This window comes from Patella vulgata, chromosome 8, assembly GCF_932274485.2.
Source record: "Patella vulgata chromosome 8, xgPatVulg1.2, whole genome shotgun sequence".
NCBI classification, from domain to species: domain Eukaryota; kingdom Metazoa; phylum Mollusca; class Gastropoda; family Patellidae; genus Patella; species Patella vulgata.
This window is the reverse complement of record NC_065886.2, coordinates 2862537-3006715: the sequence shown is the minus strand read 5'-3', so window position 1 is coordinate 3006715 and position 144179 is coordinate 2862537. Positions and strand designations below refer to the sequence as shown.

The 144179-nt window shown below is 36.5% G+C and overlaps 2 protein-coding genes, 3 long non-coding RNA genes and 1 pseudogene across 10 annotated transcripts; 2 read left to right on the top strand and 4 right to left on the bottom strand.

The window, feature by feature from the left end:
- Window positions 1–6561: 6561 nt before the first annotated feature.
- Window positions 6562–14438, top strand: LOC126830063 (potassium voltage-gated channel protein Shaw). The gene is made up of 4 exons (XM_050560279.1): window positions 6562–6696; window positions 9111–9163; window positions 9537–10135; window positions 10647–14438. Exons 3-4 carry the CDS (start codon window positions 9560–9562, stop codon window positions 11586–11588), a joined length of 1518 nt encoding a protein of 505 aa, XP_050416236.1. The 5' UTR covers window positions 6562–6696; window positions 9111–9163; window positions 9537–9559; the 3' UTR covers window positions 11589–14438.
- Window positions 14439–23616: 9178 nt separating this feature from the next.
- LOC126829667 (uncharacterized) lies at window positions 23617–30558 on the bottom strand. Its single transcript, XR_007683488.1, has 3 exons — window positions 30504–30558; window positions 25202–25946; window positions 23617–23708 (listed from the first exon to the last, which is right to left on the bottom strand). It is a non-coding gene; the product is annotated as an uncharacterized LOC126829667 (long non-coding RNA).
- A 16601-nt stretch (window positions 30559–47159) lies between these two features.
- Window positions 47160–81716, bottom strand: LOC126830920 (uncharacterized). Of its 4 annotated transcripts, XM_056102964.1 has the most exons (8): window positions 81583–81658; window positions 80482–80567; window positions 78109–78453; window positions 76958–77398; window positions 76135–76422; window positions 56017–56352; window positions 55639–55770; window positions 47160–49114 (listed from the first exon to the last, which is right to left on the bottom strand). In XM_056102964.1, the coding sequence occupies exons 4-8, from the start codon at window positions 77025–77027 to the stop codon at window positions 48885–48887; spliced, it is 1056 nt and encodes a 351-aa protein (XP_055958939.1). In that variant the 5' UTR covers window positions 77028–77398; window positions 78109–78453; window positions 80482–80567; window positions 81583–81658; the 3' UTR covers window positions 47160–48884. The 4 variants fall into 4 exon arrangements, with proteins under 4 accessions (XP_055958939.1, XP_050417382.1, XP_050417383.1 ...); XM_050561425.2 differs by lacking the exon at window positions 80482–80567 and having other exon boundaries at window positions 81583–81716; XM_050561426.2 differs by lacking the exons at window positions 76135–76422; window positions 76958–77398; window positions 78109–78453; window positions 80482–80567; window positions 81583–81658 and adding exons at window positions 56689–56976; window positions 59728–60042; window positions 60210–60554; window positions 64817–64930.
- A 9061-nt stretch (window positions 81717–90777) lies between these two features.
- On the top strand, window positions 90778–92696 carry LOC130014022 (uncharacterized; annotated as a pseudogene).
- Window positions 92697–96134: 3438 nt separating this feature from the next.
- LOC130014083 (uncharacterized) lies at window positions 96135–100495 on the bottom strand. The gene is made up of 7 exons (XR_008789053.1): window positions 100301–100495; window positions 100001–100078; window positions 99297–99380; window positions 98485–98565; window positions 97387–97464; window positions 96658–96714; window positions 96135–96290 (listed from the first exon to the last, which is right to left on the bottom strand). It is a non-coding gene; the product is annotated as an uncharacterized LOC130014083 (long non-coding RNA).
- Window positions 100496–111453: 10958 nt separating this feature from the next.
- LOC130014081 (uncharacterized) lies at window positions 111454–138654 on the bottom strand. Of its 3 annotated transcripts, none has more exons than XR_008789048.1 (8): window positions 138565–138654; window positions 134805–134870; window positions 123533–123791; window positions 123105–123220; window positions 120441–120563; window positions 120193–120276; window positions 114339–114429; window positions 111454–113227 (listed from the first exon to the last, which is right to left on the bottom strand). It is a non-coding gene; the product is annotated as an uncharacterized LOC130014081 (long non-coding RNA). The 3 variants fall into 3 exon arrangements; XR_008789050.1 differs by having other exon boundaries at window positions 123117–123220; XR_008789049.1 differs by lacking the exon at window positions 138565–138654 and adding an exon at window positions 138326–138344.
- Between the last annotated feature and the right edge of the window lie 5525 nt (window positions 138655–144179).

Below are 144179 nucleotides of genomic sequence, written 5' to 3'. Positions count from 1 at the left end.
TCTTTTTATGGCATATGCTCGAATTTTGTGTTACCCAAAGCGATATTATATTCATTTATTCCGCAGTTTTATTATTTTCTGTCGTCTGTCATATTTAAAGTTTCATTTTACAGTTTTTATGTATTTTATTTATGTGTATTTAAAGTGAAATTTGAACTGCTTTGGTGAATGATGCATTGCGGGTGTTTAATAATAATATAAACAATAATTTATGGAAGGTCGTATAGAGCTTTAAATCCTTTTCATACACCCGAAACATCTCAACCAATAGATGGGACTAAATGAAATAGGGTTTAGCGTCCTACTTTTCGGAACCAACTAGACATACGCCATGTAGTATGCCATTAGGGAAAACATTACCTAAACAGAGGCGCTATGACATATTCTTATTTAGAATTCCAACTGTCAAGGGTTCTTTTACGTGCACGCCAATTTGTAAAGAAGGACAGTTGCTGCGTTTTCACTACGATCTGTCGACTTCCAATTGTCAAGGGATCTTTTACGTACAAGCCAACGTCTGAATGGTTAGCGTGTGCGCACTGTATCATAAAGTCTGTCATTGAGTCAACTGGCGTGGTTTCGATTCCCCGGTTGTACGTGACAAGGAATAGGGCCGCCTGTCCAAGCTCGTAGTTTTTCTCCGGGTCCTCCGGTTTCCTCCCAATGCTAAAGACCCCTACGCGCAAGCGAATTATTGAAATAAAATTAAACCGTATGCTAGTCCCGAAATGACCTAGTTTGTGTCGAGTGCACGTTAAACCCCATCTCTCTCTCTCTCTCTCTCTCTCTCTATCTCTCTCTCTCTTTCTCTGATATTTAATCAGTTTCCGTTTTATACTTGTTGTATATGGTAAATATCCCGATACTAATCAAATACTTCACACCATAAAGACGCATTATATAACAGCTAAATCTTCCTATTGAAGATCTGTCTTTTGGCTTCACGTGTTCTATATTTAGCCAATAATAATCTTCAAACACTTATACCTTCGCCTAGAATAAAGTAATTTGAATGAAATTTTTAACATACTATAATTAGAACTATTATAGCAAACATGACCAGCTCTTTATACAAATCGTAGATCATGTAAATTAATCCTTCCTATAATATACTGAAAATGATACTCTAACAAACTCGTTTATCATTGAATGGCCACCACAGGACTGAAAAAAAAAATGTTTTTAATGATTTTACAAATTTAACAATGAATGTGTTTTTGTCTGGCTACAAATAGATGGTTGATGAGGTCATGGCTGTAGAAGTGGAGCGGAAATAATACTCATGATACATGTTGCTTTTGACTCTTGTGTACGAATAGAATGGGGTTTAACGTCCTTTTAACAAAATAATTTGTATTTATATGTACGTGCAAAGAAAAAAACTCTTGGCAACTCGGGTTAGTTCGTGGAACATCCTTGCCTTTTATTCCAAACAAAGCCGTTATGGCTGTGTGGTTAAAACTCTTGTTCAACGATTGGGACATTCTGCACAAAGAAAACTATCTACTTCGGGAAAGAGTCTCTGCCCGAATGGCCGCCATACCCACAAATTAGCATACCATTTTGTAAAGCGATTCTATTTTGTTTCACACAAAGACTAAATTAATATTTTCAATTTTATTAAATGGAAACGAAATGAGTACTTCTTAAAATGCTTGAAGTATACTTATTATTTTCGACTAGGGATTAAAATGTAGGCCAACTAGTTAAGTGTCTGTTCTCAATCGCAGTTAAATGGAGAGGGACAGCGTAGGTTTAGTATGCTGCTGGAGAGTAGGTAGGTTTTCGTACTTGAGGTATCTTCTTGTGATGGATTAGGTCTGTGGACAAGCAGACTCTACTGCGTCTGTGTATTCTCTCCGATTTTACAGAACACCGTGTACGTACTGGTCGTGAATTCCCTGGAAGCTAGAATAAAATAGGATCCCTATAGTATAATAACAACACGTATATAAAATAATAATTTTGAAGTTGGGTTTCTTTTACGCATGTGTGTGTATGTGTGTGTGTGTGTGGGGGGGGGGGGTAGGTACTCTAACCCTATTTGTTCACCCACCCACCCAAGCATAACAATAACAAATTAGATTGACATTTCTTACTCTTAGAAATATAGAAAGATGAACTCCATCTCAAATAATAAACACTTGATACAACATTAATAGAAAATAAATACAAAGCCTGTCTGTCACTCGTGTGTAGTAGGCCCCTATGAGGTCCTTGTTATGCCATGTAATTATAATGTCCTTCTGTGATGTCCCCTCGTAGCACACTGCATGACGTTTTCTCGTCATCATTAGCCCGTTTGGTGCAGACAGGTAAAACCCCAAGATATTCGAACACAGACCTTCCGTTTACAGCGCTTCAACCTTGAAATAATTTTACACTGAGTGCGAATAGGTCGCGATCAAACAGGTACGAAGGCAATATCGATCAGGAACATGCATGACGCCATAGACACAATATTTGAATCGCATCCAAATCTACCAATCTTTGCGCAATTAGGTGTTTTTAGTAGAAGGTCACCAACAAGAAGACGGTCAACAAGATGAGTAGCCCTTGGGTCCAAGGACCAGGTTCGACAATTCGTCAATGGACGCGCTGAACTCACGGTGTTGAGTAATATTGTTTTAAATAAAATGTATGGTGTACAAAGCAGTTTATTGCACTTTTGTTCCGTTGATTCCAACCAGTGCAGACAGAATGCGATCTATATGTAAGTCAATGTATTGCGCCTGAGAACTTTCTCGACAACCTGACTCAATACTATTACACATGTATATATATAACACAGAATAGCTGATATCACTAAAGTAGTTGTTAAGGGTGGAGCTTGTTGTTTTCCTATCTTGTATACTGAACAGTTAAAATCTGCAACAATGACAGGGAATATAGAGTTTTAAAATACAAATGTAACGTCATCCTTTGATGTTGGCGTACCATTATTTCAAATAATGGTACAGGCATTGTGCCAAGCGTACATTATTTATACTAGTTGAAATATTGAACCAGCGTGATGTAATTCATTGACATGTACAGTGCTGGATAGTGTCTGTATTTTAAGATGTATAATGATCGTGCAAGACATTGCGTAATAAGTGTGGTTTAATGGCCGAGAGTGAGACATTGCGTAATATATTGAAACATCACGAGGGACTATGTCTTAAGCTCGAGACCACTAAACAACTTAAAATACAGACACTCGAACGTGCTTTCCAATGAAATACGTCACGTGCGTCCAAAATTTCAACTAGTACGCTTGGCACATTGTCCGTACCATTATTTGAAATAAACGTACGCCAACATCAAAGGATGAGGTCACCTCTGTATATAATGTCTCGCACTCGACCATTTAATTAAAACTACACATATTGTTGTCTACAGAAAATAGGAACTGTACACTTTATTTAATTACTAGCAGGATACCCGGCTTCGCTCGGGGGTCATAACTCCGAAACCGGAAGTGGTAGACTAACGCCACCTGGCCTATGTTACTCCCCGGTCCGAGCTACCCCTATACCCCAAATTTCAGACTCGGGGTAGACCTACTGTAGCCGCCAACCCCGAACAGACAGACTTCGCTCGGGGGTCATAACTCCGAAACCGGAAGTGGTAGACTAACGCCACATGGTCTATATTACTCCCCGGTCCGAGCTACCCCTATACCCCAAATTTCAGACTCGGGGCAGACCTAGTGTAGCCGCCAACACCGAGCAGACCGGCTTCGCTCGGGGTTCATAACTCCGAAACTGGAAGTGGTAGACTAACGCCACCTGGCCTATGTTACTCCTCGGTCCGAGCTACCCCTATACCCCAAATTTCAGACTCGGGGCAGATGTAGCCGCCAACCCCGAACAGACAGACAGACAGACAGACAAACGACAGTCACAAATATATATATAGATAGATAGATCGATATCTTGATTTGTGTTATGCCTCGTTTTGTTTTTAATGTGCTTATTATTTACCTTTAGGACAGTAAATTATATTCAGGTGCATCGATGTCAAAAGATGTTATCTCATATCTTCTCTTTGTTTTTGACCTGAGTATTTTTAACCCCAATTAGTTAGCACCTGTTGCTTTAACATTGGGGACTGAATGATTTAACCTTGGGGGATGGCGGGGCGGGGGGGGGGGGGCAATGGTTTAACGATGGGGGCCGAATGGTTTCCTTGGTGTGTGTGTGGAGGGGAGGGGGTCGATAGGGGCCCGAATGGTTTAATTTTGGGGGGATGGGGGGCGAATGGTTCAACGTTGGGGGGATGGGGGGCCGACTGGTTTAACGTTAGGGGCGAATGGTTTAACGTTGGTTGGGGGGGGGGGGGCGAATGGTTCAATGTTGGTTTGGGGGGGGGGGGGGAGGGCGAATGGTTTAACGCGTGTGTTTTTCTGTAACAAAGTCTTTATCGAGTCATGTGGCGTGGTTTCAATTTCTCGTTTGCCCTGAAATGAAATTGAGTCATATGTTAGTTTGTGTCGAGTGAACGTTAAACACCGCTCGTTCTCTCTCTCTCTCTCTCTCTCTCTCTCTCGCTCCTAATGTTGGTGACTGGGTCGTCAATAAACAGGGATGTCGGCCAATGGAAAATGTGACACAAGACGGCTGCAATTTACTCCCAGGCTCCACCCATACTTGTATTTTAACAGAGCTATGCTAGGGGGGCAACATTTCCCGTGTCGTTTTTATTTGTCCCGGACTTTCTCTATGGATATTCTAGTTTGGTAGGCCTGATAAGGACAAGCGTCTAGTCTTTCGGATGGGACAAAAACCCACGACTCCATGTATACCTCTGATTTACACGTTAAAGATCCTTTGTACAGTTGTAGATTTAACGAAGTGTATATCCTTCTTCGTTAGCCCCCCCCCCCCCATATGGTGCAGAAAAGTAGGATATTAAAGTCAATTTCAGAGGTCAGATGGGGTAAAATACCAAATTCATGTTTACACCTCACGTAAGTGGACGATTTATGGGTATATTTAGTTGATATCCTTGTTCTACTCCATCTAGCCTAACATTACATACAGCCATTGAAAATAAATTACTATGTGCTGTGGCGGACGCTGTTTATTGTGTTTGGAGGGAGGCGGTGGGGATCGGGGGGTCTTCCTCTGAGATAATTTTGAAACAACTTTGGAGGTCATGGTGATTAGTGGTGCATATTTGAACCCGAATATAAAATTTAATTTGATCAGATAAATCCTCAATCTGTTTCACAGAGGATTACAAAAGTCTTCTAATATCTCTGTAGAAGATGACTACCTTCAACACGTGACGTCTTATCACGCGGCGTCAATCATTGGCTCAACGGCGCGTGTATTTACACTAAATAGGAAATAAATTTTACCTATAAATACGTCTAACGTCATTATTTAGTTTTCTAATAAATAAAAAAAATTGTTTAAAAATTTAATTTGTCGGAGGAAAAAAGTTAATATTTGTGGCTCATTAAGCCGCATCGATGTCATCCTTATCAGTGATTGTCGCGGCCTACCGAATATTAACTGCTGATCAGTGTGATAAATTCTAACTATAGAAATAGATCAAATTTAAATGTTTTATGCAACCAGAATAATAACTGAATTCTTATTTTAGAAATAACACGCCCACTTGTATTCACCACTGACCGTGTGCTCGAATCGTGATATCGGTCGGTACATTCCACCCTATTAATTAGTAGCTTTTAAAATTTATGCCAGATGTAAGTCACGTGACTTGAAAACTTATTGTTCATCCTGTGTTAAAGTGAAGTTCAATTTATCGCAGAGAGAGAGAGAGAGAGGGAGAGGGGGAGAGAGCTGGGTTTAACGTCCACTCGACACAAACTATGTCATTTCGGGACTAACATATGGTTCAATTTTATTTCCATAATTCGCTTGTGCGTAGGGGTCTTGAGTAGCTGGATGAAACATGAGGACTCGGAGAAACCCCACGAGGTTGGACAGGCGACTCTACTCCTTGTCACATACAACTGGGGAACCAAAGCCACGCCAGACCTTATGATACAACGCGCACGCGCTAACCATTCAGCCATCCAATCCGCTAGTACCCCAGAGAATCTGACTCGAACGACTGTTGTACTACTGTAATTTTGAATCCCCGTCGCCGCCACCATTTCCACTCCAAATGTGTGAGAGCTAGAGAGGGGCTAGGTCATTTCGGGACTAACACATGGTTCGTTTTTATTGCATTAATACGATTCCGCGTAAGGAACTTTAGCACTTGCAGGAAACCTGAGGAACTCGGAGAAAACCCACCGAGTTTGAAATGACTCGGGTCGAAACTCTGACATTTTTTTAAATGACAGACCGTATAAACGAATGCGAACACGTGAGACCATTTGACCACCCAAACCCCACCCACCCCAAATGTTATGAAGTTTTAACCCAAACATCTGATCTAATAAAACACATCTGAACAATGAACGATATCTAGTCTTGGTTGGTTTCCGGTGTAACACTAACAAAGGCTTTGTTAGATGAAGCATGGTGGCTCATATTTGGGTGAATTTATATTTAATAGACGACTGTTAAAACGGATGTTATTCACTCGTGTCGTGTTGAGGGCGGTTGACATGATGTTGTTAGTAATTTAGGACTTTCTATAAATACATCACACTGCTATAATACAGTGCTCATATATACTGAGTTTATTATATACATATATATTGAGTTTATTATATACATATATAGAGAGGAGGTAAGTTTATTTATATTTAATCAAATTAAAATGCGGTTTAACATCTTACTGTTCTGTATCAACTAGTATAATAAACACGGATATACGCCATGCATCGTGCAATGACTGGGATTCCATTCCATCTGAAGGAACGTTCTCGCCAAACACCGGGATCGACCCCTGTATTTCCTGGTTAGCAAACTAGGGTTATCAATAACTCTACCGCTAAAAGGCAACGCCTAGTAACTCACGTTTTTCTTATTTGGAGAAAGCAAAGGAAAACGTAATGAATGAATATTAAACCCCAGCTTATACATTGATTTGACTAGTGAGTTACTAGGATTTTCTGTGACATACTAGGCAAATGAAGGAAGTTGATAGGTTGTGTCATGGGTGTAACTGCTTACAAAATCAAAAGGTTGGAATAACTAGTACAACTACAGGAAGCACATACCCTAGTAACTACAAATTTGGTCCTAACTCAATTTTGATAAAAAAAAAGTGAGTTACTAGGTTTTGACATTTGACGGGAGAACTGGTCCGACAAATCTCCTAGAACTGTGTACATTATTCATTCATGTGGGCGTTTATTCATTCGACCAAAATGTTTGATTACATTAAGGCAATTTTTTAATAATCTATATGTGGAATTTATTAAAGATGCATTATGTAGATATAGAGATGACCGTTCTTAAAGTTGCATCATGAAAGATTTAGATAAAGAGCCGGTCGTTCTTGCTCTAATAGTTTTAAAATAGATAATGAAAAATGAATATATTGAAAATTTCATTCAAATTACTTTATTCTGAGCGAAGTTATCAATGTTTGTGTGCATTGATTGTTTATTATCGTAAACACGGTGCTGGATATTCAAGACGTAACCTTGCTTATCCATTTATTAATAAAATCATTAAATAATCGAACCGTTCTAATCTACTTTAAATCGGAGCCACCCGATTGCATCAAGAGCTGATTATTGTCTTGCCATACTAATAAATGTTTAATTAATAATTTATATAACAGGAATACACGCAATAGGCAAATTTAGCTCTTGCATAATGCCTGTGAAATCATTTAGATGACATTTCAGGACTAAAGAAAGACCTGTAATTGGCAGATTTAGCTCTTGCATAGTGTATGTTCAAGCTTTATAATGTTAATTGTCCAATCTGGTTGGTAATTATACCTTTAACATGCCAATATTAATTTCTTGTATAACAAGTTCTTTTTTTTGTTTGATTATACAGTAAAATATCTAAATCGTGAAAAGAGACGACCACGCTTCATCCGTTAGTAGAGAAAAAAATAATGCAACATAATAATAGATTAGGTTATTTAGGTTTACCTCGCACACATACTCGGTGGTTAATTGGGTTGGTATTGTCAAGTTTCGGGTAGGTTGGTGGCTCGGGAAATCAGGTTGACTGAAAGGGGATTCGGTTGACTAGGAGTTTCGGGCATGGTTCCCCCTTGTCAGTGGTGCGGGATGTGGGACCTGGCAAGGGGCATGTACACGTTGACGTGCACGTAAAAGACCCCTTACAGTTCGATTTTGAAAAAAGGGTAGTTTGTAGTGTCCCAGTCCGGACACAATTTCCCTCATAGCACACTGTATGGCATATGCCCGTCTTCAGTAGACCAGCTGGAGCAGAACAACAGAACGTTAAACCTTAGTTCATTTTATTTCATATTATGTTAAAAAATTTCTAGATGTAAATTATAGCTTCAGTTGATCACCAAAATAATAGTCTTGACTCTGTATGACCTACTACAGGATATAGTGTAACTGTCTCTCAATGTAATTCTATATGTTCACTGGACTGTGGTACAGTGGGATACAAGCTTTAGAAAACAACATTAATGTCTCTCGACTTAAACTTTTTACTGCGACTCTATTTTACAAGGCTGATATGTAACTGTGCGAAGGATTAGATTGCGTTCACCGATTTACAAAAGATAAATATCTCCTCACTATTGTGGAAAAAAACCCGAAGAGCGCTGACACAAGTGCATTCTTACACCCAGCACTCTGTTAGTAAGTACAGGAGAACCGCACCACATACAAACCAGATCATTTCAGGACTAACAGATGTTACAATTTTATTCCAATAAACCGGGGGACCCAGAGCAAACCCACGAGATCGGGCAGGTGACCATACTTATTACGTACACATGTGGGCTCGAAACCACGCCACTTGACTCAATGACAGACCATATTATCAAAAGCGCACATGTTAAACCATACGGACATCTAACCACTCTCCCAACCCTGCATATTCTAGATACTGAACTGTCCCCTTTTTCGTCCAGTGCGTTGTTCCCGGTTTATCAGCATGTTATACGAGAGGAAATAAATTATTTATAGCATAATCAGTGGTATTATGTGTTTGTATATCAGACAATGTTTCCAATGTTTGTTTTATTTGTATTTTCAGACCTCGAAGAAGATTATTAATGTAAATAGTGTTGATTAATACAGATTTCTTTGGTAAATATATTCAATATTTATTGACAATGCCATTGCTACAAACATGCAATTCTGTCGTATACAACGCATCCTCCGAATACCAAATTGGCAGTAAGGGTCTGGAAAAGACAGCGTATAGTCGTTCGGATGAGGCGAAGGCCCGAGGCCATGTCTGCACGTTGGCGTGCATGTAAAATAACCCATGCCAGTAGGAATTGAATTGCTTTCTGGGCTGTATATTGTACAGCAGTCTTCAGTGTTTCCTTAAAGCCCAGTCGGAGCAGAACAGTAGGATGTTAAACACCATTTCATTTCATTCCATTTCATTTGTCCAGTATCATTTATTAGCTCAAGATAAAATGCTATAATTTACACCATTTTCTGCCTCTTTAAGGTTCAAGCTAAATTAGGATCAAGATGCCGCTGAGCAATAACAAGACAAGCCAGGAAGATTCGGGCATACTCCGTGCCCTGATGCCTGGCGCCAACATTTATTACAACAGGAAGATCGTCATCAATCACAGTACCTCTAATGATACTCGAGTCCTGAACATAGGCGGAACTCGTTTTGAAACTTATGCAGACACTTTAAGGCGATATCCCCATACCCGCCTAGCAGACGACAGGTTTCTTAAAAGACATTACAGGGACGAGAGCAAGGAATACTTCTTTGATCATGACCCGGAAGTATTCAAAGCCATCCTGCAGTATCTGCGGACAGGCGAGTTGCATCTTCCAGCATCAATGTGTGGTGCTTCTGTCAAGACAGAGCTGGAATTCTGGGGAGTGGAGGAAGGAGATATAGAGGATTGCTGTTGGTTGAACTACAACTCGTGGGCACAAACTATGGATTCGCTTAAAAAACTGGAGCAAGATCGCAAAGTGTCCATGGGAACATATAATTACGATCCTATAGAATCTGGAAAGTGGCCTAAAATTCGGAATTACTGCTGGCAGTTTTTAAACAACCCGAATTGGTCTATTGGGGCAAAAGTAAGCAGTTTCAAACTTTACTATATTTTGTTGTTTAACTGATTGATTTATTATTTGCTGTGAGAAAGGGTGTATATTGTTTATTAACATCTACTACTGAAATTCTGGTAGCGACTAGCTAACACCATCACAATCACAGACTTCATCGTATTTAACTCAAAGTAGTGATTCCTTCTGATTGTTAATATGGCCGTAACTATGCATACGGAATGGTAGATATATTCTCGCTAGGCAGGGGGTTGTGACGCTGGCATGTCGTCGGCATGTTACAGGCGAGGAAGTCTATCCATTTGCATACATAATACTTAATTCGAGAGTGAGAGAGAGAGAGAGAGAGATAGAGAGAGAGCCCATTTAGGGCATTTCGTGGCTGATATATAGTACATTAGTTCAGTTACGCTGTGTCTTTAGCAATAGGAGGATACCTGGGCACTCGAAGGAAACCCACACGGCTACCACATCTACCCTCATTACTATTCCAGTTCAGTTACTTGTATCCTTATTATTTCAGATATACGGAGCTGTGTCAATGCTAATGGTGCTCTTATCCATATTGTCTTTCGTCTGTCAAACACACGAGTACTTCCAGGTTCCTGTCAACGCTTCCACAGATTCCACAAACAGCAGCAGTCAACCCACTCCCAAACTACACCTTCCGTGGTCCAAGGATAATGTTCATCCCGGACTATATATAATAGATTTACTGTGCTTCTTCTTCTTCCTACTTGAATTCATCGCCCGATTTATTTTTCATCCGAGCAAACTTCGATTCTTTCTACGACCTATAAACGTCATTGACCTACTGGCTCTGGTGCCGGACGTTGTGGCTTATTCTTATCTTTTGGACGGATCATCGAGTTACGATGCTATCAAAGGAGTGGTGATCTTCGTGTCGTTGTTGAGAATAGTTCGTATACTCCGTATCTTCCGCCTTATGCGTTACTTTCCTGGGTTATGGACTCTAGGCTATACCCTCAAATCTAGCCTCAACGAGCTGTTGCTCATGTTGATGTTCCTGATAATCGGTATGCTGGTTTATTCCTCCTTGATATATTACGCAGAAGAACGAGATAACTTCCCAAGCATTCCCAGGGCATTCTGGTGGGCGATTATTACTATGACAACGGTGGGATACGGCGACATGTACCCGGTAACCAACCTGGGGTACTTCGTGGGATCCATGACGGCTGTGTCGGGTCTTCTGCTGATCGGATTCATTGTTCCGGTCCTTGTTAATAATTTCATTTTATACTACAACCACACTGAGTGTGCCCTGGTGCGCGAGAAGAGACACGATAAAAGGGTCCAACGCGAAAAGAGAAAACAGAAGATGTTTGAGAGGATGAGCGCGGCTAAAAATGGAAACGTGAGTGTGGACGGATCGTCTTCACCGGTTATAACAACAACAGAAACTAAATTAAACGGTAGCCCCGTTAATGGGGTTCCAATCTGAACTGTTCCAAACAACTGTGTTTATATCTAAATGCAGTATTTCCGACCCGCGATTCCGTCGGAATGAACTGTTCAAAACAGCTGTTTTATATTTAAATACAGTTAGTATTCTCATCTAAATAATAGTGCATATTTAAATAGAGTATTGTCGACCTCGGGCTGTACTGTTTATAAAACAGTTGTGTGCATATCTGAACGCAGTGAGTATTGCCGACCTCGGACTATACTCTTTAAAACAGCAGTCGGTGGACATCTAAACGCAGTGAGTATTGCCGACCCCGAATTCATCGGAACAAACTCTTGACAACTGCCCTTTTTATATTTAAATGAAATGGGTATTTCCGACTTAAAGTTCCTTGAAAATATGATTAGTATTTATATATGTACAATCCGTCATTGAATTTAGCCATCCGCTTCCACCGCGAGTGATATCGCAGATAACAATTAGACAGTACAGGTTGTCAGTATTAATACTACGGTTCCTGTATCATTTTGTGTTCTCAATCCACACGTTGTGCTAGTGTAGCAAAACGTTTAAAATTTGAACAAAAAACATTAAAAGTCTTATCTGGTAATCTACTTAAAAAGGGAAGAGTACTGTGCCTCGTGAAACATCCTTGTAGCGATTGGATTCGAGAACACAGACTTCATCAGTTGTGTTGCCCAAGGTGGAAGCTAGAATCATTTGGATACAGATCATTCTCAGTGAATGTGCCTAAACAATGGAACAATCTACCAGAAATCATTAAATCAAATTAATTAACTGTATGCGCTGTGAACATGCCTCTGTGTATGGAGTGCTAGTGCTATATAAATGTACATATTATTATTATTATTATATAATAATTTCTTCAGTGAAGAAAATATTGTTTCATTAGTTTCAAAAAGGCTGTTCATATATTTCCGTAATGACAGGGCAACATTTGTGAAAATCCGATAAGTTGGATTATTTCCCAAACAATCGTACAATTCGATTTTATCTTGTTAAGATTTTATGAACTTGAATCTTGATTTTTCTATATTTGTATTAGATTTGCACATTCAGAATTAAGGGCATGCAATGTACACTGTCTAGTGTCTGTGTTGTTGGACGAGGAACTGGGCATCAAGCGCAACTTATCTTGTTATCGTTTTGTTCGAGACTCTTCGATATAAACCCAGGCTTATTTCTTGAAAAAACTGCATCTTGAATTATGGTCTTCGATTATCGATATGACACGATAATTCCACGATAGCTGACGTCTAATGCTAGGTTCCAACTGTCGTGCGATGCGTTACGATAGGATTGTTCCTATTGAGTCTGGTACGTGCCCTCGGATACGTTTTGATACGATCAACACGATTGCTACGACCGACCTCAATATATGATAAGACCTGATAGGATCACGACGATTACTCCACGATTAAAACCACGATTTCAATCGTAGCGCGAATCGTGATAGCGGGGACCTAGTATTAGTCAGTTCTTTGTCCATATAATTTAAACATAATTTATTGATCGTAAATCACAAATGGGATGTGAGACAAGGGAATTCACATACAAAGCTCTTGTGTATTCAAATACATTGTTAAAATGTATATTAAGGTATATACAACCTGTCCATATAATTTATGTACATAATCTTATAATTTCTGGGCGAAATATCGAATTCATTTTAGATTCCAATCTATATAATATTCCGATCTATATAATATTCCGATTCCGATCTATATAATATTCCGATCTATATAATATTCCGACCTATATAATATTCCGATCTATATAGAAATCTGTTAACATTATTTTATTTTTTTTTATCAAGATTAAAATATTTTACGGTTCTTATCTGTCTACAATTACTTAATATAATTCAAATCGCCCATTGCACTTCTTTTGAATTTATCAACGAAGAATCTTAGCGAGTCGTTTGTTTGCAACTAGAAAAATATAACAAATGTCGAAAAACACCAAAGAGTTACGAATACCTTTAAATAGCTCAATGTTAAAGACAGCTGCCATGTCTTTATATTGGTATCGTCCATAAATGATCTTTTTTTTCTCGTAATTGTGCCTTACATCGGATGACCCAGCAAAAGCGAGTACAATGTGGGTGTTTGACATCCGCCTCCTCTCAGTATGTCACCCGCCCTGATCTTTGACGGCACGGAAGCGCATTTTCCACCCAGATATCGAATTTCTTATTTCTTCTAAGCTTATTTCTGTGTATTTTGCTTGAATTGTCTCGGTCAGTTCGTTTTCCGTAAATAATTCCGTGCGCCCTCCATAAACCTTTCCCGAGGGACTGACCACCCGATATATTATTAACATTGGCAGGAAATGTTGTATATTTTTTATATTTATCTTTGTATATTAACTTGCAAGAATAATAATGGTATATTTTCTCATGCATTTTATTTTTTAATATATATTATATATAGCTAACTCAAAGAAACTTTAAATCTATGTAAATTATGTAGGCCCATTATCTAACCTATTAATGAGAGAATTGACGTTTTGAGTATGAACAGTCCAATATCTAATCCTATCAGATATTTTATTAGATTTTTAAACATGAAAATATTATACGATGTGGGTTAAAATGCTTATTTACTGATTGTATATTAAATACTAACTAGACGATGTTATTGTGGAAATATGTTGTTTATAATTCTATAGCTAACAAAGGTAAAATAGTTTAATATGAAAATATTAACAAGATTTCTTTAACCTATATTTTCTTAGTGGGGTGGAATTATAACAACTCTGATCAATCCTAAATTATATCGGATATTTTATAGAACTATATTATGTATATTTTGAGTATTTGAAATTTTTAATTAATATACAAAATAAAACTAAATCCAAATTGGCTTTACTCTAAGCTTATTTAAACCGTAATATACGCGGGGGGGGGGGGGGGGACAATTCTATGGAATACACTTTCTGCTCAGTAATAAGCAGTGATTGTATGCCATAGAATTGTGACCTGTTTATTTCGAGCTCAATTACTAATATAATGACTAGAGTCGACTCGTCGTTCAGGAATAGTAAGCAGCAATGTATCTCTATGCCAGGTTCCACCTGTCGCGCGATGGGTTACCTCTATTGAGTCCACGAGTGCGTTTCGATACGGCCAACACGGTTACTACTACTACTACTACGAGAGAGTGTGTGAGAGAGAGAGAGAGAGAGAGAGAGCGAGAAATGATGAGGTTTAACGTCTACTCGACACAAACAAACGGTTCAATTTTTATTTCATTAATTCGCATCCGCGTAGGGGTCTTTAACAGTGGGAGGAAATCAGAGGACCCGGAGAAAACCCACGAGGTTGGACAGGGGACCCTACTCCTTATCACGTACATGCAGGGAATCGACACCACGCAACTTGACTCAGTGACAGACCTTATGATCTAACGTGCACGCGTTATCCATTCAACCGCCCCCCCCCCCCAAACGATTGCTACGACTGATCTCGATATATGATAGGATTATTCCACGATTAAAAACCACGATTTGAATCGTGATAGTGGGTACCTAGCATTAATAAAGACAAGAGTAGCTAAGCTGAAAAATCTCTCAGTAAGAAAGTGTAATTGTATTTCATATTGAATTATGACCTAGTATGTGTATTCCGGTTATCTCTTGAGTGAACCGCTCTTCAAGGCGTGGCATGTAAAATATTCTTATCTAAATTGTCTTGCACAATCTCGTACAATTGAATATTTTTTGGTACCGTATAAATCTTTCCATTATACTTCTGGAATATTGTCCAATCGTTGGTTTCATAATAAGGACATTAACCGTCCAGGGAATACAGTTTTAGGTTATTATGAACTTATTATCGGGGTGTGATTTAGGTCATGAGGTCTGCCAATGAGAAAAGTGGAATCGTTTGGATCTCATGCTTAGGAAATCAAACGTCGAGTTATAATGAACTTGTTGAACCTGGTTTACTTGTCGTGTATGACCTTGACCTGAAAAACGTATGCCACCTGTCAGATTGTTATCTCTGTAGTAAACAATATACCATGATCGCTATCGCTATATTCATGTTTATTCATTTATAATATAAATTGATATGTATCCTGAAATATGTAAATGGTAATTATTGAAACTTGTAAAACGTTCTCGGGTAAATAATTCGTCAATGGGTCAAAGTACGAGCTACCCGGAAAGCAGAATACCTTTAAAATACAACACGTAAAATTAACATTAGGGACCCATGGTGTAGAAGGTAGCTTTATAGCAATCGGTACACTAGTGTAGTGTTTAACTCTCCGAGTATGCCAATTAATAAATCATCTTTTCTTTTTCTGTTATTTACTATTACATATATTTTAAAATACTACGAGCGGCTTTTGACCTATGACGTCAGATATTCGATTAACCAATCGGCGTTGATATTTTTAGTGGGTTACCCACAGTTCCACAGACCGTTTCATAATCTAATCGTTCTCACCATCCAGAACGCGGGTTATATAACAACTCTTCCATATCCTAGTGTAGTGAAGACTAGTAAAACAAAATTTTGAACTATAAAAACGAAACGAAATAGGATCTTTGGAAAATCATTTTACCGCAACGTTAAAGTTATATTGTATTCTTGTCACTGAACGAGTATTTTTTTTATCAAAGTTGCTTGTTCGTTTTAGACAACAAACTACGAGTGATGGTCCCCTAAAACAGGGGAAATCAACTCGAGTATCACATCACTTCCCCTGTTTTTGGCTGGCTTATTGCTAGACTCAAGTGCGGATTTCAAGAGACGCAATCACGATATTGTTGATCGCTAAAATATGTCTTGTTCCGCTATCGTTACAGATACATTTGGTCCAACCAAATCGTTTCAGTTTTATCATACTCGACTTTTATTTAACAAAACGGTTGACGATTATATCAATATCGAAGTCATATAGCCTGGCCTGAATATTGAGAAATATATAAAAAGTTTAACTGTTAAAAATTAAAATATTCAGAAATCAAATTATTTTATCGTCATATCAGATAGACCATTTTCAAAAGATGTAATTTGTCATTTGTTTAAGTGGCTTTTTAGAAATTGGTTGTAGCCACAAGGCTATGTTGAATACAATTACTGTTTTAATAAGATCAACGTGATTCTATTGTCATTATCAAGTACATTTCAGTCATTGTGTTCAGTAAATCTTTTCTCTTTTATTTAATGAAATTTTTACTTAATATCATTTTGAAAATTACTTTCTTGAAACTTCGTCTCTTCCTATTTGATGTCCAATTCTTCCTTTAGTGTCTATTGCTCTTAATTGTTAAGGGGGCTTGGATGGCAGAATAGTTAGCGGGTGCTCGTTGTATCATAAGATCTGTCATTGAGTCAATTGGCGTAGTTGTACGTGACAAGGAGTAGGGTCCTTGCTTTTCTCCGTGTCCGCCGGTTTCGTCCCACTGCTAAAGACCCCATATGCGCAAGCGAATTATTGAAATAAAATTGAACCATGCTAGTCCCGAAATGACCTAGTTTTTGTCGAGTGGACGTTAAACCCAGTTTCTCTCTTCCTCTCTCTCTCTCTCACTGAGATAATATATATATATTTTAAAAGTTTGTATGAGTATAATTTACATATTATCTTATAAAAATGAAATGAAAGGGGGTTTTACGTCCTACTGTTCTGCTCCGAACTGGGCTAATGGAGACGGGATATTATCTTATATGGGGTATAATTTATATGATATCTCGTATAATATATATACTATTTTGTATGCTCTATACATTATATATACATTGTATGGGGTAATTTATCAAATATTTTTGATGTTTTCTATTTTAAATATTTTCTAGCCTGTTTGTAAGGTTTTTAAGTCTATTTTTTAACTTTTCATTTTAGAAGTGGAGCGATTACTTTATATGCACCTTGATTACATTTTTGATATCATAAATAAAATTAATTTTATTATTTTTTCATACTTTTTACAGAATATATGTACTCTTTTGAAATATATTTTCAGTCAAAAATCGGTGACATTAATTTTTCAAGTTATTATCTATGTTTTTTTTTTCGAACTCAAAATCGTGTAGTTTACTAAAAATCTGGCTAATTGATCATTATAATAAAATAGAAAACCTTTAACGTACGAGGTGCCGCGGTGTCTCAGTGAGTAAGTTATTGGCTTGTTAACATGGAAGTCCCGTGTTCGATCCCGGTGTTGGCCGAGAAATTCATCGGAATTTTACGGCGTGGTTTTCCCTTATTAGTGATGCAGCACAGAGGGAATGGCAAGGGACAACGTACAACAGTTTGGGCAGAACGGGAAAACGCCCAACTTGGATAAAATTCAAAAACTCTGACTTAAGGTATTTTGGTTGATGTAGTACCTGGTTAGAGAAATAATTTAAATGCATTTTTAAAAGCGACTAACGCTTTTTGTTGACTTTCTGGTCCGTGTTGTGGCGAATATTCCTGATTCAGGGGCGCAAGGACCAGGAATTAAATATATATGAATTAGGGTGATGGCCTACTAAAATGATGTCACTGCCTATGATTCTGACAGCGCCTAGCAAACAATCGACCCCCCCCCCACCTTGGTCTTCTATATTATAACATTAAAATCATTTTAATGTCCAACAGTCATGGATTTAACTCTGAAGTCAATATGGAAATAACTCCATTATACATATAGGAGGCAGACCAGCATTAAATTTCACCATCTCGGTAGTTCGTCTATTTATAGCAATTCTCTCTCTCTCTCTCTCTCTCTCTCTCTCTCTCTCTCTTTTCTCCCCTTTTGCATGCCCATTTTTTGGTCTAGAATGGACGAAGAGGGTTTGAATTAACATTTTCTGCCAGGTTTTGGTAAATATTCATGATTTTGAGGCGGAAGGATAACGGGGTTATCAGGTTCGCTATGGCGATATGTACGGCAACTAGTTACATGTTTTTAGTATGTTTCTTCAAGTTTGTGTATCTCAAAATTTTGGTGGTCAACCTCATACAAATTTTAGTTCAAAGACATGACCATTTGTTTCTCTGTCTGTAGTGAAAAGCATTCAGCCCAACGAAAATTTGGGGAAAAGTTGGAGGTGGGCAAAGGGGCCAGAATTAACATTGAAGTCAATGGAGAAATTAATGGTGGTCTGCCTCCTGTATTAAGTCGACACTAGTTACCTCCCCTGACTTGGCTCATAATGTTCTTATATACAGAAATCAGTTTTCCCAATAATGGGATTCTTTGTATCAGACACTTTCAAAATGGCAGAAAAAAAAACCGTCTTCAGTTTGAAGTTTGAAGTTAGCTACGTGTGTGTGTGTGTGTGTGTGTGTGTGGTAGCTGTATTTAACATCCGCGTCCACCGAAGAGATGTCGCCGACAAGCTACGTTTAGCAGCACATCATCGTGTATTAACTGAAAATCCAGTGCCATCGATATATCATTTACAGCAAACGAAATGGGGTTTAACATCCTACTTTTCTGCGCCGACTTTGATAATGAAGACAGGCATACGGCATAGATCGGCTATGACGGATATTTTCACACTGATCCGCAGTGAATATTCGCTAGGCCGCGACAATCACTGATAAGGATGACATCGATGCGACTTAATGAGCCACAAATATTAACTTTTTTCCATCCCACAAATTCTAAAACATGTTTTTTTTTTTTATGTATTAGAAAAATAAAAAAAAGGTTTGAAGTATTTGTAGGTAAAAATTATTTCCTATTTTAGTGTAAATGCGTATTAAAATGAGTAAAAGGCTTGAATCGTTAACGTCTTATGTATACTCTGATATTGAATTCCAACTGTCAAGGGTACTCTTATGTGCAGGTCAATGTGTGCACAGGACCTCGAGTTTTCGTCCCATCCTAACGACTAGACAACTTAAATTTCTTTCATATCCATGAAGTACCACTTTCCCATAGAATGTCTAAGTTTCTATGCGCCCTTCATGCCTTTACATTTTACTGAACAATCAGTAGAAATAATGACGACACAGAGGCACAAGGTAAACTTTGTCAGGTAGCTTTAAACGTCAAAATACGACCAGAACTAGACGTCAGCAAAACGTGTTCGAAATTTGACGAATTGTTTAAAGTTTTGTTTGATCACCACTGGGATAACTAGTCTGTCAAACCACATCAAATTGAAAATTATATATCTGCCTATCGACAAAAATCTGTATATTGATAATAACTTTTTAATGAATGAAATCGGGTCTAACGTCCTACTTTGGTGCACAGGGGAGGGGGGCTGGGAGGTGGATGGCCGAATGGTTAGCGTGTGCGCGCTGTATCATAAGGTCTGTCATTCAGTCAGAACCCTACGCCCAAGCGGATTATTGAAATAAAATTGAACAACATGTTAGTCCCGAAAGGACCTATTTTGTGTCGAGTGGACGTTAAACCCATCTCTCTCTCTCTCTCTCTCTCTCTCTGCACCGAACGGGCAAATGAAGACAGGTCTTTCTTAATATGAATTGTAAAGATTGAAATACAACGAAAACATAATTAGGTGTAGAGTCCTAAAGGAGATGTCTGTCCAACCTCGTGGGTTTTCTCCGGGTCCTGCGGTTTGCTCCCACTGCTAAAGAACCCTACGCGCAAGCGAAATATTGAAATAAAATGAAACCATATGTTAGTCCCGAAATGAGCTAGTTTGTGTCGAGTGGACGTTAAACCCTATTTCTCTCTCTCTCCTAAAGGAGATTTGGCAGGCATTTTCTAATCGACTCAATATCTAAGCCACTTCATGGTCAGGTGAGTTGTTTAATGGCTTGGCATGTGAATACATATCTAAATAATAAATATATAAAACTTGAAGCCAGGAAAACACACGGCAAAAAATTTAATTCTCACCAGATATCTCTTTAAATAGTTTGTGTTCCAACTATCAACTTTAGCGCATGTGTTTTTAATGTTATAAATGTACATTGTCATATATAAATTATGTGTTTTTAATGTTATAAATTTGCAGTGTCATTTATTTAATCGTTGAATTACTAAAGTACCTTAAAAGTACTTCACAATTGTTCTTAATCCACTAAATCAACACCATCATGAATACATGTAATTGACAAGGGTGTCAAATATTAGGGCCGATATTTGTTTATATAATAATATCAATAGGTTACCCCCTTATGACTAGTCGAATAATTCAAGTACGTTTGAAAATAAAACTCTGAAATGTTGAGTATTTACAAGGTTTTAGATGCAGTGTCAAATAGGTGCTCTACTTTGAATTTCGTTAAGTTTCCCCCCTGAAGACTATTAGCCGAACTACCCCCAGAATCTTAGAAAACAAATTTCAGGCACCTGTAAATGGTGGTCAAGAACAGTAAATAGACGAACAGGGGTGGCGACAGTATGTTCCCCAAATAATTTAATTTTGTTCTTAATGTACTGTTTTTGAGATACGCAACACACAATGGTCTTGAAACATGCACGCAATAATAATAAATTAAACGACTGAGTGTTTCAAGGGATATAACTCTAAGTTGTCGTAGTGAATAAATGGTGGAGATCACCAATGATTTCCCCATTTACTTTAATGTTGATTCTCGTATCTTAGACTGGCTCTAACTTTTTTCTAAATTTTCGTTGGATAGAACGCTTTCTACCACAGAAGGAGCAACATGTGGCAAACTCTTGCTCAACAGCACGTATGAGGTTCATCATGAAAAACTTGCGATACACAAGCTGGAAATAGAAACAAGTAACCATGCAATTTTCCACCCTACATTTCAACCTAACCAACCTCTTATATCTCGTATCCTTCCGCCTCAAAATCACGAATATTTACCAAAACCTGGCAAAAAATGTATATTCAAACCCTTTTTTCAATTCTACACCGAAAGGTCAACAAAGATCGCCATACAAAAGGCGGAAAAAAAGGGAAAGGGGAGAAAGACTATAAATCCTCACCATTCCTTGTCAAATATGTTCAACACATTATAATAATTTGATAAAAATATTAAAGACGGCTCATTACACAATGAAATAATGTAAATTCAAGCACTATTATTTAGTCTAAGGCCGAAAACTCATAGACCAGTTAATTTATGAAAAAAAAAGCGTGAACCAATAAACCGTAGTAATGTTTTTTTTATAGATTCTCCTAACGTTAGTTGTACTGAATGCCATCCTAAAAGTTTGCCAAAATTGGTTTACTGGAAAGTATCAAATGTTGAGGGTAAAGGACGGGGTATCTAAGTCATTTTACTTTAGAATGCTTAACTTCGGACAAGCACAAAATCTTCATTTTTTAAGAGAAACACACGAAACTGAGGCCTTTCTCTCGCTTATCAGGGCTAATGTTTCACATGAAACGGTTTGCATGTATCTTCCGTGGTATTCGTACCCCAAAAACATACGACCCAAGGGATACAAGGGACAAGTTAACACCACTGGGTTTCATAATACATTTATTCGGTCTTAAGCAAATCGTTTAGGATTTTCTTTTACATTATTTGGGCGAATGTCGGGAATCAATTTCCGGTGCGTAAAATTTGGTGCACTTTTAGGATGTTATAAAGTACACCTGAATAAAGTCAAAAATGCATAAAAACGTTTTCTTGCAATTTGTTGAGAGTAAAATCATAAATTGACTGGTCTATCCACACAAATTGCTTTCGACAGACGAACACTGCTTTCAAAATCTTCTAGGAATTCTTCTTTGATGCCTATTATAATATTATATTAGTTTCCTAACCACCAAGCTTATATCTTTGTTGTTTAAATGTATCAAATACATCAATAAGAAACTATGTGCAATTTTTTGTGTTTCTGGGTCAAATATATTTCTCATAAACAGTGATTGAAAGTTGAGTAAATTCTTAACTGAAGTGTGAGAATGCCTTGTGAACTCGGGGTCCAGATTATACCCACTGTATTATGTTGGTGTATATGTATTTAACGTCCTATTTATCTACACTTACTGGGCTATTAAAGACGGGCGGACGACATGCAGTGTGCTATGAAATGAACTGGGGTTCAATGCCCTACTGTCCTGCTCCGACTGGGATAATGAGGACGGGCATACGTCATGCATTGTGCTATGAAATGAAATTACTGATCTGCTCCAACTGGGCTACTAAAGACGTGCATACGACATGCATTGTCCTATGAAATGAAATGGGGTTCAACGTCTTACTATCCTGCTCCGACTGGGATAATAAAGACGTGCATACGATGTTGTGCTATGAAATGAAATGAAATAAAATGGGGTTTAACGTCCTACTGTTCGGCAACAACTGAGCAAATGAAGACAGTCTTGAACTGTGCTATTAAGGAATTTTTGACTGGTCAGGGACAAAATCGCAAACTATTATTTCGAATTCGAACAAAAAAGGGTTCTTTTACGTACACACTGACGTTTATACGGAACCTCGGAATTTCGTCCCTTCAAATTGACTTTATTCTTACCGACTCGGCGTCCTGCACCAGTTGCTAACACCGGGGTCAAACCTTCTAGTTAATGGACCGAGTCACAGTCCCCCCCCCCATTATAAGATATTAAAATCAGTGACATTGCATAAAATTAAGAATGCCTTGAACCTTCTAACACGCCGTGAGTGGTGAGTTATTTCTAGTAATTGAATACCCAACTTTTTCACTGTCTATACACAGGGACCTAATATAAACATTCGACTAAATAAAGTAGTATACTATGTTATTAATATAGTCTGTATTAATAGCTTAGTCATTGCCAGTCAACGCCTCAATATAACAGACGGTTTGTCGGCGGTTAGTGTCACACGGCCTCCTCCCAAAGTCAACGACTGCTTCAAGCCAGTACACAATGTGAAATAGTCTACCGGTATTTATTTTTGGTGGGGTGGGGTTGGGGTGTTGCGGTGCTGGGGTGATGGGGGTAATGTGGCTAAAAACTATTCCATTTCTGGGCCATCTCCTCCTCCCATCCGCCAACCCCACGTGTATCGGGTATTCGTGTATCAACCCGGGATCAATGCGATCCTTAAATTCAGTCTACGCCTAAATTGATTCCTTTGATGACCCCAAATGCCTGACCCCCCAAACCCGCCCTCAAAAAAAGGTAAATCTAAGAGAAAAAAGAAAATGAAGAAATTTTGAAAACACATTTATTGAACTTTTCATCATACCAGTTATTACCATTCTTCATTCCTATTCCAGGCTTCGATATTTACCAACTTTCTACAAAAATAAAGGTATATGTAACAGTCAACGTCGAAATGAACTGTTGTTATTCAGGATAAAGGTATATGTAACAGTCAACGTCGAAATGAACAGTCGTTATTCGGGATAAAGGTTCGCCATACAATGTTTATTAACATCGTTTTGAAAAGATGATTTCGCAGATTGTTGATCTAATATAAACTTATCCGTCGAGCTAATATAACATTCATTTATACAATAAACCTACTACAAAATGCTTAAAGCGAGAATTTCAAATTTTCAAGTTATATTTTTAAAATGTATTAAAATAAAGCCTTAAAATAGATGGTATCCATATTAAAGAATAATCCTATTAATCCTATAATTCGCTATTGCCAGCTGAGAAATTGGCAAAAATATCATTTTTAACTCCAAATTCCAACGTTGGAAAATGGCTGCCCCATGTTGTCAATAGCAAAACAGGGGAGGTAATTGTGTTGTAATTTCCTGTGTCATAGATTTTTAAGGGTGGGAAATAATGCCCATAGTGAGTTGATAAGCTATTGAGCAAAAGACATAGAAATAATTATGTTTTGACTTTCTTAGAAATAAGATTTGTCAAAGTTACCCATATGAAATTCCCGTAGTCAAATAATCACCATTTCTTCTCTAGATACTAGCAATAACAGATCCGGGTATTGCACAGCGCAGTAGACACATCGGCTTGACCCCCCCCCCCGATCCATTTACGTGATTAGATATTAGATTTCTTGCAGTGCCTGTGTAGTTGTATATTGTATGTGTATTGCGGTATCCTGGCCCTTACTATTAAATTATGATCCGGATTCGCTTCTATATTCCTGTACTTCATAAACGGAACCCCCGGGATAAATTAACCCCAGCCCTACCAAGACTACAATTTACTCCAGTCCTACCTATACTACAATTTACTCCAATCCTACTCTACCTATACTACAATTTACCCCAGTCCTACCTAGACTACTATTTACCCCAGTCCTACCTAGACTACAATTTACCCCAATCCTAAAGGTAAAGATGCGTACACTATAAAATCAATACAGAACACGGAGATTCAAAGATTAATTTGATAATAAACTGAACCATTAGACAGGTACAGCTATAGTGTACATCACGGCCAACAAAACCCCAACTATCTGTGTTTACCGTTTCTCAACCGACCCTATTTATTTTTTTTAACCCATATCACCGACCCTAAACTTTCCCCACCTTCTATTAATCGATCCTGGCGTGGTCTTCGACAGATACTGACATTTCTGTATTATAACAGATCCTTATTCAGTACTTTACGGTGTTCAAAATGCCACTACAAATGCTAAAGATTGCAACTATAGATATACTTTGTTAAAATGTTAATTTATTTAGTTATTTCCAATCTTACCCTAAAAGCCCACAAAGAAAAAGAAAAAACATTTTCTGACCGACCGACCGACCGTAAATTTCGTGGCCAAGTAATCGTAAAACACGTGTATTTTTAATAAAATATATTTTACCTATATTTAGTTCATCATTGCTGTGCTGTTGCTGCTGCTATGTGGTGTCATCATGTACTTCTGTTCAAAAGCTTTAGCATGTAAGATGAACGTCTTGGCTCCACTACACATACTCTTTACAAGACCATAGACCATCATCTTCTGTCTTTGTTCGGGTTGTAGTTTCTGTAAGAAATGAGCCTTGGCAGTCATATTACCCATAAAATCGGGCATTTCAGCTTCGAACATGTCTCCCATGCCAGACTTATCGCCGTCTGCCTTGTGCAGCATCTGCATTAGCTCCGTTCCCATGTCATTCTGGCACTTACACATTTCCAGGAAAGATTTGGTAACCATCATTGCCATTTTTTCGTTGCCTGCGTGGAAGCTTTTGATCGCACTTTCGAATTTTTCTGCATGTTCCTTCATTTCATTCTGCACGGTATCTTCATCCTGATCTTCTTCTCCTTGTTTTGGGTTTCTATTATCGGACATCATTTGTTCCTTGTGTTTCTTGAATTCCAGGAATTCTTCATATAGCGCCTTTTTCTTCTCCATTTCATGCATTTTAGCCAATTTGGCTTTGAACATTTCGAATTCCTGGTATTTCTGGTACTTTTCATATTGCTCTTTCTTTTCGGCCATCGCCCATTTTTCAAATTCGGACATACCGCCTTCCATTTTTTTCTTCTCTTCACCCCATCCGTCGGACAGAGCAACTGCCACCAAGCAAGCTGAGAGAGCTAATTGAAGAAACATTTTTATTCTGAAAGAGAAAAAATAATGAAAACCTAAAAGTAAAATTCATACATGGGAAACTGCGTGTTGTAGCCCGTCGCTAGAATTGGGACAAAACCACCAAACACCCCACACTTAAGATGCTTTTACAGTAGAAATAGTTTGAAATGTGTCACCTATAGTATAGACTCTTCTTATTAATGCTCAACGTTCGCTTCCACGGAGTATAGATTCTAGGTCATCTGACTATTTATAGAACAGTGAATGTTATAGACTACTCTGCTGTACATTTGTATCATCAAATAAAGTAAGAACAATAAGACAAAGCGCTAAAGACAAACACAGGTTGAATTCACAATAATAAACTCGACAATACAAACTTTGATCTTAATGCTAGGATCCCACTGTCACGATTCGCGTTACGTTTGAAATCGTGGTTTTAATAGCGGGGTAATCGTGGTGATCCCATAAGGTTTTATCATATATTGAGATCAGTCGTAGCTATTGTGTTGATCCTATCGAAACGTATAAGAATGTATCTGCACGTACCAGAGGATGGGTTCGATATGGACATTCTTATCTAAACGCATAGCACGACAGAGGGAACCGTAGCATGAAGCCGCACATCTGTATGACTTTACATACGACATAAACCACCCGATTAGATTTTATTACATACTTCGAGAAGGTATTTGTTGAGTAATAAAACATGGTACAAATAAAACCTTCTAGTAGTTTATCGAGGTTCGGGTCTTTCCGGAGTCCAAAATGGCCGCTTTATATAAATGAGAATTTTGGGGATAACTAACCCGAACCCTAACCCTAACCCTTTTTAAAAGACTGAACTTGGGTCTAATTTAGTTTTTACTTTTCTTAAAAGGGTTAGGGTTAAGGTTCGGGTTGGTATTCCCCTAAATACTCATTTGTATAAAGCGGCCATTTTGGTATGAGTTCTGGCTTGTTCTGGAATTTGTTGCTTCTAGTGGTGATAATATTTGTACCGTGCGGTAAGGACGGCCAGCCCTCGATAAACTACTAGAAAGTTTTATTACTCAACAAATACCTTCTCGAAGTATGTAATAAAATCTAATCGGGTGCATAAACAAATCAGTGTCACCTGTATGACTACTATACAAACTCTGTTGACGAACCTCTCTTTTGAAATATATATTTTTAAATTGAATGTTAAATTGTCGGTTTATTTGGATTATAAATTGTATAAGAAATTACTTGAACAACAATAAAATACATTCATTGTTTCTATATGCAAGTGGTTTCATTTAACTTAAATAAATGAAATGAAATGAAATGGTGTTTAACGTCCTACTGTTTTGCTCCGAACTGGGCTAATGAAGGCGGGCATACGCCATACAGTGTGCTATGTGGGAAATTTTGCCCGGACAGCGGTACTACGGCCTACTCTTATATCGAATTCCAATTGTCAAGGGATCTTTTACGTGCACGTCAATGTGTACACGGGACCTCGGTTTGTCGTCTCATCCGAATGACTAGACAGCTGTCCTTGTCAGGCCCTCCGCACTGCATCACTGACAAGGGGGAACCACGCCGGAAAAAATTTGGATGAACTTTCTCGGCCAATGCAAGGATCAAACACCCGACCTCCAGGCTAGCGAGCCAACGTCTTACCCACTATGCCACCGTGACCCCCATTTAACTTAAACATGCATTATGTAAGGGGATAATCTGTCTATTGGAGTTTTTTTTTTATTTTGGCTTCAAATGTTACATAAAATAGTATTTAGACATTTATTCACGCCTGTCATCAACTCTCATGGCGCAGATGTAAAGGGATTAAAATACGATCGCCATTTATTGATGTAATTTAAAAATGGAGAAGCGATGATGTGTCTCAAATGACAAGTAACGTTACTGCGATAATAAACCATCTATGTCAAAACTTCAAACAGCGATAACGTCGCCAAGAAAAATGTAATTTGAATAAAATTCTCAATCTAATATTAATTTTTCGTAATCTATTTTTGAATTATTATAGTGAGAACGACCAACTCTATATCAATATCTTACATAATGTATCTATCAATGTTCGGGGTAAAAGTTCAAGTTCACACCTCAATATAGAACAAAGTGTTAATCACAGATAAGCTGTAAAACGAAAATAATTTTTACACAAACAGAAAAATGTATGTACAAAAGTTCAGGTTCTCATGAATATATGTAAAGAGAACCCAATTAATCTAAGAAGTGGTAACAACCTGCCGCGAAACCCGTCATAGCTGCAGAGCCTGTGGCCGAGATCGTTCATAGGGATTTTCCGACTTAATTCAGTGATGTAAGAACGTGTCGTCGTTCGGTTGGAACGAATAAATCGAGGTTCCATGTACACATTCCCTCATAACACACTGTATGACACTATACCGGCTTTAGTATTGATGATCGAGGCTAGGCCGAAAATTCAATAGCTAAATTCTCGGTTCATCAGAGTGGATCAATATGACTGAAATTTTCAGCAAATTCCCTTTACATTATCTATTTTTTAACTATTATAGTGACAACTGCCAGCTCTTTATCTAATCTCCCATAATGTATCTGCACCGTGGGGGAGGGGTTAGATGGCGGAATCGTTAGTTTGTGCGCGCTGTATCCTACAGTGATCCCTTCATAATATTTTACGTAACATGGGATTCCTACAGTGCTAAATGACGCATTAAGCCTTTAATTACAGCTGCAAATAATAGTTGTAAATATTGAAAACCCAAATATCCATCTCAGTATTGCTTTCCAACATTATTTATTCAGTAAATAAATATACGACAGTGATAAAGAATTGACGCTTACATATAAAATATCCACGATTTCAAAAAATTAGATGCTAATCCGCGGTGGATACGATGGATAAACTGATCTCTAACCCGATACATATTATACCTGTTTGACAGGTGCCCGGTGTTATTAGGTCAAATTGTCCACTCGACACAAACTAGATCATTTCGCGTCTAACAGATGGTTCAATTTTATTTCAAAAATTCGCTTGCGCGTAGGGGTCTTTAGCAGTGGGAGGAAACCGGAGGGCGCGGAGAAAACCCACGAGGTTCGACAAGCGACCCTACTCCTTGTCACATACAACCTGGGAATCGAAGTGCAGAAAAGGACATTAGGCCTCACTTCATCGTATTTCGATTTGAGTGTAAATATGTTATATGACAACGCTGAGAAAATTCATTTTTAAAGATGCATCATGAAAGATTTAGATAAAGAGCTGACAGTTGTCACTATACAATGACAAATCAATATATTTATAATTCCAGTCAAATTACTTTCTTTATTCCGAGGGAAATTATGACTGTTTGAAAAATAGCGCAGTCTCGATTGTCATGGCTACAGTTTTTACCATAGTAAACAAAGATCAGATTATCCATTTTTAAATCATTTAACGACGATCTTGTTTCAATCAATTGAAAATGATCTAGAGAGTTGATTATGACCTTGTCATTTAAATAAATAAATGTCTAATTAATGATTAATATAACTTTTCAGGTCAAAAGAACGACCTGCAATAGGACGATTTAGCTCTTACATCATGCATGTTTAAGTCAACCTAGCCTAAAACTGGTAACACAAATACCATCGTTAGAATTAGACGCTACTCCACGGACAACAAAGTTAGCTTTACGCCAAACAAGAAATTGAATCAAATATTTGTTTTTCTAGAGTAGACTTTAAGAAACATGGATAAGAGTTTTATATTTATACACTCACAATAAAATAGACGCCGATTAAGCTAATATAGAAATAAAAGAAACTCAGAACAAAAATTAAATTTTAAAAAGAAGGAATGATCAGTTCAAATAAAAAATTTGCATGTCGGCAATATTATAGAAAAAAACATCAATAATTCCAAAAAACTCTTAAAATAAAATTACAAAATCCCGCCCCCCCCCCCCACAAAAAAACCCCTCCAATTATCGGGTCAAATAAAGATTGTGTATGTCGACAGAAACTCTTGCACAAAATTGTAAAATACAGATACAAAAAGAATTCCGAAAAACTTTTAAAATAATATTTAAAAAATAACAAAACAATTATCAGGCCGAATAAAACTTATGCATGTCGACAGAAACTTTTAAACAAAATTTTAAAATAAAACAAATAAAGATTTATCATAATAAGGTAATACAGAAGGATTTCCGACACACTTTTAAAATAAAATTTAAATAATAACAAAACTATTATCAAGTCAAATAAAAATCGTGCATGCTGGAAGAAAATTTTAAAATAAACTTTAAAAAAAAGGCAATTAAAGATTTTGCATGTCGGTGTCGGTATAATAATGTTTTCGGTGAGAATTAAATAGGTTTACACATAGAGTCATTAAGTAATAAAATTAAACAAAAAAAAATCAAATAAAATAAAAACCCCAATAAAATAGAAACATCAAGTCAAATAACAATTTTGCTTGTCGCCATGGATATTTTTTTGGTGAGAATTAAAGTTTACTATGCAGTAAGTCAGTACATATTTGAACATGGACGAAAGGAGACAGTCTCTGTTTCATGCATTTATACTTAAATAAATATATATTCACCTAGTTACAGCATGAACTTACCTTAGACTGGAGAGATTTTAATATACAGCGTGTACAAACTCCTTGTGACTACAGCCCAAATACAACGGTGTATTTATACCCTTGGTAATTCTAAAGGCTATTATTTACAATATGACATGGCGAAATCTATCTAATTATTGAATCGATGACAAATATTTTCTATGTTTAGTGGAGGTCATTCATGTTTTTGTAAAGGCAGAAACTATTCAAGGTCTTAGCTGTATATATGCTAACGGATTATCAAAAATTTATCCAAGAGATCCAATTGTTTCTCCTAAGTGCAAAATATTTTAATTTAAATGCGTTAGTTTTGAGTAAGGGTGAAAGGAACAGGGTTTACGGTCTCGTAATAACTTTGGGTTTAACATTAAATGAAATGAGGTTTAACGTCCCGCTTGTACTGGGCATATCCCATACAGTGTGCTATGAGGGAAATTTTAACCGGACAGAGGCGTAACGATCTACTTTTATATCGAATTACAAGGTGTCATTTACATGCACCCCAGCGTGTCCACAAGACCTCGGATTATCGTTCCATCCCTACGACTATGAACAAAATAGATTGAATAAAGTAGTAACGATTACCATGAGAAAGGCATGATGTACGCTCTGTTTCCATAGCGACTGTTTGGATTTAGATATAAGAAGGCGAGGCTACTTGGTAGACAGGGGCATCAGAAGGCGAGGCTACTGGACAGTAAGGAGCATCAAAAGAGCCTTCTACTGTTTAAATTCAATAGTACAACTAAAATTTGTAATCTCATTGATCCTGATACACTAACCAAGACGTATCAGGTTCGATTTTCTAGTTTATGAAGTTCTTTGGGATTTTCTAGCCTGGTTTCAGAACGAAGTATAGTTGGAATTTGAAGAAAAACAGGCGTACATATCCCCCTCTGTGTGGACACGTACCCTTTGTGCGGATAGTTCTTCCTCTGTGCGGACACCCCCCCCCCCTACCAACTGCGGACACACACCCCTCTGTGCAAAATGTTCCTTGTAACAGCCCGGTTGGCGAGAAATAGTACGACGTTGATAATTATTAGAACCCCTCGAGTAAGAAGTGATATCAGGTGGTTTAGAGTGAGTAAGCAACACACGTCGCCATGTTGTATGAAACCCGTATTTTGGGTGTGGCCATTATGATATATATATTACATATTGCCCTATGTCAGAGTGTTATCAGTATATACTTCAAGTAAAACAGATCTATAGTACGTTAATGCCATCAGATTACAAGATCACATGGTCATGTTATTCTACCCTAATCGGTTAGACTATGTATCTCTAATATTTCTTATTCACTGCCCATTTATTAAACTTAATGATGGAAATGTAATTGATGTATTTTAAATGGTTCGAGAAATTTACACCAAATGTATTAGCTTTATCTGTGATATTTTAATGTTTTAATTATTTTAAATGTACATTCTGTGTGATGTATTTATTGATCAAATAAAAGAAAAAAAAGGCGTTGGTCGAGAAAGATTTTTTTTTTTGATTTTCCGGCTTGGTGCCCCCTTGTCAGTGGTGTAGAATAGCGGTGGGGCGGGTCTGGCAAGGGACAACGTATAGTCGTTCGAATGGGAAGAAAAACGGAGGTCCCGTGTACACATTGGCGTGCGCTTCAAAGAACCAGACTGTAGTACCACTGTCCGGGCACCCCCCCCCCCTCCTCCCCACACTACACCCTGTATTTCATGTGTGAACTACAATGGCGTCTACAGCAACAAGGTTTAGGGCATTCTACACTTAGAGAACTATTAACTTGGGGAATTGATCTCTGTACAGAATATCCACCATGTTTAAACATCGAAATACTATCTTGCAATGCGATTTCCGGTCTGTTTTATACGATTCATGCGCATGAAGACAAAAAATAACCATTTTCATTTTTCTAAGTGCACACCGAATAAATACTTCTCAACTTAGTGTTTTCGACTAATACCGTCGACGCAGGGAATGAAAATGTCGGTCAACCAGCTTCACGACTGTTCTCAAGCTGCGCTAATTGTAGGCATACAGCGTAAGTTTCGTATGGGGTTGGACGCGTTTTGAAACGTTGGACATATGCAGCATTAATATCACACAGAGCGCTAAAGGGACATGGAAGAGATTTCCGTGGTAACGTGGAGAAAAATATTCATTAACATGGCAATTTATAGAAACCGATAACTACCCATTCCGCCTCTTCTTGAATCAATAACTTCTCTAAATAAAGTACTTATCAACTTCCATAGTAATTCATGCAACTACAGATTTTCATAAGAATTATATCTAATTTGTTTTAAATCTGACATGCACGTAAAAGATCCCTTGACAGTTGGAATTCGATATAAGAGTAGGCCGTAGTGCCGCTGTCTGGGAAAATTTCCCTCCTAGCAAACTTTATGACGTATGCCCGTCATCATTAGCCCGGTTCGTAGCAGAATAGTAGGACATTAAACCCATTTCGTTTTATTTCATTTAGTAAGACGAACACGTTTCTAAGACAAACCAGACCCGCCCCGTCCACAATAAAATGTGTCATTAAATTACAGCCAATGTATAAGATAAAAAAAAGTCTGCTCTATTTCAAATTGTCAATTGTTAGCTTGGTACCTGTTTTTGTTTTTATTCAGTCGTCTCTGAAAGCCGTGGTATAATTTCCTTCCAGTATAGTTAAAATAGAAAACCGGTCTACGAGATAAAGATTGGGAAAGCTTTGTGAGGGAGTGTTTGTTTATGTCGATATAGAGGAGACTTGTAGCTATGATAAGGGTGTGGTCCGCTGATCGTCTAGTATATTAATGTATGTAAGCAGGGCGGTGGTGTAAAACTATATAAGATAGATTTTCTGTTTTGTCTGCAGTGACAGGTGCCATTTCCATCGCATACTATACCCTCAACACATTTATACGTATTTGTAAAATTAAATCAATTCAGTGTAAATCAAAGAAATATAAATGACACGCTATAGGGTTTAACGTCCTACTTTTCTGCGATACGTAAGGCGGCCATACGCTATACCGTGTGCTATGGGGGCAATTTATCCCGGACAGCGGCTCTATGGACTACCCTGTTTTTCTAAGGTTCTTTTTCGTGCAACGCCTCCTCGGTTTTCGTTCCACCTGCCAGGTCCTCCAGCCTGCATCACTGACATGTGGAAACCACACCGAACAATGCCAAGGAACCTTTTCTGCCAAAACTGGATGCGAACCCGAGACATCCTGGATAGAGAGAGAGAGAGAGAGAGAGAGAGAGAGTGTGATCATCTCGGGACAAACATATGGTTTAATCTCCTTGTCGCGAATAAGATGGGAATCGAAACCCTGGCCCTTGACTCAATGACATACTTTATGAATGTTAACCATTTGGCCACCCATACCCCATCCTGGATAACGATCCAGCCGATTACTTAATGGACCACCGCGGCCTCCAAATAAACTATAAATAAAATAATTGGAACAGTTACTATATTGACATAACACTACGAGATTCGTCTATTAAGTATTGTTTATATTACGCAATGTCTCAGCTCGAGACCATTAAACATCTTAAAATACAGATACTCAGCACGTGCGTTTACAGTGAAATACGTCACTCGAGTCTAATATTTGACAAGGTACGATTGGCAAGTTGCCCGTACGATTATTTGAAATAATGGTACGCCAACATCAAAGGGTGACGTCACATCTGTATTTTAATTAGCATTAAAATACAGATGTGACGTCACCCTTTGATGTTGGCGTACCATTATTTCAAATAATCGTACGGGCAACTTGCCAATCGTACCTTGTCAAATATTAGACTCGAGTGACGTATTTCACTGTAAACGCACGTGCGGAGTGTCTGTATTTTAAGATGTTTAATGGTCTCGAGCTGAGACATTGCGTAATATATTGTAAAAACACTCGGACCTGACGGTCCTCTTGTTGTTACAATATATTACTTAATGTCTCGCTCTCGACCATTAAACAATACTTAAAATAGCTTGTTTTAGACTTTTAATATGGCGTGCGCGATGTATCATAAGGTCTGTCATTGAGTCAACTGGCGTGGTTTCGATTCACCGGTTGTACGTGACACGGAAGACGGTCGCCTGTCCAACCTCGTGGGTTTTCTCCTGGACCTCCAGTTTGCTCCCACTGCTAAAGAGCCCTACGCGCTATCTTATTATTGAAATAAAAGTGAACTATATAATATTAGTTTCTCTTCGTCACTGTGGCACCACTCAACGCTCCCTTTATGCATTGCGTCACCGCCAACACATCTACACCCACACAATTCTATACTATGATTAATAATCAACATCTTATTTGTCAAATTTCTTTTTATAGCTTTAAATCATTAATAAATTGACTATGTTGTTGTCAGACCAGTTCTACGACTATCCAACAATATGTAGAAACTCTATACCTGTACGTGGTGTGACGCATGCATTTTTATAATTATCACACGTTACAGTTACTAACCTTTTACCATCACAGTTACTAACCTCTTAGTATCACATTCTTTTAATGTAAATATTTGCAAACAGTGTTTTTCTTACTATATTCGATTACAGATTCAAGGAGTGGGGATGGTCGAATAGTTAGTGCGTGCGCGCTGTATCATAAGGTCTGTCATTGAGTCAACTCACGTGGTTTCGAGCGAGGTTGGACAGTTGACACAAGTCTATGCCCCGTACAAGTGAGGATTCGAAACCTCGCCACATGCCTCGATGACAAAACTGATGGTCTCTCCTCCACCCCCCCTCCACCCCCCCCCCCCCCAACGTTTATACAGATAGTGCTGAAATTTGTGACATTTAATTATTGATGAGAATGTTCTCCGGTATTTTTTATCCTTGCCAGAGGTGCAGGGTGGGGCCGGGGCCGGGGCAGGGGTGATGGTCTAACTACGGTCTAACATAAAGGGTAGTCTTATTATATCTCCATACGCAAGGAAAACTCTAATGGAATGCTTACAACTTTTAAACTTTGAAGTCTTGAACTTTTAGTTAATTTTTAACAACATGGAACTTATTGGACGAACACTTTTAATATGTAAATAATCTACGGGTCCAGCTATGTGGTTTCAATCCGCTCTGATGACGCCAAACATCAGTCAGTTGGACCTCCTGTACTTTATTATGACAAAGGGAGAAGATGACCCGCCCTCTCCTCTCACGACAGCGAATTTATAAGTGTGCTTTAAGAAACTTTTGGTATCCGCGGACCTTTTTATTTTGTGTTTTTAACAATTTTCAAGTGTAAATAATTTAATTAAATCAACCTGTCCATAATATCATATTTATTGTATTGGACGTTAAATCTGTAATAAACAACAACAGCAACATATCTCAGTGAATAAAACTGACTAGTTCTTTGGAAAGTACTATTGGAAACCTTCGTGCGATATAATAGCGCACTATATGGTGTAAGACAGTCTTCATTAACGCAGTCGATGTAGAAAACTAGAACCGTAAGCTCCATTATATTCCATACTAGCAGGATACTCGGCTTCGCACGGGGCCCAAATTCGCACGGGGCCCAAATTCGCTCTGGGCCCAATTCCACTCGGCCAAAATTGAATGGAGCTCAAATTCGTCCAGGACCCAAATTTTTCCGGGGGCCAAATTCGATGGCCTAAAACATTCACGGGGTTATGCTTAGTAATTTGATATCTCATATGTCGGAGTGGATCGCGGCGACGAAGTGTAATGGGCGATTAATGGTTGGTTTTACTGTTTGGATTATGTGACTGGAGATAGTACTAATTCATATTTACATACATACTTTCATTTTATTTACACAGATTTCGCAATATACGTAATTGTACCGTATGTATTGATTGCTTTTAGTCATGTGTCATTTAAGCCTTACTGTTATTGCAGTATAACTTCTCACGACCTATTGCTTTCACTAAATGGGTCAAGTTCCTCACCTAATATTATTTAAATAAGATCTCGTGTCTACCCACACCGCGATGTTCTCATTGAATATAAAGTGGTCTTATACCTGCTTAAATACACACACACCGTTAAAGTGCTTTCTCATTCATCACGTCGCATGTTTCTTCAATAGTCTGGTCGCCATTTCCATTTTTAGGACAATTTCTTTTTTTCACAATAGGTGAAAACCACCGTGATTCATTCAGTAGGACATGGGAGTTCCCATGTCCGATCCCTGTGTTGGCCGAGAAATTTTATCGGGATTTTCGAGCGTGGTCCTCCCTTGTCATTGGTGCATTAAAGGGCCTGACAAGGGACAACGTATAGTCTTCAGATGGGACGAGACACCGAGGTCCCGTGTACACATTTGCGTGCAAGTAGACCTCTTGTCAGTGGCGAAGGACGGAGGGCCTGACAAGGACAGCTGTCTAGTCGTTCGGATGAGACGAAAAACCGAGGTGCTGTGTACACATTGGCGTGCACGTAAAAGATCTCTTGACAGTTGGAATTCGATATAAGAGTAGGCCATACTGCCGCTGTCCTGGCGAAATTTCCCTCATAGCACACTGTATTGTGTACCCCCGCCTTCATTAGCCCCATTGGAGCAGATCAGTAGGACGTTAAACCACATTTCATTTATATTCACGACTTATGATTAAGTAAAATTCAATCAAAATACCAACGGTAGATAATGTCTGGCCATAGATTCAATCGGATTATTTAATGACACATTATTCAAAAGCTAAATCTGCCTATTGCAGGTTTTTCTTTAGGCCCCAAATATGACAAAACCATAACGTTTCGGCCATTTAATGATTTATTTCAAAATTAAATTGGATTAGCGCGACTAAGTGTCGAATATACCAGTACCGTGGTTGCGATGATAAACAATCAAAGTACATATTTTGTCAAATTTTCAATATATTCATTTTTCATTATTTATTTTCAAACTATTATAGCTTGAACTGCCAGCTCTTACATAATACATCTTTCGGACAATTTTGAAAAGCCGTTTATTCTCAGAGGCGTTCCCTCGGTAACGTATCTGTAATGCTGGATATACTCATCAGTCTCCGTGCATAAAGAATCTGATATGCGTATGTTTAAATAGCTACTTGTCGTACCCTGTACATATTATTGACTGTAGCTGAATTCAGTAAGAGAGGCCGATCAATAAATCCTGTGGTGTTTATAGCCCTGAATGTTTACAGTGGATGTCACTGGTAAAAATGACGGGTTGACTGAACTGATGCAGATAACCCAGTTGATGTCCTGGTAACTCAGTTCTTGTGCCCTGGTTGAAAGAGAGAGAGAGAGAGATGGAGAGATAGATGGAGAGAGAGAGATAGATAGATAGATAGATAGATAGATAGATAGAGAGAGATAGATGGAGAGAGAGAGAGAGAGAGAGAGAAAGAGAGAGATAGCTAGAGAGAGAGAGATGGAGAGAGAGATAGATGGAGAGCGAGATAGATAGATGGAGATAGATAGAGAGAGAGAGATAGAGAGAGAGATAGATGGAGAGAGAGATAGATGGAGAGAGAGAGATAGATAGATGGAGATAGATATAGAGAGAGATAGATAGAGAGAGATAGATGGAGAGAGAGATAAATAGAGAGAGAGATAGGTGGAGAGAGAGATAGAGAGAGAGATAGGGAGAGAGAGATAGATAGAGAGAGAGAGACAGATGGAGAGAGAGATAGATGGAGAGAGAGAGATAGAGAGAGAGATGGAGGGAGAGAGAGAGATAGAGAGAGATAGAGAGAGAGGGAGAGAGAGGGAGAGAGAGAGATAGAGAGAGATAGATAGAGAGAGATAGAGAGATAGAGAGAGAGAGAGATAGATAGATGGAGATAGATAGAGAGGGAGAGAGAGATAGATAGAGAGAGAGGGAGAGAGAGAGAGATGGAGGGAGAGAGATAGAGATAGAGAGAGATAGAGAGATAGATAGAGAGAGAGATAGAGAGAGAGAGATAGAGAGAGATAGAGAGAGAGAGGGGAGAGAGATAGAGAGAGAGATAGAGAGAGATAGACAGATAGAGAGAGAGATAGAGAGAGAGAGATAGATAGAGAGAGAGGGAGAGAGAGAGATGGAGGGAGAGAGAGAGATAGAGAGAGAGATAGATAGAGAGATAGAGAGAGAGAGATAGAGAGAGATAGATAGAGAGAGAGAGATGGAGAGAGATAGAGATAGATAGAGAGAGAGAGATAGATAGAGAGAGAGAGATGGAGAGAGATAGAGAGAGAGATAGAGAGAGATAGAGAGAGAGATATATATAGAGGGAGAGAGAGAGAGAGAGAGAGAGAGAGAGAGATAGAGAGAGATGGAGAGAGATAGAGAGAGATAGATAGAGAGAGAGATGGAGAGAGAGAGATAGAGAGAGATAGATAGAGAGAGAGAGAGAGAGAGAGAGGGAGAGAGAGATAGAGAGAGATAGAGAGAGAGATGGAGAGAGATAAAGAGAGATAGAGAGAGAGATAGAGAGAGAGATAGATAGATGGAGATAGATAGAAGAGAGAGACAGAGAGAGATAGAGAGAGAGATAGAGAGAGAGAGAGATAGAGAGAGATAGATAGAGAGATAGAGAGAGATAGATAGAGAGAGAGATGGAGAGAGATAGAGAGAGATAGAGAGAGAGATAGATGGAGAGAGTGAGAGAGATAGAGAGAGAGATAGATAGAGAGTGAGAGAGAGATAGAGAGAGAGATAGAGAGAGAGCTTTAAGGTCCACTACGTCAATTCGGGACTAACACAAGGTTCAATTTTTTTTTCAATAATTCGCGTGTGCGTAGGGGTCTTTAGCAATAGGGGGGAAACCGGAGGACCCGGAGAAAACCCCACGAGGTTAGGCAGGTGACCCCATTCCTTGTCACGTACAACCTTGGATTCGAAACCACGCGAGTTCACTCAATGACAGACCTTATGATACAGCGTGCACGTGCTAACCATTCGCCCCCCCCCCCCACGCCCTGGTTGTATAGTTAGTCAGCTGGCGTGGTTTCGATTCCCCGGTTGCACATGACAACCTCCCACTGCTAAAGACCCCTACGCGCAAACGAATTATTGAAATAAAATTGAACAATACGTTAGTCCCGAATTGACCTAGTTTGTGTCGAATGGACGTTAAACTCCTTTTCTACCCCCCCCCCCCTTCTTTTTCTCGGTAAGTATGAGTCACGGTTTCGCTCCGGGTTTTTGCCGCGAAGGTATCTCTGAATATTCAGGCGTTCTTTTTCCTAGCCAGGTGGCGCAGGGTGGAGGGTCTGACAACGAAAGGTATCTAGTTGATAGGATGAGACGTCAAACCGGGGTCGCGTACACACAGAGGCGAACACACACTTGATCGGAGCACACTACATTACCACGCCCCCTCCCACCACATCTTGCAGATGTCAATGTGTAGCCTAGTTCAACGACCTTGTAAATGATACAGCTAATATTTGTCAATGCATCACATATTTCTACAGGCCTGTCATCAACTATCTATAGTAATACTTTACTATTCAACAGTTTCAATTCGATGAGACACGTTAGTTAGTACGTCAACACGGCTTGCATACTTTTATTCCATTTCTATTCAGTTATTGTTATCGGACTAAGACAGCGGGTTTGATAACGACCTTGAAGAATGCTCAATTATACAGTAGAATGAGTTAGCGAAATGAATAAAGTACGGTTAAGTATGAGTGGGTTGATAATACATATAAATAGATCTATGACTAAGCGGCCATGACATCAAGACAATACATGAATTAAATCAATTTAATAGTAAATAAAGGCCACACACTCATCTTACTGATGACGACCATCCCTACACAGACCCAGCTACAAGTCAGTGTATCATATTCAAGTACTATTGTGTCAGCTGTCGATCCTAGTGTTGATCGAGAAATTTCATCGACATTGTCCAGCGTGGTTTCTCCTTGTCAGCGGTGCATGGACCTGTCGACGAACGGTATCATGTCTTTCAGATAGGACGAAACACCGACAGTTTCTAGGCATTTTCCGGCCCGGTTGCTTCAGGAATGCTGGCCGAATTCGAAGAAACTGAGGCCCCGTGTTGGAGTTCGAAATAAGAGTACGTTGAGCAAAACTACCCCAACGCACATGCATGTCGTAATGAGCCCGTCTTCATACATAGTAATGAAGACTTTCTGATATACCACGGATCTCCATGAAACTATACTTTCGTTTACATATTTTCAAATATTAGATATTAAGCCAACAACATATTTTGCGTTTTATTTCCCTTAGTTAGTCGTTCGGATGGGACAAACAAGAGGTCCCTTTACACATATTGGCGTGCACGTAAAAATTAGCCAAGTCGGCGCAGAACCGTATAGGACGTTAAGTTAAACTCCATTTCATTTTATTTTATTTTCCTATCGCTAGTTTCCCGCTAACGTAATCCGCGCTAAGATTGAAATCGTCATTTGAATCGTGGAGTAATTGTTGTGATCCTATCAAGTCTTATCATATATTGAGGTTAGTCGTAGCAATCGTGTTGATCGTATCGAAACGTATCCGAACGTATCTGCACGTACCAGGTCGTGGATTCAATAGTTACTTTTGTTAAGTGCAAATTCCTTTCCCTATCGCGTATCCGTGAGGTTATCAATGTGTGTGTATTTCTCATCCGTGATACGGCACACGGATACGGCACAGCTTTCATACGGAAAAGGTCCGTATAGCATTGTCTATTTTGCTATTTTTAGATGCTGAAATGTTGTGCTATAGCGTTTTTATGAATCTATGTGTATCCTAGAACAAGAAGATGTATATTTGATGGAAAAATAACCATGATAAAGACTGGAATTTAATCATTATTTTTGATGGGTCTTTCTCGAATTTTCATACTTTTCCTGTCTGTCTGCATGCTGATTGATCTACGTGCTCAATTCATTGAGGTGGAACCTTTCAAATCTGTAAATGATGTGATTCTATGGTAAAGGGGTATACACTTTCTGAAATGATACATTAGTGATCTTGGTAGATATCTGCCATCATGCTGTAATAGAACTAAGCTGATCAGCTCAGCGACGCATACCCAAATCTGCCAAACTCTAAAACTACGTTGGTCCGTCAAACATCGTCGTCTTTAGCCGTGAGAGGAAACCAGAGGACCCGGAGTAAACCCACGAGGTTGGACAAGCAGCCCTACTCCTGGTCACGTACAATCGAGAAATCGAAACCACGCCAGTTGACTCAATGACAGACCTTATGGTACAGCGCGCACGTGCTAACCATTCGGCCATCCAAGCCCCCTGTTGTAATTTAGCGTTTTTTGAACCAATGTGTATCCTAGAACACGAAGGTGTATTTTTGTTGTGATTTTAACCATGATAAAGACTGAAATTTAATCATTATTTTTAATGAGTTTTTCGCGGAATTTTCATATTTTCCTGTCTGTCTGTCTGCATGCTGGTTGATCTACGTGCTCAATTTTGGGAGGTGGGACCTTGCAAGTCTGTAAAAGGGGTATACTTTCTGAAATGATGCATTAGTGAAACCAAAAATTGCTGTCGAGTCGAAGTCAAAGATTTTTAATAAGACTCGACACTAAATTATTTTAAAATTTTAAATAGCTCAGCGACCGTCGAGCGACATTACTCCAGGAATTTTTAGGCTAGGCACCTGACTATTACTGATGATGATCTTGGCAGATAACTGCCATGATGTTGTAATAGAACTAAGCTCATCTCAGCTACCCATACGTACGCGGCGCGAAAATCTGCCAAAACTAAATGATACGAATCAGCCAAATTCCACTTGCCAAAAGTCTCTATGGGGGAAATCCTTTCGTAACAATTCGCACGACAATGGGGAACATAACATTAGTGTTAATTACATGCAATGGAAAACAGGTTTATCCGGGATGTCGCCATCAAAAGCTTTCTTTCACTTTAAAGTGTTATGTTTGTAACATATGCACTGTTACAACATACGGTTTCTCGGTGAGTAAGGCGTTGGTGCGCTAACCCGGAGTTCCCGTGTTCCATATCTGTGTTGGCAGAGAAAGTTCATAGGAAGTGTGCTCTTACCCCCCCCCCCCATCCTTGGCGGTGTTGCAGGGCAGAGGGCCTGACAAGGGACAACGTATAGTCGTTCGTATGGTAAGAAAAAACGTAGGTCCCTTGGCAGTTGGAATTCGATGTAACAGTATAGGCCATAACACCGCTTTCCGGACGAAATTTCCCTCATAGCACAGTGCATTGGGTATGCCCGTCTTCATTACCCCAGTAGGTGCTGAACCCATTTCATTCCACCATTTCATATTGTGTTGTGTAACTTGTCGGGAGTTGTCCCTCTCTCGTCATTAGAAATGGGACCTTCTTGATTTTAACAACAGTTCATTACGCCGAGTATTCCTCCAAAATGAAGAGAGGTTTAACGTCCTGCTGTTTTGCTCCGACTGGGCTAATGAAGACGGTCATACGCCATACAGTTTACGAAAAGGTCTGAAAGTCCGAGCCAAATGTTGTAAATTTTTATATAATGAAAATGACCATAAATAAAACGATTATTACCTATTTCCTGGATAGTCGGTGACATTTTATCTGGAGTGCACCATACTGTAAACATTTGAAATTCCTGAATTTAACTTTGTTTTAAACGATTTTATTTTGTTTTGATTTCTTAACTGCCAAGTATATCAAATTGGGTTTAATGTCCTACTGTTCTGCCCCGAATCGGTTAATGAAGACAGGCATACGCCATACATTGTGCTATGAGGGAAATGTTGCCCGGAAAGTGGCGCTACGACCTACTCTTATATCGAATCCCAACTGCCAAGAGATCGTTTACATGCACGCCAATGTGTACACGGGTTCTCGGTTTTTCGTACCATCCGAACGACTAGGGGTGCTTAACTTTTGTCTTTGTGTATATAAACATTATCGCCAAGTATCAACCGCTGCTGACATTGTGAACGTGAAATTTAAAGCATGTGGATATTGACGGTTAATGTCAGAAAATTGATACGGAGAATAGCCACTTTAACACATCAATACTTGACACGGGATATAGCAACGCTAGAACATTAGTATTTGTTAAAGAGGGTATGTCAATATAGATATGGCGTGATAGCTAGATATTTCAACACGATATTCGACCGATGTGAATGTTGCGCAACGAGACTTAATGTGTTGTTGGCTTGTAGCTAAGTGATATATAAGCAATTTGGGTTTTGACTTGAAACTAAGTGATATATAAGCAATTTGGATTGGAAGACGGTATAAGCTGTAGCGCTTTAACAACTATCTCGATATTTGTCTGGTTGTTGTAATTGGTAACATTGTTATTTGCCGATAGAATATGTTTAAAGATATTTTTGATGTGAATAATGTGCCAGTAGGTGATGAGGGGCGTGACGGGGATCGACACGTAGTTTCCGGTTTTACCTGGACTATCGGTGTATTTGCAGACTTATCATCAATAGGTGTTAGATTATATATGGATGATCGGTGTAGAGAGTCACTGTGTGTTGTATTAAGGCTCAAAGATGTAGAAGATAAAACTATTACGTCATGTCATGTTGACGTCACATGTAAAGTTATAAATAAAATAGATGATAGACAATCTGCTGTAAAACAATATGCTGGTACTGCTCGACTTGGTGGTGTGTTATACTGGTATAACCTTATTGACTGGGGAAAACTCAGTGATCCCGCTAATGAATTTATTGATGATGATGGAAACTTTACAATTCAAGTAACCATTGATAAAATCACTGACATTGAAAGACGTGAATAATAAAGCTACTGGTATTTTTTTGATCTATTTAAATCTTATTTAATTTACTGAATGAAATATTGTGTAAACTTATTCAAATATTACATAAACATACTCTAAATTTACCCAGATTAAAGATATATAATTCTCCAACAGTAGCTTTTCAATCAGTTCAGTACCATGCAAAATTAGTTTGGTCATTAGAATATTTTTAAAAATTAAACACTAAATGCTTCTGGTTGTACTCAAGATATTGAAATTGCTAATTCCTGGTGATTGCTGTTTTATTGCGAATGAGTACATGAACTACTAATTTGTAGATGGGAACTTGTTTGGTTGTTCAATCCGAATAACGAAGGTTGATATAATAATTTCATACAAATTGGGTTTAGACCTTTCGTCCGGTATCTCAGCACAAATAATGATACTTTGATTAAAATTTTAAAATTTCACCAGTATTTCCAATATCTCTATACTGATTTTGAATTTAACCTAATTATGAAATTGTAAACCTCATTTTTGCAAGTCGATTCCCGATACATACACTATTGCTAATGACTTTCCTTAGACATGCATTGCGTAATATTAAAGATTAAAGATGCATTATGCGAGATTAGATAAAGAGCTGGTAGTTCTCACTATAATAGCAGATCGGATTCCAATCCAGTAAATATCACAGACTAGCAATGACACCGAGAGTTTATTATGGTCTGGATAAGTTAATTAATGTCTAATTAATAACTTAGATAACACTTCAGACCTAAAGAAAGACCATCAATAGGCAGATTTAGCCCGTGTATAATGTATGTTTAAGCCGATGTGGTTGGTTTATAGCTGCGAGTTGGAGATATATTTTATGTGTTAAACATGTATTAATTAAGTTAGTTAATTAGTCACTATATTATTAGATGATATTATATGATTGTTTGTTACATGACGGCTACTAATATATATATTTATGTATTATAGTTTGTGAAAGGAGGTTGTTAAATACTAATGAGTTTGTTGAGAACACCTGGGACCTGTTTCACGAAAATTTAACTAAGATAAAATCCAAATTTTAGTAATTTGATTGGATAATATTAGAATGATTTTAGTGCTTAGCGAATCAAAATTGAAATATCTACTAAAATTGGATTATATCTTTCGTTAAAATTTCAAGACACAGGGCCCAGATCTCAGGTAGAAGCACAAGCCAGGCCAATTGAAGCGGACGTTACTTGGACGCTGGTCATTATGATTACAGCCTGATACGTAGAATATATGTTAGGTTCTTGTGTTCGAATTATAGATGTAATGGCTGTTAATGTTTGTTCCACCATTGTTGAAATAAAAAACGTCATATCCACAGTCAACGTTATCATTAATCAGACTAAAATACAGATCTATATTTCATTTCGTCTCTTTTTATACTATCGATGGCCTACACTACACGAAGATCTGACCAGTTGTACTGGAAGGTCGTATCATGTTTGACCCTATGACGTCAGACATTGATTAATCAATCAGCGTTGACGTTTCTAGCGGTTTACCCACAGTTCCGTGCATGACACACCAAGAAGTCTCCTAGTGTAGTACAGACAAAAGAAAATTTTGAACTATAAAAAAACGAAACGAAATAGGATCTGTGTTTTAATCAGATTGCGTTATTATTAGATCCTTTGATCCTATGTTAAACATGTTGTTTGAATATCAGACATCTAAATCCCCTTTATACATCCTCACTACCAAATCTGGTGAGTAAATCTTCTACTTCTTCAAGACAGAAATAGATTTGAATTATTGATGTTTAGCTGTGCGTGATCGATGGAATGGTAAAGGTACTATGATTATTATTCCAGGGGTTAAGTAGCGTGCGAATCAATATGGTTCATATGCCCTTTGTAAAGGTCTAGTCGTGAGGCAGCTGTTTTATATACACATCAACAATATTGTTGAAATAATTTTCCACTTTAATTATTGTCTAATTACAAGGTTGTAAGAAGAATACTATACCAATGATCCGAGGTTTTAATTTTACGGCCTTGAAATCATCCTCGATCACCGTATGGGGTCAGAGTTATATTATTTGGTTATGTGATCATACACCACACGATAGCTAGATTAATTCCTTTAAAAATTAACAAAATGGATTCGATAGAATGGAAATGTAAACAATTTCGATTTTATGGAGCAGAAATGGCATGTACGTTCTGGCTTTTAAACAGTATCAGGGTCAGTACAACTGCTTCGGTCATGTGGAAGATGTCACGATATGTAAACCGAGAAAGCGCAGTAGCGTGATCGCTTAGAGATATAGATACCTTACCCAGATAGGTGGTTGATATGGAATACATACTGAAACTTTGTAAATTGATAAATAGTCGGAAACAACAGTCTCCAAATTTACGTAAGATTCTTTCGAAATCCAGACTCAATTCGGATATTTCAAAAGCTTCAGTAATCCAAATGTGGGAACTCGAGACGCCAATAGTGCTCATTATTTAATCAAAGGTGATTCAATTCAGATCACTACAGATACAAAATTTTAGTAAAATCAAATATGATTTGCAAATCCAGTTATGTGGTATATTTAATAATATGCAATGGTTGTTCTGAGAAATATATTGGGAACACCGGTCTAATATTAGAATGAATCTTTTTGTTAACGTAATTAATAGAATATCTGGATGATAAAATTATTAAAAAAAAAATATAAGTGAGTTATCATTTAATAGAATATATGATTTATTATTTAAAACAAAATATATGATTTATCATTTAAAGCAGAATATATGATTTATTATTTATAACAAAATATTTAATTTATTGTTTAAAAAAAATATGTGATTTATTATTTAAAGCAGAATGCGTGATTTATTATTTAAAGCAAAATATATGATTATGATTATTCAAAATAATATAAATGATTTATTATTCAAAACAAAATAAATGATTTATCATTTAAATTAATATATAATTTATTATTTAAAACAGAATTGACAGCTCCAGTAAATAAATATTAGCCTTATTCTAAGTATTAGATGTTTAAGTGTCCTACCTGTTGTGTAAATTATCCATTATACCCTATTTTACTTGTCCAGAGGGTTCGAAAATATTTTTAAATCCAAGTCACATTTGAAAAGGTTTACATTAGGCTTTTCAAATCATTTAGTTGAATTTTTCCAATTTTTTAAATTAGGTGTGTTAAGATGAAATTTGTATCATCAATTAATTGGAATACTGTAAAATTGTACAATTTGTTGACCAGAATAAAGATTGGGACATATTATTCTGTTACAACAAGAGTGGTATTGAGCCTTTAAGGAATCAGATAGGGAATTACTCCGGCCTTTAAGGGCTGCGTATCTAAGTACCAGGTACGATTGCAAATGCTATGGAAAAAATATGAAATGAGGGAAAACGTCATCCTTTTGTGTAAGGACTGGGGTAATGATTTGCACCATACAGTGTGATATGGGGGGATTTTGCACTACGACTTCAGGGTATTTCCAATTCCAATTGAGATAACGGTTTTTTACGTGCAAGTTACTGACTATACGCTGTGCTCTCCAGGCCCTCGATCCTGCACCGTTTGTTAGGATCTCCTGGTTAGCGAGCCACCATGGTGCACCATTTATATATACGAAGTACGATTGGAAGGGATGATTGAAGCTTTAGCTAAGAATATGTTCTTTAAAAGGCATTTAGTAACTGGATAGAGTAACAACAAACCACATACTTATGGAAAACAGCTACTAGTGTATTTAAGGCGACGTTTCGTAGAGTATTCTCTCAACGTTATCAAGCTAATACAGTAAAACAGGTATGAGGCAAATATATATAGACAAAATACAACAACATAACCGAAACCATACTTAGCAACAACATGATCAAAGGCCTACACCAACACTTATTAAGATATACAATAGCAGATAGAGAGTTAATTATGGCCAGTGAGGATGTCTTAACAACAAGAATGGAAACCATACCTTACAACAATTAGATCAAAGAGTTGTGACACAATTTGGTAACAATATACAAAAGTAAGAAAACAAACCGCTATGTTAAACGATCAATAAGGTGACTAAGTAGCCGCGATATTAACCGAATATGGGAGGTGATTATTATTATAGTTAAGACAATAAATTAAGGCAATAGAGTATATACAACAGATAAATGTAACATGATGAAGGGTAGATTAAATATAACTGGTATTTCATTGCACATATTTCATTAACCATATTCGGTTAATATCGCAAATACTTAGTCTATATATATTTGCCTCATACCTGTTTTACTGTATTAGCTTGATAACGTCGAGAGAATACTCTACGAAACGTCGCCTTAAATACACTAGTAGCTGTTTTCCATAACTATAAGTATGTGTTATGTTGTTTAGCTAAGAAGGGAGGTAACCATGGATTTTTTTTTCTCGAAAAGGGAATAGGGGGCAGAAGGTTAATCTGTTATTTAATACAGAGAGGGAGAGAGAGAGAGAGAGAGAGAGAGATGTGAGGTTAACGTCCGCACAAAGGTCATTTCGGCATGACCCATCGACCACCCAACCTGCTGTTCATGACTTGAAGTACACAAAGTTGTTGTCTTAGTCTTTTGAATTTAAATAACACGTTCTATATATAGAAATGAAGTCTACTAGTAAGTGCAGAAGGACCGCACTACACGTAAAACAAAAATCTACAAGATAAACCTGCGGACAAGACAGAAAATAGACATTGCACCAAATAAACAGATATTAAATCAAGTGAATGGAAGTCGGGTTGTTGAGAACTTCACCCGAGACAGGAGGATCGTCACCTGAAGTATTAGCCACACCCGAGACAGGAGGTTCGTTACTTGAAGTATTATCTAAACCGTGATCACCAGGAGGATGTTGTACATTAACATAGGTTCTTAAACCATCATAGGTTGATTCTAACCTACCCTCACCAGTACCAATTTGTAATCCGCTGTACGTCAAACTTTCTGAAAAACATTCAATGCATACTTTGATCAATGAAAATATACAAACAGTTTACACACTTAGTATAAAATATTTTTTAAAGAACAAAACGAATATAATATGTTGTAATTTCAAAAGGCGGGCAGATTAAATGTTTAGATATAGATAACAAAATATCTTCACTAGACGAACTTATGAACTCGCCGGAGTTCAGTCGCTGCTATGGTAGTGGGACAGAATGTTATTTTTAAAGTTTTTCTCTCGTGGACTTTGTAAACAGACCCTAGATATCAAGGATTCCTATACGTTTTCGTATGTTTTTTCACCAGACTTCAGACTTTCGTAACTTCTCGTATCGTTGGTTGGCTGAAGACCGTCGTAAGTCGGGTTGTTGAGAACTTCACCTGAGACAGGAGGGTCGCCATTTGAAGTATAAGCTACACCTGAAAATTACATAAACAATGTACCTATTTCCCGGGTAGTCGGCGACGTTTTATCTGGAGCTCACTATTCTGTAAACATTTGAAACCCTACGTTTTTGTGCGTTTGTTTTACAGTATTGCCGAAGTGCCAATCTGATCAAAATACAGATCTATATTTCGTTTCGTTTTTTTATACTTTCGATGGCCTACACTACATGAAGATCTGACAAGTTATAGCGATAGGTCACGTCAGGGGTCAAAAGACCAACTTTTGACCTATGAGGTCAGACATTTGATTAACCAATCAGCATTGATGTTACTAGTGGATTACCCACAGTTCCGGGCAAAAAAAGTCAAACACTCGATTCGACAGACCATTTGAATGGCTGACCCCTCATTTCAAGCAGAACACGAGTTAAACAACAAGTCTTCGAGATCCAAGTGCAGTAAAGACAAGTAAAACGAAATTTTGAACTATAAAAACGAAACGAAATAGGATCTGTGTTTTAACCAGATTGTCGAAGTGCTGTTTTCTGGGGGTTGTAGCTGATTCCAACACTAACCACGAAAATTGTACTTTTAATAAACGAGTGTCCAAAACTGGCTAACGGTCACAATAACAAGATAGGTATCGCAAGGGCGAGCCGGTCACCAGACTAAAGTTACAGTAGACTATGGAACATACATGTATATACAAGCTTAGGATTAAAATAATAATATAATAATATTTGACAAGAAATGTTAAATTGTACATAGGAAACAGATGTTTAAACACAGCAGAAGATATGGATATAGCAAGGACGCATGTTAACTATAATTACGTAATATATATCGTTACATTAAGTTTAAACCCAAACACTTAAAAGACTTGAAAGATTAATGAGATATCAATTGGGACTTTGGTCAATTACTACTTTAACTAAAATTATATCATAAAATATATACAAAGATACACTGTAACTGTATATTAGACTTTCTGAATTTAACTTTGTTTTAAACGATTTTATTTTGTTTGAATTTCTTAATTGCCAAATAAATGAAATGGGGTTTATCGTCCTACTGTTCTGCCCCGACTGGGCTAATGAAGACGACGTACGCCATACAGTGTGCTGTGAGCCAAATTTCGCCCGGAAAGTGGCGCTACTACCTACTCTTATATCGAATCCCAACTGCACGCCATTGTGTACACGGGTCCTCGGTTTTTCGTCTTATCCGAACGACTAGACAGCTGTCCGCAGGCTCTCCGCTCTGTACCGTCGACAAGGGGAAACCACGCCGGAAAATCCCGATGGACTTTCTCGGCCAACACCGGCATCGAACCCGCGACCTTATTTTCCAAGTATTACAAATTACAGGCTTGATTTATTATAATTTAATGGTTGAGGAGGAATTATGCTTAGAACGTATATTTATGTTGAGCGCAGATTACCCTCCTCGGACATATTACTCCCGCGCATGCGCGAATCTCCGTCTAATTTCCGATGAGTAATCTGCGCGCGCGAAGTGAACTTTGTCCGGACTAAAATGGATTACCACGATGATAATCTGACTAATCTTACTCGGTATTCACTATGGATCAGTGCGTTAGTATTAGTCATTTTAATGATTACATTTTAATGAATTTTGTGACCGTCAGTTACTGGTCGAGCAAATCGGAGCAAATCGACACGGAAAGAAAAAATATCATCGCATTTGGCTACCAGGAAAGAGGAACTAGTAGATAGGCTTTTGAGTTATAAAGCAGTTTCCGTCGAGAGGTCTACCTGACATACTTTGTGAACCTACATACGGGTCTCTAAGACTTCGTTACTAAAGTAACTACGATCGGTCAAACTATTATTACACTACAGCAAATATTTTTGACATTCAGTCACGTGGTCAGCACCGATTATGAGATACTGCTGACTAGAATTAAAAATCTTATTTTCTAAGCACACACGCTAATTATGCAGTGATTTTGAAAATTATTTCACTACAAAGACCATATGAGGCAGATCATATATAATATAATATATAGTTGCGTCTGACACACTACAATATCTCTAAAAACATCGTGGGGTAATCAGCGCAAAGTTGGCAATCTGCGCGCCAGCTTCATAAGCGCAGATTGCAATCTGCGCGCGCGGAGTGATGACAGCGCAGATTGCAATCTGCGCGAGGGGTGAAGATTGCGCCTAACATTTATACTCTTAAAAAAAGTAGAGGATATTGAAATGCAAATACGTATGCAGGTTGTGATATGATAAATAGTCATGGACACTTGACATGCTTTGAGAGTATGTTCACAGATGAAGAACCACTGAGCTGCCTGTGCGATACGCAATAGAGGGGTTCATTGTCAAATTTGACACTTCAAGGAAGTGTTGATGAAAACTGCCGCTTGCTGGTTTATCCTATCCATGTTTGCTTTCCTATCGGTTCGAGCATAAGATGTACTGTTTCGCGTATCTTTGCTTTAGTGTGTTACGTTTATTTTGGTCGGGAGACGTGTTCGTGGACGTCAACGTCAACAGACAACACTGCAAGAATTGGCCGTTGCACTGCAAGAGGAGTGGGTCAGATTGCCCCAAATCGTGATTGAACGGTTGATTAGGAGCATGCCACGACTAATTGCTGAGGATTGGTGGAGCAATTACTCAAGACAAAAATCAAGAAGGTCCATTTTCACTTTTGACAGTGTATCTCTTTGCGAATGAAATGGGGCCGCCAGATAAGCCCCCAATATGAACTGTTTATGTTCATGCGTAGACAATTGGCCTGTTATTAACATACACAGGTTACCTCTTATAAAAACAGCAGTGCATTTCCGCAGTTTTGTATTGTTTCTGAATATCCCCTACTTTTATTGAAGAGCATTGATGATTGGTGTTTTTAATATTTATATAGTATCTAATGTATCAGCTATTAATAATAGCTATGTTTAAAACCTGCTATATAACTAGCGCTGTCGACGAATCCTACCTAACGATACAAGCAGGACTGGAAGCAGCGCGAACTTTTCGTACGAACATGTAGCCAATATAAATTGGGCTGGGGTCGCTTAATATTCTAATTGAGAGTGATTCAATTCAGATAACTACAGATACAACATTTTAGTAAAATCAAATATGACTTGCAAATCCACTTATGTGGTATATCTAATAATATGCAATGGTTGTTCTGAAAAATATATTGGAAGCGCCGATGGCCGATCTAATATTAGAATGAATCTTTTTTTAACGTAATTAATAGAATATCTGGATGATAAAATTATTAAAAAAAAACTGTAAGTGAGTTATCATTTAATAGAATATATATGATTTATTTTTTAAAACAAAATATATCATATATTATTTAAAACAAAATATATGATTAATTATTTAAAGCAAAATATATGATTCATTATTTATAGCAAAATATTTAATTTATTATTTAAAACATAATATATTATTTATTATTTAGAACAGAATTGATGAGTTATCATTTAAAATAATATTTGTCATTTAAAATGCTTTTTTTTCTCAAGTATAACAAAATATATGATTTATTATTTAAAATAAAATAAAGGATTTATTATTTAAAATAAAAAAAAGGATTTATCATTTAAAATAAAAAAAGGATTTATCATTAAAAGCAAAACATATGATTTATCATTTAAAACAAAATATATGATTTATTATTTAAAATAAAATAAAGGATTTATTATTTAAAACAAAATATATGATTTATCATTTAAAATAAAGAATTTTTCATTTAAATTAAAATAAAGGATTTATCATTTAAAATAACATAAAAGATTTCCCATTTAACATAAAATAAGTGATTTATTATTTAACTAAAAGACATGATTTAAAAATAAGATAATGATTTTAGAAGATGATCCAAACAAAATACAAAAATAACTATTTATTGGAATGAATCTATAATGGATCTAGTTGGTAGTTAAGGAATCAGATAGGGAATTACTCCGACCTTTAAGGGCTGCGTATCTAAGTACCAGGTACGATTGCAAATGATATGGAAAAAAAATATGTGTAAGGACTGGGCTAATGATTTGCACCATACAGTGTGCTATGGGGGTAAAATTTTGCACTACGACTTCATGGTATATCCAATTCCAATTGAGATGACCGAGAGAGAGAGAGAGAGAGAGAGAGAGTAGGTAATTCCTGGACTAACATTGTTTATTATTCAAAACAAATATAGGACACTAAATTTAAAATATAATAAAAAATATGATTTATCATCTAAATTAAAATGTATGATTTCTAAGTTAAACAAAAGATATAATTTATCATTTAAAATAAAGATTTATTATTGAAATAAATTATTTATTATCTTACGTTAAATAAAGAATTCATCATTTAAAATAAAATTAAGGATTTATCATTTAAAATAAAATAAAGAATTCCTCATTTAGAATAAAAAAAGATTTCTCATTTAAAATAAAATAAAGGATTTCTCATTTAAATAAAATAAAGGATTTCTCATTTAGAATCAAAAAGAAGATTTAAAATTTTAAAAACCTGCTTTTAGAAGATGAACAACCAAAAATATAATGATTACTATTTATTGAAATAAGTTGATAGTTGTCAGATAATGAATCACCCCGTCCGTCAACAATTCTGTGAGGTGCATAATGAGGAATGGCTCAATTTTTAAATCTTAAAGTTTTTAATGTATGTTTCAGCTTGTTCGAATCTCGAGTCTAAAAAGAGTAAACAGTCAGTCGAGCTAAGATGCACATTACAGGTATACAGAGAGAGAGAGAGAGAGAGGGAGAGAGAGAGAAGGAGAGAGAAGGAGAGAGAAAGAGGGGGAGAGAGATAGACAGAGAGACAAGGAGACACAGACAGACACAGGTCAACACAAAGGTCATTTCGGCACTAATATAATATAGTCATTCATTTGCGCATTGGGGATTGAGAAAGAGTAAGATGTTAACGTCCACACAAAGGTCATTTCGGCACTGATAGATGGTTCAATTTTGTTTTAGTAACTCACTTGTGCCTTGGACTCTTTAGCAGTGGGTAGAAACCGTAGGATCCACTAGGATATACACACACAACTCTACCCATTGTCACGTGACTCATTAACAGACCTTATGTTCTAAAGCGCACTCATTTGAGCTCTCATTTGACCAATCGACCATCCAACCACACGTTAAAATAAGTTGAAGATAAACCCTGGATACCCTACAGGCCTGCTGTTCGTGACATGACGTACACAAAGTTGTCTTAGTATTTTGAATTGAAGTAACACGTTCTATATATAGAAATGAAGTGTAGGCAATCTCTCGTGGACCTTGTAAACAGGCCCCAGATATCAAGCACTCCTATACGTTTTCATATGTTTTTTCACCAGATTTCAGACTTTCGTAAACTCTCGCATCATTGGATGGCTGAAGACCGTCGTAAGTCGGGTTGTTGAGAACTTCACCCGAAACAGGAGGGTCATTAGGAGGATGTTGCACATTAACATAGGTTCTTAAATCATCATAGGCAGACTCTAAACTACCCTTACCAGGACCAATTTGTAATCCGCTGTACGTCAAAATTTCTGAAATATTTTTTAAAGAACAAAACGAATATAATATGTTGTAATTTCAAAAGACGGGCAGATTAAATGTTTAGATATAGATAACAAAATATCTTGACATGAATTCTCCAGATTCACGAAACTATAAACAACACTTAACAACAAGTGGGAAGCGGACCTGACAAATCTCGAAGTGTTTGTCCGTTCTGACAACTCAGCTACGGTGGTCCCCATGTCGTTGTTACTATTAACACGACTATGTGATGTATACGATTACTACGACACCCACGTGTATATACGATTAACATACACCGTGTGATGTATACGATTATCATGGACCCATGTGGTAGATACGATTACAACGACATCCATGTGGTATATACGATTACCTCATCCCATGTGGCAGATACGATTACCATGGCCCCATGTGATAGATACGATTACCACACCCCACGTGGTACATACGATTACCACGACTCCCACGTGGTGTTTACGAAAAATGCTACACCTTGTGGTATATACGATAATGCTTATAAGTATATTTTCACGGTACACTGCAATTTGCTAAGCAATATAATATTTTAATAACAGAAAAAAAACAATCTTACCTTGATTAGGCTGTCGTTTTTTTCTGACCACCATGAAGATGATAAAACTGACCACTAGTATTAATACTATAGATACAATCACTCCACTAATCAGCCCTATGTTGATTTCAGGTCCTTGTGTGGCTCTTGAGGCTAAAAAACATGACAGAGGGAGTTAGATCTCAAAACTAAACAGGTTATATTTGAATTAAATTAATTTGGTTTGTACTTAGGTCTTTTAAGGATTGAGAAGAAACAACGACAGGCGACTCTAGCATTGTCACGTCTGAAGAACTGTTCTGCCAACATCTGGATCGAACCCGGGACCCCCTGGTTAGCCAGCACCTTACTCGCCGAGTCACCACGACCCCCTGTTTTAGAAACGCAATGATATCTTACCAGTTAAATCTGTTACGTGTTGATAAGAATCTGTACAACCATACTGAGTACATACAGTTACAGTAACAGTGATATCCACCATCTCACTAATTGTTACAATGCCTGATATAATTGTTACGTGTTTATTTATTACAGTACCATATATATTTACTGGTCTGATTCCATGTTCAGATGTTGTATCAACTGAGATTGCTGTTTTATTCAAACTGTTAACTTGTTGTTGATACCACGTGGTGTTATAAACATCTCCACTAATTATAAACGGTGCTTTAATTTCAACTTTATTCTGCACTCTCACGTCAATCACTTGTCCATCATCCAATGCTAATGGTGGTGCTGTAAATTAACATGAATAAATTAATCTTTCAGTGTATTAAGAATGCAAACAGACAAAATATATTATAGCCAGTGGCATACAATTTAACACAGATAAGTTTCTCAACATTAGCGGTATTACCGGTATTACTTGTATGCAACGATTACCTTTCACATGCTGATGATACACAACCTGTGTCATCTTTCAAGACAAATCAGATCACCCCTGCTCTTACCTTAAAGACTCAGGTTGATCATCTGTGGTGTTACTTCCAGTTGCGCCGTATTAGCGGTATTATAAACAGCATCACCATGGATGCCACATTGATGTATATTTTATCTGTTTGATAAACCTACCTTCTATGTTGATGCATATTTCATCTGTTTGATAAACTGAACCTCTAAAATCTTTAATACCATTACTAGCATTACAGACATAAGTTCCTTCATTCACTATGGTGTTATTTAAAACTATAGCTGTTCTATCTTTTGTTGGTACTCCCTTTATCTCTCTCACAAACTGACCATCAACATAATGTCTCCAGTTACTCATGGTACAATTATTAGGGTAGCCGTCCAAAACTCGACAAATCAGTTCAATAGCTTCTGATGTATCATTAACAGTTATATTTAAACTAAGAGGATCTGAAAATATACAAAGTAATAGTCACATTACTAGGTGAATTTAAAAAACATAACTGACATTTAACAAGCTAGAAATACAAATTGATATTGACATTTAAAATAGGCGAAGCTATATTTAAATTTAGAGCATCTAAAAATACAATGTGATAGTCACATTTAAACTTGGTGAATTTAGAAATACAAATTTACCATAACATCAAAACGAAAATGATGAATAAATTGAGTAAGATACAGTTATTCGGATGGGACAAAAAACCGACGTTGAAATTCGATATAGAGTAAGAGTAGGCGGTAGAGCAAAATTTCACCCATCGCACACAGTATGGCGTATGCCCGTCTTCATTGGCCCAGTCGAAGCAGAACAGTAGGATGTTAAACCTTATTTCATTTCCCTGCAAATATGGGACGGGGGGGGGGGGGGGCAGAATGGTTAACGCGTGTACGTTGTATCAGAAGGTCTGTCATTTATGGAAGGGTATCGCTGCCAATATTAAATGCTCTGCTAAAATCTGTTTTTCCATTGGTTATGTGTAAAAAGTACATGGTACAAAGTCCTAATACCGGTAGAGTCAAAATACCCCTAAGGCAATTGTTAAATATAGAACGTCGTTACTGGAAAATTCTGTAATTTTTCCAGTCAACATCTTACATTTCATTCATTACATTTTACATTTGATCTCTGCCGCTCCTAATTTGTCCTTTACGCTTTCTACACAGCACTATCATTGATACGCAAATGTAGGACACCACGTGACTTATTAACAGCCTCGTTTCCGTATATGTTAATAATTCGCGTGGTATCAAACATTTGCATAATATAAATTATAATGTTGTTCGTAACATGCACATAATCTAAACTCGGTGTTTTATTAATATACAGAAGTTAAAACGCTTATCGAATAAATACTGGTGTTAAATATACAGTAAAACAATCTAGTGCAGAATTGTTGTATTGTATCTGATTATATCTGTGTATTCGTTTTAAATATACAGTAACACAATCTAAATATTACTACCAGTATTGTATCTGTATATCTGTTTGTCTGATTATGTGTGTATGTAGGTGCCTCCTATCACACTTCGTCCCCGCGATCCACCCTGAAATATGTGGTATCAACTTAACCAGCATGACACTGTGAATAATTTAGGTCATGATTCTGCTGGTACGTGACAACACTACTAGTACAGTACTGTATGTGTATATACATGATATCACAGTACCTTATTGTTATATTGTATGTACGTGTTAATACTACTATTACAGTACAGTATTGTATACACGTGATATTACTACTAGTACAGTAGGGTATTGTTCTATTGTATAGATTACTACTAGTACAGTATTGTTATACTTACATTGTATGTGCATATATGTGATATTACTACTAGTACAGTGTTGTTATACTTACATTGTATGTGCATATATGTGATATTACTACTAGTACAGTACTGTTATACGTACATTGTATTTGTATATATACTATTCAAAAAAAGTAGGGGATATTTGATTTTGGGGGCATAATACTAAAATATGCAAATGACTACGAAAAAAGTCACTATAGAACCTAACAGAAGAAACATTTCCAGTTACATGTGACGCCCAAACGCACCAATAGCAACCGCATGGAATGCAGGTGATGCTTGGGATCATCATGGGGGTCCAACCCAAGATTTGCACGACTCTGACTTTGAATGTTACAGTCATTGTGGCATTGAATTCCAGGGTGGAAACATCAGTTTAATTGTTTTAGTGACCAGAAAACAAATTTTGATATGCGTCGGCTTACCCAAAATGAAAGGTTACGTGCCCTTGGCATGCTACAGATCGGCACAACACAGGCGGTTGTGGCGCGGACGATGAATGTTTCTCAGTCTGTCATAAGCAGGCTATGGTCCAGATACCATGATACACAATCTGTACAGGACAGACCACGCTCAGGTCGACCAAGGGCGACAACTCAAGCCCAGGATCGATTTATCCGTACCTTGGCCTTGAGAAATCGTGTCATCACAGCAAATCAGATCAGCGCTCGTCTTCAAACAGACACTGGTGTGAGAGTGAGTGGCCAGATGATTCGGAATCGACTGCATAGGGGTCACCTTCGCGCCCGACGCCCTCGCGTGATCCCTTGTTTGAGAGATCATCACATTCAGGCAAGACGTCGTTGGTGTAGGGATCGTCAACACTGGGATAATCGACGCTGGAGCAATGTGATGTTTTCAGATGAGTCAAGGTTCACTGTTGATTTTTTGGACAGACGTAGGAGGGTGTGGCGTCGTCGAAACGAGCGCTTCCAAGACGTTAACGTCATCAGACATGATCGATTTGCGGGTGGTTCTGTTATGGTGTGGGGAGGCATCACTGTTGCTGGAAGAACGGCTTTACATATTGTTGCAGGGCGTGTTACAGGCCAGTACTACCGGGACAACATCTTGGCAGTCCATGTTGTGCCGTTCGCACGACGTCATGGCCGCCGTTTCATCTTCCAGGATGACAACGCAAGATGTCACAGGGCCAGGATCGTTACAGGTTACCTCCAACAACAGAACATCACCACATTACCTTGGCCAGCACTGAGTCCCGACCTCTCCCCCATCGAGCATGTCTGGGACATGCTTGGACAGAGGTTACGTCAACGTCAACAACGTCCTGCCAATGTCCAAGAACTTGCTGCTGCGTTGCAACAGGAATGGGACAATCTGGACCAAAATGACGTGGCATCACTACTAGTACAGTATTGTTATACTTACATTGTATCTGTATATACGTGACGTCACTACTAGTACAATATGATCCTATAGATGAAGTACACATGTACATAGCCCCCTCTAATCTTGTTATATTAGATTTAACATAAACTGATCCATTGTATGTTTCATCTTTATCTCCATAAATCTTCCATTGGTAGGTTATTTCATTGTTTGTATGATCACTAGAAACAATGGATGCCGAACAGTTTAAATAAAGATCGTCACCTTCAGATAAAACAAGTGTATTACCATCAACGTCTGGATCACCGGCTTTATTGTATCTAATAGTTGTTGTTAATTCACACTGCGGTGGATCTTTAAAGAAAAGACAACATTCTTCAAAGACATGCCACAATAATATCGTTTTATATCGTATGTCTGACACCACTTATTAATGTTTATACTCATTTCGTTTTCAAGAGACCTTTACAGATGTTATGATACAATATTAGATCATACATGTATATTGAAGTGATTATTACCTATCTTGACAGGTAGAATATATCGATTACTTCTCCCATTATTATATCTACAGGACCATACAGTGTTAGAATCTCTCGTCTTGTTGATATGTCTGATTAAAAGAGTTTTGGTTTTTAGTGATGATTCACAGCCATAACCTCTTTCTCCATTGTGTACAGACAATCTACAGGAAGACTGACCCCAGAAACTTCTCCATGTCACAGTAGCAACATCAGTGCCGTTCCTTTGAAATTTTGCGTTTGAAAAAAGAAGTCCATCACCAGGTCTCTGGCAACGTAGTCGAAATACAGAATTCTCTTCCGCTATTTCAGGAATCCCGTAAAGATTGAGATATTGTCCATCCACTGAAATTTAAATTGTTAATACAGTATGGGATAAATATTCGTTATTTATTTGAAGGACGAAATACCGCCAGAATGTTCCTTATATCAACAACACATACGCAGTCATGTCCGTATATTTGTCTTGCGTATTTGTTTGTGTGTTGTGCGCCCCCCCACCCCCGCCCAGCACTTACTATGTTTTTAGCTTAACCATGTAACAATTCAGTAGAAGCTACCACCACCCACTCCCTTTCCTGGGTCTATTAAACTAACAAATGTCGTGTAATTAGATTAGAAAAATGTGATTTTTTTTGTCGATTAAATTCATATTTAATTCATAGATGTTATTAATACTCCACATTCACTGTTCCCCAATTCATGGAGGTGGGGGCGGACTGGGTGATTAGTCATTTCCATATGTATATTTTAAACGCGATACAGGATCTAGTTCTAAGTGGTGTTTTCCTTTTAATATGTTGGGTGAAGTCATGTGTCGATAGTAACGATATTTCGGCCGCCTACTTCACATGGGGAGACAATAATAATACGTTCAAGATGATACTATTTGATTCTGATGGTTTCCAAGAGTTTTCTCATCTTTTTATTGTGTTGGTTGTACCAGTAGGGTTTATTGGATGATGAGGGAACTCCTGGAAACCATCAGAATCAAATAGTATCATCTTGAACGTATACTTTATCCAATACCCAAACCTTAGATGTACATCATTATCCAAGGTTGGATCAGGAGACCTAACAAAACAAAACAAGGACGAACCGGCTCCCCACGCACGGCGCGAAGGCCCGGACAGGTGGCTTATTATTTTTTTTATTTCTCCTGCTTTTCAAAAAATTACTGGACTGACAGAATCTGATTCCAATGCGGTACCACATTCAGAAAAGTCACCGGGTTTCGCCTACTTGTCGATCCATTTTAAACATTACTCGGCATATACCTCCGGGCCCCTGGACAAGTGTCTTAGTTGCGCCCCAAACCCAACGGTCCCTGACATTATGGAGAACAGTGGTAATAGCAATATATACGACGACGACACTAACTAAATAAAACAGCCCCAACCTGATTTATGAATAACCTGTACAATTAATGTAGTTTTGTATTTTGTCTTTAAGGTTCGGGGATATATATATTAAAACAGGACTCGTGTTGGTTGTTAATACATTTCTATATTATTTGGTTAACAATTACTCATCATTAACTACAGAACATAATTAAAGTTAACAGTCTTGGTACAAATGCTTAATAGTAAATAAGCTCCAATACAAAGATGGTAATTGACATAAACGTGTGTCTCCAAATATCAAAAAGTTTGTGATCCGAGGTTGATCTCCTATGGAAGCCTATAACTACCATTCGTAATCACTACTTTTCGCCCCTTCAAAACACGAACGGTCTAAAAGTAGAAGCTACGACAACATGTGAGGCAACAGCACTCTATACAAGCCAAAATCAATTCGAAAATAGGAAACGATAATAGCGCCCCTCGATTTTTTCCTAATTTCTAATTTTCGACTTAGTCATATTTTTGCATTTTTGGATGTAAGAAGGTGCAAACACGTATACCAAGCCAAAATGGAACTTGAAAAGTAACAATTAACACACCGCGCTATTAGCGACATATCATATTTGTGCTGCCGACTTTTCGAGTTTCGCCTCGGAAGTTGATGTAGTTTCTACATTCTAGATCACATTTGAATACGTGCATTGATAATTGGATTTCGTTTACTGTGGCTTCATACAATATGTAAAATATAAAAGTTTACCCTATTGGATATTATTATTTCAAATTATAGTATCACTATGGGTAGGAAAGGTACAAGAACGAGTCGAATAGCAATATTTCATTATAGCCGCCAAAATGCTCTAATGTGAACGACAAGAAGTGTGATTGTAAGCATTTCTTACAAATGAAGTTTCTATCAGGATTCAGATTATGGAACATTACGGTGCCTGAAATTAAGAATTGGCCGATTGTACACGCAAAACTTAAATTTAAAGAAAACGGGGAAAATGCTGAAAATATATTGTTCAATAGGTGTCGGAAAGAAAAACTAAAGCCACTAAAAATAAAATCTGATATTAGAAAATCAAAAACACTGTGCTAATGTATTATCGAGAGAGAGAGAGGCAGAGAGGGAGAGAGAGGGAGAGAGAGATGGGACTTAACGTCCATTTCGAGACTATGGTTCAATATTTATTTCAATAATTCAGTTGTGCGTAGGGGTCGTTAGCAGTGGGCAGACCCACTCCCTGGTCATGTTCAAGCTGGGCATCGACGCCACTCCACTCGAACTGTTACCATTGTCTGTTTATTTCTTAATTGTCGTTCACGTATACAAACCAACACTTTCATGGAAACTGAAACATTTTAGCCCAAAGATAAATTAAAACAAAGAATATTGGAGACAGATGATTAAGGAAATAAATAAGGCAATATGAAACAGATATAAATGGGGATAACTAAGGTCAGTGCCGGACTAGGCCCACCTGTCCACCAGTCCGTGACAGGTGGGCCTAAGATCATTAAAAAAAAGAGAAAAGAAAAAAAGGGAAAGAAAAAAGAAAAGGGAAAGAAAGGAGAGGGGGGGGGGGGAGAAAGGAAAAAATGAAGGAGAGGACAGGACACAGGACGAGAGAAAGAAAATATAGGAAAAAAATGACAAACAACACAAAAGTATAAGTGTACTAGAATTCTCAAATTCATCTAATGATAGTGCTCTTAGGTCATTCTGTTATCTAATTGTATCAGGAAATCAAAAATTAGCCTTCTTCTGCTTTGGTCTGAAATGCTTGGAAAATGGGTTTGCGGTTGTCAATTTTCAAAATTTCGGCGCGTACTTGTGTGGGCCTTGGTCAATGACCTGACAGTCCGACACTGACTAAGGTGGATGACGCTCCATTAAAATATATCTCACTGAATTAAGTAATACTGCGCGGATTATCACGACGTATTATACATTTACTATCGGGTCGAATTAATTAATTGTGAAAAAATCAATTATTTATGTTTAAAGATGGGTTTCCAGAAAAGTCTTTATCGGGTGGTAATTGTGGTATATTTGGAAAGTAGAGATATCCAATCTTACTAGCAAAATACTGCATTCGCCAAAAAAACTCATGGAGCGTATACAGGACAATAATGTAAGGGTTCCCCTAATCAACAGCCCGATGATTTGGAATTTCTGCACGCGTGATGTCAAAGGTCACAGGCGAACATTGGATTGATAAACTTTATGAAGAGTTAGACGTACAACACTTTCTGAGATAGAATGACGGAAAAAGACGCGGGTAGTGGATAATCCGTGAATTTAATTAGGATTCGATATTTGTAATAAATAGTAAGCGAGTAAAGACAACATCGTCTTATGCATGCAATGAATTCTCCTCTGACTTCCAAGACGTGACGTAAACATGACCTGGTTTGATCGAATTTTTATAGCAGGACATTCCTTCGCAATTACAATGTTTGAGCCGGATTTGAAGCAAAGTTGACAAATTAATTAGTTTGAATATGTTTGTAGTCCGTCCATATACATTGTATACCATTAAATCACCCAGTTTGTACGCGGGAACCCATCTTTAACTGAAATTCATCCCACTGCATTACAATTCGACTGACTTCCCGTGGTTGTTATGGGTGACTATAAATATCGCCATTGTTAGGATAATATATTATTTCATTACATAACGATTACATCGCCCGTGTTATACTTCTCTTAGTGAATTATGAACAACACATAGGAACAATTTATTATTTAAGCTGCAATAACGCATGACACAATTATATGGTTTCTAAATGATTATCTCTGATTGTATATAGATGTTTGTCTTTGTTCCATATTTTGTATATATATTTTCATTATACCATGGTTGTCATTCTGTGCTTGATAAAGACGGGAGAACCCTCGTCGAAACGTCGCTGTAATAAACTCGTCAAGTAACTTGTATTCCATATAATTGTGTCATGTGTTAAACATTCATTGACTATTAAAAGACTTGTAACGTATATACCCATGCCAGTTCGTACAGTATATAATTATGAACAACCCACAGGATCTATTAAAAGACTTGTAAAGTAAATATCCATGCCAGTTCGTACAGTATATAATTATGAACAACCCACAGGATCTATTAAAAGACTTGTAAAGTAAATATCCATGCCAGTTCGTACAGTATATGATTGATAGTGTATAACAAATATAAAATACATACTAGTTCCTATAGTATATACTTGCTAGTCAACCGGTACTATTAAAGACTGACTTACCATGTTTTTTTGTAACAATAATCACTATCATCATCACGATAATATATTTCATTGTAATGGTTAACTGGTCTGTATCATAACCACCACTTATCAATGACATGTGACGCCTGTTGAATTATGTCATCTCTGTTTCAAATATTACGTCCTGGTATTGTTCAGGGCGGTACACAAAATTCATCAATAATTTTTAATAATCAACGACGTTAAGTTTTTGCATGGAATTAAAAAATGGAATCCCACAAAACTCCATATTTCTGAAAATGAACGTTTGAAAACCTCAGTTCTTAAATCATTTGGCGACCGAAATAACATTCGCAGCGCTTGGGCTGGTATAGACGGGAAATGTCATGCCGTGTGCTTTGGGGAAACTCTTATTTCCTTTATTTGCATGCCCATGTGTACACGGGACCACGGTTTTTCGTCCGATTCGAACAACCAGACACTGTCCTTGTCAAGCTCTCCGTCCAGCATCAGAGATCACCGCGAGCGAGAACCCAACATCTCTTGGTTAAGAGCTACAAATTATCCCAATTTTGACTATGGACATTATTCGTGGTTATCGTAAGGAAGAGGACACAATCTCGTCTAAGCTTAGATATACTCATTTTGAATATTTATTGCATGTTTCGTTGTCGCAAAAATTAACATTTGTTACATTAAGGTTTCTTTAAACAATATTTTATTCATTATGATTACATATAATCTTACAATTGTACAGTCTAAACGATACGAAAACAATCAAACTTCCTGTGAAATATCACTTCCTGTTCACCATTATGAGTTATATATTATTGTCTTTATGTATTATTCATCTATGTAAACTAAATATTTGTTTAGGTTATTACATGTTAAAGTATTTCCTGAAGATTAGGTTGCTATTTCCCCTAGTTTGAATTGTTATCTTGTTCAATCATTTTACTAAATGACGATTTGTCCCGCTACACCTCTAGCATCAGACAGTTGGATGTAGCTCCAATTAATATTTATTAAACATACATTATGCAAGCGCTAAATCTGCCTATTGCAGGTCTTTCTTTAGGCCTGACATGTTATATAAACTATTAATTAGACATTAATTAATTATCAAGACCATAATCAAGCCTGCGATATTTACTAGTTTGGAATTCGAACTGCTGCTCAAAGCTCATTGATGATTAAATCAAACAATGGACAATCGAGACTATGTTTTTTTTAATTGTGCCCACTTTAGTAATAATGATCGTAGCTAGGCCTAAAATTCAATCGCTAAATTCTCGGTTCAGAGGGGACCAATTTGACTGAAATTTCGACAAATTCCCTTATATTATCTAGTTTGTAACTATTATAGCGAGAACTGCCAGCGCTTTATTTAATCCCCCATAAAGTATTTTTAAGCTTATTGCGAATTCTTATCCGCACTAGAGTTTTCTTTTTAAAAAAAACAGGAGCACTAATCATGTATTCTGTATTATCCAAAATAGAGGCATATCTACAACCCGCCCCTGTTAACGGTCTCAATTGTTACCTCATAACTGTATTATGTCCAACAAGGTCAGTTCCCAGAATGGTCAGCACGTGCGCGCTGTATCATAAGGTCTGTCATTGAGTCAGATCAATATGATCTATACTTTATGTATAATTATTATAATGTTTTGATGCTGGGATTTCTAAGTACGAGTTACCTCGTATATAGTTAGTTGACATATGATCTTGAAGACTATACGCGCATGGATCGGAAGCCAGGGGTAATGTATTAATCGTGGTTCCCCTTTGTCAGTGATGCATGACGGATGGCCTGACAAGGACAGCTGTCTAGTCCTTCGGATGAGACGAAAAACCAAGGTCCCATGTATACATTCGAATGCACGTAAAAGATCCCTTGGCAGTTGAAATTCGATATAAGAGTAGGCGATAGTGCAGCTGCCCGGGCAAAATTGCCCTCATAGTACACTGTATGGCGTATGCCCGTCTTCATTAGCCCAGCATAGGAGCAGAACAGTAGGACGTTAAACCCCATTTCATTTCATTTCATAATGTATTAATCACTTGTTTGTTCTGGATATGACCCTGACAGCCGCATTTTGTAGTTTTTGGAGTGCTATGGCTTGTGCATCACTGTAACACTATTTTAGTGATGATAGAGATCAGTTTAGTAAATATATCATTTATTTACATCAAGTATATAAAACAGCTACATAACTACAATAGGAACACATCTTAAACAGAAACTAGACTACGACAGGAACACATCAGGGCGGTGCATAACTATATTAAATTCACTCAGGTGAGTTCGTGCACTCGTCCAAGCCCCTCTTCTCCCCCTCCCCCGCTCGTCTCTCTGTCAGCAAACCCCTGGTTATATAGGGTCTGACAATAGGTAAAATAGATAAGACTCATGATCATATATGATCATTACTTCATGAAATGATTACTGACCAGTGCGTATTCCTTTGAACACATATCATATGTAGTTTGTAAATGACGTATGGGATTAATTAGAACGTGACTAAACAAAACTATATGGAGTTGAAAAGTCAATATCATATATTATCAAAAACTAGCTGGGGTCAATACGTTCTAGAGTACTATATCACACTACTAGCTAGTAAACTGTTACACTGAGGTGATGATGTTTCTAATACCGCTAATATTTCGCAACTGGAAGTAACACCACAGATGATCAACCTGAGTCTTTAAGGTAAGAGCAGGGGTGATCTGATTTGTCTTGAAAGATGACACAGGTTGAGTATCATCAGCATGTGAAAGGTAATCGATGCATACAAGTAATACCGGTAATACCGCTAAGTTAAGACATGAATCAAGGATCACACCAACATCTTTAACGGTACAAGAAGCTTAAATGGTTACACCTGTTTCATATAAGTTCTTGTGATCATTTCTTTGTTCCAAAAATGGTTGCTTCTGTCTTATCATCATTAAGTTTTAGTTTGTTTGTGGTCATCCAGAATTTTATATCGCAAGAACCTAAGGTTATGGTGTTAAGAGCAGGGATGGTCTGATTTGTCGTGAAGATGACACAAGTTGTGTATCATCAGCATGTGAACGGTAATCAGTGCAAACAATTAATAATACCGCTAATGTTGAGAAACTTATATGTGTTAAACTGTATGCTACTAGGTATATGTCGTCTGTTTGTTATGCCACTGGGTATATTTTTTCTGTTTGCATTCTTAATACTCTGAAAGATTAATTTATTCATGTTAATTTACAGCACCACCATAAGCATTGGATGATGGACAAGTGATTGACGTGAGAGTGCAGAATGAAGTTGAAATTAAAGCACCGTTTATAATTGGTGCTACAACAACAACAAAACAGTTTCTAATATGACTGAACTATCAATTGATACAAATGCTGAGCATGGAATCAGACCAGTAAATATATATGGTACTTTAATAAATAAACACGTAACAATTATATCAGGCAGTGTAACAATTAGTGAGATGGTGGATATAACCGTCACTGTAACTGTATGTACTCAGTATGGCTGTACAGGTTCTTACCAACACGTAACAGATTTAACTGATAAGATAGCATTACGTTTTTAAAACAGGGGACCGCGGTGACTCATTGAGTAATGCGCTGTCTCGCTAACCAGGGGGTCCCGGGTTCGATTTAGGTGTCCTCACGATACCCCGGCATGACAATGTTATATTCATCTGCCTGATCTCGTGTTTCCGTACTTTCTTCTCAGTCCTAAAATCCCCTACGTGCAAACCAAACTAATTATTGAAATATAAAATATGTTAATCCAAATATAACCTGCTTAGTTGTGACATCTAACTTTTGTGCGTAAAAAAGAAACCTTGGCAGTTGAAATTTGAGATAGGAGTAGTCCGCGTAGCGCCGCTGTCCATGCAAAATCCCCTCACAATGCACACTTCATGGCGAATGCCCGTGTCTTCATTAGCACAGTCGGCACATAACCACAGCACGTTAAACTTTATTTCATTTATTTAATTTTCTAATCCCCGGTTTTGTGTTAGGATATAGGGGTACCTTTTGGAGATTATTTAGTCGAACTATTCGTCGCTCGTATTGATCTAATTATTTAGTTTGGTGTCATAACTAATTAGATAAAGGCCAAACAGTTTAAAATTGGTATACACCCTCTTAAAGTCTCATATTATGCTCCCATGGAGTGGTTCCGGGGTACTTGTCACCGGTGTCACCACCCTACCTCTCTTATGGTCTTGGTTTTTTGAATACCCTCTAACAGTCTCATATTATGCTCTCATTAAATGGTTCCGGAGTAATTGTTTAATGTTTCCATGTCTTTGAATTTGACATGAATGGTTTGGAGGATTTTAAAAACTAAACGAGATCTGTGTTTTAATTATTTTATTTCAAATTTCTCAATGCCCCGTGTTCTACAGCATGTAAAAAATAAAATCTGAGACAGAATTAAATGAGATAATTCTCATAATAATACTACAATTGAAATAAAATAACTTACAATTGAAATAAAATAACTTACAATTGAAAAAAAATAACTTACAATTGAAATAAAATAATTTACAATTGAAATAAAATAACTTACAATTGAAATAAAATATACTAAAAGTATGACTAAGTTTTGTTTGGATTAAAAACATTTGATAAAGCATTACTGAGTTTGTCTCTTGCGTCCAAACTCAACATTTCTAAGCAAAATAAAAATGTGAAACAAATTGACATTCTACCCAAATACCGTATACCATGGAAAAACGACTTTGGTTGATGGAGCACAAAATGCACAGTGTATACTTTCTTTTGGACATTAGTATAGCAGCTTACAATAACAAAATTTAAACATAATAATAAATAAATAAATCAACAACAATAAAAGCAAAGCTAATAAATATATATTAGAAAAACAATGAGAGGCAAAGATGATTATATTTCAAGAAAACTATTTAAATGAATTATGGTGATAATTAAAACTCTTGACTTTGTTTCCCAGTTATTTGGACAGAACAATGGACGAATAACTCAGTCTGTTATAAATAGCGTATAATATCATCTAGTAGTAAAAATATTTATAGAAACAACAATAATAAAAATCTAACAAAAATAAAGCTTTTTATAAAATATCTACATATCCCACGGCTTAATCCACGTTAATATCTTCATATCCCACGATGAAGAGATGAGCTACCTTATATGCCCCCAAACCCCCTTCTCCCACTACTGGAAGAATATGAAAGTGTGTTTTAAACACAGTCGAGCCGAGAAGAGTACTACGACGACGGTTTAAGAATATAATGCGGGTAGCGTCCAAATATTCTAAACCTTGGTCCGAGGCCCCGGCCTTCATCCTGTCAATCCATAGTACTGGTTACTATGGTAACCTGAAAAATAGTAAACAACAAAACATTATCTGTGGTCATGTTTGGAGTGTGTTTTTAAATATGTAACGTACGTTTCTAATAAATAAATCAAACACGAGTAACAGTACTAATATGATGATATTCATTATAATGTTCTGACAAAACCATTCAAGGGCAGACAACTCTATTGTTCAAATCATCCAACCAATTAGTATGTGCAAAATGGCTTTATTTAACGTCCGCTTTCACCGAAGTGATACCTCCGACAAACCAATAAGTAATAACAACAGTATTATTCTTACCTTAAAATACACGAGTGTCGATTTCAGCGGGTATATATAATTCATTTTCCATTATTTCTATTAAAAACAAACAAGAATAACATAAACAAATTATAAACCATTGTATTAACATAATATATAGACAATAAACCATTATAACTATCATAACATATACAAATATAAAACATTATAACTATCATAGCATATAAACCATTGTATTAGCATAGTATATAGACAATTAGTCAATATAGCTATCTAGCATATAAACCATTGTATTAGCATAGTATATAGACAATTAGTCAATATAACTATCATAGCATATAAACCATTGTATTAGCATAGTATATAGACAATTAGCCATTATAACTATTATAGCATATAAACCATTGTATTAGCATAGTATATAGACAATTAACTATCATAAAATATAAACCATTATAACTAGCATATAATTCGAATTTCGTGTAGGAGGCTGATTATGTTTACTCGGTTTAAGATACCATTTGTCAGTTAATATAATGAAATCTGACGGTGGTCATTATTCCTTAGTTCTATATCAATGAAATCTGATGGTGGTTATTATTCCGAGATTATCATACAACATGTAGGTTCAGTTTATAAAATCTAAGAATAAATTAACTTTTAGTGGTAACCGTTGTCATACTCTTTTTAGAACAACTAATATTAAATATTGGTATGGTTTTTAAACTGCCATTCATATTAGATTTAGGCAGCTGTTCACATACCTAACCAATTTATATTGTGCATTTTAAACATACATTATGTAAGAACTAAACCTGTCTATTGCAGTTTTGTTTTCATTCTTTCACATGACAATTTAAAGGTAATAAACATTTTTAAATGGGTCATAACAGACGCGTCGTTTAAAAAAACACTCGAGACTTTGTTTATTATCTTAGCAATGATACTTGACTATGTAACCTATATCTAATCAAAACTTGAAACACTTATAACTTCACTAAAAATAAAGTAATTTGACTGAAATATCAAATATATTCATTTTTCATTATCTATGTTTGGAACTATTACAGCAAGAACTGACAGCTCTTTATCTTAATCTTACATAATGCATGTCCAATAAAGCACAATGAACATAATAAATCTCTAATAATGTATAATGAACATTGTTTACATAATGAACATAATAAATCTCTAATAAAGCATAATGAACATTGTTTACATTATGCATCGTTAATAATGAACATTGTTTACCCATTGTGTTGTTTCTCACTGCCTCTTGATTTACGTAACAGTTGGTCGTCTCGTCATCATCACCACTTACATACAGTTCATTCTCCAGTATTTCTGATATACAATAATATTAGTATTTTATTTCTGATATATTCAATACAAAAATTAAATATATATTATAAACTTTTAATACAATAAATGACCAGAATATATTCAGGGTAACATTTGCTATATGATACAATGATTGTAAAGGTTCCAATCGGTTGGGTATTAGGACGATGACACAGTTCTTAAGGGCAAAGAACATATTTTCAAAACTAATTAGAATGCGATTTACAGTATAAAATCTATTATAACATACCCATTTGATTATTGTCTCTGTGATCAACTTTATCTGGTGTAGGATCATCATCAGCACTAATATACAGATCATTCTCCATTATTTCTGGTAAATAAACAACAACAAAATATAGATCATTATTTCTGGTAAATAAAAAACAACAATATATATATATATATTCATAAGTAAACAGAGGCTTTTATATTACAGCTATGAAACAGATTGTGTCAGAATATTTCAATTTTAACTGATTACCATGTTGGTTATTTTGTCTACCTCGCACTCCTCCACGAACCACGCCTACTCCAAGAATAGGAATAGAACAATAGAACAATAACGTACCTATTCCTAACCCTTAAAATAACGAAGCCATGGAAGTTCGAGTATTTTGTTTTATGAAAAGTTAATAATGAAATATTTAGTTTTTTTTACCCATATTCTGTTGTCGTTTCATCTGTTGTTTATTTTGTATAACTTGTTTATTGCCATATAACTGGTCGACTGTAAAAACATGTAATATAGATTGACTGATTACAATATGACCATTAATTATACACTGAACATAATAACCTTTAAAGTGGAAATAACACTTCTGTGATTTCCTGCAATCTCCGGTGATCTACGTCAGTCGGTAAGAAAATATTTTTCAATCCGCTGTTCATTAAATAAGAAATGAAATGTAATGGGGTTAATCGTTACACTTTTCTACACTGACTGGGTCAAGGAAGACGGGCCAACGCCATACAGTGTACAATAGGGAGATACTGCCCGGACAGCGACACTGTGGCATAATCGTATTTCAAATTTCAACTATCAAGAGTTGTTTTACACGCATACTCATGGATACGCGGGACTCTGGTTGTTCGTACCATTCGCACAACTAGACACTGGCCTCCACTGCTAACAAGGAGAAATCGTGACCGAAAATCCGAGGATATTTCTCAGCCATCACCATGATCTAACCCGAGATCTTCTGGTTAGCCAGTCTGAACCCTAATAAAGATTTCATTCTTCTTGTTATTATTATTACCCACAGAGTCAACGCGGGTTCCCAGTCATTAAATAAGTAAAGAGCGTAATAATTTCAATCACGCTATACTTACTGTCCACTTGACCTGGCTCATACGTGGGATTCTTGAATTTGAAACTGCTCGGGGTATTTTGCCTGAAATACAATGTAAGACATAACTTTGCGTCCTCTCGAAGATAAACTTAATATTTTTAGAGATACAGTAAAATGCACAATCAGTCATTCTGGGATATAAAATCCGCAATAGGTCATTCAATATAGGATATAAAACCAAATTGGGTATAATATAAAATGCGCAGTGAGTCATTACATATAAAATTGGGTATAAAATACACAATCAGTCATTATAAGATATAAAACTAAAGATTTGTGGTTTAGCCCGCTGTATTCATGCTTTATAAAGATGTATTGTTTAGTCCGCTGTATTCATGTTTTATAAAGATTAATGGGTTAGTTTTCTATATTCATGCTTTATAAAGATTAATGGGATTTCTGTATTCACGCTTTATACGGATTTATGGGTTAGTTAGCTGTATTCATGTTTTATAAGATTTATGGGTTAGTAAGCTGTATTCATGTTTTATAAGATTTATGGGTTTGTTAGCTGTATTCATGCTTTATAAAGTTGCGATGTTTAGTTAGCTGTATTCATGCTTTTTAAAAAATTAACTTAAAGGCAAATAGAAAATAATCAAATTACGGATAAATAAAACTAACCGTGTTGATTCAGAATTCACTGTAAACAGATAAATAAATAAGATACAGTACTAAAATCCTAAATGACAAATTAGTGTAATAGCACATGGTCTCTACCCCACGATTCCTGGAATTTATACTAGTATTTAGTTGTCTGATTGGCTTAGTAAATCATATTACATCAACATTCATCGCCTGGTGTAATGTTAACACCAGTCGTGGTCACGTTTATTTGCCTACGTAAAGCCGATGATTGTCATTAGCATTTCGGTTTTATCAACGTTAGAATGTACCCAAATTAGTTGTCTAACACTTAAAGATGTATTATGTTAGATTTAGATAAAGAGCCGCACCGTCTCGCAATAATGGGCTAAAAATAGAATAATGAATAGGCAATTAAAATATATTGAAATTTTCATTCAAATTTCTTTATTCTGAGCAAAGTAATGAATGGTCAGGTCTCCATTTTCATTGTTACCGTTGTTACCATAATAAACAAAATCTCGATTATCGATTTTTTAATTTAAATTAAATTATTAAATGTGGATCGTGTTTCAAGCCATTACCAATCAACACCATCCAATGTTCGAGAGAGTTGATTAAGGGCTTGGCATGTGAATAAATATCTAGATAATAGTTTATATCACATTTGAGGCAATAAATAGATTTAGATCTTACATTAATCCATCTTTAATAAATAACGATCTTAATTCATCTTAAGTCTACACGCGAATCATATCAGGTTAATGGGTTACATGTTGTGTGTATTTCCTGGGTTCTTTTCACCTAGAAAGTACTTGTATACTATTTACGAGTCGCTGTTCCCCTCGCCCTCCCGCGCACCTCTGTTCAAGAAACCGTTATAATACACAAACTAATGAACGTAACTCATTACTAAAATTGTACTATTGGTGATAAGGATACTCATAATTTCCCGATTGATTGTAATGTTAATTACATGTCATATCTAATATACAGCAGCAAAGAGCTGAAGATGCCCCGGTTATCAGAACAAAATACGACGGGGGTTTGTTGTTTTCTCCTAATCGACGTGTAGAAACTGTTTTAATCAGTTCTAGATTTTACATATAAAGCAACTAATGGTAATGCCAAATAAGTCAAACCAGGGAAATAATATCCTTAAAGGGACAATAACACTCTTGCTGGCTTGAAAGCTCCAGAAAATAAATAATATCTCTATCTAAGTACTAGATGTTTAAGTGTCCTACCTGTTGTGTAAATTATCCATTACATCCTATTTTACTTGTCCAGAGGGTTCGAAAATATTTTTAAATCGAAGTTTCATTTGAAAAGGTTTACGTTAGACGTTTCAAACCATTATGTTGAATTTTTCAAATATTTTGAATAAGGTGTGTTAAGTTGAAATTTGTATCATCAATTAATTGAAATATTCTAAAATAGTACAATTTGTTGCCCAGAATAAAGATTGGGACATATTATTCAGTTACAACAAGAGTGGTATTGAGCCTTTAATTGTAAGTGAATAATGTGATTGAGATAATTGTATAAAATCGATTAAAGAAGGTAGAAACTTACAGTTTTTATTGTTAGATCCTTTTCTGACCAGCACTATTATCAAAACAATTAAACCAATCAGAACAACAGCACCAACTACTCCTCCTGCTATCACGGGAACGTTGACTGGCAACTCTTCATTTAATGATATTGGACTATTACCACTCACTGTAACATATATATTAATCATAAACTATTAGTTTAGTTTATATGAATACAATGTCTCGTACACCTTTCTGGCATCATCTATAATTAATGAATGAATAAAATCAGGTTAAACGTCCTACTTTTCTGGACCAACCGGGATAATAAAGACCGCTATATACCACACAATGTGCTATAACGATAGTTTGCCCGGACGGCAGTTGAATTCCAACTGCCATGGGTTCCAACGTGGACCTCGGTTTTCGTACAATCTAAACAGCCCACTGTCCTTGTCAGGCACTCCATAATGCATTTAATCTGTAATTAAATAATATATAAATAAGTTACCTGTTACGTGTTGGTAAGAATCTGTACAACCATACTGAGTACATACAGTTACAGTAACAGTTATATCCGCCATCTCACTAATTGTTACAATGCCTGATATAATTGTAACGTTCTTATTTATTACAGTGCCATATATATTTACTGATCTGATGCCATGTTCAGCATTTCTATCAATTGGTATTTCAGTCATAGAACTGTTTTGTTGTTGTTGTTGATACCACGTGGTGTTATAAACATTCCCACCAATTATAAACAGATTTGTATAGCATCCCAATACCGATATTAGAAGCTTAAAAAGTCGACTCTACCTTATATATTGATGTATGTTTCATCTGTTTGATAAACCTACAATCTATATTGATGTATGTTTGATAAACCTACCGTCTATATTGATGTATGTTTCATCTGTTTGATAAACCTACCTTCTATATTGATATATGTTACATCTGTTTGATAAACTGAACCTCTAAAATCCTTAATACCATTACTAGCATTACAGACATAAGTTCCTTCGTTTAATTTTGTGTTATTTAAAACTAGAGCTGTTCTATCTTCTGTTACCACTCCCTCTAGTTCTCTCACAAACTGACCATCAATGTAATGTGTCCAGTTACTCATGGTAAAATTAGTAGGGTAGCCGTCCACCACTCGACAAATCAGTTCAACGGCTTCTGATGTATCATTAACAGTTATATTTAAACTAAGAGGATCTGAAAATACAAAATGACATTTAAAGTATAACCCATAATAATGATAGTGATATGGAACTAGACTAATCTAGACATCAAAAGGTGTAAGATTCTCATATCATATTCTTCAGAAAAAAAAATCATTTCTATTGCAATTAGTGGTGACTTAAGCCGTTTTTGTTCATTTACTTACATTGTATGTGTATACACATGACATCAATACTAGTACAGTATTGTTATACTTACATTGTATGTGTATGTATGTGACGTCACTATTAGTACAGTATTGTTATAGTGTATCTGTATATATGTGACATCACTATTAGTACAATATTGTTATACACTGTATCTGTAAATACGTGACGTCACTACTAGTACACTATGGTCCTATAGATGCAGTATACGTGATATTACTACATGTACAGTAGAGTATTGTTGTATTGTATGTATATATTACTACTAGTACAATATTGTTATAATTACATTGTAGCCGTATATACTTGACATCACTACTAAAACTGTTACATCACTACTAGTACAATATTGTTATACTTACATTGTATCTGTATATTCGTGACATCACTGCTAGTACAATATGATCCTATAGATGCAGAACAAATGTACATAGCCCCGTCTAATCTTGTTATATTTGATTTATCATAAACTGATCCATTGTATGTTTCATCTTTATCTCCATAAATCTTCCATTGGTAGGTTATTTCATTGTTTGTATGATTACTAGAAACAATGGATGCCGAACAGTTTAAATAAAGATCATCACCTTCAGATAAAACCAGTTTATTATCATCTTGATTACCAACGTCTGGATCACCGGGTTTATTACCATCTTGACTACCAACTTCTGGATCACCGGGTTTATTACCATCTTGACTACCAACGTCTGGATCACCGGGTTTATTACCACCTTGACTACCAACTTTTGGATCACCGGATTTATTGTATCTAATATTCGTTGTTAATTCACACAGCGGTGGATCTGTAAATAAAAGATAAAATTATCTTGTGTTAAATCGCTAGTTTGGTCGCCTGTTCATGTAGAATCGTTCCAAATAAGTTTGATTAGAAATGAACTTTATTAAAACTCTACAATTAAACCCTACTGAATCCATGTCTGTTTAAAACTATCCACGCGTTGACATACAATATTACACTTGATTGGTGATTGATATTAGCCTTGTGTAGTATCTGAATCAATTACTGCACGTAGGAAACAGGTCATAATGATACACCCCCACCCTCATTCCCTTCAATAGTGTTATTAGATAAATTAGGTTATTGGTGGCTTTAGAGATTCGGATCATCGGAACCATCAGAATAAGCTATAGGCGAAGAAATGTCATAAATTTGACATTACTAGTCTGTATACGGATTTATGTATGGTCTAGTTCCCGAAGGGAATATTTTCGGGAAAATGAAGAATGGGGCCTCTGCTGGTACGCTTCAGTGTGGAGATTGTCTTACTGCCCTTTGTCATAAACTGTGTGCAGTATATGTAAAAGGTCAAGATAGTTTAAGAAAACAATTATTACATATTAACATGTACGGGTAAGGTAGCATAGTTTTTATTTGATGCTGTATCAGCTGACGACTATAATGGATCAAGGATAGACTACCGTCTCCGGCTTGTGGATAATTCATATAGCTAAGAATTCATGTTTTATATTAGTGATATTAAAATGATTATACCTATCTTGACAGGTAGAGTATATTGATAACTTCCCCCGTAACTATTTCTACAGAACCATATAGTGTCAGAATCTCTCGTCTTGTTGATGTTGTAGATTACAAGAGTTTTGGTTCGTAATGATGATTCACAACCATAATCACGTTCTCCATTGTGTACAGACAATCTACAAGTGGACTGACTCCAGAAACCTCCCCATGTCACAGTAGCAACATCAGTGCCGTTCCTTTGAAATATTGCTCTTTTATAAGCCAATCCACTACCAGGTCTCTGGCAACGTAATCGAAATACAGAATTCTCTTCAGCTATTTCAGGAATCCCGTAAAGATTGAGATATTGTCCATCCACTGAAATTTAAATTGTTATTTATGTTAGAGGAATGTTTGTTGACCGAATGGTTAGCGCGTGCGCGTTGTATCGTAAGGTCTGCCATTGAGTCAGTTGGCGTGGTTTAGATTCTTCTCTTGTACGTGACAAGGAGTAGGGTCGCCTGTCCATGGTCGTGGGTTTTCACCGGTTCCTCAGAGTTCCCCCACTGCTAACGACTCCTACGTACAGGGGAATTATTGAAATAAAATTGAACCATATGTTAGTCCCTCTTTACGCATGAGATGACTATTCGATGAATAAACCTTCTCTCATCCCCTCTATCACATCGAACCATTAGTAATGTATTCTACAATCTCAGGGATGATGTCATGTAGCTGGAGTAAATAACCCGGGCATCAAATTGTCTTGATCCGTCCAATGTAGGTATTAGCGACATCGTAGACTTACCGATTATAGAATGGAAATGTAGATTTTCGCGACAGCATAGATTTGCTGCCTATAAGATGGAAATTTAGATTTTCACTGACAGTTATTGAAATACAGGTTTTTGCGACATTATAGATTTACCGCCTGCAAGATTGCAATGTTTTAGCGACATCGTAGATTTAACGCCTGTTTTTAGACATCATAGATTTACCGTCTATAAGATAGAAATGCCCGTTTTTAGCGACATCGTAGATTTACAGTCTATAAGATAGAAATGTCCATTTAGGGACATCATAGAATTACCACCAACTATAACATGGAAATGTAGATTTTAGTCTTTAATTACCATATCATCACACGATGACTAATTACCATTTCATCACACAATGACTTCTTGTCATCACTACCCACGAGGTTTTACAAATTCCAGGATAGATTATAGGTCGATCAGAAAGTAATACCATTTCATTATTGTCAAGTTAAAACGCCCACACAGCAGCTATATATTAAATGCAGCTTATAAGAAAGGAAACCTTGCATACGGAGCCAATTTAATTAGGATGTAGGAAATCTAATCTCTAGGGTTCATACTCTTTTGACCCATGACTTTAAACCGAATTAGAAAAAAATATCGACCGATGACCCTAATGCTTCAAACCAAATATGAAAAAAATCCAGTACAAACTATACCCTTGGGTTCAAAATGTATTTTTGAGCGGGTTTAACGTCCACCTGCATTCTGTATCGCATTCAATAGGTTTTTGACAAAGGTGGTGTGGTGTGTATGTGTGGTTTGGGTGGGGGGTGGGTAACTCAGGAAGTTACAGAACGCTGAAACTCGATAATGTTTGTCCTCTCATAACTAATATGCTTCACACCAAACAATGTAAAATAAAACCTAGTCTCTACCGCGTTCACAAACCAATTGTTTTGACCGACGGGCCTACATAAAAAAGAAAAAGAAATAAGCAAAGAATAAGCAAATTGATCATAATTTAAACCACTATCATTTTATCGGTAAATGGCTTTGTAACAATATACATATATTATTAATCCGTGTTTATTAGATCAGTGGGGGGGGGGGGCAGATCAGTAGGAGGTTACACTCCATTACATTTCGTTATTTATAGCGTAGTTAGATCAGTGGGGGCAGATCAGTAAAACGTTACACCTCATTACATTTCGTTATTTATAGAGTAATACAGTTCATCGCGTGCATTTTGCATACCGATAGTTCATTGGCCAATCACGCTATTTTACCGACATTTCGCCTAATAGTTTGGATGCAGCTATGGCGGGTGTGGCGCCAGGCAGGGTAAGCTTACTCTTCCGGACACCTGTTACCACTGTTTGTCGTGTATTTTGTACACGAGGAGCAGTCCATTTGCTGATTACACTATTTTGCTTGAATACACTATTTTGCCTATAACGTTTTTTAGGACTTCGAATTCTGTCTTATGGTTTGGATTGTTCGTACTTGGTTTTATTTTATTATGTTATTTATAGTAAATAAATATATTTATTTATAATATATAAATATATTGCATTTATAGTAAATAAATAACACATAACAACTATATGTAAGAGACAATTGATTGATAAAAATCTTTTGTATTTACCTGTATTTTCTTATGTGGTCATTACGCAGGTGTAACGTGCATTAACTTATGTTCTTACAACATGGTTTAAGATACCGAGTATGAACCTAGAAATACTGTATAATATATTTATATGGTATGCATGAAGTGAAGGAAATAAACTATTAACTAGCTATTTACTTCCTTAATTTAATATACTATATACGCATTTGGGTGTTTATCTAGCATACTGCTACTTTTAATATGTCAACTGCATGTGTTTATCTATCATATTGGTACTTGTAGTAAAATATGTCGACAACATTATGTTTATCTATCATATTGGTACTTTTAGTAAAATATGTCAACTACATGTGTTTATCTAACATACTGATACTGTAAATAGTATATGTGGACTACATGTGATATCTGGGCTATGAGAGTACTGACTGTCATAAAAGACATGTCAGTTGGCACAGTCAATTATTGATATACCCACAAGCAGTGGCGTAGCCGTCAAATATATATTGGGGGGGGGGGGGGGGTTCGCAAATGAAATTACATAAAATGTTGACAATTTGTGACGCCGCAGCCGATGTAGCTCGGTACGGAGAGTGTAGAAGGGTAACCCTCCCACTGGGGGGGGGGGGGCACCCCATAAAATTCAGTCTTATGTAAACACTGTTTTGGCATATTTTACGGGGTTAAAGTAAAACATCAAACAAATATATTGGGATATGTACAGGTTTTATACAGATAGAAACTTAACTAATCCTAATAATTGTTGTAAATAAATAGGAGTTAGGGCCTTCTATGTTATTTTTTTTTTTCGGGGGGGGGGGTCGGACAAGAACTATAAAAAGACATTCCAGTTCGTACAGTGTATAAGAACTATAACAATATATTCCAGTTCGTACAGTGTATAAGAACTATAACAATATATTCCAGTTCGTACAGTGTATAATTGATAACCCACACAAATTATAAACATACCAGTTCGTACAGTGTACTATTAACAGTGTACAAGAACTATTAAAAAACATACCGGCTCGTACAGTGATTAATTGATATACCCACAAGAACTATAAAAACACAAACTAGTTCGTTGATAGTTCTTGAAACGTATAAAAAAGACTGACTTACCGTAATGTTTGGTCATTATCAACAGTACCGTGGTTAAGATAATATATTTCATTGTAAAGATTAACTCGTCTTTGTTATAACCACCACTTATCAATGCAATATGAAGCCTGTTGAATCATGTCATCTCTGTTTCAAATATTACTTCCTGGTTTAAAGGTCTTTGAATTGTTAACTCACACAAATTATTTAAAGGGGATCGGTCTTTATTGACCATTTAATATAAGTTCAACAATGTGAACAATTTTAAGATTTATCCTCATAACTGATATGTTGAAAGCAGAACAAACTAACACAAGCAATATAAATCAAACAATATTAGGACATTACAGATTTAAAGTTATTTTTTTTTTAATCGTCTTTCTTTAGACAAAATGACGTCATAACCATTCGAAAAGATACATAGAGGATATTTGTCGTTTTGTGGTGAATAACATATTTTATTTCATCGAGAAGCCAGAAAACTTATATTTTCACGAATGCGTATGAAAATATAAACGTTTTCTTGCTTAGAGATGAAATAAAATATGTTATTCACCACAAAACGACAAATGTTCTATTTATTTTATGATTTTACAAATCATTTTAGGTAAAAACAACATGGACTACTGCTAGCCAGTGGAATAACACTTTTATTTCACTGATAAAACGAGGTATTCCACTACTGATCATAAAATAAATGTTATCATTTAAGCCCTTGCTTTCTTTTTCTTCATAAACGTCCCTGCGTTGCCGAATGTTATAGTGTTTCTTTGTATATATTTAATTATATAATTTTAGTTAAAGTAGCTGAATTGATATCTCACTAATCCTTTAAGTCTTTTTACTGTATGAGTTTATACGTAATGTAAAAATATATATACTCTTCAAAAAATGTAGGGGATATTCAATACAATACAAAACTGCGGAAATGCACTGCTGTTTTTTATTAGAGGTAACCAGTGTATGTTAATAACAGGTCAATTGCCTACACATCAACATAAACAGTTTATATGGCCCCATTTCACTCGCAATGAGATACATCGTCAAAAGTGAAATTGGACGTTTTTGATTTTTGTCTTAATAATGAGTAATTGCTCCACCAATCCTCAGCAATTCGTCTTGGCATGCTCCTAATCAACATTCCAATCACGATTTGGGGCAATTTGACACACTCCTCTTGCAGTGCCACGTCCAATTCTTGCAGTGTTGTCGGTTGACGTTGACGCTGACGAACACGTCTCCCGATCAAATTAAACGTAACACACTAAAGCAAGGATACGCTAAACAGTAACTCTTATGCAAGAACCGATAGGAAAGCAAACATGGAAAGATAAACCAGCACGCGGCAGTTTTCATCAACCCTTCCCTGAAGTGTCAAATTTGACAATGAACCCCCTCCCATGTACAGCTCAGTAGTTCTGTTGGGAAGATAAGTTCTTCATCTGTGAACATACTCTCAAAGCATGTCAAGTGTCCATGACTATTTATCATATCACAACCTGCATAGGTATTTTCATTTCAAAATCCCTTACTTTTTTGAAGAGTTATTTTACGTTATTATAGTTAACATGCTATGCTCACATTGTCTTCTGTGTTTAAACATCTGTTTCCTATGTACAATTTAACATTTCTGATAAAATATTATTATATAATTATTTTAATCCTAAGCTTGTATAGATGTTCTATATTCTACTGTAACTTTAGTCTGGTGATCAGCTCGTTATTGTGGCCATTAGCCAGTTTTGGACACTCGTTTATTCAAAGTACAATTTTAATTATTTATTCCGAGTTATTCAAATTAGCTACAACCCCCCAGAAAACAGCACTAAAACTTGTACGTTTTAAAATGCCGTAATAGATGAAATACTTTTAACTCACACCGAATTTTCAAAAGTTTTATTTCAAGCTGCAAAATTGGAAGTGCGAAATTTAAGAAACAACAGCACCACCTCCGGTCCGTTAGTTTTATTATTGTAAGAGTAAATACCAGCTTTTTGACAGGTATATCGGACATTCAATCAATGAGAGAGAGAGAGAGAGAGAGAGAGAGAGAGAGAGCGCAACATAAACTAGGTCTTTTCGGGATTAACTTGTGTTACAGGTGTACGATCGAAACCACGCCACTTGCCTCAATGACAGACCTTATGATCGAAATCGCATGTGTTAAACGATTCGGGCCCCGGACTATTTATACGCTTTCTAGATTAACAGCTACACCAGTCGTTGATGAATGGCACTAGATGTTTTCCCATACCGTGACTAGCTCGCTAGATCACTAATCACACGTATGACTGTTGGAGTCTGGCCGTGTGACGAATACTTTGGTCATAGTATAACACACTTTAGTCCAGATCTAATTGGTCCATATCAATGACTGTCCGAGCTGATTCCTTTATCCAGTTTTGGAAAAAAAATCATTTCAGCTGTATAGTCCACTATTTTACCATGGTGTTTTATATTTTTATTTGTCTTACGGGTGGAGGGGGGCGTGGATGGCCGAATAAGGTCTGTCATTGAGTCAACTGGCGTGGTTTCGAATCCACGGCTGTACGTGACAAGGAGTAGGATCGCCTGTTCAGCCTCGTGGGGTTTCTCTGATTTCCTAAAGACACCTACGCGCAAGCGAATTATTGAAATAAAATTGAACCATATGTTGGTCCCGAAATGACATAGTCTGTGTCGAGTGGACGTTAAACCACATTTCTCTCGCCCTCTAATTTGTCTTAGGTTAGAAATAAATTAGGATTAAATTCATTTACGAACAGTCAGTGAAATGTTCAAATGAGGTCAGAGTAGTGAAGCAGCCTGTTAAACTTTTATTGCTATTGTTTCCGCCATGTTAAATGAAATCGCAATACTAGAACTATTAGAACAGGATTTAAACAGTTGATACGTCACTATTATAGGATATAATAATACATGTACGTATATCATATACCAACACTGTATTACTATACGATATTATATATATATATACAATGACATTATTTATGAATAGCTCACAGACGATCAAAAAGTACTTTAAATTTTGAAATTTATTAAACCAGTGTTGAAATCAGTTTGTGGAGACATACCGTTATCTTTTATCAAACTGGTGTCAACATATTTTTCAGTGTTCATGCTTCTTGATATAGGTAACTAACAGAAAACATGTATACATGTGTTAATCTGTTGTATAAGGGTATACTTTAGGAGAAATGAGTGGGCGATAATCCAGGGATAGATGAAATTAATAAAATTAATTAGATTAATAACTCATTGTTTATTATTGACTATCAGGTCGAGGGACATATTTTTTTAATAAAATGGTTTTCCAATATTTCTTTTCGACATGTCATCGACTTTCATTTTATAAAACGGGGAAATTTCTTATTTTAATTGTACGTGTTGTGCGCATCTAAAGATGTGTCCATTTACAAATAAGGGCCCTTTTTTGTTACAATCCCATACATGTATGTAAGTTTTACATTGACTCAATATTAATCTAGGATATATAACGGATATTCAGTAAAAGGGACTCGTGCATGTAACTCCTTATTGTTGTTCTTCTGCTAAGGTTCCGCCTATTCAAATACGATTGACATGGCATGCCTATTCATTGAATGCAAATCGTTGAACGGACTGTGATATGATGTCACAATTTCAAAATGACTGTGATGACGCAGGGTTAAATTTCGTCATAGGCCACGAGATGTAAACATATTTAGGGCACGTGACCTATGACGAAATGAGCAGGCGTGGATGTGAAATAGATCTAACCGTCCATATAATACGCTCGTGCACTTTTTTTTAAAAACGTGCACTCATTTGATGACGATATCACCTCGGTGGAAGCGGACGTTAAATAAAGCTATTTCACACACATTAAATTAAGCCATAACACGTAGGATGTACTCTTATATAGAATTTCAAAAGTCAAGCCAGTCTATCCAGTCTAGGGATCGTCTAGAGATATGTAGTCCCTATTCCTCGAGGCCATTTGATGTATATTTATTATTTAGAGTAATACTAGTGTTATAGTAAATATTTTGATATACATTTATATAATTTTAAAAACGTGCACTCATTTGATGACGATATCACCTCGGTGGAAGCGGACGTTAAATAAAGCTATTTCACACACATTAAATTAAGCCATAACACGTAGGATGTACTATTATATAGAATTTCAAAAGTCAAGCCACCGCGGTTCTGTATTGTACCGTCACTTTATATTCCCAATTCTCCAAGACAAGCAAGGTTAAACCTTAAAGATATATTAGTTAAGAGTTTAATAAAGAGTTGGTCATTCTTGCTATAAATATTCAAAAATAGATGATGAAAAAAGAAAATATTGAAAATTCCATTCAAATTACTTCATTCTCAGTCAAGTTATCATTATTTGTAGTTTTGACAAGATGCGTGCACAGTGGTAACCAGGGCACTGGTATAATCGGGATTTAGCCTCGCTTTCCCGTTTTTAAATTAAATTTTTAAATGGCTAACCGTTTTAATCTAGTTAAAATCTCAAGTATCCGATGCCATCGAGAGTCGATTATGGCCTTGTTTTGTTAATAAATGTCTAATAGTTTATATAACATTTCAGGCTTGCATAGTGTATGTTTAATGAAGCTGAAATCTGGGAAAAACCCACACGAAACGGTGGATTTGATGGGCCCATGATCTGTTGATGTTCTTGTTAAACACTAAAACCATGACTTGACTCAAACTGCTGTACTTAAAATAACCAGTTCTCTATTCACCACACGAAACAAACATACAAACATATAGATATAAGTTACAACTCCGCTGCTTTGACAGGTAATTCTTACTATTTATTTTTCATGATAATAACTGCCAAAAATAACCGTTCATTGCGATTTATATGGTGATTTCCAGAATACCCGTAATTCGAAATAGGTTAACTGTCTTGTAGGTCTGGAGGGTTCAGTAATATAAGAGTCAAAAGTAAGATATTTCACCCAAACCAAGATCAAGCTTTTAAGTATATTTTGTGGTCGACATCCTCCTTAAATGTATCAGGACAGATATTAGTCCTTGCCCATGTGGTTATCCCTGAATGCTACCGTTTTTGTTTTTAATGTGTAGGTTATCTATCTTGTTTACGGTTATCCGGAACAGTGACAGCCATGTGATGCAAATGTTTTTCAGTCGCACAGAGGATCCTATCGGTTTCGATAACATTTACCCCTGAAGGTTTGGGGGAGGAGCTTTATCCTATACGATAGAGTATAGTAAATAATTATTTTTAAATCGTACTGTCCTATACGATATAGTATAGTAAATAAGTGTTTTTACATCGTACTGTCCTATACGATAGAGTATAGTAAATAAGTGTTTTACATCGTACTGTCCTATACGATAGAGTATAGTAAATAAATGTTTTTTCATCATACTGTCCTATACGATAGAGTATAGTAAATAAATGTTTTTACATCATCTATCGTCTTATACGACAGAGTATAGCAGATAAGTGTTTGCTTGCATGCTTGGCGAACCAACTAATAACTGGTGGTCTTCTATAGGTTGGGTACTGTGAACTCAAAACAAACCAAGACTAGTAATTGTACCCCCATTAGCATCAGTGTTAAATTCTATATAACAAGTTTGTAAACATTCCGATGATATTAATCTTTTTAATGAGTCCAGTGATCTTATCAAAATATTGACAGAGGTTGACCGTGACGTCATATTTTCGGTGATTCCCCTAATTAAGGCTTGTTTCAAAATCATGGCTATTCACCGAAATCTAATAGGTTTCCCCAAATCAAGCTTGTTTCAAAATCATAGATATTCACCGAAATCTAATAGAAAATGTATATTCAAACCCTATTCGTCGATTCTAGACCAAAATGTTAACAAACGTTTGAAAAAAAAGAATTGCTGTAAATAGACGAACTGCCTTCCTGGATAATCAATTCAGGGGAGATAATTACTAGCGCTAGCGTGCTCGTTTGTATTATCAAAACGTATGTTAGGAATTCTTATGCTGCGGTGTGTAGCTCTAATACGTCGAAGCACAACGCTCTCGCTATATTTATTATTCAAGGAGCTTTAATCTATAAGAAACATAAGTACTAATTATGTGACGTCGAACTGGGTTTATTAACGAATGAACATAATTGTCCGTATTTCGTCTCTTATATTTATACCCAGTCACTATCGCAAACTCAATATCTTAATAATAATTAAACTAGAAATATTTGAACATATACATGATAAGAGTTAAACATTTAATACAAAATGTGATAGAAATTAACATATTTACATTACTGAGACCTAACTCAAATATAGGTACATAATGAATCAATGACTAAGATGCATGTTAAGTAATTAACCTATTAAGATATAGGTTCAGAAAAAGGTTAGAACGATCGGGGTTCAGAGTAAAGATTAACTTATCCACTCTAAAGCAATTAGTCAATTTAGGTAAGTAATTATATAAATGTATATCAAAATATTTACTATAACACTAGTATTACTCTAAATAATAAATATACATCAAATGACTTCGAGGAATAGGGACTACATATCTCTAGACGATCCCTAGACTGGATAGCGCACCAAAACATGCAAAAATATTGTACAACATCAATAACAATACAACATTACTATAAATATACAACATAGTAATTAATAACAACACAACATAGCAATTAATAACAATACAACATAACAATTAATGACAATATAACATACTTTATCTTATATGCACATCTAACCTCACTGAATTAATAACAACATAGCAATTAATAACAATATAACATATTTCATCTTAGATGCACTATTAACCTCACTGAATTAATAACAATATAACATAACGCATAATTTCGTCTTAGATAAATATCTAACCTCAGTGAATTAACAAATATATAAATTAATTTAAATCATATTGAATCCAAGATGATTATATTATCTTGCTTACATTGACTACTAAATAATAAATATAATCAGTGAATTTACATTTGAATAGTCTATATATAGAAAGAGATTTAATAATTATGTACTGTATATATTTTAATAGTCATTTTGCTTAAAGATATATTATGCAAGATTAGATAAAGAGCTGGCAGTTCTCACTATAATAGTTAAAAAACTAGATAATGTAAAGGGAATATGCTGAAAATTTCAGTCAAATTGATCCACTCTGAACCGAGAAAAGTCGGTTCGATAAAAAAACACAGTCTCGATTATCCATTTCATGATTTAGTCATGAATGAAAGTTGAGCAGCAAATCGGATCCTTATCCAGTAAATATCATAGGATAGCAATGGCATCAGAGTTGATTATGGTCTAGATAAGTTAATTAATGTCTAATTAATAATTTAGATAAAATTTTTAGTTCTAAAGAAAGACCTACAATAGGCAGATTTAGCCCTTGTATAATGTATGTTTAATCCATACTAAAATGTAGTTGATTATTTCATATCTAATTAAGAAAACAAACTTAAAATAGCAACATTAGAGAATATTCTGACTTGGATTTAGTCACATTTAAAAATAGTCCCATTAACAGATTTTTGTGAAGATTATGTTTTGACAAATTCAGTCCGCCTAGGATTCCCACATGATGGCAAAGTTTTAATTCATTATATCTCTGTAAATATTGAATTGAACAGAACAATGTTTTGATTGATATTCCCTTTAGCGATCAAACTTTCCCCAGTACTGTAGTTAGCAAGGCATTGAATCCAGATTGTTCCAGTGAATAAAACGCTGGTTCAAGAATTCCGAGGCTCGTATTGGCTGACAAATTTAGGCGTGCAGTCCCCTTGTCAATTGCGCGGGACATAGGGCCTGGCACGGAACACCACCTAGTCGTTCAGATGTGATCAACTACCCTGGTCCCTGCGCACATGTAAAAGAATGCATGGCAGCTAGAATTAGAATAAAGAGTACGTCCCGATGCGTCCATTATACCGGGTAGTTCAGAGTGACGACAATAGACCGTAGGTGACCTATCTAATGTATGATTAACACATTCATTCACTGACGACTAGCACCAGGACGTCTTAATATCATATTAAAGATATATTGGAAACAAAATATTAGAATATAAATACAATAAAACATTTGATGTAAAATACATTAAAATTGATATAAAATACATTAAAATTGATATAAAAAGTTATTTACAGAAGTTGATATCACCATAAAAACTTATTAAAAAAATTCAAAATACTTGTAAGTTTAAAAATAACGTAAGATAAATGAAAGTAAACCAAAATTATTCTGGATTTGTGAGAAGTAGTATAAAGTATTCTTGTCTAAAAGATGGGTTCCCAGAAAAGTATTTATCGGGTGGTTATATCCAATAAAATTATGGTAATTTTGATATATATGGAAAGTAAAGATATCCAATCTCACTAGAAAAATACTGGATTCCCCGAAAAACGCTCATGGAGCGTATACAGGACAAAAATGTAAGGTTCCCCTAATCAACAGAGAGACGATTAAAAATTTCTGCACGCGTGATGTCAAAGGTCACACGCGAACATTGAGCGCTTTATGTACAAGTTGATAAACTTTACGAAGAGTTAGACGCACAACACTTTCTGAGATAAAAATGACGGAAAAAGACGCGGGTAGTGGATAATCCGAGAATTTAATTAGGATTCGGTATTTGTAATAAATAGTAAGCGATTAAAGACAACATCGTCTTATGTATACAATGAATTCTCCTCTGACTTCCTAGAGAGGTAAGTCACGTGACGTAAACGTGACCTGGTTTAATCGAATTTTTATAGCAGGACATTCCTTCGCAATTACAATGTTTGAGAAGGATTTGAAGCAAAATTATGACAAATTAATTAGTTTGAATATGTTTTTAGTCCATATGTACCATTAAATCACCCAGTTTGTACGCGGGAACCCATTTTTAAGTCGAAGCTCAAAACAGCTAAATATTTACAAATTGGATTTCAAAGGCCGACGTTTCTGGTTAGAACACAATCTCCCGAGTTTTGGACATTTAAGATCAACGATTTAAAGAGAAGCCACCGTGACTCGCTGAGTATGGCGAGGCCTCAATAACCAGGAGAATTCGGGTTTGATCACAGTGACGACCGAAAACGCTCCTGAAGATTTTCATAGCTATAGTTACTCCTCGTCACTTGTGCAGGGTGGATGGCAATTCGTTAGGAGGAGACGTATAGTCTCAGTGGTTTTATGCGCATGCGTGAGTTGAGCATCTATTCACTCTTGACTTGAATTGTGTCGACGACAGACGCTTTTGATTCGGCTGCATTCTGGTATGTTTTTTCTTTAAAGTTAAAAAGCTGTTGGAAGCTAGACCGAGAGAGCCTTTTTTATAGTTTAGATGGCTGTGGGAAGCCTTGTTTTGCTGGGCTTTGAGAGCCGGAGGCTATGAACTTGGCTAGCAGAGCCAAAAACTATGACTTTGATAGAATCACGTGCGTGATAGGCGCCATTTTTTCAGTTTTTCAAATAGAATGTTTTCTTCATATTTGTCCGGCAGAGGTTGTTGTTTTGTTGTTTTGTTTTTCGTGGACCATTTTTTAACGCTTTTTGTCCCGTCTGTTCCAAGTTCTATACGGATGTATGAAGTAACCTCTGATGGTTTCGTTGACTCTGCACGATCTTTGTGAGTAGGTCAGCTATACAGGGTTGAAGACCGTGGGCAATGGCGGACCCAGGTGGACGGCTCTAGGCTACTGCGCCCCCATAATAATCGATTATTCTGTTATTTCTCTGTTCCTTTAAAATGTGCAATTTCTGAAGTTTTATTGGTTTGTAAAGATGTCGCGGACGGAGTTACTTGTTATATTTTGGTCCACATATGCGCCAAGAATCCCTTTCGACACCGCGAGCCTCCTAACCGATTATCTTGCGTCCGCCTCTGGTCGTGTAATTTGTGATTTTAAAGGTCCATCGTGATGAGATTTTCTCGCTTGTGTTGATATTGTCTTCGTGATTTGTATTACCGGTTCTATTATTGAATTTTTGGCCATCAATGTTTAGAACGTTGTTCTGGTTTTCCTTTAGTTATCATGGTAGTCACAGTTTTGACGAAAAGACATTCCTTGAAGGGAATTAACCCTATTCCCTTGGTGAGGCGAATAAGAGAAGGAGCAACAGATGTAGGCGAGTTAGCCAGACTTCAGTTGGGTGAAAGAACAGAAAATGTCGGTTTTCAGGTTAGATCTCCTTTTGTATTGGTTTTTAGCCCCAAGACTTAGTTTTACTTAGAATATTTCTTCATGTGGCATTTTCCAGTCTTCACAAACTCCTTCCTTTAATTTTAGGAGATACAGACAGGCTTTAGGATGGTGACTGGCGAATAGATAGATGAGATTCTTGGAATGGCAGGAAAGGGGTTAGATGAGGCTTCAGCTAGACTGGCTCTGCATCACGCAATTATATACGCCAACGAGGTTGGTCAACCGAAAGGACAGATTTTGAGCGAACCTCAGGTGGGTTTTCTACTGTTATGGGATCTCGTGCCTGTTTGGTCTGTGCCTCCTTGTTATTTTTCTTTCCTTTTTGTTTTTGTTTTCTTCTTCCAGGCTGGTAATAGTGGTTATGGTAAACGGACCTTTAGGACCAAGATGAGCATGTCGAGTCCAAGAGGAGGTGTGATGAGATGGAAAAGTCGCAAGACTAAAGTAAGGTTCTTAGCCACCCAAAATGACCCCTCTGAATCTCTAATTCTACTGACCCTTGATGAGCTCGCAAGCCTTGCGAGATCTTACGGACATGAAGATCGGGATATTTTGGAGGAGCTTGCCAGGCAGGCATCCAGACATCAGGGGAAAATCAACTTGTCAACTTTGTGTCTTTCGGTTTTGGGAGGAGCTGCTGGCGATAAAGTTTCAAAAGCTTTGGCGAAGTGCATGAAGGAAAAGTCAACTGATCTAACTAAATCTACTGATGGTGAACGGAAAGAGGTCGAATCCAGGCCACAATCCCCTATGTCTAATTTATATCCACCTCCCTCCAAGTTTTTTTTCCTCCTTTTCAAGGATTCGGTTTTCCAGGTTATCAACCTAGACCGATGTTTTTTGGAAGGGCTAGTCGCCCTCAAAATCGCATGCAGTGTCATTTTTGCGACTCTGTAAACCATCTCATCAAAGACTGTCAATTAATGAAAAAGGCAAAAACTAAAATTTAGGTAGAACTGTGTATTCGCATCATTTCTTTGTTGTTTTTTTTGGTGTATTAAGGCAACCACACTCTTTACCCAGGGGACACTGATTCCCCAGTGGTTTTTCCACGCGGGTTAGGGGTGAGGGTTCCTCAGTATTTTCAGTCTGTATTTTTGTACGTCAATTTCTTCTTCAGGATGTCGGTTGTGATTTCGCCATACCCCCATGGGAGTATATTGGTTTTGACCCATCAAAAGTTGAGAAACGAAACCATCATAGGTGGATTACGGTTTCCGGGGACAAATCCGAGGAACTCTCTCCTTTAACCCGCAGTTTGATAAAAAAAAACACCAAGAGGCGGAGCAGCTTTTAGAGAACAACGTAGCTTTTGAGATGGACTCCCTTCCAATTTTGAATCCAGATTATTTTTTAGCTGGGAACTTGCACAATAATTTAAGCCACTGGAAGCCTTTGTTAGAAAAGGTTCCCCCTGAAACTGCGAGTGACGTAAGGTCTTGGCTGGCGGACGGAGTGAATATTTTTAATTTCTTTAGACATTTTAAGGGTAATTTTAAGGGCAGACCCTATGATTCTGATACCCCACCGAGTCGAATCTTTGAGAATTCTTCCGTTTGTAAAGACTTCGGCATTTTTATTCGTGATGAATTAAAGGAAAGGATTCGTAGCGGTTGTATCCGTGTCTGGGGTAGAGTGGGTTCATGTCCCCTACCCAAAATTATTATACCTTTGACGGTAGAAACTTCGAAGCCTCGTCTTTGCCACGACGAACGGTATATGAATCTGTGGATCAAGGATTCACCTTTCCATTTAGACACTCTGAGAGATGTGCATCGTTTAATCGACAGTGAGGCTTTTATGGTATCCTTTGATGAAAAATCGGGTTATGATCATGTCCGGTTGTCTGAGTCATCTCAGACGTATTTTGGGATACAATTCGGAGGGTGGATTATGTCGTACACTACTTTGCCTTTCGGCTGGAAAGCCTCCGCGTTTATATATCAATCTGTGGGTATGGTCGTTACCTCTTATCTTCGTAGCTTCGGGGTTAGAACGGCTCAATATATTGATGACCGGTTAGGCGCCTCGGGAGGGGGGTCTTTAGTCGGTAGCCAGGAATCACAGGCAAGGGTGGTAGCTTACTCAATGGTTGAGTTAATGACAAGGTTGGGTTATACATTCTCGGTTAGGAAGTGCGTTTTCACACCTGTTAAATGTATTAAATTCTTAGGATTCTTTGTGGATTCGGTGAAAGAAGCTTATATTTTGCCACCGGAAAAAAGAAATTCGTTTATTGAGCCCAGAGAGTTTATTTTGTCCGTCGAGGGTGTTGGAGTAAAAACGTTACAAAGAATCAGTGGGAAATGTATTTCCATGTCCTTGGCCATTCCCGGGTGTAAGTTATTTTGAAGGGAGATAAACTTGGGGATATCCTTTTGCCAAAAGAACAGTTCAATTGTAACTGTTGGAAGCGAATTGCGGGCTGAGCTGCAGCATTGGAGGTTTTTGGATAATTGGGAGGGACATTCCAAATGGCGCCCAGAGTCCCATCGTCAAGTGGTTATGTTAACGGATGCCTCAAGTTTCAGACATGGTGCTATTTTTAGAAATGATTTATTGGGTTGCAATATTTTTGAATTAGGCGACTATTTTCAGGCGGATGATGCACGACCCATACACTTGAAGGAGGCTGCGTCGGTCCTGGTTCCTTTCGTTCCTTGACTTCTGAACTCAGGGATAACCGTGTGGATGTTTACACGGATAATATGTCGGTAGTTCATGCTTGGGACAATCAAGGTGTTCGGGATAGGGCTTTGAATGAGATAACGAAAGAAATCTTTCGAATGGTCATGGGGCTGAATATTGATTTGAGAATGAATTATATACCGTCAAAAGAGAATCAGGCCGATTCTCTTTCCCGGAAATTAGACTATTCGGATACGAAATTATCTGGGAATGCATGGGCTCTTGTCGAATCAGCGTTTGGCCCGCATTCTGTTGATCTCATGGCGTTGGATTCTAATTCTATGACGAGGAGACACTTTACGCCTCACCCCACTCCCGAAAGTTCTGGGGTCAATGTATTTGCTCAGCGAATTCGCGAAGAAATCAACCCGTATGTTTTCCCTCCCTTCTCCCTTATTTTTCCGGTTTTGTGTCTTTGGGTCCCAATCTTCTACCCAGTTCCCGTTTGGGCCCCATTATTACATACTCATGCGTTTTCGAGTTTACTTTTGGGCTCCGTTGGAGAGTGAGGTACCGTCGAAGAAGGGATTCCGTAGGGATGCCCGTGGACTAATGTGGCCACTGTCTGCTTACAGACTGTGTTTTAAATAGCTTGTTTTATTTTGTTATTAAGCGTTGTGAGGATAAGCTTATTTGTCCTGTCTATGCGATTGAATTGTATTTGAGTAGCTGTAGGCTTATGGGTGTCAATTTATCGAATGGTTATCTGTTTCGGATAGTGTCAGATTCTGGTACCGTCCTTGATAATCCTGTTACGTATTCTGTCGTTTATGAGCGGCTTCGTTTGTATTTGTCCACTTTGGGTATCTATCAAAGTGAAACCCCACATAGTTTCAGAAGTGGGTGCGCCTTGACTCTGGCTCTATCGGATCCAGACGATGACTCGAGGGAAATTATGGACCATTGTGGTTGGTTTACTGAAGGAAGTGCAGGAATAGTATGAGAGTGGCACATAGGCTAGCCGAGAGTGTACCCGATGCCCACACTATAGAAAACACTTTTAATCGTGATACCGATTATTTTAATTTTAAGCGTGCCTTTGACAACTTTGATTGATGTTAGTCCCGCCGGCCATGACCTCAGCAGTTTTTTCCGAAGCTAATGTGTAATTAAATTTAATAAAAGCCTTATATACATTACTGTTTTAGTTTTTCTTCGTATACCGGCGATCAGTCCAGATAATCGGCTTAATGAGTGTTGGGAATGATGAGTATTGGGGATGATAAGTATTGGGAAGTGTTGGTTGTAAATGATATTTTTGATATTGACTGTGAAGATCATGTCCACTGTTTTGCCCCAAAACTCATAACGCGAAAACTGCATGCTTGGGGATAAATCCCTGAGGATAGTGACAAAACCGAGATCAACCCGCTTACTCTTTGGTGTGCACGTGCGTGAACCCTGGAGTTGAACTGCGATAAATTGAGTGGACACGCTGGTGTCTGGGCAAATTTCCCATCACACCACACTGCATGCAATGTGTGACTGTCTCGATAACCTCGATTGGCGCAGAAAAGTCAGATGTCAATATGGTCTCCAGTGTTACGTGATAAAATTAAAGCTAAATGTCAAGAGTATAATGCAATTTAAAATATTTACATATCTTACATAAATTGGCATGTAATGCCCATTAAAACTTCTATGAACAAACAAAAATCTAAGACGCTTTTAGCAAATATTAGATTCAGCTGTAAACTTTCTATTTGACTATTTCCCCCCGAACCGACTTTAATGTTTTTAAAAGTTGGGCTGAACAATTCGAAATTAACATAAATAAATTAAACTGAGTTGATCAGATTTGGTAATGGTCTCATATTAACGTTCTATCTCGGGTTTATTCAGTAGGATTCTGTTTATTATCTGCAATAGATTATAAGATATATTATAGAGGTCAACTTTCTAATTATAGGATATATAGAGGTCAACTATCTTTACTTTTAGGCAATAGATAATAGGATATATAGAGGTCAATTATTTACATCTCCGGACCACATTTTGGTACTCTTATCTTGGATTTATCCAGTAGGACACGATTGTTTATCATAATGTTTTAATGCAGCGACTGTATCACATGATAGAGACTCAACTTGCTTCAACTCTATCAGAGCTTCTTCATCCAGATATTTTACTTTTATCATGGTGTTAAGTCTTGGCGTTTATTCGTTTAATATTAGTTAATTTGAATAAATTAATCAGTACGTTATATAAATAAAAGATTAATTCTCACCTTAAAATATACGAGTGTCTATTTCAGCAGGTATATACAGATCATTCTCAAGTATTTCTAAAACAAAAACAATACATAAATATTATGTAATATCGAAAGAATGTGACCAAAACAACCATACGTAAATATGTAATATCCAGAGAATACTACAAAACAACCATACGTAAATATGTAATATCCAGAGAATACTACAAAACAACCATACGTAAATATGTAATATCCAGAGAATACTACAAAACAACCATACGTAAATATGTAATATCCAGAGAATACTACAAAACAACCATACGTAAATATGTAATATCCAGAGAATACTACAAAACAACCATACGTAAATATGTAATATCCAGAGAATACTACAAAACAACCATACGTAAATATGTAATATCCAGAGAATACTACAAAACAACCATACGTAAATATGTAATATCCAGAGAATACTACAAAAAGAGACCAAAAATAAGATTGTTCTCAGGTATTTCCAAAAACAACAACAAAACTGAAAATTTATTTATGCGAACTTAAGTTTAACAATGTCAGCCAGGACAATCGGAATAACCCAAATTATTGCTAAGTGATTAAACCCAATGTTACTCTTTTAAAATACGGTAGAGTTATGGAATGGGACATTAAAAGCAAATTGCAGGAGAATCACACGCAAACAAACAGCAACCAATCAGACACTCGAGGGATTTCGATAAATCTCATCAAGAGAGTTACAGTTCTTACCCATTGCTGGTTTTGTTTCTATTCCATCGGTTTTTGTGTCATCATCAGCACTGATGTAAAGATCATTCTCCAGTATTTCTGTTAAAATAAAATAAAAAAGGTCCACTAAAGGTTGGTGGACGCCCTACAATTCCTAGGTATCGTTGGGCGTTCCAAAAATCAACATGCCTTACGTCGTCTGTGTTTTTGGTCGTTACGTTTAGTTAAATGTTATGTAACATATATCCTGGGCTTAATTTACAAAGCAGAAGCCTAAATGGTGGAGGAGGAATTGACGGAGTCTGAAATATCTCACGGTGGACGTGGGATAAAATTGTCAAAAAAATGTTGGTGGTAGTATGATGGCGAGATGTTGGAATATGATGGGGAAAGGTCGGATTCTAAGACTATTAGAAAGAGCAGGGGACTGCACCGCGCATAATTTACACAAAACAAATCTACGGATAAGATACAATACGCCGAAATCACAAACAAACGTACATATAAAATTAAATGAATGAATTCTTGACTGGCCGTAAGCGTCGACTGCGCTTGTACAGTCCCGGGCCTGTAGTGATACAGACTTCACTCAAATTTGAAAACAACAAGAAATATACCCCAGAGAAACCATTGTGTAATGTCAGTATGAGTCATGATTTGCTATATGTTACATGAAATATGAATGTAAGCATATTGAAGTAAAAATTACCTATATAAGTAACCATATCGGTAAAATGTATGAAAAACAAGGGAGTCTAAAACTAAATGGTCTATGTTCAGTGAGAAACATGGGGAGGTGTGGGAGAAAATTACCGGAATCCGAGTTTATGAGGACCTAGGTAGGTACGTGACAAGGGTACCGTCGCCTGTCTAACCTCTATGGGTTCTCTGGGTTGCTTCCACTGCTAAATAATCTGACCTAACTTAATTAATAGGCCCTATGTTAGTCCCGAACCGACCGTGGTTGGGTGGACGTTGAACACAATTTCTTAAATTATCTGACGAGAATCCATGATTGTTTTTCTTTAATCTTCTAAATTACATTTGTTCAATTTAAATAATTGGATATTGATCATACGGAATTAAAATCATAAAAAATACAAAGTTAAACAAATTTACCCATTTCATCATCCTGTAGTCCTGTTCCACGTGGATTCGTTTCATCTTCAGCGCTGATATATAGGTCGTTCTCCATTATTTCTAGTCAATAAACAGATAAACATGTAATTAATAGTCTTAAAACTGTATTTGATACAGTATATAACACTATAACAATAAACAGATAAACATGAAACTAATAGTCTTAAAACTGCATATGATACAGTATATAACACTATAACAATATCAAATCATACCAAAACTGCATTTGATACAGTATATAACCAAATCATACACAATATTGATATCCGGCAATCAATGCACAATGAAATGTCGACCGTACTTAAATTGATGGGTTTTTTCGAAGAGCTTCTCCCCGAAGGACAATGACAAGAGAGATAAGACGAGCAACGCTGGGTGGCCATTTCCAGGTCCAAATATATTCTGAATGTGTATTTATAACAGTACATGACCCTAGTTCTATATAATCCCCCTGAGAAGCTATGTCTGATTTGTATTGCAGATTTCAAAATGAAAACGAACTCGGTTAACAGTCCAGCTGCAGCAGAATGGGCAGTGTTATCAGGTGGTATTTACAGTATAAAAATCGGAAACGTAGGATGTTAAACCCGATTTAATTTAAATTTTGTTACCCATTTGATTACCCAAGCCGAAACTTCAATATGTTCAGGGTAATATTTGCTAAATGATACAATGATTGTAAAGGTTCCAATCGGTCGGGTATTAGGACGATGGCAAGGTTCTTAAGGGTAAGAACATATTTTCACAACTGATTAGAATGCGATTTACAGTATAGAAATCTCTTATGTTACCCATTTGATTATTGTCTCTGTGATCAACTTTATTTGGTGTAGGATCATCATCAGCACTAATATACAGATCATTCTCTAGTATTTCTGATAAATAACAAAATATATTTTCCATTATTTCTCATAAATTATTCTGTTTATAATCTTATATGAATAGGTGCTGGTGGTGGGGCGAATGGTTAGTCCGTGCGTGCTGTATCATACGTGCTGTCATTGAGTCAACTGGCGTGGTTTCAATTCTCCGGTTGTACGTTTCTCTCTCTCTCTTTCTCTCTCTCTTTCTCTCTCTCTCTCTCTCGCACTTTAACACTATATTTTGTGTGGCCAATGATTCCTAATACGAATCGAATTTGATCAATGAAATGATTTCAATTCGAATTTTCTTCCAGGTGTGGAAGTCAGGAATTACACCGATGTAAAATATGCCACCTGTAAGCGAGAATCTGGATAAATCTGATGCGTATTCAATACGTGTCTTCATGATTGATATATGGGGAGTGCGCTGGACAATTTGCATACTAACAGATGGCGGTGGACAATCCCTTGTAAGAATATCTTCATCAGAGAACTGTCACATTATAGGCTCTTTGTGGATATGCAATTATAATATACAATATATATAACGCCGAATCCAACGGCTAAAGTTTTTCTAAGATCATAAGTCGATTATCTCCCTTAGGATATAACGTATAAAAGTGTTGTTTTACCCATAGTCTGATTGTCTCTAATCTGTTGCTGATTTTTCACCAAGTTATCATTACCATATAAAATCTGGTCATTTGTTGCTGTAACAAATAAGTCAACAATTATATTAAAATTCTCCAAATTAAAGAAATATAAACCAATAAACTATAGACTAGATGGATGATGTGACATTTTCCCAACATTGATCGATTATTTTACCCCAAATGCCTCGAATTATTAACAAAAAGAAGTATTGACTAAAAACGATAAAAAGGCCCCTCCCTGTGTTTCATGATATAAGTAAACTGATATAATAAACTTACGCTGTTCTGGACTTGTGTCATACGTAGGATTCCTGTACCGGAAGCTGTTTGGATGATTTTATCCACAATAAAAGATATAGCAATGTATTTGATTACGTTTCATCAAAATCAGATAACGATTGTGTTCCACAATCTTGGTATCACAAACATTTACATTATTTGTTTCGGGCAGTTTCAGCACGAATGTCACGAATATTCAAACTTCACCCTCATGGCGATGGAGTTTGCATTTTGTGAAATCGAACTGACACTGCCGGTCCCGTGACACAAACAGTGTTAAAGTATGTAATATAAAGGTTGTGGACCCTCTAGAGGTCACAATTTTGATACGACTTTAACGAAACGAAAGATATATATGTTTATATCTAACAAGTCTCAATTGTCCGAAAATCGCGTTTTGAGTTTGTATAGTTCCTCTGGAGGTCAGAATTTTTATATATCACGGTTAAATCCATTGTCAAGTAAATGTTATATTTATACTAACAATTGTGAAGTTGACATAAAATTACATATAAGATACCTAGGATAGGACAGGCTTATCTTTGCTCCGTGAGGTGAACGACAGGGTTCTCTACAACCAGACTCGAAATTTCTTTTGAAAAAACTGACTATAATTTAAATGGTATTTTCTAGAGTATATCCTGGTGTTTTTAGCTTATGCATATATCTTAATAATTCATCAAAAACGACATAAATTCATAACTACGCAAGAACATTGACTAGTTTAGGGACCCCCGAAACTACCATACTCCTTTTGAGTGTCCATCTCTGAAATAGGAGGCAAAAGATATGATGTTAAAACGATAATTCATATATTATTTTACAGTTATATATATTAAAAAAATGTCTCCTTTTTAGCCAATGGACAATTTATTGTTAGTTCATGTAGAAAGATATGGTGCTTATAAACGTGTTGCAAATTTCCATATTACATGGTAGACTTCAACGTATCATATACACAATAGGTATTTATTTTACAAGTATAAAACATGTTTCCGTTTTATCGAATGAACAATTTATTGTTAGTTCGCGTGGAAAGATATGATGTTAAACATGTTACAACTGGTATATTAGTCGAGTATTTTACATTTTACAGAAAGTTTACGTTTAATCGAAATTTCAGTAAACAATTTATTTTAAAGTTGAAGGGAGTGTCCTACAGGTGGTAGACCATATTAAATGCTGCTTGAATGTGTATTTTCATAAACTTTGTATGCATATAGATTATTATACTGAAGGTTCGTCTGGATAGAAAATAAGATTTTGTGTGAAACAGGTGTCCTAGAAAAAATGGGTTCACTAACATCAAATATCTGGTTCTACAAATTGTATTTGTCCCTTCTAAGCTAATACCTGTGCGGAACAAACCTTTCCGTTTCATCGAAAATTCCAATAAATAATTCAATTTTAAATTCAGTGGCTACGAAAACCCTATACATGATATATCACAAGCCCTACCTTGCATGATACTATAATAATAATAATAATAATAATAATAACTTTATTTAATGAGGCAACGTATTTAGTTTGCAAAAAAACTAATCTTCCATAGGTCCCTCCTAAGCTACAAAGACATAATACATGTAATATCAGGATAAATTTAAAATCATTAGAAATGCAATAGCATTTTAAAGTGGGAAGTTTGATAAGTCACTCCCAAACTTCAAAACATATACATTATACAAGTAGAAAATAGGAGGAACACTATAATTACACACAAAATAAAATAGAATGCAGTTGCAAGTTAAAAATAATAAGTATGTCATCAGTTGAATATTATGGTTCCTTCAGTGTGCAAAATAAATGACTTTTCAGTTTAATCTTAAAATTTTCAACATTTTTACACATCTTTATATCAAAAGGCAGATTGTTCCATAAAAGACATGCAGAATAATGAAAAGTACGTTTCATGGATTCTGTTTTGCAATTTTGAAGAAAAAGAAATTTACTGGTCTGTGAACGGAGCAAGATATCCGTTTTGGAAACAAGAGATTTTTCAATAAAATAGAAATTTAGATAAAGTGGAGTATTTAATGTAATAATTTTCAATGCCAAGACAATTTTATTGTAAAGAATCCTCTGTGTAAGGGTAAGCCAACCGAGTTTAGTAAATAAAGAGGTGGACGGAGTTTCAATCGGTGCATCAACAATAGTTCTTGCTGCCCTCTTTTGTAATTTTAAAAGAATGTCTAATCTACTTTTGGTAGCATTTTCCCCAAATAATGGAGCAATAATCAAATATTGGTAGTATGTAACTGTTATAAAATAAAATTCCTGTCTCGTAAGGTAAATGATCTTTTATCTTATTTAGGAGAAATATTTTTGATGCAAGTTTTTTTAGACATATCTGCTATCCGTGCTTCCCAATTAAGGTCTTGGTCAATTTGAATTCCAAGTAATTTTGCGGTAGTAACCGTCTCAATTTTCTCACTATGGAGTGATAAAGTTAGGTTTTTCTGATTTCTTTTGTGTTTTGATGAAATCAGCATTGATTTTGTTTTCGAAGGATTAATTACCATCCCATTGTTTTCACACCATTTAGCAACCAAATAGAGATAATTTTGGAGATTATTGGCGATGGATTAAATATCTTTGTGTGAACAATGCAGGGTACTGTCATCAGCAAACAAATCTATCTGACTTGATTCAATATTGAGTGGGAAATCATTTATAAAAATAAGGAATAGGAGAGGACCCACGATCGACCCTTGTGGAACCCCGCATTTGACTGTAGTAATTAAGGAGGTAATTGATCCTAAACATACCTTTTGCTTCCGTGAGTCAAGATATGATTCAATCAAAATTTGTGAATTATTATCAAATCGATAAAGATGTAGTTTTTCAATAATAAGCTTATGATCAATGAGATCAAATGCTTTGCTAAAATCAAGATACACTATACCACTCATCGCACCATTATCGATAGCATCAAGCCAATTATCTGTCATTCGGATCGGTGCAGTAGCACATGAATGATTTGATCTAAATCCAGATTGGTAAGCATAAAGGACATTGAAGGTTTCCAAATCAGTTTGAATTTGAGTGCTCAAGTGCCTTTCGAATATCTTTGAAATTGTGGGGAGAATTGAGATTGGCCTATAATTGTTCGGATCATCTTTAGCTCCCTTGCGGTCATTTTGGACATCGGACAGAACCCCAACCGAAAATGACGTCACAGAAGTGACATAATCTCAAAATTGTCTTGAGGGACAAATTTTGACACAGAAACAACCCGTCCCCAAATATCGTTTCGATTGTGACACACTAGCTAAAAGTTCACTAAGTTTGTGCCCTGCCTCGCCGACGTTCAACATTTTAAATTTGACAGTCTACTTACGACTTTTGTTGAGTTTGCGGCCACCGCAGCTGTATAGGGAGGACCACTGGGCGTATTTATTTATGCTAATTGAATAACTTAAGAAGACCACACACATAATTTGGCTAAAATTACTATGAACAGGATTTGGTAGTAAACTTATAAAATAAATCATGAAAACCTGGGAAAATAAAAATACCAAAAGGTTGCTTTTTCCAGAATAATCTATTGATTTGGAAAATATATGATTCATTCAACAACAAGTATTATATAGCACCAGAAGAAGCATTTTCTTGTGAACATTGTGAGCCACATTCCATATCCATAGGTCGATCTTTTCAGGAGTTATGAAGGTTTCCCCGATGCGCTCAATTTCAATGAAATAACGGCGGCCATCTTTAAAGATGGCCGCCAAAATGCAATTTAGCAAAGTAACCCGGAAGTCCATCAACCAAATTTCAACACTTCAGCCACCAGGCTAACTGAAAATCATGGTTGAATTTATTCATCAAATTGGTAATGATGTTCCAAAATCCCAGGTCTGTCACATGGACTACACTAAATAAACGATCATGTTGTACTTAATAAGCAATGACCATTAATCATGTATAAATAATAGACTGAAAACTGGTTCCATGTGTCGTCCATAACATCCAGACACTTTTGAGTAAAAGATAGGTTACGTGCCCTTGTTTTGAAATTAGTCTCGCTTAACCAGTCTATCGACCATTCTAGGGCTGATTGACAGGTCGGGATAATCAAGACTACTTTTTTACGAAACATAACAGAAAGCTAGAACAAGAAATTGAATTTAGAAATGAGCACGTTAGCTAGCTCAACAATTGTTTTAAGAAGCTTGTAAAAGTAAAATGAAACTACTGATAGTATCATGTTCCTGTCTAACCCGAGTGTTTCAGAGATATTATTTGTACTAAACCAAAAGATGCCGCTCTTAACGGTACAGTTAATGATAAAGCGATTTAAAAAATGAAACGAACGTAATTTCTAAATCTGCTGTAATAACCAAGAAGCTTAATTTTACTGATATTCAAAATCGTCAACAATAATTTTTTTACGGCTGTAATAGTTGATAGATTTGTAGAGAATTGCACGTGCCATGGCTATTTATAGTATCATACTGTCAGAAAGTTGGTAGTCTCGAACTATCAGCGGTTGACTGTATTTCTGTAGGTGCGTGGATCACCCTAGTTATAATAGATCAAAATAGATGACGAAATGAATATATTGAAATTCCCAGTCAAATAACTACTAAACAGAAAAAAAACGAAAAAAACAAACACAAACGTCACTACGATTTCAAAATCAGAGAGGCGCTTTAATCAAATCATTCTAGAAAACGCGACTTAATAAATGGATCAAAGCAATTTTTTGTGAACAGTATGTTGGCACATTAGAGTTTAATTCATCACAATTCCAAGACATTTCAAGAAGGTATAGAGTCTGTACACAGTCTATACCTCAGTACATGGAGTGGACCAGACGATTATTGAATGCCATTGGCACCTGGAACCACACTCTCAGAAAAGCCTGGCACAATCCATCGGCTGTGTTTGGTCTCGGTACGACGTTGTTTAGTCTCCTCTTAATTTCATCCCAAAGATGTTCAATCGGCTTTCAGTCCGGACTAAGGACTGAACAGTGCATAACGTTGACACCGTTCTGCTGTAGACAGTCCCGAGTAACTCTGGCGGTGTGGTCACGGGCGTTATCATGCTGGAATACGTTCTTTTGATGACGTGCGAAATGTGGTTTGACGTGGGGTCTGAGAGCTTGATCAATGTAGCGCACTGCTGTGATGCCGCCTCCTCTCCCAGTACCATGATTTTGGAACGCCACAAGGCCCTCTCTCTGGTTCAGGCCGGTTACACCACAAACCATTATGCTTGGACCTCCCCAAAGAGTCTCGTTCCATGACACATTGTTCAGAATAACCTGGCCACGTCATCTGCAGTTGATACGCAATACCGGCTATCATTTGTGAACAGAACAGTTCTCCATTGCCTATGTCGCCAGTTCTGGCGTTGTTGGGCAAACTGTAGACGTTCACATGGATTATTGTAGTTTTAACTAGTGTGAAGTCGCTTGGAACCCCGTGGATTATTTTGGTTTCAGAGTCCTGTTTTATTATTGATCCTCTAAAAGGTCGAAATTGGGTTAAGTTTAGCCAGTCTGGTTCGTAACAGAGCCGTTCGGAGTAAGCCCCAAAATGTAGGGGGGGGGACATGGGCTTCGGGGGCGCAATAGAGTTTGCACCTAAGGAGAGGAACTATGCAAATGACAGAACTTTTCAATTTTGAGGCTGACTTGGCGAATAATGATATTTTGATATGACCATTATAAAAATTTGAAGGAGGGAATACGACTTTAGCGTACCTATAATAATTTATGAGAAAAACGAAAAGTTCGCAATCGGGTTAGAGTGCGACATATTTGAATTTTGAAGATTATCACATCTGGTGCGGGCTTGAATCAATCTTATCCCCAGCGTGAATTTGGCCTGGAAAATTTCTTACAATCTCCAGTTGGCTTTATAAGGCGCCCCATCAATCATTTCATTATGGGCGCCCCTCCGGGATAAGGCACCCCACATATCACGCTGTTTTGGGCACCCCGTCAATCACCTTGAGGTTTTGCGTCCATGACGAGATTGGCAGAGCGCTCAACCAATGTCACATGGTTTTATGGGCACGCTGGGCGTGGGCTTCGTATTGTTTCCAATACAATCTGATTAAAATACAGATTTATATTTCGTTTCGGTTTTTTATACTTTCGTAGGTCGCGTCATAGGTCATAAGAGCGGTTTTTGACCCTATGACGTCAGACATTTGATTAACCAATCAACATTGATGTTTTTAATGGATTACCCACAGTTCCTTGCAAAACACGCCTAAAGCTCGCCGTAACAGACCGTTTCATTGGCTAATCACTAACACCATCCAGAACATGTCAATGATAACAACTCTTCCAGATACTAGTATAGTAAAGACAAGTAAAACGAAATTTTGAACTATAAAAAACGAAATCAGATTGTTCCCATTGGTGCACAATTTGTTTCCCTTAGGGGGGCTGCAGCTGCCCCTATTGCCCCACCTCCCGTTAGCTACGGGCCTGTTCAACCTGATTGACATCAACTGGAGTAATCCCTAGGGACTAGCTAAATATTCTGACTGCTGGATAATCCGTGGACAGCTCTGGTTCAAGATTAAACCCGATTGTGACCAAAATAATTTTATTAACAGTAAATTACTACATAATTTTAAACTAAATATACACAGTCGGGTAAAGGAATACAAAATATTTCATAATCTTACCGACCCTCTCACACTAGTACTAGCGTATACCAGCGTTCGCAAACTACCATCACACACAGGGGTATCCCACTACTAAAAATGTCTGTCAGAGTGCTTTTGTAATACCTGAAGATGTATAATACACTGCTGCACGGTTTTCATGTGGTACACATTTCAGCCAATCTAGTCCAGGAATTCACGCCGATAATCACAACCCTCACAGCAACACCCACCACCAGATACCAGGCAGGTATAATTAACATTAGAATAATTAGACCTATGCTAATTACAATGATATCCGGAGTCACGGTGGCTTAATGAGTAAAACGGTGGCTCGCTAGCCTGGACAGCGCGGGTTTGCTCCCGGTGTTTGACGAGAAAGTTCTTAGTAGGGTTTTTCCGGCGGGGTTTCCTCTTTAGGATAGTACGAAAAAACCGAGGTCCCGTGTACGCACATTGGCATGCACGTAAAATATCTCTTGGCAGTTGGAATTCGATATAAGAGTAGGCCTAGGCCGTAGGGCCGCAGTCCGGGCCAAGTTTCGCTCATAGCACCCTGCAATGTATATGCCCATCTTCATTAGCCCAGTCGAAGCAGAACAGTAGGACGTTAAACCTCTTCTTATCTCCGTCATCCACTCCTTTGGTCTGTCATCTGTATTGTTTTTAGCACAATACAGGCCTTAGTTATTCTCCTTTGTAACAAAAGCTTGTTAATATCATAGAAGGATAATGAATCCTTGGATTATCATCCACCGCTGTTTACTCTCACTGTTCTCACATCTCTAACCAATAATTGATCAAGAAATATCAAGTTGAGCAGGCAACAATCCAACGGGTTGCTAGTGAATGCTACTCCGTACATTTTTATACACCCAAATTTCCACGTGGACGTATATTGTCGTCGCCCCTCAGGCTGTCCGGACGGACGTCCAGACCGACGGACGGACAGGGGCAACGACAATATACGTCTACCATTTGTTTGTGGGCAGTCAACAGGTCAAAATTTTGACGAAACGTGAAATATATACTCAGCCAAATTAAAAACTTGACACTCGGGATATTTGGGACTAGATTTTTAATATTTGGTTTAAGGCAACTATTTTAGTGTTATGTTGTGCACAGACGACCTTGACATCAACAGAAAGCAAGAATACGTCTCGCCGAAAGTCCTTGACATTGATAACGTTCGTGATGTCACAGTACCCCCCAAAATGAAATTCACAGACTTGGAGAGCAATCGGAATAAAGTGTTTAGTAACGGTTGTGGCCTCCTCTAGCGTCTCGTACTGCCACACAACGTCTTCTCATGGATCTCAGAACATTAGTAAACACTACCCGAGGAAGACGTCGCCACTGCTCAGCAAGAGCATGTTGAAGGTCCTGCAACGTCAGTGGTGGATTCACTTGCTGAAGAACACGTCGACCCAGTTCGTCCCAGATGTGTTCAATAGGATTAAGGTCGGTGCTAAGCCACGGCCAATCCAGGACTTGCTGTATGGGGTCGAGCATTGTCTTGATGAAACGTTAGTCCAGGCCCATGTCTCTGCATGAACGGAAGAAGAACAGGTTGCAAATTCTGATCCCTGTACCGGACAGCATTTAAGTTCCCTTGGACAACAACAAGAGGAGAACGTCCATGTGCACAAAAAGAACCCCAAACCATGACGCTGCCGCCACCAAATCGGTCAACTTCTCTGACGCATACTTGAGCGTAACGTTCACCTCGTCTGCGGTACAATCGGGCCCTGCCATCGGCAAATCTCAAAGTGAATCGAGATTCGTCACTAACGACAACCGAATTCCACTGTCTTTGAGTAAATCTTATGTGTCTTGTGGCCCACACAAGTCGGTTACGGCGATGAAGAGGTGTCAATATTGGTCCATTATAGGGCCTCCGAGCTCGAAGACCAGCAGCCTGCAAGCGATTTCGAACAGTTTGTGCAGTTACCCTTCCACCAAACATCTCTCTACTTGTGGAGGTTGCAGTGACAAATCTGTTTCTAAGATGACGTAATCGTATTGCTTGATCTTCCTGGTGTGACGTCACACGTGGCGCTCCCACCCTTGGGCGGTCGGCAATAGTTCCAGTTTGAAGCAATCTCATTCTAAGATTAATTATTGTCTGGCGTGAACAATTAAAGGCTCTTGCAACAGTGACAACAGACTGACCAGCATAGAGCCTACCTATAGTACGTAGACGTTCTACATTTGAAAGGCGCGGCATTTTCTAACAAAGATGAAAATAACAATTTTAATTTGTTTTTCCAGTTCAAGTTACGTGTGCGCGTCAGTTTAAGCAAACTTACATCGATTGACCTCACGAGTTTCTGTTTGCACGTGTTTTTCAGGTTTTTCATCTTTATATGCTCAAAAGGCACGTGATCCACGTGACTTTACAGTTTTATGAAATTAAAGGCTTCTTACTACTTACTATCGTTAGAAACACTTTAAAATTTATTTGACTTACCAGAAAAAAAAAATTGTTGAAATACATCAGTGTCAAGTTTTTAATTTGGCTGAGTATAGGTTTATCTCCCAAAGATCTCGGTTCCTTCCGATATTGGCATGTATCGGACGGTAACTTCATGTATAATGACCCCTGATTGTACGAAAAATATCATTTTAAGCTTGTGGAGTCTCTAAAACTTACATTTTTTTTATCCGAGTATGATGGCCCCTGATTGTACGAAAATTCGGGTTTTTACTTTGTGGTCCCGTAGTCGTCTAAATTTATCGATCTCTTTCGATATTAACACATATCGCACCGGAACTTCATGGATTATGGCACCCGATGATACAGCTTCTGAACCCTCTACATGATTGTGGTCCCTATAGAGGTCACAACCTTCATCCAATTAAAAAAACAAAACAAAAAAAACGTTCAAATATATCACCATTACACCCTATTGACATTTTCGTGAAAATCTGCCTGACATTGCCGGACAAATTGGCCGCTCCTTGTACTCAAATAATGTAAAAGTATGTAATACCAAGGTTGTGGCCCCTCCACCAGGGTCTATATGTCAAAATATATATGTATCTTAGATGGTTACACTTGTTAATTGTATCAATTGTATTGTAATATTTTGAAAACAGTAATACATAATCAATATCAAAGTGTTATTTTGTTTCTTGTTTGTAGGGTGGGGGGACTTTCTTGGCCGATACTGTGTTACACTATTAGTTCGTCAGGTTCTTGGGGGGTTGGATGGCTGAATGGTTAGCGTGCGCGCGCTGTATCATAACGTCTGTCATTGAATCGACTGGCGTGGTTTCGAATCCTCGGTTGTACGTGACAAGGAGTAGGGTCGCCTGTCCAACCTCGTGGGTTTTCTCCGGGTCCTCCCACTGCTAAAGTCCCCTACGGGCAAGCGAATTATTGAAATAAAATTAAAAACCATATGTTAGTCCCGAAATGACCTAGTTTGTGTCGAGTGGACGTTAAACCCCATTTCTCTCTCTCTCTCTCTCGTCAGGTTCTAGATGACAACACCGGTTTAACTTCATGTAATACTTTTATTCTTGTAGTCGCATAAAGTACTTACAGATATCTAGTATGAAGTTGACAGGCTATACATTTGGCCTAGGCTTAACCTTAAAAGCATGCTCAAAGTAATGAAGTGAAATGAAATGGGGTTTAACGTCCTACTGTTCTGCTCCGACTGGGCGAATTAAGACAGGCATACGCCATACAGTGTGCAATGAGGGAAATTTTGCCCGGCACTATGGCCTACTCTTTATCGAATTCTAACTGCCAAGGGATCTTTTACGTGCATGCCATAGTATACACGGGACCTCGGTTTTTCGTCCCATCTGAACGACTAGACAGCTGAATTGTCTCGGCCAATGCAGGGATCGACGAACACGCGCCCTCCGTGCTGACGAACCAGCGTCTTACCCACTTAGCCACCTTAGCTACCATGTTCAAAGTATAGCCCCAGTTGACGGTACAAACAAAAGTCTATAGAAAGTAAAAAAAAAAAACACTTGAAAAGTTATATATACAAAAAGTATACGCGTTTGTTTGTTTGTTGTTGTTTTTCACGGTCATTATTTTCACATCTTAATGTCACACACGCGAGGTATATAAACCACATATAATAAAAGTTCTTCTAACGATCATGATACCTGTTTTCATTTTTCCCGATAACTTTTTGGAAGCACAATTTCATAACACGTGATGTATATAACGGTCATAAAACCGTCACACACGCGATGAAGAAGCGCGAGGTATTCACTTTCTTTCATTATTTTCGTACTTTTCTTTCAGAATTTTCACTAAGGGCCGCCATTATTTTTGTCGGATAGTCGTTCCCTTTTCCATACCATCTGGCCAAACGGTGTTTTATGTAATGGGCTATGAAAAATATTATAACTGCCACCCGTACCCAAGTTTTGTCATCTACATTTTATTATAGATTGAACTCAATTGAATAATCAAATTAGCACGTGGAACATACTTTAGATAACGATCTATTATACAATATTATTTAAGTTAGAATCTATATAAACAAAATTTAAAATAGGATTTTGTCATATTGTTTTATTTACCTCAAGATGAAGGATAATGAATCATCTGATCACATTTCACAAGTCTTAAATAAGACATTTTTGAAAGAATTTATCAAAACTAACAAAGGTATATCTCTCTTAGACACATACAATAATACAGCACATTGGTGACTCTTCTTCGAAGGTATATAACTAATCAGTTTCTCTCAATACAATAAAAATCACTCCCGTAATTTCGGGGGATCCCATAATATTTGGGGTACTACGTTAAAACAAAATATAAATCTCCCCTATGCCTGAAATACACGTAGACAAAATAAAAAAAACCTATGAGTAAATTCGTTAATACTTTGTGAATGTTCATGTGTCAAGTTCCAAATTACGATACTGTTAACGAAATTCTAGTTAAACAATCACAAAGCATTTTACTTCTCAATATAAACCTCTGCGAAACAACAAGCGTACATATAATCCTTTTTTTAGTCATCTCTCTACACATAGCTACTACTAGCTTGATAGGCGCAACATATTTATTTTTTGAGTTAGGGACATTAGTTTAAAGGTCATATTTCTTAATATACTAAGCAGCAAAAGAAACGTCAGGTTGGTATGTTACTCTGAAAAGGCGCATTGCATAAAACTTGCCAAATGTTTTTATTGTATATTTGTGACCAAATCTCCAACTTTACCTGAGCAATAAAGCTTCTTCCCAAACACAGAATTGAACACAGGAAATGTTCTCAAAAACGCAACCAAATTCTGAGTTGGTAATGTGTTCTCCGTGACTTTCATGTAACTCATGCTGCACGTGCTGTTCACCGGGACCAGCCCTATAAAATGCACCCCCATACCTGGTTGAATCATTCACACTACAACGTCAGCAGCATGCAATGACTCACGAGAGCTCAGACGAACAAGGCGATTGGAAGACTCGACGATGGCCGCACTGCCCCGGACGTTGCCAATCATTTCCGGGGCAATGCCCGGACCATCTACAGGCTTCAGCAACGCTTTCGGGACACCAACACCACGGATAATCATCCTCAGCACAGGCATCAGAGAGATCACGTCAGACAGTGGAAACAGATACAATGCGCCGACGTCTCACCGGAGAGAACGTCCATTGCCGTAGCCCTTAATGTGGACCGATCCTCACGACCCACCATCGACGTGAACGTCTACAGTTTGCCCAACAACACCAGAACTGGCGATACAGACAATGAAGAACTGTTCTGTTCACAGATGAGAGTCGGTATTGCGTATCAACTGCAGATGACGGGGCCAGAATATGGCGTCGACGTGGCTAGCGTTATTCTGACCAATGAGTCATGGAACGGTCCACTGATGTATAGACTGTCTACAGACTCTAAACCGTCTTGGAATTGATGAATTAATTACTAATGTGTCAACATACCGTTCACAAAAAAATTGCTTTGATCCATTTAGTAAGTCGTTTTCTAGAATGATTTGATTAAAGTACCTCTCTGATTTTGAAATCGTACTGACGTTTTTTTTTGCTGTTTAGTATACATGTGATTTAATAAGTAAATAGTAAAGGGCTTCCAGGCAATGTTTGAAACAATTGAAATTGCCATAGACAGCAGATTTTCCGAAAGGGGAAACTAGGCTGTTCACACTTGAATTCAAACAATTCTGCAGAGCGAAATATTATAATTTGCTTGATTGGCTTTGTTTTCGACTTCTACGTCGCTACTTCCATAATTAACAGCTTTAGGGTTATTATAAGGAATAAGCGGCTCATTATATTCCCGAGGTCTGTTCGCTCTGAAAAGGTAAAGAAAATGGTTATTGTCATTGTAAAATTTCACCTGAAAATGAGTTTTATTCAACATGGAGTAACAATGTAAATATTACTCGTCCTTATTTTAGTTCAATAATGTTTTTGCTGTTTGCTGGTTATTATAATAGGGTTAGGATTTTACGTATACTACTTACCATAATAGGGTTATGAATAGGGTGGTATTACAAGTATACTAGGTATTATAATAGGATTAGGATCAGGGTGGTTTTACATGTATACTGGTTATTATAATAGTGGCTGGATTAAGGTGGTTTTAAATGAATACTGATCATTGTAATCAGACAGATGTCCACACGATAAGACTAAAGATATCAGAATTTATAATCTTAAACATATTTAGACAATACTCCCCCCTCAGTCAGTCACCCTTATCTATCAGATTTAAACTATTCGAGTTCTAAATACGCGTATCATGGGAATAGACTTTGATTAGACTTTTAAAGTCTATTAGTTTAAACATATTTGTCAATAAAATATGTTTAAACTAATAGACTTTTATATTGTGCACACTGCACAACCATAGAAAGTTACTGAAATAATCATTAAACATGTACTAACAAGACAAGAAATGTTATCACTTTTACTGAATGGGTTTTAGTCGTGCTTGACCCCGAACGTCCAGTAATTCCATATCCATGCCTTCTTCTTCAACAAGAGTTGTCCACGTTGAGCTGACGGAAATGGGTTTTACAGTCTTACTTTTCTGCAGCAAGTGGGCCAATGAAGACGGGTATACGCTATTCCAGGGTACTTTTGAGAGAAATGTTGCCCGGATAGCGACGCTCTTGTCTACTCTTTTTCAGAATTCCAACTCCGAAGAGGTATTTTACGTACACGTCAAAGTGTACACAGAACCTCGGTTTTTATGCGGCCTTGCAACAAAAAAACGATGACCTTTCTCGATGAACAGGGCAACTCCGAGTTAGCGATACAACGTATTACACACTGAGCCGCAGTGGCTCCCCGAATGAGAGACGTCCATTAACAACCCTTTGTTAAAATGTATCCAATTTTCGATCTTTGTCCTATACACCAGCTTAATAGCTACTTTATACTGTTATGAAAATAACGTACATGCAGAAAATTAGAACTTCAAGTATTACTTCAAAGAGAAAAACTCCAACATCAATACCAATAACAGCGTCTTTATCCATCGATATTTCACCTATAGAAATTTAATAAAAATAAATAAAGCTTGCAATGTCGCCAAAGCCTATTTGCAGGAGAATACACTGTAATCCGGGTATTATTTAATTCTTGTTTAAAAACTCTAATTTGTACTTGTGTCCATTTCCAAGCTGAACATTCAATTTTGATAATTTACAAGGGTACGTGTACTTTCTCGATCACTGTTCAAAAAATAAACAACCCTATTAATTGATTATTGATGTGTAATGATTTATTTTTTAACAGTTATCAGGGGCCAGTTGCTCAAAACTAAGTTATTTTTACGATCCGTTAAACTCTGACGGATCGTTATCTTGCTAACGTGTCGTTTGTTAACAGACCGTTAAATATCTGTTGCCGGAAAGTCAATTTCATTATCTGTTAGCTAACAGATTGATTAAAGTTAATCCAAGAGAAGACTGTTTGTTCATTGGCTGAATTTTACATTTTCAAATTGCATCTACATGTATAACAAATTAATAGAAGTTAGTATTAACAAGGAACTGAAGACAGTGAGACAACTGTGCAGTCTGTCCACAAAACTTGATTTAAGACAAGAAGATAACTATAAAAAGATAACTTATTTTATTTTTTACTTTAAACTTTTTTGCATAAATCTGTTGGAAAATTATGGGATTTGAACTACAAAATATTTGGGGTCATTATTTCCTACAGGCTCCCAAGTACTATAGAATTTCATCCTATAGAAAATGGAATAGCCCTCCCCCCACCCAGCCCTCTAGAATGTTCTATAGAAAATTACACTGGTAATCTATGAAGTTTTGCTACAGCCCACTAATGCCATCGTTAAACAGATGACGAGGCCCAACACCTCCGTTAAATATAACGGCAAGTTAAGGACACTTTAAAGTTAACAGGGCTTCCAGCAACAATCTTTTCTCCCCGTTAAAGTTAACGGATCGTTAAAAATTAACGGAGCTTTGAGCAACCGGCCCCAGGAAATTAAATACTTGTAAATTAGATACCCAGTCAGCTTTAAACTGGACACATGTACAAATTAGATGATGTGGGTTGATTTTAAATGATTTTTACGAATTTTTTAAACAAAGATTTGATATTAAACGAATGTGAAAGAAATTAGTGCTAGACACACAAGATACCCAGGTCAGATTGATAGTGTCTATCCACGCTATATTTATATCGAATGGACACTCGTGTTTAACATTAAAGGGGAAGACCAACGATTTTCAACAAGGTTTCAATAAATCTTAAATATATATTAATAAATAATCCCCTCTGTAACACATGCAAAAAAGTTTTTTGTAAGCGAAAAATTAATTTTTATTAAACCGTAAGTGACATAGTTGGTTCAACACGCTCACTGGTCTTTATAGAAAGCATACAGATTTGGCACAAGTTTACTGCTGTATTGTGTTCACGCGTCGTCCTTTGGCCAAAAATCTGATCAAATGGGTTGTTTATTAGGATATAATAAACACGAATTTATGTTTTTTTAACGTTTAGTACACTAAGCCGCCGCGTAAATTCACTCATACTGAACAGTACGCTGTGCCTCAATTCACGCCACATGGTTAATTGTTTACATCACGTGCTTTGATTGACAGCCTGCAAGTGAGAGATGTTTCGTCAGCTTGAATGTTTTTTTGTACGTGCTGGGTCTGCTGACATTGTTTTTATTTATTTCAACGGACTTGTTGCACATTTATATTCAAATAAATATATAAATTTCCAAGGTAAGTAAACGTCAAAACACCAAGTATTGGAATATAAAATATATCTTCTATGGGTCTACAGTAATGCCGTATAAACAATCGACCCCAGCCATTTTGAAGAGGAAATGGAAGAAAAAAGGAAAAGCCGTTCACGTCGACATGATGTGCCAAAATGCACTATATTATCTATATTATATGTGTTACATGCCCATAATTTTGATCTGTTTATGTTGAAAAAAGCTGTCAGCAAGCACAAAAACATCGAAGCAGACGAAATACATGTCACTGGCAAGTTGTCAAGCAAACCACGTGATGTAAACAATTAGCCATGTGGCGTGATTTGAGGCACAGCGTACTGTTCAGTATGAGTGAATTTACGCGGCGGCTTAGTGTACTAAACGTTAAAACCCCCCATAAATTCGTGTTTATAATATCCAAATAAACAGCCCATTTCATCAGATTTTTGGCCAAAGGACGACGCGTGAACACAATACAGCTGTAAACTTATGCCAAATCTGTATGCTTGTTATAGAGACCACCGAGCGGGTTGAACCAACTATGTCACTTCCGGTTTTAATAAAAATTAATTTCTCGCTTACAAAAACGTTTTTGCATGTGCTACAGATGGGATTATTTATCAATATATATTTAAGATTTATGGAAAGCTTGTTGAAAATCGTTGGTCTTCCCCTTTAATTGCCACGTAGTTGATTGGGACTTGTATTAATACTTTATCTTGTTTTTTTCATATAATAATAGTTTAATATATTTTTAATCCACCCATTACGGGTGTGCAAAGCGCTACATTTACACCATCCGTCATCTATAGCGTTTTCCGCTCAGACATCGCTTCTGAGGTGGCGCCACTGCATTATGGGTTACGGCAGATGGACAAGTCAGGTAAAATTATGTTTATATTTCAGAACACTGATTAATCTATTAACTTTGTACCAAGAGATGATTGTCATACTTTGTGGTGTTCTGGCCTCTTCTTTTAAATTTAGAAGTATGATACAAATGATTAAGTGTCTTGCTCGTATGTAGCACTATCGTCGTTGCGACACTGTTTTTAAATTTATAGACAAGGAATAGAGAAATGTGATATATTTCATTAATTAATATCTTTGGCAAGTTAGTAATTCCAAATATATTCACATGTTCTAAATCAACTTATGGTATAAATGACATTTTATTGTTATATAAAATAGAGTTATTTAGCCATAACATGTGTCTATAAAATACCCCGAGATTACATGTGAGTGGAATTATTCTAATTGCATCATTTGGCATAAAGTAACCAATCATATCGTTAATTACACAAGTTCAGGGCCATGATCACACTTGATTGTGCGTGATATTCGTATGGCTATAAAAGAAACCGTGGAACTCTGTAAGACAGACTTCCATTAGATTCCAGAGAGGTTCCATCTGAGTTCCTAGACAGCCGCGAGGCTGGCTAGGGTGAAGAAATTATTTTAGCTAGTATTGTAATCTGTGCTTGTATACATGTATTCGGCTGTGCTATATAAAATGTAGAAGCGAACTGTTGCATTGTTATTCCTGGTAAGACAAACTTCTTAAGAATATGTAAGAAGTAAATACACAACGTGAAGCAGAAGTAAAGACTGTCTGCGATATCACCTCGGTGGAAGCGGACGTAAAATACAACTAACTAACAACAACAACAACAGAAGTAAAGACAGCTAGAGACAAATTCTAGACGATCACAAGGCTACAGAAATATGTAGTAAGAAAAGATGCATGGATCATATATAAGATGTGGCGACCAGTTTCCGACAACACCCGCTCTCCACGTCTGACAAAAGACCTATGGTGCTACACGTACAAACTGTATTATATTTATAAACAAGGTTCGCTTCCCCAGATGTGATGTCTCATCAGACAAATGTTTAGCATCCTTCAAAACAGGATGAACAGGTGATGAGCATGCATTGTATGGGTATGTCACCCATTGATATATATAATGTTTGACACCTGGTTCTCTCAAAGGTGTATGTCACTCATTTATTAAACAGCCTTTAATTAAACGTTAAATAAGTTTATCTACCGATTATTACTGTAAACAAGTACTTCATTAGATGTCATATTGTTAAGAGATTTGTAAAATGCAAATACTGTACATGATTTGTATTACGTTATTATTGAATTGTTATTATTAATATTGGTATATATTATGTTATATAAAACGCTTTATTTGTAATATTAAATAAATAATTATAGTAATAAACACCGCATTATACTTTATGTCTTTATTTGGCATGCACTTGCATAAAAATGTGATTTCAAATTTACATAATATGTACATCTATTAGGAATATGATTAGGCAAGTCTGTTGATAATTGATGGACGGGAATTAACATTTAACATATAAGTAGCCTACGATTCCTTAACCTAGCAGACAGATCTTTCCACGTGTTCAAGATGAAAATAACTTTGATGCAATCAGACGATTGTGTACAAAGTATCCAGGTTCTAGCCGCGACTTGCCCTTTATCATTGTTGGGGTGTTGTCTAATGAAATACTTGGTTCTATATTCAAACTGTTTGTGCAAGCTGAAACATGCGTTATTACCCTGACATGCTATTGTTTGTTGCGTAAGATTTGGTTTACAATTATAATTAAAGATAACACCTAGATAATTAAAGTTATTTACAGTTTTAATATTACAGTTTTTAATTGTCCATAAATTTGTGTTAAATTCGCCGCCCCCACCAGCCTCCTATATACAGCAGATTTTGTTTTCATCTCATTAACTTTAAGATGGTTTGATTCACAACAAAAATCTACCACATCTAACATATTCTGTAGATTATCAAGGGTTTTGCTTAAAAGGTAGTATCATCTGCATACATTATTAAGTGTTACGCGGTGAAGGCGTCATAATTCTATTTTAAAAAAAAGGGCGCTGTTTACAATTATATGGTGGCTGATTGGGGACATGTACCATCTCTCCTTTTTCATAAACCGACAGAAAATGTTATGTATCAAAGGCAAATTATCAAAGATATTCTTTTCGATAAATAAATATTCTACTTTGTCTGGCATTTGCCCTAATACTGTCAAATCGAATGTTGTGGAGGATTTTTTTTTCTAACAGATTAATAAAATATATAGTAAGAACTCGTTCCGTCATGCATGAGAGTGGATAAATAAATATAAATAGGTAATGATTAGTTTACCTCCCAACACGATTTGGGAATGAACCGGAGACCCTATGGTTATCGAGCCAGTGACTTACTCACCGAGGCTCCCAATGATTTGAAAAAAAAAATTACCCCGATATAAAGCTAAACTAATATAAAATATACTTGTTCTGTGCATAATATATTTCATAACTGTGAGGGGAAAAGATACACTAAACTAATCAATACCTATTTATATTTATTTATTCACTTTTAGGCATGACGTAATGAGTTCTTACGGTACATTGTATTATTCTTTTAGAAAAAAAGAATAGGCCAAATCATATGATATGGATGCACGACAAAGTGGCCAATTCAAACAATTATAACATATCTGGGATAATTTGCTTTTGTACCTAAAATATTTTATTGGTTTTTTATTTTAAAGAAACATGTCGTCATGTCTGTCGGGTTATGAAAAAGGCGAGATTTTACATGTTCTCAATCAGTTGCCATATAATATAAAACAACGCCACCTGTTACCAAAATAAACGTTAGAGGTTATATGCATAGAAGTAAGCATAATAGCATACGCATTACTAGGTTAAGGGTTAGAATTATGACGGGAATTCCGCTCCATAGTAGAATGGCGTGTGTGTGTTTCTCATTCATAAACACCAGGTAGTGATGGAACCAGTTTTATATAACCACTTTGGCTTGTTACGGCAATTGTGAATACTAATCTTCTCTTGAATAAAACACTGTTTAAACCGGCTTGTAGTGACATTCATTAAGGTAATCCCCCCCCCCCCTAATATCGTTACACATATTTGCCGAATTCATCAATTGGACGATTATTTATCTTTTTAAATACTATGAGTACAAACGGCTTTGGTAAACCGAGAGTAATATTTATACTTACACAGAAAATAACTTGCCAATCCTGTAGCAAGCACACATAGTAGGGGTATTAGTATCAGTGGTATCAGAAAGTAACTTTGAGGTCCTAGAATAAAAAAAATAACTATTCATCTGTATGTTAAATACATACAGTAGTAACTACTACAAGCTTAACATCATTATATACTTACTGAAAACAGTATAATAATCATACACGTAATACCATTATAAAGTTATTGAAAACATTATAATAATCATATTAATACTTACCGGCATATACCTTATAGAAATATACCACAGTAAGTATAATAGTAATAACAGACATAATTGCAGAAACTCCAACTGATATTCCGGCAATTTCCGGACAACCCAGATCTGGTGAATTATCGGTTTCTATGATTTGAAATAAAAGAAGTTTAGATTATTATTTAATATTATGTTGAATGGGTTTGATTATGACGACCTTCCTTTGTGGAACATTATACCGGTAAAGCTTTGTAACTGATTGTGTATTGCACTGTCGTCATTTCTCCAAAATAAATCTAAAATAGTTCGTCAACTTAAACTTCAGAAACATTGTTTCTTTGTCAAAATCAAAATCTCCCCATTGCTAACTGCAACAGCACACCAGATTAACTCATATATTTTGATAGATCGTCTGGTGAATCTATTTCTTTTCTAATACTCACAAATGTAAAGAAGCACTGAAATGTGATTCGTGAGAAACTTGTCTATAGTACACAAATTAGTCTTAACACTGTGTCCGCGTTTTATTATTCGGAATTTAAAGATGCGTTTTGTGCGATTTAGATAAAGAGCTGACAGTTAACACTATAATCAAAAAGGGATATGTTGAAAATGCCAGCCAAATTTGTTCATTCTGAGCGGAGTTATTGCCATTAGAAGAACAGTAGTCTCGATTGTCATTACCACAGTTGTTCCGATAATAAAGTACCGTTATCCATATTTGAATCAAATCATTATCTTGCAATCATATTAAATTCGGTAAAAATCAAAAGCATCCGATGGTCTACAGCGTAGATTACCTGCTTAGCATGTGAATATAAAACCCTTTAATGGTTGTAATTTCAAATTATTCTGATTTTGATATATATTACAGAATATAGTTAATTTAGGAATAAAATACCACTTTCAACAAAATTACAACATATTTTCCATAAACTTTTCTCATTCTTAATCCAACCCCAATAATGGGACGCTGCCTACTATTGATACAATATTTTACAATGCATTAAACGACGAATTGATAGACATAAATACATTAATATCTGATTTTTAAATTTAATTTTATTGACGATTAACATTTATAAGGTAGACGTGCCGTCTATGAACAAATGGTTGCCATGCAACAAACGCACATATTTCGCATAAGATAGGGCTCATTCTCTCATTTTCCCAATGCTTTCACATCGAATATGAAAACAATATGCTATCTATGTCCATCTATCGATAATATTTGTCTTCTCTTGACAACAATGCTTCACACAAAATTTAAAATATCCAATACGAGAGGCACTGGAACGGTGAATATCAACAGTGATCGTCTTCGGATCAGCCCAATTTTTCACACCAAAATTTAAAAAAAAAATATGTTAAAAATAAGACAGTGGTACAGGCAGGTGTATTGTTGAAATAAAGCAGCCAAATCCAAAGTCATCGTTATCATTACATCCTTTGATCATATGTTACACACACATATATGTTGTATCAAATTAACCAATATGAGTCCATGAATGCTTTAGGCCATCGAATTTGGGATTCGGGCGAACTTGTGCCCCGGACCCTACATATGATCAGGTCATGATCATTCATCGAATTCTATCGTTTTAACAAGGGCTTTCAACTGACATTTCTAATATGAGTAGAGCTCTCTAACATTGCAATCTACGACAACGTTTGGTGCATATTACGAATTAAGCATCATACTCAGTAACAAAATGTGGAACAAATGAACTATTCACTTTCTTTTAGGATCTTCAATGAGTTCAATTTTTGTGCGCATTGGATCTTCAATGCTGGAGTTATGTCCCGTGGCCCATTTACATAAATATGAAATATGTACACAGTTTGTGGGACCTCCAAGGGCCACAACCCTTTGTCCGATATAAATGAAACATAATACGTGTGTTACCGTTCAAAGGTTCGAGGATTAGTTCGATTTGGTTTAAAGATTTTGTGTGATCCGTTTAAGAACACCATCGCTTCCTTTAGCCTCCAGTTTCGGAGTTACCTCCAACCCCGCCGATAACCTAGTGATCGCGATATAGCCTACATTTTCTTTAACGATGAAGCCCATCAATAATGATAGAAATCGGATTTCATGTAGAGGGTTCATGATCTGTATCAAATTTGGTAAACATCCATGTTTAACTTTTGGATAAGCTGCTGTTGCAACAAAGCATATTTTCAATCTTTGTGTGGCTATATTATTTTACTTTGCTGGATATATAAGCCTTGTACTTTTGACCTTGAATTTTTGTTATGTGTTGTTTAGCATTTTGTTGGTCATCTGTAATTTGATTAGTTTTAAATGAAATGAAATGGGGTTTAACGTCCTACTCTTCTGCACCTAACCTGGGCTAATTGAAGACGGGCATACGCCATACAGTGTGCTATGAGGGAAATTTTGCCCGGACAGCGGCGCTACGGCCTACTCTTATATCGAATTCCAACTGCCAAGGGATCTTTTACGTGCACGCCAATGTGTACACGGGACCTCGGTTTTTCGTCCCATCCGAACGACTAGGCAGCTGTCCTTGTCAGGCCCTCCGTTCTGCATCACTGACAAGGGGAAACCACGCCGGAAAATCGAGATGAACTTTCTCGGCCAATGCAGGGATCGAACACCCGACTTCCAGGCTAGTGAGCCAGCGCCTTACCCACTTAGCCACGTGATCCCCTGATTAGTTTTACCTGTACGGTTACCCATGATCTTTCTACAATAGACTGTTTCATCTTTGGTGTTTCCAGCTGTCCAAATCCATTCAGGCTTAACCACTACAGCGTTTGGCCAAGTATCGTCACTGAACCTACAAAGGGATAAAAGATAGTCTCAAAAAATACACACATTGCCATAGACCGCAGGTTAACCAAAAGGTAAACTTGATTATTCACAAAATTACCTTCAATAAATCTAGTCTATTTCGTGTCCACAATCTTGAAATACACCTGTTAAAAACTATGGCGTCTATCGCGTTCACAAACTTTTGACAGGGGTTGGGGAAGCACCATATTCATCCATATTAAGACTAAATTGTGGGTTTAGAGCCATTTTCGTATATTTTAAGGTTTCAAAGTATAGAACAATAGGCCCTTTAAATAAATGATAAAGAATATCTCACCCGAGTTCATTCCACCCTTGGTGATATTTGTTGTTACATTTCCATGCTGCACTTGTTTCAATGCCATTGTTCAATGTCATCTTTATTCCAACAGGCCCTGTATAGGTGCACTTTATAGCAACAAGTTGCGTATCCCCAGGAATGCTGATATTGGCAGGTTGGTCCCAGGTATCGATATCGCCATTCTTATACAGAATACCATCAACATAAATCACCATGATATTATGACACGCAACTTCACCTGTTATATTTTCCAGACCTGAATTTAGAAAGTTTGGATTAACAGTATCCTGTATCTCAGAAAGAAAACCATACAATATTATATAAATAGTTTTGTAGTTTTCAAATAATTATTTATTACACATAATAAATTATGCTTTGGAATTAAACTGTCGCTGCTCTCTAATAATCTTAGATTTCACGTTATTGCAATTATCACTAAAATATTCGACGTTGGTAAAGACTTTACGCTGACGCTAATATCACCCCAACAAAACTCAGAAACACTGTTCTTTTTAAAAATATGGTTTTATATAAAGCAGCGAAACAAAGTTTACAAACATAAATCTATGAATGCAGAAAAAAACACAACTTCCAGTCTCAACCCCACTACGCTTGTTCTAGCCATAGTGGTTACTGTTCGAAACGTTATTCCACGTTCTCCCCAGAATTGAAATGGCTATCTGATTTGCTAGTAGTAGTACGTCTGAACGTTTAGTATCTTTAAAGTCTGCAGGTTTGTTATCTATTTAGCGGACACGTGTTCCCCTCTCTTCTCCTTATGAACTCACGTATAGAATGAAACAGAGATGTGTTTCCGAGTTGGACCATTGTTTTTTGTCGCCTCAACTTCTAAGCTCATCAGTTAATTTACATGTGGAAGCGGAAATCACTTTGCCTTCAAATCATACACCTGTATTTGTCACTTTCAATACTCGTTATTTGTCAACTAGCAGTTATAATCTCGGCCAGTTAACTCATCAGCGTGCACTCCTATTGGGCGACCATACCACAGGAGCTGAGAAAACTCGGAAAAGTCCGTAACATCGACAACAAAAGTGGTCAGAGATCATCGACCCATCTCGTGTATCTCGCCTTTTAGAAAATTCAAAACCGCCAGATGTAGACTCTGTTGACGGAAATGTTGGTGAAACATTCACAAAACGATTCCCGTCAGATTTGACAGTATAAATTAGAACGACACCTTGAACGATAATTTAAGCGATGCTCAAATATGAAAAACATGTGTTTTCACTGTTTAAGCCATACAATACTAAAGGCCTTAGGTGGGCATTTTCTTTCGGTGTACGTGTCGCATCAGGTGATGGCGAATAAAACGAGGGCTGGTCGACATCGTCCAGAAGGGTAAGCGGAGATTTACAAATCGACAGTTTAGATCGCCCAGTAGTATCACGCGTTTATAATTCTGGACGAAATCATCAGTAACAAGGTAATTCAGATCAGCATCAGCTAGCGTTGCTATAGAAAAGAACTGTGAGCTTTTCGGTGGTATGTAACATGACACAAAACTAACTTCCGGATAATCCTTTAAACTAAAACGTATCTGCTCTTGTTTTTTAGCAGTCCATGTAATAATACTATCAGCCACCACGATGTCGTTGTTTACCACCACTGGTATAAGTAAAGTAATCTGGTAAATTGAAGCTTAGTTCAGTCTGAACTTCGTTGAGTAAAATAATATCTGCACGACTCAATAAAGTCTGTATAAGAGAATTTTCTTGCTTATTTTTAACATAGTTAATATTCCAAGTTACTATTCGTAGCATGGTATCACTTTGCCCGTTCTCTAAAAATCCGACATTTCCCAACGGTCGATGATTACTCCATCTCGCAGTAGCACGGTTTTTCTTGTCCAAAGTGATCTGATGACATTCATAATCTCCGGGTTCTTTTTCTCATCATCTTCCGCTTCAAACAAACGGCTCCATTCTTTACGTATAGCTGGATGATGGTCCCGTGGTTACCCGAATATTGGTAATACCCGAATATTGGTAATCTTTTGGTTGTTTTGCAGCTCACTAGCGTTATTCAGAAGCTGTTTTCTCGCTGATGCGGACTGTATTATTACTAAGCCTGGGCGTTGAGAACCGTCACTGTGTTTTGGTCCTAACCGCTTTCTGATTCGTAAAACATTTTAAAAATATATTCATTCCAAAGTCATCGGCCATTCTTTGGAGGTGTGGTGGCCGGTGGGGGTAGGTCAAAGTTACAGGAACACCAAAAAATATAATAATAACTATCCATAGTCACAAGTCATGGATATCGTTAAAAAGAGAAAAGAAATATTAAAATCGGCCAAAGTCGCTGCGTTAATAGCAAAAACAAAACATAGACAGATGGGGAAAGCTGAAAGAGATGAAAGTTCTTACTCTTACTTAGTATTATTTTAGAGATTTGATGAATGAAGAGGTAAATAAAAACTTTATACAAAAATATATCTGAATTTATAAATATAACAAACAGTACAGTAATCAATGAAAGATCAACCATTACAGTTAATTTAAGTGAATTGAAGACAAGTTTTGCGTGTCTAACAACTACATAACATTATTTCGTTTCGTTGTTAAAAGTCCGGTTGTGGTATTAATTTTACAAGTGGAAAAAAAACATATTAACGGGAAATAAACAAATCCCGATCACCAAGTCGCATTACATGTATTTTAAGTTGTCAGTTTCTCATACTCTTCAGAGGATCAAAAACATTGTGTTAATATTTAGTATTAATATATATATTTTTTATCCAAAATAGCGTTATTAGAATGCTTTGCTGTATCGTTATGATTGAACACCAGCTTTTGTCTTGAGAGTAATTAAAACTTTTCCACTTCGATCTCAAGCGGTTAGATTGTGAGAAAATATAAAAAGGAAGTACAGAATATGTACATACCTAATTACATAAATATAGAAAATATTGGATTCATGTAATGGATAATATAGGAGCATATTTATATAAATATTTCTGTAGGTAGAAAATTATTCTAAGAGTATTGTTTGGTTATTGTTTTTTGGTGTAAACAAAACTCGCTTAGTTATAACGAGGTAAATTTCACCCGGGCGGAAAATTTCCTATAGACATAACAAATGCAAGTTTGAGGGGCTAGATCTATTTCTCAAGGTCAACTCAAGATTTCCTCAGGGTCACTGAAGTGTAAATAAGGTTAGGGCAAGTGAATGTTGGCGAGATTGTAGGTTAGGTTTGAGAAACCGTTATGGCTTGGTCTAATGTCAGGGTTAGGATTGAGATTAGACTTAGCCCTATTTACATCTCATGACTTTTGACCAAAATTGAAGTTGGCCTTATGAAATAGATCATCTGACCGGTTTGAGGTCGCTTACAATAGTTGTCTCCCTTGCCATAAAATAAAATCAATTTCTTTTTTTATAAATAATATTTTTATTCAGTAAATATCTGAATTTTTATTAGAAAATCAACTATGCATATGTGTAACACCTCTCCCTTATTTAGCTACATTTACGCAACTTAAATATACACAGTATATATACATAATTACATAAATATAGAACATATAGGGTATAAATAATGGATAATAAGGAGACATATTCGTAAAACGTTTTGGGTATATATTCATTCCGAAGCCACCAGTCATTCTGGTAAGTGGAAATGTCTTAGCTAGTACAGAAATTTGTCGATTTTTTTTTTAATAATTTGATCTTTCATTTCTCCAAGGGGAGATAAGTTAGAAAATTTATATGGACATTGTTGAAGTTGGGTCAACCAGATCTACAAACAGTCCCAGTTTCATAAAAAATCTTACTAATATTCAAGAACGAAGGTCTATTCCGAGTATTTCAAATACCAAAAATTCGACCATGAGTCAGGCTATCCAACATGTATTAATTTCAGAAATACGAGACGATTTCAACAAACGACGGCTTATTGTGTTTATTTACATGCCCGTTAAAGTGGATATTTCACTATTGTCCATATTCAATTCAAAATGGAGATCATCAGTTGACCTAAATCAAAATTCTGCTTTCTACAGAAAATATAACTCCCAAATAAAATATCGCAAAACTCTCTCTTTTGTGTACTCGTCCGTAGTGTGTTAACTAGTACAGACAAAAAATTCAGGGCAATCTAACCCATTTTTTATCGACTTTTTTAAAGACTTTGATCCTTAATTTCTACAATCGAAGATAAATTAGGAAATATCTAATGACATCGTTGAAGTTGGATCAATCTGATCTAATTACATTCCAAATTTCATGAAAAACGTACTAATATATTAAAGAAGTTGTCAGGTTGGTTTTTACATCCGGGATGACATAATTTTCGAAATTCGAAAATCAGAAATAGCAGATTTAAACTAAATGTTTCAGGACACTCAAACAAAAAAGAATTCGTAAAATAGGTCACCAAGTCGTACAAGTACAGCTATGTAGCTCAATTTTTTTCATTCTTAAAATTCGGCGATATTGGATTCGTAAAACGATTTGAAAATATATTAATTCCAAAACCACCACCTACTCTTTGGTTAAGTCAAAGTTTTAGAAAGATCCTATGGCTAGATTCTGAGATATAAGCTTGGCAGGAAAGACACACACACAAAAAAATAATAACTAGATCTGATACTATATCATGTATATATGAAAGCTTTCATATTGATCGTCACGTGTCAAGAATCTTAGAAGCAAAAAGAACAAGAAAAAATAATTATTAAAATCGGTAAAAAAAACTCGCGAAGTTATAAATCTAAATATAGTGAGATACATTGCACCCGGGGGAAAACTCATCTGAAAAAGAAAGGGATATAACTGAGACTTATATTGCTGTAACCTGATTGACTTTCAAGATGGTGGCACTTCCGATTAGATCGTCAAACTCTGTGTACGCATTAGTATGTTTTTTAGCTATTACAGGAACAATTTTTGAAGCAATCTGACCTACTTTTTGTCGAGGAATGCATTAATTTCAAAAATAGGAGACGAATTCAACAAACTACGACCTATTGTGTCTATTTACAAGCCCATCAATTTAGCTTTTTCACTATTTATAATATTCAATTCAAATTGATGGCCCCCAGTTGACCTAAATCAACATTTTGCTCTGATTGTTTTTTAGGCATTTCTTCAAAGATTCAGAAAATATACCCCCATCGACTAACTCCATATTATGTGTACGTATCAGTAGTATCTTAGCAATAACAAAAATAAATTTTCAAGGCAATCTGATCTACTTTTTTTCGATTAAAAAAATATATATCTTTAATTTCTCCAAGATCAGATAAGTTAGAAAATTTCACAGGGACGAATTTTTGAAATTTGAAAATCGTGAATTGCGGGTTAAAATGAATCTTTTCAAGGTAGTCAAAGAAAAAAGAATTAGTAAAATAGGTCAAATAGTCATATAGTTGCAGCTATGTAAGTCGATTTTTACGTTCGATAAATTAGGTGATTTCGGATTAGTAAAACGCTTTGAAAGTAAATTCAAACAAAAGCCACTACTCATTCTTGTGGGGTGGGGGGTAGGCAAACGTTTCAGAAAGATTCTATGGTTAGACTCTGCCATATAAAAGCTTAAAAATAACTTTAACAAAAATAATAAGCTTTTATATGAATTATGAAAGCTTTCATATTCACGGTCATTTCCTGTCACGTATCAATCTCAAAAAGAAAAAAGAAATAATTATTAAAATCGGTTAAAAACTCTCGCGAAAAAATAATCTGAAAAATAAAGGGGGATAACTGAGATTTATATTGCTGGAATCGGATTGACTTCCCGTTCCAGAAGTTTCAAAATATCGATCAAGCCGTTTAAAAACAGGCAAGATCAGAATATGAAATGAAAATGGCAAGAAAGAACTAAAAAATGCAGAAAAAAATAAAATGAGATAACTTTGAATAACAATTATATTTTTGGAATCGGATTGACTTCACCTGTTCGGATATTTAGGTCAAATTTGTAAATTTGAGGAAGTCTTATTTCCAAGCCGTTTTTCACTCGTAAACAATTTTGTCGGTACGAAAAACGCAAAAGTGCAAATTCGAAATTGTGAAATTTTCAAATACCATAAATTCGACACCGATCCAGTCTATTCAGAAATGTATTCATTTCGAAAATAGGAGACGGATTCATCAATCTACGGCCTACTGTGTTTATTTTCACGCCCGTTATCGTGGATTTCTCATTATTTTTCATATTCAATTCAAAATCGTTACCATCAGTTGACATAAATCAAAATTCGGCTACGATTTTAATTTAGGAATTCCTTCAAGGATTCAGAAAATATAAATCCTATAAATGTCTGTAAGTAAAATAAATCAACAGTCCTAAACCGATTTTTAACGTTTTAAGATGGTGACATTACCGGTTCGATCGACAAACCCCATATTTTGTGTACTCATCAGTAGTGTCGTAGCTAGTAGAGAAAATAAAATTTCAAGTCGATCTGTCCTACTTTTCATCGACTGTTTTTAGAACGTCCATCCTTAATTTCCCAAGGGGAGATAAGTTAGAAAATTTCTAATGACATAGTTGGATAAATAAGACCTACTTATGAAAAGCGTACAAATATTACAGAAATCGCCAAAATGGTTCCTAATTCCTTGATTAGAAGTCAATGACGTAATTTTCGAAATTCGAAAATTTGAAATAGCAAGTAAATGTTTCAAGGTACAGTAAAGCAAATTGGTTAAATAGTCACAAAGTTGCAGTTATTTAGGTCAATTTTTTCGTCCACAGTAAAATTCAGTGATTTCGGATTCGTTGAACATTTTCAAAATATATTCATTCCGAAGCCTCAGCTTATTATCGGAAGAAGGTTAACCAGAAATTTATCAATTTCAGAAATAGGAGAATTCACGAAACGACGGCCTATTCCGAATATTTCCAAGCCGTTGATGCAGATTTTTAACTTTTTGGTACGAAAAACGTCAAAGTGGTAATTGTAAAATTTGAAATTTTCTAATACCCAAAGTTTGGCCTTTAGTCATACTATCCAGAAATGTATTGATTTCGGAAATAGGAGACACATTTTCCAAACTACGGCCTATTATGTTTATTTCTACGTCCATTAACCTCGATTTTTCACTTTTTTCATATTCAATTCAAACTGGTCAATTGACCAAAATCAAAATTCTGCTTTGAATATGTTTTAGGCATTCTTTCAAAAATTCAGAAAATGTAACTCCCATGTCTGTAACTGTAAGTAAGTTGTCGCAAATTTTTCATGTTTCAAGATGGTGGAACTTCTGGTTCGATCGACAAATTCAACATAATTTGTACACATCAGTAGTGTCTAAGCTAGTACAGAAAAAAATTCAAGGCAATCAGACCTACTTTTCTTCGATTCTTTGAAAAATCTGATCCTTATATAATTAATTTATCCAATTGGAGATAAAATGTTTTATGACATAGTGCACGTTGAAAGAATCAGATCTACCTATATGCCAAATTTCTTGAAAATCGTGATAATATTAAATGGCTCTCAAATTAGTTTTTACATCCGGGATGAGATGTTAATGACATAATTTTCGAAATCCAAAAATCGGAAATAGCAGATTTGACGTAAATGCTTTAAGGTACTCAAAGATAAAAAAGAATTAGTAAAATAGGTTAAAATGTCACAAAGTTACAAATATGTAGGTCATTGTTTTCGTCAGTAAAATTCGTTGATTTTGGATTCATAAAACGTTTTGAAAATACATTCATTCCAAAGCCACCACCCATTCTTGACAGGAGGTTAACTAGAAATATATTAACTTCGGAAATAGGGGTCGAATTCACGAAACAACGGCCTTGCGGATTTTTCACTTGTAAACAACTTTGTCGGCACGAAAAACGTCAAAGTGGAAATTCGATTTTTTTTTAATTTTTCAAATAGAAAAAATTCGACCATGAGCCAGGCTACGGTCTATAGTCCGGCAGAACTATGGCTGAACCTGGTCATTGTATATAAAGTTTTTTTTTATGGTTTATTTTAGTAGCCTAAAGTGTACTCCTTCAGAATCTTCCGGGTGAACCTGGGTCACCCTTGAGCGTTTTGAAAAATTCAAGATGGCGCCAAAGACGGTCGCCAATTCAACAAAAAATCCACTATAGTATTTTGTCTAGGATAATTATTGTGTTTAACCGTATGTATTTGGGACCAAGGAATACACTGAAATCATTCATTATGTTGTGGGGTGATAGTAAAATCCAAAATGCCAGACAATATGAGCCTTTAACTCAAAACTGTAGCCTCTATTGCTTTTCGGAGGTTTTCAGGGGTTAACTCCGGAACAGAGTTTTGTGGAGCACTGATTATTGATGGAGTTCGTCCTCCCATGAACGTACAATCAGGGGTAATAATCCAGAAATTTAAGGTTCGACATGTGTCCGAGTTATTTGGGAAATAAACATACATTGTAAGCTTCATCTAAATTGGATAAAAATTGTGACCTGTAGAGTGTCCACAAACAAATGTGAACAATGGTAACAGCATGATACGAGTTGATTATTGGCTTGTCATGTGAATAAATGTCTAATTAATACTTTATATAACATATGTTCGTTAAAAAAGTATTAACATTAGTGTTACTTTGCTCTTATTTTTTGAAAAATTTTCACAAGTTGTTTTCCTTTATTTTGTTAATGTAGAATGGTAATGAACTACTCTTTTCATTTTCTTTGTTTTCTTTGTTTCGTTTGAATTTGATTTATCTGTTTAGTTTTTGATTGTTTAATTTTTGTTAATGAAGTTGATTCTTTTAAACTTCGTTTTTTATTTTTGAACTCTACTTGGTGTAGGTGTTCATCAGGTAATACCTCGACTGAGTTCAATATAGAGATTAGCCGGTTGATTTATTGGATATAAACCTTTGAATAATAGCGCCTAACAGGCAGCTGTGTTTAATTGTGTTTAATTATGTTCTCCTGATTTTGATTGTTTCTGTGTGTTTGAAGTAAATGTTTGTGATATGTGCTTAGAAACACTTCATGTGTAATGAAGCGCTATATAAATCGAACAATAATAATAATAATAATAATAGCGGCGGATAGGGGCGATTATTCCACCAAACCAAACTATATCTTAGAGACAAACTATATATTTCTGGGCATATGAGTAATACGATAACATCATATACATATGTTCCTTGATCCAGAAATATATACTTTGTCTCTAAATATAGGTTGGTTTGGTGAGATAATGACGCTCAACCACCATTAACGAGTTAATGAGCCATATTGTCTGGCATTTTACTATCATCTGATCACTCCATATCAGAATGAATGATTTCAGTGTGTTCCTTGACCCCAGGAACAGACGTTTAATCACCAAAATTATCATCCTAGAATATTTACTATGGGAGCTATAGGGGATTATTAGAAATGGCGGCCGTCTTGGACGCTATCTTGAATTTATCAAAACGCTCAAGGGGTACCGAGGTTCACCCGACAGATTCTGAAAGAGTACACCATAGGCTACTAAAAGCAATCATAAAAAACTGTGAATACAATTTCCAAGTTCACTCGAAATATTGGTTTTTTGCGACCGGACTACTATTGTTTTTATTTACAAGCCCGTTAATGTAGATTTTTCACTATTTTCACATTCAATTAAAAAAAGTGACCATTGGTTGACCTAAATCAAAATTCTGATCTGAGCGTTTTTTTAGACACACCTTCGGGGATTTAGAAAATATAACTCCCATGTCTGTAAGTAAAATATCGCAAAAGCCTTTTGGATTTTTCACATTTCAAGATGGTGGCACTTCCGGTTCATTCAACATACTCCATATTTTGGTACTCATTAATTGTGTATTAGCTAGTAAAGAAAATTGTTTTCAAAACAATATGCCCCTTTTTTCGATTTTTAAAAAAAAAAAATCAACATTAATCCTTAATTTCTCCAATTGAAGGTACTTTTGGGAAATTTTTAATGATATTGTTGAAGTTGGATCAATGAGATCTACTTACATTCCTAATTTCATAAACATCGTACTAATATTAAAGAAGTCGTAAAGTTGGATTTTACTTCTGAGTTAATTTTCGAAATCCAAAAATCGGAAAAAGCAGATTTAAAATAAATGTGTACTTAATGAAAAAAAATAATTAGTAAAATAGGTCAAACAAGTTACAAAGTTACGGCTATGTAGATCAATTTTTTCGTTCGAAAAACTCAGTGATTTCGAATCCGTAAAACGTTTTGATATTGTATTTATGCAAAAGCCATCATGGGAGGACGGGGTAGGTCAAAGTTTCAGAACGTTCCTATGGTTAGATTCTGAGAATTTCAATTTGTGGACAAAACACACAAAAAAATAACTAGACCTCTTAAGGAGTACTGACATGTTTCGGTATGTTACGTATCACGCCAACATTCAAGTTACACCATCAATTATTGAGTACAGTAGCAACCAATATTTATATTTTGACCTTATAATCGACAACAATGTCTAGTAATAAACGGAATATCCTGGGACCCTGGAGGCATAGTGTTTTTGTTCAAGTTATTATTAAGGTTTCATATTTTATATGAACGCTTATTGTCTGTGTGAAAATTATTATTAAGCTTTCATATATAAGCATATTGTATTTGTTAAAGTTATTAAGATTTTCCTAAATAGTTTATATATATAAATCTTTGATGCTAATAATCTTTGATGGTAAAATTAAACTAATGAACTTCTGAATTTTGAAATACCGTCAATCCGGAGATGAGAAAAACGAAAACCTGGTGAAGATCCGTTGAGAAATAACCGAGATAAAGGCATTCTGAGATTATCCGTAAAACACTTCCTATTTATATCCCAATTTATATTTTTAAATAGTCCCACGGGGGCCAACCACAACTGCATTGAAATAATGTTGGCACCGTGTACATGTTTAAGCTGCCAATTCTTACTAAATTCCACAAAAATGTCCAAATCACGTAATAATAAAAACTCTTACAGAAACACTACGCCTTTCGACCGAAGGTCCGATAGAAACCATCACAAAAGCAATACGTAATAATTTTAATAAAAACAATAGTATGTCAGACGAAAAAATCCAGCAATGTTTCACACAAGCTAATTAGTGTGAAACCCTAATTCTATAATGGTTTGTTAAAATTTCTTGTTTTCTTAATCTGCAACTGGACAGCGACAGTGAACACTGGACTGTTGCCTTAAAAAAATAACAAACCTTGAGATCCTTATTGTCATCATTAACAATATAATATAACAAACAACCAAATACGAACTATCTTCCCAAGTGGAATTCGTTTAACTGTATTGCGAATGGAAAGTGTTTATAGACAAAACTCACCGTATATTACAGGTACCAGGCATAGGAATGCTGTAACCCAATAAATCAAATTCATCATTTCTTTACCTGAAATAAAATCGTAAATGCATTATAACAATAACATTACATTAGACGGGGACGCCTCACTATGACCGCTCCTACTATTTTAGGCTATGAGATGCTGTCGTTGGTATTTCCACCTTTTCGGTTGTAATCGACTACCAAATTATACCGGTCCCCTCAGGTATATGCATATATAATATGCCAGCCTTAAACAATCCTCAGTAGAACAAGACTAGTTGTTTGAGGAAGATGCCCTTGCATGTCATTGGTAGTTCTGTTTCCTTCAGTGGAACGATTTTCTCGTAGTTGACAATTCTCGTTCTTTCAAATGAGAGAAGGTTCGGCCAACATTGACTAACAGTTCTCGAAATCAGGACTTTTCTATTAAATTACAACTGTAGAATTTTTCGAGTTTCGAAATTTCCGTTCACAAAACGGTCTGTGTGATAGAGTCTAGCATATATACTATCAAATAGTATCAATACTAGACTTTACAAATACATTAATCTTTGTATTCTATTCACGCCTATGTATACACATGTGTCTTGATATAGGCGTAGGAGCACATAATATTTTTCGGGGTTCGGGGGCAATTTTATGAACGAGGCAATTCTCTTACGCTACCTATATGTTACAACATATGAACAATTTTAGCATCATTTCCTGACTTGACCTCTAGCTGACACCAATGACCTCTAGATGGCAACTGTGACCACATTATTCATGCATTCCTATATGGCCATAGTGAGGATTAAATCTAAATATCAAGATCAGGAGATGTAAACAAGTCGGTTAGGACCCGTGATTGTTGCCGAGGGTTGTAGGTTAGGATTAGAACTGGGTCTAGGTTTAGAGTTACAACTAGTGACCTTGACGAAATCTACTGATGATCTTATATTTAGACCTAATTTAAAAATTCTCTTACGCTGTTTTTCTTGAAGATTGGGCATCCGAATGACTAACGAGTGCTTTTTTAATCAGAAGGTCTGTGACTGAGTCAAATGGCATGGTCTTCTAATATTTAGAACCGATTTAATAATTCTCTTAAGCTGATTTTCTGTCACTGAGTCAAATGGCATGGTTTCAATTCCCTGCTTGTACGTGACAAGGAGTAGCGTCGCCTGTCCAACCTCGTGGATTTACCCTTAGGTGCAAGTGTAGTAAAATGGATGGGAGATTTGTGCTAAAGAATTTGTATGTATAAAAATATTATGGCCTTGATTAACTGGATTTGGGCGCTACGGCAGTTCCAAAATATGTAGTAAGAAACGATGCATGGGTTATACGCCGAATGTGGCGACCGGTTTAGCGTCTTCCGCTCCTTGCGTCTGGCAGACGACATGGTGCTATACAAGCGAATTATTAAAATAAAATTGAACCATATGTTAGTCCAGAAATCTCTCTTTGTAGGGCAGTTATTCGCGAATAACGAATAACAAAACAGAACGTGTTTCGTTATTCGGGATTCAAATTTTGAATAACGAATAACGAGATAGAACGTTATTCGGAATTCAAATAAAATTATATTTTTATACGCCCACATTTTCATGTGGACGTATTATGCCGTCGCCCCTGTCCGTCCGTCCGTCCGTCCGTCCACAATTGTTTGTGGACTCTCTACAGGTCACAATTCTTATCCGATTTCGACGAAACTTGAAATATAGGTTTATCCCCAAAAGGTCTCGGCTGCTTTCGATATTGGCATGTATCGGATCGAAACTTCATGGATTATGGCCCCTGTGTGTACGAAAAATCACGTTTTTAGCTTGTGGACCCTATAGAGGTCACAATTTTTATCCGATTTTGTTGAAACTTGAAATGTAAGTTTATAACCCAAAGATCTCAGTTCCTGTCGATATTTGCGCATATCGGACAGTAACTTCCTGAATTATGGCCCCTGATTGTACGAAAAATCACGTTTTTAGCTTGTGGACCCTATAGAAGTCATAATTTTTATCCGATTTAAGAAAACGTATTATTATATCACCGTTACACCTTAAGGATGACTGAGTTCGAATTTCGTGAAAATCGGCCCAAAATTGACAGACAAAATGGCCGCCGTTCGTTCCCAAATAGCGTAAGAATATGGTATATCAAGGTTGTGGACCCTATAGGGGTCACAATTTTTATCCGATTTTGTTGAAACTTGAAATGTAAGTTTATAACCCAAAGATCTCGGTTCCTGTCGATATTCGTGCATATCGGACCGTAACTTTCTGAATTATGACCCCTGATTGTACGACAAATCACGTTTTTAGCTTGTGGACCCTATAGAAGTCATAATTTTTACCCGATTTAAAAAAACGTATTATTATATCACCGTTACACCCTAGGGACGACTGAATTCGTATTTCGTGAAAATCGGCCTAAAATTGACAGACAAAATGGCCGCCGTTCGTTCTCAAATAGCGTAAGAAAATGGTATATCAAGGTTGTGGACCCTATAGAGGTCACAATTTTTATCCGATTTTGTTGAAACTTGAAATGTAAGTCTATAACCCAAAGATCTCGGTTCCTTTCGATATTTGCGCATATCGGACCGTAATTTCCTGAATTATGGCCCCTGATAGTACGAAAAATCGCATTTTTAGCTTGTGGACCCTATAGAGGTCATAATTTTTATCCGATTTAAATAAAAACGTATTATTATGTCACCGTTACACCCTCAGGACGATGGAGTTCGAATTTCGTGAAAATTGGCCCAAAATTGACAGACAAAATGGCCGCCGTTCGTTCTCAAATAGCGTAAAAATATGGTATATCAAGGTTGTGGATCCTATAGAGGTCACAATTTTTATCCGATTTTGATGAAACTTGCAATACATATTTATAACCCAAAGATCTTGGTTCCTTTCGATATTCGCACATATTGGATCATAACTTCCTGAAATATGGCCCTTGATTGTACGAAAAAATCACTTCTTTTTTTGAGCTTGTTCTCTGTCCATCTCTTGCAAAATGTGGGCGTATCTTGCATGGCAACCGCTTGTTTCTTTCTTAAAAATTTCTTGTCCCATTTTAATTTAATTCAAATATAAAATGGATGTCTCAGCGGTACAGAAACTTCTTTCGCGTATGTGTCATAAAACAATCCATTTTGCTTTTCGAGCTTGAATAACGCATAACGAGTCGGGACGTGTTTCGATATTCGGGATTCAACTTTTGAAAAACGAATAATAAGACAAGATGCTTCGGGATTCAAATAATTTTTTTTTATCTAATTGACCTATTAGAAGGACGTACGAGCAGTAAAAGAAATGAAATGGGGTTTAACATCCCACTGTTTTGAACGAATAACGAAACACGATCTAATTTCACACATCCAGAAAACAAAATCACAATTTCAACGTTAGATAATTTCTAGGCTAGGATTCAATCGGATTGCTTTATTCTAATCCTATACATGTATGCACTTAAATGACCAAAAGCATTGTCTCGGGTAAACCCCTTAAACTTATGACAGTTTGTGTTTACTGTACCCTACATATCCTTTAACGTGGATGCTGAATGTTGATCATTTTGAATTCAACATATTTACTGAAAGAAATGTAAAAGTTTTTAAAACTGATTTTCACTTTTTAAAATTTAATAGAGTTATTATGAAATATTTCTTACTATATACAAATATGAAATATTAATAGAGTTATTATGAAGTACTATATAAAGATATAAAATAATATTAATAGAGTTATTATGAAATATTTTCTACTATATATACCTTTCTGTGTTGAATTGTTCTTGTATTTCAAGCAAACGTCAACTGCAGATGGATAGGTACTGTTTAAGGTATTCTGTCTGTTGGTATATCTTTATGTATATACGTGTGGGTGGGTGTGTTTATAGTCACCCCCTAGCAACGTTTCAAACATTCATTAAAAAACAATGCGTGATTTAAACGCTGTCGTATATGATTGGTTTGGTAGCTGATGACTAATGCTACTATAAATATCTTCATATATATGGTGTAAATAAAATTAGCTTGTTGTTCGTTGTTTGTTGTTCAGTATTCGCGAATAACGAACAACGAGTCAGTTTGTTGTTCGTTATTCACCAGATATGGACTTAGTAATATAATAAAGACACGTTTATAGGGAATACGCACGGGATGGGGATCATAGGGAAGTTTCGTCGATGAAACTGGAATTGAACAATATCCGAATTGAATTTAAAGATCAGGTAATGCTTCTAGCGGTGACCTTGGATCGCAAAATTACTTTTATACTACATATTGAAAATATTTTTTAAAAGAGGACAGAATTTTTTGAATATAATGAGATCCTGGGGACCAAATAAAACGACCCTGCTAATGATATATAGGTTGGGACAACTGTCCAACATTTAAGTGTACAAAAACATCAAAGAAACAATTCAAGGGAAATGTTAAATCAGAGACTCAGCCGTTCGGTCACAGAGCAAATAATCTATTAAAAGACTTAAGATTATATCACTATCAGATTACTGGCAGGGTATTTTCGTATCAAGCCCCATGGACTTTATCAAATCCACACTATGACATACGCCTAGGTAACGTTGTTCAGAAGAAAGAAAATCCACAACACCCTTAAATGAAATCCGGAGAATTCTTGAACGAGAAATGGTCATCTCATGTGAAAATAAACAAGGACGGGTCTCAAGTTCCAAACACAACCAATACTGCACTATGTGTAGCCATTCCTGAAATTAATGTTAATATATCAAAAAGGCTACCAGACGGATATTCCATATATACAGCCGCATTAAAGGCAATATCCAAAGCTCTTGGGTGGCTTGCGTCATCCACCGTTCAAAGAGCAGTCATTGTGTCAGACTCCTTTAGCATCACAAAGTTAATATTACCTGACAAAACAACATCTACACAAGAAATTGTTTAGAATATTCGAGCAAGTGTTTATTCCCCCCGTAACAAAAATAAAACTGTAGAATTTGCATGTATACCATCCCATGATGGCGTAGTAGACAATCTCCCTCGCAAAGGACTCAGCCCCTGCGAGACCGAAGACTTTAAATATAGCGTTCAGGAATTTAATAGCATCGTTTTAGATTTAAATTAAATAACAACCTGATTGTAAAGACGGGGGCAAATCACCCATCGCGCAATATTTGTGGGTTAATCACAAGACCGAGTGCTAAAGATTTAATTACCGACCACAAATATAAACCAGTGATGTGCGAATGCGACCATATCTTGACCGGTCATTATGTCGTCATTGCGTGCAATACATTGGAAGAGAAAATACTCCTTGTAAGAAGTTTAATGAAAGATGCCAAAATTCAATATACCCTCCAAACTACCCCCCCCCCCCCCCCGGGATATGTCATATAAAATTGATGCAAGTTTTCTCAAAATTTATAGCTGAATCGGGAATTAACTGTTAAGTGAGTTGTGAAAAAAGAGCACTAGTCGTGGAAAGATAACTGGTTGTGTAGACCACGTTGGCCCCTAAGCCACCTGAATGATTAAATATTTGAATAAATTGACATTAAGATAGAAGCTGCATATCTTGTTACCAATGAAGAGACTATTGTTGTCAGCTGGACCTCCGGTTTTAACTTGTTTTTATTATGACGAAGGGAGAAGATGACCCAACCTCTCTTCTCACGATTTGATAAGTATGTTTTAAGGTGACTTTTTGATAGTCAAAGACTTTTTTATTTTGTGTTTACTTTTTTATTTTGTGTAAATAATTTAATTAAATCAACCTGTCTATAACATCATATTTAATGTATTGGACGTTCAATCTGTAATAAACAACAACATTTATGTATATATTATTTGCTTAATAAAGACGAAATTATCCTCGTCGAAACGTCACTTAGTATTAAACCCAGTAATTGTGTTGTTTTCCAAAACATTAATTATATGGCCGCCGAAATCTAAAATACAGACAGACATTAGCTCGAAAAGTATTCTTTTAATACCAATAGAAACATACAGGTGTGATATGTCGTTTCAGGAGTTATAAGGGACGAGAAACGCGAATATGATATTTCCTAGCTGATAAAACTAATTTGAAAGGAGACAGCATTAAAAGAAATAAGCATTTTCGCGATTACAGACCTACACGTGTAATAATAACAACTGTTCCAGGCATCCACGAATCTCATCCTGCATATTATATACTAAACAGCAAAAAAGAAAAACGAAAACGTCAGTACGATTTCAAAATCAGAGAGTCACTTTAATCAAATCATTCTAGAAAACGACTTGCTAAATGGATCAAAGAAAATTTTTGTGAACAGTATATTGACACAATAGTGATTAATTCATCACAATTCCAAGACATTACGAGCAGGTTTAGAGTCTGTGCACAGTCTGTCTATACACCAGTATCTGGTGTGTCCATCGCCATTGATGAACGCCATTGGCACCTGAAACCACACTCTCAGAAATGATAGGCGCAATCCATTGGCTGTATTTGGTCTCGGTACATTATTAATTCTCCTCTGAATTTCATCCCAAAGAGGTTCAATCGGGTTTAAGTTCGGACGAAGGGCTGGCCATTGTATAAAGTTGACACCGTTCTGTTGTAGAAAGTCCCGAGTAACTCTGGCGGTGTGGACACGAGCGTTGTCATGCTTGAAAACGTTGTTTCGATGCCGTGCGAAATGTGTTATGACATGGGGTCTGCGAGCTTGATCGATATAGCGCACTGCTGTGATACCCCCTCCTCTCCCTAGACCAATATTTTGGAACACCACAGGACCCACTCTCTGGTTCAGGCCGATTCCAACCCAAACCATTATGTTTTGACCTCCCCATGAGTCTCGTTCCATGACACATTGGTCAGAATAACGAGGGCCACGTCGACGCCATATCCCGGTCCTGCCATCTGCAGTTGATACGCAATACCGACTCTCATCTGTGAACAGAACAGTTCTCCGTTGCCTGTGTCGCCAGTTCTGGTGTTGTTGGGCAAACTGTAGACGTTCACGTCGATGGCGAGGGGTGAGGATCGGTCAACGGTAAAGTCTACGGCAATGAAAGTAATGTCATTCCAATATTATAATGTAAATGTTACATGTACAAGAATTTGAATGGATAATTTCATTATAGTTAAAATTTTCATATGAACTTTCCTTTAGACATTTGTATTTTGTTGCTACACATTTTTTGATACATTCCTGGAAATTTCCACATACATTTTTTATTTTCTGGGAATTTTGGTTGCCTATCTTGAGATAAGTTAATAAGTATTTTAGAGAGTTATTTCCCTTGTTAATAGGGCAACAGATTCTTTTGTTGAAGTCTTCATTATTCCATGTATAAATGTTAATTATTATTAATGAAGAATTGTGTAAAGAGCCTTGTCTTTGTTGAAATATACCACCAAACTGCTTGACAGCCAACGAATATGTTCAATCTCTAAACATTCTCCATATTGTAATAGCACACCTGTTCTTGATCCAATGTGTTAAAAATATGGATTTGTGGTTGACAGGTTTTTTTTAAAGACAGTTGTTTGATTTATTTTCTGACAGTAATCCCAATTTTCCATTATATGGATTTTGTGATCTTTTATTTTATCTTAAGTAAATGTTTTTATGCTTATCATACCATAGATTGTTACAGCTGTAAAACAATTTCCGTAAAATTTACGGACAAATGGGTGGCAGTTAGGTTGTAGTAATTTTTACGGACAAATTTTACAGTGTTGTTGAATTTCTAATAAAAGCCAACCCGGACATTATTTAACAAAGTGATCCGTAGTTTCGAAATGATTCATAATACATGTTATTACCTGAAATGACCCAAATGAAACTGATCTAGCTAGTTTGAATGATATAATAAACAGGACGTTATTTTATAAATTACCGTGTCAAATTATTCACTGCACATTATATTTATGGCTTGAAGTGTCATGCTATTATGAATTTGTAATATCCTTTTAAAAGTTGTATCATGTGTCTTACATAGAATAGCTGGGATTTTTTTTCGGTATCGCCTGTTTAATCGTAATGTTAACCTTTTTATTGATACCGTATTTGCTATTTATTTATGCTAGGGTCGATCCACTTGTTGGCCCAGAAAATTCTCAAAGATTTATTGTTAGGATTTTTCTTTATATATTTGTCACCCACCGAGAACTATCTACTCTGAGAAAATATCTTTGCTCTGAATGACCGCCACGTTGAAAAAATAGTGTACTCATTTGTAATCTGGTTCTAAACTGGTGACAGAATATATATATATTGTGCTCATTATGACCACCATTAACAAAATTATAACACTACTAATAGTAAGTGCAGGAGGACCGCACCACAGAGAAAACAAGACAAACTACAGAGACATTGCAAGAAACAAACAGCATATATCAAATCAAGTAAATGGAACGGAGGGCCATCCCTAAGCGTCAACTGCTCGGCACAGTCCCGGGCCTGTAATAATGCAGACTTCACGGAAATTGAAAAAAAAATATTTACAAGAAATCATTCGTTGATTATAGTTTTTGGACAGAATTTGCCTAATGCCAGGCCTTATAAAAATGAAATCAAACTTTAAAAGAGAATAGTGAACCGATTGGCTACTTCCCGAAATGATATCACTTCTGATGATTATTATAAGTTTTATATAGGAATCAATGTTTAAGCGTCTATGGACATTGATTTTCATTAACCTTTTTTATTATGGCGGGATTTAAGGGCCAAAACTAAATGTAAGTTGAAAGTGTTATTATACATCATAGAAAATACCTAATACCTAAGATGCAAAGTACATATGTCGTTATACTTATAATGATGAATACATAATACCGTTAAAGTAAAAGTCAAATGTCAAATTACAAATGTTTTTTGGAAAAAATTCACTAATGTTGCAAAGAACACAACATTTTCAAATATACACTTCAACAAAGCAACTTTGAAAAATGACATTTGTCTTTTGTCTTTTAACGCATCTTGAGTTCTTGGGGTCAAAGGACAACGGTCAAAGGACATCGGGTAACATGTAAAATTGTTAAAATGAATGCTCCTAAGAAGGAAAGAACGGGTATAGGCTGGACCTTCTTTTAGTATCTGGAGACTTGTCAGTCATGATGTTGATATTAGATAGGCTAACTATGCAGTTCAAATATGTATAATCTAAACGAGGTGCCATCCATTATTAAGATTACTGTTAATCATTCTTACAAACGAAGTTTGTGGGACATTATATACCCCTATATATTTCAATTCGGTTTTAACTGTAGACTAGCTAATGTTAATACACCTAGCCTATATAGTCATATTAATTATAAACTTCACACAAAATAGGCCTACATCTAGATTGAACATATTTAGAAGAAATTTAATTTAATGTAAATATACTTTTTGATAAATACCGAATTGTGTCATGTG

What these genes read in the sequence shown, in the direction of transcription:
- LOC126830063 (XM_050560279.1), top strand. Translation starts at nt 9,560, where the DNA reads ATGCCGCTGAGCAATAACAAGACAAGCCAGGAAGATTCGGGCATACTC. An exon ending in ATTGGTCTATTGGGGCAAAA is followed by an intron (nt 10,136 to 10,646) that starts GTAAGCAGTTTC and finishes TTATTATTTCAG; the next exon opens with ATATACGGAGCTGTGTCAAT.
- LOC126830920 (XM_050561425.2), bottom strand. Translation starts at nt 81,634, where the DNA reads ATGAAATATATTATCTTAACCACGGTACTGTTGATAATGACCAAACAT. An exon ending in ACACGTAACAGATTTAACTG is followed by an intron (nt 55,771 to 56,016) that starts GTAAGATATCAT and finishes CATGTTTTTTAG; the next exon opens with CCTCAAGAGCCACACAAGGA. An exon ending in AAAACGACAGCCTAATCAAG is followed by an intron (nt 49,115 to 55,638) that starts GTAAGATTGTTT and finishes AATGTTTTTCAG; the next exon opens with AAAGTTTGACGTACAGCGGA.